This window comes from Polypterus senegalus, chromosome 13, assembly GCF_016835505.1.
Source record: "Polypterus senegalus isolate Bchr_013 chromosome 13, ASM1683550v1, whole genome shotgun sequence".
Taxonomy (NCBI): Eukaryota; Metazoa; Chordata; class Cladistia; order Polypteriformes; family Polypteridae; genus Polypterus; species Polypterus senegalus.
This window is the reverse complement of record NC_053166.1, coordinates 74,464,677-74,608,855: the sequence shown is the minus strand read 5'-3', so window position 1 is coordinate 74,608,855 and position 144,179 is coordinate 74,464,677. Positions and strand designations below refer to the sequence as shown.

Here is a 144,179-nt window from a genome sequence, read left to right as displayed (position 1 = left end):
TGAAAAATCCAGTGTTATGGACTGAAGTCCCTAACGCAACATATTTTTGTTTTTTAGTTTATATTGGTGTAAAGAAAGGTATAAATAGTTTCTTTTTAAAATTTGAAGTGCTATACTCACTACTTTTACGCCGTTCGCAGCGCTTTTATTACTCAAGTAGCTTAACAGCCATTTATTTTTGGGTATGCAATTAAGGCATATTCTTTAGTTTGTTGTGGATTTTAGTGCTATTACTACAGTTGTGTTATGAAAATGGATACATTCCTACCACCTATAAAACCGGTTTGAGAGTATTGCTGTTCAAGAAATGTATAAGAATGTCATTTAATATAATGTGCTAAATGTTTATATAGAAAAATCTTCTAGTTGAAAGCAGATGGCCACTTCAGATGCAAAAAATATTTTTAATCTGAAAACTCTAGCCCCACTGCTAGAGGCTTTCCAGGTTATTTATTTATTGTTTGTTTTTTGTCGTCTTACCAGTACAATTGTAATATTGTTTGTATTTTTTTTTTTTTTTGTGTGTGTCAGAATCAGTTAGTACCTCTGGGAGCTCTGTACCAGCAGAGCGAGAGGAGAAAGTTCCAGAGTTACCTCTGCTTAGTGAGCAGCTGTTATTGGATGAGCTGTGGGACATGTTGGGCGAGTGTTTGAAAGAACTTGAGGAATCACATGACCAACATGCAGTTCTTGGTAAGAGTAACACATTTCAGTTCATTATAATTTTCAAGGAGTCAAGACAAGAGCTCAGTGAGTACCAAATACAATGTTAAAAATGTAGAAATTATTTCCGCTACAAAGACAGCATATGATATTCCTCAGGGGTGGGAATTATATGGCCAGCATTGACTTTAATTGTCTGGATACTTGAGTATTGATTTATGTGGTAGCATAGCAAGAGCAGTTTCCTGTGTGCATTATGTGTTTGGACAGCCCTGCATTTAGTGCACAGGTACAGCACCACCCGCAACCCTGATTGGTGCGCGGAGCTGCTTATCACCACAGCAGTACCACGTCCCTGTTTTAAAGGGGGAAGCGTCGGTGCAAAGGGGAGAAAACACAGATTGGAGGAAAGGAGAAAATGGACTGGCCAGTGACCAAGAGAGGTAGTCCCTTAAAACAAAGGAGGAAAAATGGAAAAAAAAGCATAGGACAAAGATAGAGAGTGAGAGCGCCTGATCTTATGGATTAAGGCAGGTGGTTGGGAGTGAGTCTCATAGCCATGGGAGCTGTAGGCTTTGAAAGGGGCACTCCTGGGCATTCCTATTGAGCAGTTTCTTATGAGCAGGAGTGGACTGATTGACGGCATTTCCCCGCAAGAGCCAAAGGTGAGTGGTGGGAGAGGCCTGTGGGGCTCAACATGTTGCCCTGTAGATGCCAAAGGAAGGGCATCAGGGAATGGAGCCCAGATAAGAAGGTTGACTGCCCATGTTGGCTGGCATCTCATCCTTCTGCAAGGTCCGGAAAGGATAGGAGGAGATGCCAAGTTTAAAGAGAAGCATTGGGGCTCACTGTTTTTATGGACTGTCTGTGGGCTTTTAACCTCATCATTTTGAAAGGAATATTTTGTTGAACCGTTTTTAACTTCCACTGATTCACTTTTTATTTTGATCAATTATTTAAAGATGATGTTGCACTGCATTTTGGGACACTATTTTATTTAGTTAATTTTTAATAAAAGCACTGAGCACCTGTTTTACCATCCCCTTGCTTTGTGTGTTTTGTCCTCATCTGCCAAACTCATCCAGTTACTTTATCGATGGTTTTGGGTTCAAGAGGATCCCAGACGCCTTCTAATTAGCAGTTTGTAATTTCCAATGCCTTAACTGTACATCACAGGCAGGGGAAGCAACACTGAGTGTTCTCTGATTTAAAGATTAGTCATCAGTGTGTGGTAGATTTTCATGCCTTTATGTCTGTAAGGTACTATATCATTAAAAACTCTTGGATGTTTAAACATAACAAAGAGATCACACAGTCTAAATCAGTTCAAATATTTGTGTTGTAATTTGAAGTACAGCTAAATTCTTTCATTACCGTTTTATCAAGCTAGAAAATTTTTTTTTAAAGTAAAAATAAATAAAAAAAAACAGCCATTTTTGAGAAGTTTTGCACTGATAATTTTTAGTACATGTTCCATCTTGCATACAAAACAGGATTACAAATATCTGCTGGAACAGAACTTGTTTGTAATCTGAGGGCTGTCCATAATTATAAAGTCGGTTAAGGTACTGTTAAGAGTCAATGTAGAGGAAACCTTGGCCATAATACCTATATATTGACTCTGGAGTCACAATAACGTTAATATTCTGATTTGACTCCACACTTTTTATTTTCTTTAACGTTGGATAATAAGTGGTTAAGAAGACTGTCTTGCTCTTCAGTGCCACTGAGTGTATAAATGGCATTCATTTGGAATTCTGATTATTGTTGTAATACACTATAGAAATAAAGTTACATGGATTGATGCATATTAGCAATCTGAAATCCTGATTTGTCATTCACCAAGTTTATAAAATTTCAGTCTTTATGATTTCCTCCTTAAACATATACATTTTCCATACTTTAGACTGTTTTTTGGTTATGTCTGTACATTTTCCTTTGGTAAAAGCCAAAAAAAGAGCTGAAGTATATTCTGAATAGGAGGAATTAATCATTAATTGAGAAATGTTGCTGTACACTTGAATATTAAGATTTTTTTTTGTTCTTGTTTGCCAGCTGTGTTCTCGGCTGTTAAGTTTTTCACTAATTGTAATTCTTTAGTTCTGTAAAAATGCTTCCACGACTTGTACAACATATATATGTAAGGTACAACATTAACATTTTACTCAGGAAATTATTTTTTAAGCAATTAGTAATAATAAGTTAATTTATGCAGATTACCTATAGGAGGATCAACATTGTTTATTACTGCTTTGCATATTAGCCATTAATTTTTTCAAGATCAAGTACTTAACAAATCAGAAGTTTAAAATACTATGTTACGAAACTCATTTTTTTACATCTTAAATTTTGGAATTACATCAGATGCTAGAATTTACAATAAATGTAAGCATTCACTTGTGCCTATTTAAAAGTAAGTTCTGTACAATTCATTTCTGTATTGTGCTTCACTGAATGCAGACTTGGAGTGCTGTAGAAATTGTGTGGGTAAAATACAATTACAAACCACATTATATGCAAACATAGCAATACAGGATAGTTTAAACACTTAGAAGAGAAAAGCAATTTCAATTTCATACTGATGGCCATTAATATTACTTTTAACCTACAACAAGTTGATCGTGCTGGAGAGAACACCAAAAGCTCCGGTCAACACTGTCCCTTAAGGAAATAAACCTTGGGGTGCGTCCATGCTCTATGATAAAGGTTCAAAAAAGTTAACAAATTTAAAGCATCTGAAGTTTTTAAGTGTAATGGTATGTGTTCAAACAGTGACCTAAACTTGTGACTGTTTTTTGCTTACAGTTCTCCAGCCAGCTGTGGAGGCTTTCTTCCTTGTTCATGCTACTGAGCGTGAAAGCAAACCACCAGTTCGTGATACACGAGAAAGTCAGTTGGCTCATATTAAAGATGAGCCCCCCCCTTTGTCTCCAGCACCTCTTACCCCAGCAACTCCATCTTCTTTGGACCCCTTTTTTTCAAGAGAACCTTCATCTATGCACATCTCTTCTAGTTTACCACCAGACACACAGAAATTTCTTCGATTTGCAGGTAATCATAACAAATGTATATTTGTACAGTAACTCGAAACAGTGCAAAATAGTATCTCCCAGCAATTTCTAACCTAGAATAAAAGAAACCTTTGGTTGAATAGTTATCCATCTTTTTAAATTAAGTGCATTTTGTTTAGTCAAGCTGCAGAAAAAAATGAAATCTTCCAATATTAACTCATTAGGAAACAGGGATGTAAAACTTCACACATTTAACTTTATGTACATGGATTGTGTTTTAATGTGTCAAGATTAGAGTACACATGACACTTGTTTTCTTTATTCTCTTAGAAACGCATCGTACAGTCCTTAATCAGATTCTGCGTCAGTCCACCACTCATCTTGCAGATGGTCCCTTTGCTGTTTTGGTCGACTATATCAGAATACTAGATTTTGATGTAAAACGCAAGTATGTCATACTAGAAAAATAATTTCTTCACATGTTTAATTTTTTTTTTGTTATGTGATACAACCTGAAGGACTGAAGTTTTGTCATCGTCAGAATTCCCTTTAAAACCCCTTGTTTGTTCAGGTATTTTCGTCAGGAATTGGAACGCTTGGATGAAGGACTTAGAAAAGAAGACATGGCTGTCCATGTAAGGAGGGACCATGTTTTCGAGGATTCTTACAGAGAGCTGCATCGCAAAAGTCCTGAAGAAATGAAGAACAGATTGTAAGATTTGTTTTGATTATTTTATTACCCTGGGAAAATAAAGAACTTTTGAGATTTAACTTCTTTATTTTATTTTTTTCTCCAAGGTATATAGTATTTGAAGGAGAGGAGGGCCAAGATGCTGGGGGTCTGCTCCGTGAGTGGTATATGATCATCTCCAGGGAAATGTTTAACCCTATGTATGCACTGTTTCGCACCTCTCCTGGAGACAGAGTTACGTATACAATTAATCCATCATCTCATTGCAATCCCAACCACCTTAGCTATTTTAAATTTGTTGGACGGGTGGTAGCTAAGGCTGTATATGACAACCGGCTGCTTGAATGCTATTTTACCAGGAGCTTCTACAAGCATATTCTAGGCAAAAGTGTTAGGTAAGTTATTTTTTTTACCTTTCTGTTTTAGGTTTAAGTGAGTTTGCATGTACTATAATAAGAGAAGATCACTTCTTTGAGGGTATTTTCTTAACACTAGAATCTGAAACCAGTCGAAAAAAGTTATGTTGGGCCACCTTAATTCTTTGATGGCTGAATATTTTTTCCCAAAACTCAGTTTTCTGAAAAGCAGCCAATGCACTGGTTTCACACATACAGTAAATCAACATCAAACGTCTGTTGCTGTGTGCTGTGGTTGCTGTTGTCTGGCAGGAGTGGCAGTGCAGGGGTTGCTCGATGGCCAGCAGAAAGGTACGGCGGGCCGGCTACCTCTTTGTTTTCATACAGCAGGTGGGCGATGGTGGTAGTTGCACTAAGACGCAATATAGTTTATACCTCTTGTCATCATAAGTGGTGGTCCTTCTAGGCGTATCAGCTACACGAACGCGTTCAGCACTACGACCAGCTGTGGATAGGCCAATGCTGGTCCCTCACTTTCATTTTCGATATCCATCTCCAGAACACTTGCATCAAACTCAGAGTCTGATTCAGCGATATGTACAACATACATGGAGTATTTTGCTTTGCACATTTGTTTTAGTCTCTTGCCAGATGTTGATGCTATTTTACAGGCTGTTTACTTTTCACTACTCATGAATGCACCGGAAATCGAGGTCAAATCAACAAAGCTACATAACTTTCCTTCAACCAAAGGGCGAGTTTTATCACAGTTTACAGCCCATTACTGTCCTCTACTCCTGAATTTTGACAAAAGTCAACATCAGCCCTGAAAGAGTTAAATTCCCTTGTACCTCTTCATCAGTGTCTTTGTTTTGTAAATGTGTCAATCAGTACAAGTAGCCTACTGTTCAATCCCTCACCGACTCAGGGTAAATATATTATTTGGAACACAGTGTTCAGTGTCTACAATGATCTGGATAAATATAGGATGACAGGAAATGCGAGACAAGAAATATTGCATACAAAATCTTTTTTTCATGTTCTACTAATTGGCAAAATGCTGGCGTGAAGTATATGTGTGAAGGCTGAAGTCCAAATATCAAAAACATTTTCAAAAAAGGTATAACAACACAAGTACACTTTTATTCAAGGATATAACCAAAGAAAAAGAAATTATTCAATTTACATGTTGCTGTAAATGAGTAAAAACCAAAGCTTAAATATCATTTGACAGAAAGTTGACTGTCTGCTTGGCTGGTATAGAAGTAAGAACCGCTACCATGTAAGCAAAAGGTTGCGGGTTCGAGCCTGCAAGTATTATTATTATTACTATAATAAATGCATACATTGATTTGGGTCTGTAACACCCGGTGTAAATTTTTTGCTTCTTGTAAAAGATGTCACTGAAGGGATATAAGCAGACACACAAATGCTGGTGAATCATGTCGTCTTTGGTATCTTGTCACTAGAATTTTTTTTTGTTCAGTTTTACTCTTGTAAAAGCACACTTGTTTTGTTATACCTTTGTGAAAGTGTTTATTTAAATTCCTCTAACCACTTGAATGACATGAAATTTGTCTCCACCTCTCTCGTGCATGCGTACACACTTTCATACATGAAACCATCACTATTTGAAAATGCCATGTCATTTAAACTTTTTTTCCCCCTAATCTTGCCCAATCTCAAATGCCGAATGATAGTCTGATAGTGGTCATTGAGCATCATATCTTTGATTGCTGGTACAACAAATAGTTCCGAACAGGCATCAACCACAGCACCAACTTTGGTCATTGCTGCTTTTGTGTAAAGAATGGAGATGAATGCCATGAAAACGAAGAGAATAAGACTGAATTTAAAAAAAACACATTTGCAAAGTAAAGGTGCTGATGAGAAGGTGGGAGGGAATCTAAGGTTGTTCGGCATTACAACTTTTTTCTTAGGCTTCAGGAATTCTACTGTTAATACTGAAATATTGTGAACTTTACCTTTTACTGCTTTATGTAATTTTCAATTTCTGAAATAAGGTGTTAACCATTATAGCATACTATTACTCATGTGTCCAGAGAAGTCTTTTTTTTGTCTAATGATCTGAAAGAAAACTTTCAGTGAATATGAAAATACCTTTGTTGCTTTGCGATAAAATGTAGACAAATCTGTTCATTTTTTTGGTTGTTACTCTGTAACTGGTGATCTAAAATAAGTGATTTGCCAATTTATAACTTTTATAGTTCATAGTGTGTGATAGTTTCAAAAACCAAATCAGCATGGATTACATCTTGAGAAATTTCCCAACTAGGCAACTAGTCTAGTTATGGGCATCAGAATTCAGTCAGTCAAGAGGTTCTACAGAATTTAAGATTTCTCAACATCTGGTTAATTCTTAGCACCCAAGACAGAGTAAAATACTGACCCTGTGGCATTGTAATTGATAAGGAAATCCTGTGTCTGAGGTAGCAGTCACTAATAGTTATTTTTTTATGGATCAGGTAAGTGCATTCTTCATCAACAGCTAAACATGAGCAAGGTCTGTGCACCTGAAGCTAATAATTTTGAACACTGAGAACTTGAAAAGGCATTTCGTAACTGGGGAGAGTCATGGAATAATCATTATGATTAACAGTCCAAATATTTTAAAACATTGACAACACGTTCAAGATCCAAGTCTGCGCTGGCAACCTGTATGTGCAGATTAATTTATTTTATTCTATTTTTTTACTAATGAATATTAATGTTGATTTGCTTTGGTGTTTGGCTGGCTGTTGAGTAAAATGGCAGAGACAGATGGTGACCATCCATCTTATGCTTTATGACAGTGCCACTGTTCATACTCCATCCATTGGAAATGTTTCTCTGTAAAACTGGATACGAAGAGATTGCATAATCACTATTTTCCCCATACCTCTCCCTATGTAACTAGCATTTGGTCCCCAGTCTGAAGTGTTAATCTCTGTGGAATGTGCAATGCTAATAATGAAGACACCAAGTTAGCTCTATAGGAGCAGTTGCACAAGCAAATCAAAATGTTTTGAGTGACGTGTGTTATTGTAGATTTGGGTTATTTTGAAAAATGTAACTCATTTCGTTTCCAGTGATTTGTCTAAAGGTCAGGCTCCAAAGTTTTCTGATCATGCATTGTAGTCAGTAAATGTCAGATTCATCTCTGCGACACTAGGTCATTAGTCATTAACTTTGTGGGGTTTTTTGATAGTTGAACAGGGCCGTATTCTATAATTCACAAAGGTTAAATGCTTGTTTGATTTGTGCGTTTACATTTTTTTATTACAGTGAAAAGCACCCAATGGAACCACCCTCTTATTTTAAAGCTTGGACACCAATATATAAACAATAAATGTTAATTTGGTGAAGTCAGATTTTTTTTTTAAACAATGGTCACTTTGCGTTCACTTTTGTTTTGCATGCTGCTTTGAAAATTCCAACAATTTCTTTGCTAAGTGAGGAGCATTGCAAAAGTTTTCCATAGTAGCATTACAGTGAGCCACAGACTTAAAGAGAAGCAACGTTTATTGGACTTGCCAGTACACCAACTTGTGATTGATATGGCCACATAATGGAGCAGTGCATGGACAATGCTAGAAAGGGTATTGGATCAACAGTTATTCATCTCAGCAGCCCGGCATATAGGTAGCAAGGTTGCACCTGGTGTGACTTCCATGCAGTGCACAGGTGCCCAGTCTTTTTTAATGTGCAATTGTCGCATAGGAGTTTACTGCCCACAATGTTCAGTTGTCCACATATCTGATTTAAGAGTCAGACACTCATTTCAGTTAAAGAGGACACTCCATTTTATGCAAAATAGTAAAGTGCTTTTTCCAGGCGTTTACGCCATCTTCTGGATTGGACACCAAAAACTAATGTAAGCAAAAATCTACATATAGAAATTGAGCAGGATAGAGATTGACAAGATCGATGTTGAGACTTTAAGAATGGATATTGAATTGTTTAAATGAAAAATAACGATTGCTCAGAAAATCAGTATTTATTTATTTTATTTTTTTTACCCAGGCCTACATAGTTGATTGAAATTTTCATTTATTGAAATTATATTGCATTTTATTTAATGTTATGTGGTCAGGTTGCAAAATAAGTACTGTAATAGCAATAAACATAACCCTGGTTTACAGTTTTAAGTTTTATTCTGGTTTTCAAGTCCACAATTATCATTTTAATTGAGAGCTTTATTAGAAGTCATTATACCTATAGAAATGGTGTCTAGATAGAGAGTTTTGTATGGTTTGAATACCATAACTTTTTTAATCTGTATTGTAAATCTATTACAGTCATTGTTATTACTACTATTACTGTTAGGGCACGTGGCAAAGGGCCTTTGAAAAAGCAGATACTTTGCAGTATTTGCACCGTAAAGGAGTTGCAATAGTAACTGCACACCCAGATTATGGTTATTTAATCTGGAGAGTTTTCATTTGTTTAAGACTAGAGTGTGTACTTGTAGGATTTGAAATATGTAGACAATTATTCTGATAATTTAGTGGAACTTGTTATGAAAAAAAAATGTCGTCTTTGTCCGTAGGTATACAGACATGGAAAGTGAAGATTACCACTTTTACCAAGGCTTGGTTTATTTGCTGGAGAATGATGTTTCCACTTTAGGATATGAGCTCACATTTAGCACTGAGGTTTGTTTATACTTGTATATTTTTGTTGTTTAAACATCATTAACATACTGGTCATGAATACTTTTTTTGTTAACAGTTTTTGGACAAAGATATTTCAAATCTACTTTAGTTTTCTGATAAATCAGTTTTGTTCTATATAACTACAAGAAGTAAAAACAAAATTTAACTGTGCAGGTTTTTTGCTACAAGCTTTTTACTTTTCATTTGCCAAAATTAGCTTGTTTTATTGCACATATCAAGTCACCCTAATGTCTCGCTACATTCATTTTTGCTGCACAGGTTCAAGAATTTGGTGTTTGTGAAGTCCGTGACCTTAAGCCTAATGGAGCAAATATTCTTGTGACTGAAGAAAACAAGAAAGAGTATGTGCACTTAGTTTGTCAAATGAAGATGACAGGTATGCATCATTTAATGCCATAATGTTGGGTCCTTTACATAAACAAAATATGTATGAAATGAAACACTTCACCTTAGCACTCTGGAGAAGGTTTTTGTCCAGGATATCCCTGTACTTGGCCGCATTCATCTTTCCCTCGATTGCAACCAGTCGTCCTGTCCCTGCAGCTGAAAAACACCCCCTGTATTGGACAAGTGATGAGCAGTGCCTGGTTGTCTCCACAAATACCGCTTAGAATTAAGGCCAAAAAGTTGTATCTTGGTCTTAGCTGACCAGAGAATCTTATTTCTCACCATTTCAGAGTCCTTCGGGTCTCTTTTCGCAGACTCCATGCGGGCTGTCATGTGTCTTGCACTGAGGAGAGACTTCCGACAGGCCACTCTGCCATAAAGCCCTGACTGGTGGGGGGCTGCAGTGATGGTTGACTTTCTACAACTTTCTCCCATCCCAAACGTCTTCCATTTAAGGATTATGGAGGCCACTGTGCCCTTGGGAACCTTAAGTGCAGCAAAATTTTTTTTGTAACCTTGGCCAGATCTGTGCCTTGCCACAATTCTGTGTCTGAGCTCTTCAGGCAGTTCCTTTGACCTCATGATTCTCATTTGCTCTGACATGCATTGTGAGCTGTAAAGTCTTATATAGACAGGTGTGTGGCTTTCCTAATCAAGTCCAATCAGTATAATCAAACACAGCTGGACTCAAATGAAGGTGATCTCAAGGATGATCAGAAGAAATGGAAAGCACCTGAGTTAAATATGAGTGTCACAGCAAAGGGTCTGAATACTTAGGAACATGTGATATTTCAGTTTTTCTTTTTTAATAAATCTGCAACAATTTCAAAAATTCTTTTTTGTCTGTCAATATGGGGTGCTGTGTGTACATTAATGAGGAAAAAAATTAATTTTAAATGATTTTAGCAAATAGCTGCAATATAACAAAGAGTGAAAAATTGAAGGGGGTCTGAATACTTTCCGTACCCACTATCTACCTAAATGTGTAGCATTCTGTCTGTCTTGAATACAACGAATAGTTGCTTGGTTTTTTTTTTTCCTTGATTATCTCAGTGGGTGAGATGGATGGCTTGTTATATACTTGGAAGAAGATTAGTGTTTTTCAGCAAGTATAGTCTGACATTTATTTGTCAAAAAAGATATCAAAAACAATTCAATACTATTGCCCGTCCATCTTGTTTTGTATGGAGTAACTTAAGTAATGTCCATTGCCATCAGGAGTCCATGATTGACCCGTCTAGTAAAGTGAGAGCGAGGAAGCTGTTCAGCTGCTTGATATTTATACGCTTCCACATACAGTGCATCCGGAAAGTATTCACTGGTCATCACTTTTTCCGCATTTTATGTTACAGCCTTATTTCAAAATGGATTAAATTAATTTTTTTCCTCAGAATTTAACACACAACACCCCATAATGACAACATGAAAAAAGTTTACTTGAGGTTTTTGCAAATTTATTAAAAATAAAAAAACTGAGAAATCACATGTACATAAGTATTCACAGCCTTTGCTCAATACTTTGTCGATACACCTTTGCCAGCAATTACAGCCTCAAGTCTTTTTGAATATGATGCCACAAGCTTGGCACACCTATCCTTGGCCAGTTTCGCCCATTCCTCTTTGCAGCACCTCTCAAGCTCCATCAGGTTGGATGAGAAGCGTCGGTACACAGCCATTTTAAGATCTCTCCAGAGATGTTCAATCGGATTCAAGTCTGGGCTCTGGCTGGGCCACTCAAGGACAGTCACAGAGTTGTCCTGAAGCCACTCCTTTGATATCTTGGCTGTGTGCTTAGGGTTGTTGTCCTGCTGAAAGATGAACCGTCGCCCCAGTCTGAGGTCAAGAGCGCTCTGGAACAGGTTTTCATCCAGGATGTCTCTGTACATTGCTGCAATCATCTTTCCTTTTATCCTAACTAGTCTCCCAGTTCCTGCCGCTGAAAAACATCCCCATAGCATGATGCTGCCACCACCATTCTTCACTGTAGGGATGATATTGGCCTGGTGATGTGCGGTGCCTGGTTTCCTCCAAACATGACGCCTGGCATTCACACCAAAGAGTTCAATCTTTGTCTCATTAGACCAGAAAATTTTGTTTCTCATGGTCTGAGAGTCCTTCAGGTGCCTTTTGGCAAACTCCAGGCAGGCTGCCATGTGCCTTTTACTAAGGAGTGGCTTCTGTCTGGCCACTCTACCATACAGGCCTTATTGGTGGATTGCTGCAGAGATGGTTGTCCTTCTGGAAGGTTCTCCTCTCTCCACAGAGGATCTCTGGAGCTCATCGGGTTCTTGGTCACCTCCCTGACAAAGGCCCTTCTCACCTGATTGCTCAGTTTAGATGGCCGGCCAGCTCTAGGAAGAGTCCTGGTGGTTTCGAACTTCTTCCACTTACATATGATGGAGGCCACTGTGCTCATTGGGACCTTCAAAGCAGCAGACATTTTTCTGTAACCTTCCCCAGATTTGTGCCTCGAGACAATCCTGTCTCGGAGGTCTACAGACAATTCCTTTGACTTCATGCTTGGTTTGTGCTCTGACATGAACTGTCAACTGTGGGACCTTCTATAGACAGGTGTGTGCCTTTCCAAATTATGTCCAATCAACTGAATTTACCACAGGTGGACTCCAATTAAGCTGCAGAAACATCTCAAGGATGATCAAGGGAAACAGGATGCACACTGAGCTTAATTTTCAGCTTCATGGCGAAGGCTGTGAATACTTATGTACATGTGCTTTCTCAAATTTTTAATAAATTTGCAAAAATCTCAAACTTTTTTCACGTTGTCATTATGGGGTGTTGTGTGTAGAATTCTGAGGAAAAAAATGAATTTAATCCATTTTGAAATAAGGCTGTAACATAACAAAATGTGGAAAAAGTGATGCGCTGTGAATACTTTCCGGATGCATACATATCTCCTCAAAAGTTATCTTGAAAGCTGGCCTTCTCCAGTACAAAAATAAATTTAGTTTTATACCTATACTACTACATTGAAATGCAATGAATGACCTAAAATGGCAAAAAGGTAAGCAGTAAATTGCCAGAGGTTTAAATTTAAAGTTTAGCATAGCAAAAACTAAAAAAAGGAAAATCTCACAATATTACAAATGGGTCTTTAGGGAACAACTGAAAAGTTACAACCTACCGATGTTCTGCAGCAGTTGAAGTAAAGTAAGCCTTGTAAATAGAAGCAAACAATTTGCACAGATGTCGCAACTTCTGTTGATCTGTCTGTCTTAATGCAGAGTTGGAGAAGACTGTGTTAGTGCACCCTCTGAAGTACTACTTGGACAATAAATATTACAGTGATAATTGCAAGAATATGGCATTATTACCCTTAAAAGCGTGTAGGCCTATCATTTAGAGAAATTGCAAAAAAAAAAAAAAAAATCTAAGTATCAAGGAGTATGGTGTCCTACACAATCCAAAGGCAATTGGAAACTAGAGGTTCTGATAGGAGAAGGTCTGGCAGAACCAAAGTCACAACCCAAGCAGAAGACGCGGTACTGAGGGTCTCCAGCTTGTATGATGGATGCCTCACAGCACAACACCTTCATGCTCAGTGTGAGACTTTGCTGCAGGTTTGACAAGGTGAGTGGCAGTAAAAAAGCCATTCCTCCAAGGACAGATAGGGCCTTGAAATATCAACTGGGGACTACTGCAGACTGGAATTAGCCTCCCCTCCACAGTCGAAACTGAGTCTTGCTTTATAAATGGATAAATATGTGTACAAATCTTTTCTCATGCAGAAAATTCTGATGACTTTCAAGGGGATTGGATACTTTCACACGCTACTGTGTGTGTGTGTGTATATGTGTGTGTGTGTGTGTGTATATATATATATATATATATATATATATATGTATACATACATACATAAAATCTTTATACTTGCTGTGTATCTGTTTGCGTGGATGTTTATTGTAATGTTTTTACTTTGCACTTGTCGTATCTGTTTGTTACCACATCCTGTGAGTCCGTGTCCTGGTTCCTTTTTTAGATTATTTTTGTTTGACTTTTAACAGGTGCAATACGAAAACAGCTTGCAGCATTTTTGGAAGGGTTTTATGAAATCATTCCCAAAAGACTCATTTCCATTTTCACTGAGCAGGAACTTGAACTTTTAATATCTGGCCTCCCTACAATTGACATTGATGACCTCAAGGCTAACACAGAGTACCATAAATATCAGTCCAGTTCTATACAGGTTAGTAAATAAAAATCTGAAATACCTATGATGCTTTAAATCACCTTTATATAATAATGTAACCCTTTGGCATTTCTGTCAGAGAAGTATATACAGGACAGATGACCAAACTCCCCATCATGTGATGCTTATGCATTTTCTTTACAAACATCTTTTAGATACAGTGGTTCTGGAGGGCTTTGCGCTCCTTTGACCAGGCGGACCGTGCCAAGTTCCTTCAGTTTGTAACTGGGACCTCCAAAGTACCACTGCAAGGTTTTGCAGCTCTGGAGGGAATGAATGGTATTCAGAAATTTCAGATTCACAGAGATGATCGATCAACAGACAGACTGCCTTCTGCCCACACCTGGTGAGTCCTTTTTGAACATGTCCTTGGTTCATTATGATGAAGTAGTCCTGCTGTTTGTGTCTCAGCTTTGTTTTTAGATGTTTCCCAGTGTAGCCTCTGAAGGATTCTTGACACTCTACTGCCTTACGTGATACCGGCATTAGTGTTGTAAACACCTTTGTGCTGATTGGCTGATAACTGGCTAACATGTTTTCCTTTCCTTTGCCTGCAGTTTCAACCAGCTAGACCTGCCGGCATATGAAAGCTACGAGAAGCTAAGGCACATGCTGCTACTAGCCATTCAGGAGTGCTCAGAGGGCTTTGGCCTGGCATAGTCCTTAGCTGTGCTCCTCACTACTTGCATTTGTTTGTCATTGAGCCTTCTGACTCGACTTGAACCTTGGAAGCCTTGGAAATTGGCGTGCCGAGACGCTTGTTACCTACCACAGATGAACACAGCTTGAAATTTACTGTTGCCAGGAATGCAGAGTAAGCCAGTGAGGCTGTGGACATGCGATGTGGCATAAGGGGGCATGGAAAAAGAGGCTTTTTGTCCTCCGAGAAAGACTTCTAAAGTAAACATTTTGGAAAAAAATAAAAAATTATAGATGACATCCTGTTTGCATCTCTATTTTTGAGCTTGGAATATGTGATGACATTATAAGTGCACAGATCTGTACCAAGACATTTTAAAGTGAATGTGCTGGGAAGCAAGTGATTGTTCTAGGGTTTGGGTGCACCAAATAATAAAACGATAAAAGTAAAATTTAATATCTGAGGAAACCGTTCTGCTGCAGCCTGAGCTCTACATGGCCTCCCAATCCTTTTCTGGTTGTCCATCTCTTTTTCTGCTGTTGCTGAACATCTAGCTGCTTGTAAGAAAAAGTGTATATATATCTATATATAAATATATATATATACATACAGCTTAATTTAATTGAATGCAATTTTTTCACTTTGTAAATAACAGGAAGCAGACTGTTCCTTCATGGATCAGAAATATAAATGAAAGTGATTAAGAATTATCTTAATCTGAAAGATCTGCGCTAAGGTGGGCTTTGCAAATGACCTTTTTGGGCTTGTTTATAGCACACCATCTCTGGACAATATGATGATCTTGGAGTGTGGTGTGTGTGAGAGTGACTTGTTCACACCTTGGATGTTGCTTACTTGCAGCATGGATGCTAGTGATGGAGATGTCATACCCCAGTGTCAGAGTTCTGCTGGGAGAGTCCTCTCGTGGAACCCAACAGTACCACCAAATTAAGCCATAGGCCTTTTAACAAATACAAGTAAATACCAGAAAGCCTTCTGTTTTGGTTAGCAGTGCAGAGAGTATGAGCTGTTTGTAAATTTAAGCTTAAGTTGGGGTGTTTTTGCCCTCCCATAAATTGTTTCTATAAAACATGTTAATTCTTCAAATCTTTTAACTTGAGCACATTTCCTGCATCTAATCATAGAGGTGATTTGTTCTAGTGTGGGGATAAGACGGCTATAATCAGCCGCTCACCTCACAGCCCAAACAGATCTGTAGCCCGGGGTCTTCTCACACGGGCTGCTTGTCCTGAAGTTGATTTCTTTTTTGCTCTTCCTCACTGTTTTGTTGATGTTCAAGCTCCAGTCCAAATCTGTAAATGTTTGGCGTTTAGTCAGCAACAGTATGTATGGAGACGGGCAACAGCTTCATTTGTATCAGAAGGGATGGAAAGGGAGCTGCAGGCTTTACCACTGCTTAGAAATTTAAAATGTTTCAAAAATTGGGAGAATTTTCAATAAAGGTTTAGTTTGAAGCAAATGTGAGTCCAGAATATATTGTCTTGTGTTTGAAATGTGATCTGCTTCATAGATGAATGGTGGACCTGTGCCATTTGATTGTGGAAGAACTGCGATTTGTCTGCTAAATCTTTGAAAATATGAATACTGGGGGTCCGCCGTTTGTTAGCACTTCCATCTGGATCTGATGCTATTAAAAGCTCCTTGGGCAGAGAGGGGATGGCGATGTCAGGAGGGTTTCCATTCATTGCACGGTTCACATGTGACTCTCGGAATGAATGGAGAGGGGAGTGTTAACTGAGGATGCTCTCAATTGCTGATTACAAACCAAGTTTTTCTCATTTTTAACTTTCACAATATAAAGTAGATTCCTGGTAGCTTATCCAGACCTACAGTAACAAACAAGCCAGTAGTGCAACACTGGTGTTCCATCCTGTAGACTGTGAGGAGATAAAAGGTGGTCAAACATGGAGGGCTCAGCCAGAACACTTGGTGAAGAAGGGCAAGGACTAGAGAGTACATTGTACAAATTATTTAGCTTGCCATAAATGAGGGTCTGATGTTGGTTTGGGTTCAGGCTCCTGGCTGGCTATTTTGTCGGCTAACAGATTTCACAAGTATTAATCTGCATGCTGGCAGTGTTTTAAAAGCCATTATCTGACCCCCAGCGATCAAAGTCTAAAGGATAAAAGTGAAGGAAGTAAATGTTTAATCCACCTTAATAAGCAGACATGTCTGTGTTTGCCTGTCTGGTTGCTGTGTCTCTGTCATTCCATCAGACGGTACATCATAAACATTTGTGTAAGTTGAATGCATTGTGTGCCATTCCAACAGATGGTGCATCAGAAATGTATGCAGTTGTACATCTTGAATATTTGCGACTTGCCATCTGTTGGATTGGCAGATGTGATATATTTTATTACGACTTGCTTTATAAGATACATTCCAGTAGATTGTGCACTGCAAACATTTAACACTGAAGTGTATGTTGACTACAGATTTTAGCCTGTCTTAGCCAGGTAGCACAGCTCATTCCTGAATAAAGAATTGACACTTGAGTATAGGCCTGGCATCCTTAAGTCAGTCTGCATCCAATGACATCTCGCCACTAATTCACGTCATGGTTCATTCCAAGAAATATGTGCACAGGAAAAGTAATTGGAAAATAGTCAAATTTAAACCCAGTATTTGCCTGGTTCCTAAGGGGACAGGTTGGGTTTGATCATCAGTGCTCATCCTGAATGTCTGCAGATTGTCTTAAGAGTTGAGAGACAAGTGTTGGATGTACAGCTGAATTAAACTTTCATAGCTGCATGTTAATCAACACAATTCTGAGACAGATCATCTGAGAACTGAATTGTGGGGTCTTGATCCTGTGATCATTTTCAACTAATACAATAACAAACAGAGTGAAGGTACCTCTGGCCACGTCTTCAACCCTCTTGTGATGGTGGAGATGAGACCCCTAATATGGACTGCGCCATCAGCAGTCCACCACCTCCCAAAGGTCTTGATGCCTTCTCTGTTCCATGTATTGAATGCTGGGTATCTTATGAATTTAACTAACGACTTTGGCAGCCCCTTCACCCCAAATTACTTTTAAAGCTCGTTCTATGTGGAGCAAGTGTTTATTTGTACAAATTAACTAATGCAAAAAAAAACAATGTTTTTAAAACAACTCTGTTTTGTACGGCCCCTCTTAGAGGCTTTGCTATCCTGATGTATTTTTGTTTTTTTTCAAGTAGCTGATTGTTGAAGCTTCTTGCAGGATCTCATTTTGACTTGGGTTTTTGTTCCGTCCCTTGTCCAGGTTCAGTTATACTGATGTTGGACCCTGAGGTGGTCCGTGTAATGCTTTTCATGGACCATCTGCAGGCTTAAGGTGGTTAGGCTGAAAGATGGACTTTTTGACAAAATTTTTCCAAACATACAAAAAGGTTAATCAAAGTGCTTGTGTTTCATTCCATTAACTTTGATCAGATCCCTTACACCCCCAATGTGCTGCAGACTGGCATTGACTGGCATACTCCTCACTTACCATGATGGCATCTTTTGCAAATGAAGAACTTGTGGTCTCTTGTGTTGTAGACACTTCAGCTTGTTGCACTTCTTCAAGAATGGTGGTGTAGCTACAGTATCGCTCCTGGTTGAATGAAGTACCTGCCAGAGGCTAAGCTGGCACTTATGTTCCTGAAGGGGCTGCTCGCCCGATACAGGCAGCTCAGCACGGCCCCTGGGAACTTCCATTGCATTTTCTGTTAACATTTCTTTGTATTCTTTGACGGTTTGGAAGTTGTCACATGTGAACTTGAGTTTTGCATCTGCCAACATGCGTGCCCTTTTATTTGTTAAGCTGCTCACCACCTTGGTTATTTGAATTCCCTCCGCTGTTGGTGGAGTTTATCAAATATGTGGAATGGCCAGTTGTCCCGAGGAGAACTCCTCGATGTGTTTTTGACACATATAAATGGTTTACTTCGTTGTACCAACTGTTGTGAGCTGTTTTCACAAGCAAACTCATTTGCTTGCCTAGACGAGGACTTCTGCTGCCTGGTTGGTTCATGATGGTGAAGATGACTGCCGTATTTCTGATTTTAGACCATCAGCGCTGATTCTCACAAAGTGCAGAAAGTGAAGTATCTGAATCATCCTAGAGTTTGGGAATTCAGCACCTAAAAAGTAAACATTTGGTAGAGCGAGAACACCAATCCTTTGGAGGTTTCTAAAGCTGTTTTTTTCAGTTGGGACTTTTTTTAATTCAAAATGAAGTATTTCACAAACGGTACATAAAATAGTTGCAGCTTGCTAAACATCTGAGGTGGAAGGATTGAGCCTCCACATGGAAAGGGCAAGTGGCCTGGCCAGCTAGTGGCTTCCATCTACTAAAATATGAAAACTGCGAGTTTGTGTTATTTGGAGTTCATATTTGTTTCTCAACTAAGTCAGTGCTGAGTCTGCAAAATTCAGAGAGATTTCCTTCACACCAAGGTGACACGCACAACCGCCTGAGAGAGAAGTTGGACAACAACTTGTGGACATCGGTGATGGAAGAAAATGTTAACGACCTTAAAGTGAACTAAACTGTGGAGCTGAAAAGAGAGAGTGCAGGGTAACAAGGAAAAATGGAAGAAATGCAGTGACGTGACCCACAGTTCAATGGAAGCATCTACCAGTGACTGCTGTTTTATGGGTGTAAGTGTCGCAGTTGGGGTCCTCAATCAGTTTGTGAATCTAAAGGAAAAAAAGAAGACGTCCTGAAGTGGAAGATCTTCAGTTTGAGAAACTGCAGACTGCTTTAATTATTTTGCTCGGATGAACTGAATTTGCAGGCTTTTAGTTACAAGCATCCTTTCTTGTCCCTTCTTCCTATGTTGGCGTAATGGTGGTGAGAAAAGAAGGAAGGTAATTACACACCACAGAGTCGGAGCTCCTGTCTCTAAGTTTGTGATCTGGGAACAGGTAGACAATGCAGAAGTAGAAGTTACAGACTTCATTTACAGCTGAAGAAGGAAGGATTTACACAGAAGACCAGAGCCTCATTAGTCATTCATCATGAGGACAAGATGGCCAGTAAATGTGTATAGTGTCCCGTGTCTTGGAATCTCACGTGTGCATTTTAACTTCAATAAGGCTCATCTGATGCACCAACGCTGAACAGCAAGCTGAACATTTCATGTGGATGTCTGAGAAAGTAATCTAAGAATCAAAAGCCGCCCAGGTTCATCTTAACATTTCTGATTTTCAGTAAGCTTTTCCCAGACTTTATATTCAGACTTTGCTACTGATTTTACATTCTTTCATATGTTAATAAATACCATGTTTCTTTTATTTTTCTATACTTTCTTTTATCTTTTCCCCTGAGAGCTACTTTCACAAAATGAAAATGGCCGAGAGCTACTCATGTTTTCTGACGTTTATTCTCGTAGCTTATTTCAACCCAAACAAACTGAATACGCTTGTTTTGCCTGAACAGTTACAAACTGTTGGTGTCCACAACTCACATTTTGTATTAAAACGTCACAAAAAATATTTAGTTCACCTGCAAGTGTATTTTGTATGTGTCTATGCATTTTCTAGTGTATCTCACACTTGAATTAAGACATGAATGCTGTCGAAACAAAACAATGCAATTCCAAATCCACAGATGTGACTGACTGGCTGACTGACTCATTTGTCATTTTGTTCCATGTCACTGTTTCACTTTATTCACGTGTCCAGTGTTTTGTGTTTTTTTTTTTAGTTAGTCAGATGACTGGCACTGAGGTTCACTCTTATGGAGTCATTTAAATGTTCATCTCAGTCTTGAAGGCCGACTCGCAGTGGTATGGAGACCCAAACAAAGCAGACATTTTCAGAGCTGCTTGGTGAAGATTCTTATCGTTATCTGGCTCTACTAAGCTCCAGAAATGCTGAGAATGCTGTTGAGACTTTAATATTATTTTGAAGGTTTACTAATATATCTCTCTATTATAAAAAAAAATCCTGGGAGAGAGAGACGGAAGACGAGACGTGATCTTCACGTTAAGATCACGGAACACAATTGAAAGACCCGCAAGACTGACGAAATTGGCCACGGAGCGTCTCGCGGGGACCTTAAACATGAGACTTTGTCCCAAGAGATTAACCCAGGACCGTGTCACGATGACGCAGATCATGAGAGTCTTCCAAGACACGCCATACATACAACCAAATGAGAGGACGGGCAGCAACACACTCAGTCGTATGAGTGTGAGGATTTGAGCACAAAGATCCAGGGCTCTCCGCGCATATAAAGCGTATAAGGACAGTACATTATAAATGAAACGTCGACGACTAAGTGAAGAGGAATGCAGCACGGAGAAAAGAGACGCAAAAGAGCAAAAAAAAGAAGGTTAATTTTGTTTGATGGCAGGTTGTGGGCTAGTTGGAGTGAGCAATTGAACTGACAGGAGTGCACTGCTGACTGCCTTGGAATTTAAGTTTATGTACAGGAAAGCTACAGCTGAAAATTGCTGGAAAAGTCATCTAATGTGACTTGGCCTTTACTCAGTTTTCGTTTATTCCTGTAGAATGAAGTTGAAGCCCTTCGAAGAGTCTTAAGGTTACTTCCACTTCAGTTCTGCAAGTCCTGTTCTTTCCGTACACCTTCTATACAAACAGTAACTTTCCCGGAAGTCGGCTTTCATTCGGGAACCCGCTTCTTAAAAGGACAAAGCTCCACTATGCAGAAGATATTCTTCAAACTCATACGAGCATCAGAGCTGGTAAGAGACTCCAGACTTGGACATTAAATAAGGTAATCTCTGGAACCCTAACTCTTTATCTATAACTTTGTTTCTCTTTTATCGTATGTATTGAATATAAACTATGTTCTGTACTGTATGTATATGTGTGTTTTCTGCAGATTGTAATTATTTTTCTATTGCATAAATGTGCTCTGTAATAAATGGGATATAATTCAAGGCTGCTTCTACTGCAGTAGATTCTGACTTTGTGCCACCCTGAACTGGATAAAGCAGGATTTTGTGTATTGATAGTATTTTCTTTTTATGTATGAATGGGTGGAATGGATGTGGGAAAGTAATTTGCAACAAATTCTAAAAATGATATCACCAATTCATTGATTCCCTGTAATATTTACTCATTTGAACATTTAATACCCTCCATTGAATGCAATGTTAACTGCGATTAACTACATGGAAGAGGTCTGGATGAGCCACTAAACATCACTCAGCAAGAAGAAACTCACTATAATGATATATCTTCACAATCTTTATGACCACTTCTTGTATCCATCAGGACTGCAAGTCAACCCCTAGTCATTTCTGCCGCCTTGCAAACATAGATCATCGATGTAATGAAAATACCAATGTCATAGTTGTTTTCTCATTTTCTGCAGTCACTTTTTGGGAGCAGCACAGTGGCACAGTAGGTAGCGCTGCTGGGACCTGGGTTCGCTTCCCGGGTCCTCCCTGTGTGGAGTTTGCATGTTCTCCCTGTGTCTGCGTGGGTTTCCTCCCAGAGTCCAAAGACATGCCAGTTAGGTGCATTGGCGATCCTAAATTGCCCCTAGTGTGTGCTTGGTGTGTGTGTGTGGGCCCTGCGGTGGCTCCAGCAAACCCCCGTGGCCCTGTGTTTAGGATATAACGGGTTGGATAATGGATGGATGGATGTTGTTCTTCAATAATTGTTGTCTGGGAAGACGGGCAGCTACACTGTGTTCCGTCGGGTGATGAAGCACAAAAATTAACACACGGTCATCCAGACACCCAATGTAGCCCTTTCCGGATCAAGGGCGTCGCCACCTCAACCAAAGGACCCCTTTCCTGTTGACCTGCATTATTGTCTGCAGCAATTCTTGCCTGGTGGCAAAGAGGTTTGATGTCACTATCTGTAAGCACCATCTTTCAACCACACTTCTAGTGACAATTAGTGGATGACTGCAATGGACACCACTGGTAGAAGACCTGCTGGACAGTACACTGATACACCTGCATAGTTGGCAACTTCCTGTACAATATGCCCTTTGGTATGGCCAAGAATAATAACCTGTATGTGCCAATCATTCATGTTTGTCATACAATCCACTTTTCAGAGAGAGAACCAAACACACATGGAGCTTCACTACTTTTTGTCACTCTGCGGACTCCATAGCACACAATGTGGCTATTTGTAGGACAGTATTCTCACTGGAATGTCTGATTTATGTATCGCTGCTTACATGGCTACTTTTTTGGCTGGTGAAGTTTATTTCAGTCTGTTAAAAAAGGAAAACTCACTGAAACTTAGGAGAAAGTTGATCCTCCAGCAGGGCAAGGGCATCATAAGCCAAAGTAACCTTGGAGTGGCTCAAGGACCACAAAGTTCTCTATGGACCATCAAAGCCGTGTCCTTGGCGTGTTGTCAGACTAACCTGAAGCAAATCTCCAGGACCAACGGGTCAAAAGAGTTTGAAATGCTACTGCTGATAATAATCAAAACTACAAACATGTAGACCTGGGGCCTCATGTATAAACGGTGCGTATGCACAGAAATGTTGCGTAAGAACTTTTCCACGTTCAAATCACGATGTATAAAACCTACACTTGGTGTAAAGCCACGCACTTTTCCACGGTACCTCATACCTTGTCGTACGCAAGTTCTCCGCTCGGTTTTGCAGACTGGCGGCACCCAGCGTCAAACCAGTGCTACTATTCCTGTGTGGTTACTCATTATTTTCCTGACGCGGCTTTATAAATACACAGAAACTAACCGCATATTGTTTATTAGTGTAATGCATCTGATTGTAATTAACTTGTAACAATATAATGGTCCAGGGAACAGCCATAGTATTCCAAATACCATAACTGCTTTAGCGTTGTTACTCTCACTGCACCTTCTTCTTCTTTCAGCTGCTCCCGTTAGGAGTTGCCACAGCGGATCATCTTTTTCCATATTACTCTCACTGCACCACTCGGAGTATTTATATCACTGTATCTGAGTGTGAATCACAGCAGCAGCTGATCAGAAAGAGAATTATCGGTATACAGCTTCAAGGACACGCTGTCTCAGCCACTGCAAAACGTTTTAAAGCCTTTCCTGTACAGACCTCGCGGTTCAGAAACAGTTTCATCCCAAGAACTTTAAATGCACTCAATCAATTGCTCCTTGTAGAACTGTTAGTACTTATAAGTACAATCACCTCACTGTAAGAAGATACTTCAATGTTCCTTAAACGTTTTGAAGAATCGGCGCTAAGCTTACAGATGGCTTAACGTCTATTGCAGAGCTGATTGTGTGGCGATCGGTTACTTGGGGAAAGAAAATCAAGGACTGCAGTGGCGGCTACGCCAATATATATTGAATATAACTCAGAAAGAGAAAATAACAACACAGCTAAAAACACAGCGGCAAATTTCGGCAAAAGTTAAATGCTTGTGTCATGAGCACGAGGCGCTATGCAGTGTCTGCAACGGATGTGGCCATCCACTGTGATAAGCTACCTTACTGACATTGGCGGGCGAAGGAGCCACCGATGTTTCCTCTGCCCAGTGCCACCACAAGCCTAGAGCCCCTGAGTACTGCTGCAATAAATTATTTCATCGAAGTGAAACCCATGTTTAATAACGTGCTTTAACTCCTATCATCATGAAAATGATATCACGTATACATCTCAGTATTTTAGTTATTCAGAGCTGTAATATTACGAATGTAATGGATTCTGTGTCCTGTTGGAGGAAGAGAGCCAGTTTAAGAAACAAGTAGTGATTCACACACACAGAGCACATAGAAAATCAAATACAATACAAAGCATTTAACGTGCTACTTTAATTACGATGTGATTTGAGAAACTGGTTAATTAAACGATTTTAAGATTAATTTTATAATGTTCTACTAAATGACAAAATAAACTACGTGATTAAAGTGGAAATGTCGAGATTGAAGTTGACATTTCGTGCTTTTTCCCCACCGTGTGGCTTTTTTCTCTGTACCCTAATAAGCTTTCATATGACACTCAGACAGTGGGCTACAACTCGCCTTTTCACGGCGACTTTGATACGTGACTTCTTTTTTATTTCTGGCACTGTGCGATTTTGTGAACGTGAGCTTTCAAGTTTCTCCAACACGCTATGTCACTCGATCAACTTCATTTTGTTGGTTATACCACGACTTATTTGAACAAATAGTATGTTTTTCCTTTGCCTCCACTTGGTATTCACTGAAATTCTTATATTTTCCCCCGTGCTTTTCCCATTGTCTTTTCACAGAAGACTGAGCTTAAGGGCGATTTATATTGATTTGCATATTCAAAGAGGCATAATTCTGGGAGGAGTTGGGGCGTTACCTAAAGCGCGTGCACGAGCGTTACTTTTCACGCTGATCGGGATTTATGTAGCAGAAGAACGTGGAAGTTGGAGTACGCACAGATTCCTGCATCTGGATTTTTCTGTGCGTAAGCACATTTCGGCTTTTGTGCTTATGCCATGTTATAGTGTGAGTTCTACGCACGGCGTTATACATGAGGCCCCAGGTGTTACATGCTTGCACAATCAGTGGATTTCAATTTATTCTTTAAGGTTGTTCTAATACATTTTAAAATCTAATTTAGAATTTCAGTACTTGAAGAAAAAAAAATGTCAGCATAGGATTTCATGTTCAGTGAAATTCAAGAATTGTGTATGAATATTTTTGCAAGGTCACATTTCAGTGCCAGTGGTCTGTTTGCCAACAAGCAGAAGTGACAAAAGTGGCTGTGCAGGACGACTGATGACATTTAATGCTTCTGTCTGTCTGTCTGTAGGTCTGAGAAACACAAAAAAAAAAATCCACAAACTACTAATTGGCAGCCTGGCAGTGGAAACGTGAGCCCCAAAGACCAAGGAATCCAGGAAGAAAATGTCTTTGGTGCTCTTCAAGACTTCATAAGTGTTATTGATCTGAAATAATTTGTTGCAGTAAAAAGAGTGCTAATAGCACAGTGTTATGTAATTAGCGTGGTGTTGTGCAGGTTTCAGATTTGCCATTTCAGCTCAGCCAGGCTGGGTCTACTGACAGCGCTCACAGTAGTTCATGCTGGATATAACTAAAGAATAGTGATCAAGGAACATACTGTTTATTCAGAATTTATTCAAAGAGTTTATTCAAAGATTCTGCTGCTAATTTAAGTTCCCAACCCTGTTTAAATCACCAAAAATCGATGCCACATTGACTGTATCAACAGCTACTGCTGAACAAAGTTTCTCCATTTCATTTATGCTAAATACAAACTCAAAAACCTATCTGGATGAGAATGGCTCTCAGGTCTTCTGGTTCTGATGACAGAGAAAGGTATCACTATTAACAAAGACAAAGCTATGGCAATCTATCAAAGTGTAGAATTCAAAAGGAAGTGTTTGCTATAAATCCCAAAAGCTAACAACAAAATAACAAATATACATTGTAGATGTAAACTCAGTTAACATTGCTCTGTTGCACCCTCCAGCAAAGCCCTTAACTTGCAATTGCTCCATCCTGGGTATGACGTTAATCTGCATCCAGGTGGCACTCCAGCCACCATAACAAACCTCACACTGGTTCCGCTCCATCTGAACTAGTGTGGTGCTGAGGTGTCACCATTGCATGGTGGGTGCAGCAATGCGCTGTATGTGCTGCTAACCTTTTGGTGAAAGTCTAATGCACAAAAAAACAATGGTGATCTATAGTGCCAGATATTCATTTCTAGTGTCTTCCTGAATATTTAACCCTTAGGCACACTGGGATGTTTTGTATATTTATTATATATATTTGATATTTAATTCTGACTGTTAACATGTAAAGAAACTGCATTTGGCATTTCGTCTAACAAGATAGAGATTATTTTATTTGCTCTTTCGTCTTCTTAAGATGGGTTATATTAGGAAAATAAAGTATGAACAGTTGGGGGTGACGTTCTCGTGTAATAAGCCACACGGAAGCCCCTTTTCTGGGTGAGCACACAAGCGCTAACTGCACCCCTCGATGTAAGGGTAGCCTTCCGCTGCAAGTCACGGAGACACCTCCACGTTAACCAAACAAGGCCGCCCTCGACCTGTCCTTTTAACTTTTTGCCTTGCTTGCTCGCTCGATTACTTTGCTCGCCGTTTCCATTCTGTCACTGTATTCCTCCCGATCTAAACCGTTCATCCATTGGCCACACAAGAAGGGCTTTCTCCCGGACTCCATATACTCCGACCCTGCTTCTATCCTCACAATTATCCATGCAGCAGCACATGGTGCCAAGGTTGTAAAAAACATCATAATGGCCCTACCGTTACGTCATATTACCCGTGGAAAAAACACATATTCGCATACACAGAGAAATAAATGTGCGTATTAATTTGTGTCCGGAATTAAAATGCAACAAATCCGTCCTGTAGAGTACCACCTCTCCCAGTTTCAGCCACTGCTCACCAAAACGTCTGGGCACGTCACTAAACAGTACTGACCTTTTTGAAATGTTCTCAGAAAATGTGCATGTAAATGACCGTAATGTCGTGAGTGGTGACAAATCCTAGAAATTCGACGAAGAGGTCTGCACGTGACAGGCTTGTCACAATCTCGCAGGGGGCGCAGATCGGGCACTGGCTGCCACTACACTGACACACGTGACAGGCTAACGCGGCCGCCGAAATAGCGGCGGCGCTCTAAATGAGACGCGTGGCGTGAAGTCATCGATGATTGGCCCGCGAGGGTTTGTCTTCCCGCCTCTTCCGCGGCGTCCTGGAGACGGCAAGATGGCGGCCATCCGTAGTGTGAAGGTGAGTCGGGTGTCGTTAGGGCTGAATGGTAGAGAATTAGTTCACGATCTCAACGCTTATAAATGGCGCGTTTTTCTTTAAGACCTGCCCCGCAGAAAAATAAAACATGTCACAATCTGGAATGTGTTTAGTGTAATGTATGGATGTAATTAATAAGGTAAAACGTTACCTGTCACGAAATCCTGTACAAATGACGCGTGTGGTGCAGTAGTCGTAATGAACAATGCTTGCTGATTTAATGTGATTGCAGACTAGTGCACCATCTGAGTCTGCTTTCGCAGTTAAGAGTCACAGTTGACACCTCCGCAGGCATTTGTGACAGTGCTGCCTACAGTCGTATAAATATGTAGGTGTTCACTCTATTGTGTCCAATAATGACTTTTCAATATGATCAGTATAAGACACTAGGCTATTAATAACGGAAATTGTTTGAAAGCATTTTACAACGATTTTTTTCACTTACAACATTCTAGTTACTGAAAATATAGAGTTAATTCTCCTAGAGGAATTTCATGGAATGAGGAAAATCAAAACTTTCCCCAAGTATATAAGAAATCTAATCAGAATGCAGGTTGATTTTTGTCGTCGTCCATTTGCAAAACGTTGCCGTTTTAATTTACCTGCACGATTTTACCAACATAATGGCGCTGGGCTGACCCACGTTTTACACATTACGAAAATCTCTGCTGAGTGCTTAAGCTGGAAAAGCAGATTAGCAGAAAGTAAATGAATTTAAAACACCCGTGCATGCGCAGTATGACTTTTATGAACAGTTACCCAGAAGTACCCCCTGATTCTCTTACACCAGTCCATCCAACGGCAGCACGGTGGCTCAGTGGTTTGTGTCCAGGGGTCCTCCCTGCTTGGAGTTGGTATGTGCTCCCTGTGTCTGCGTGGGTTTCTTCTCACAGTCCAAAAACATGCAGGTTATGTGAATTGACGACTCTAAACTGGCCCCAGTGTGTGTGTGCCCAGTGATGGACTGGTGCCTGCCCAGGGTGTGTTCTCCCTATTGCTTGCACCTTATGCTAGCTGGGATAGGCTCCAGCGGACCCTGTTCAGGACTAAGCAGGTTAGAAAATGACAGACTGACAGTCCGTCCAATCTCCATTCTATTTAATGTTGTTCACACAAAGTCACATTTAAAATAATGGCAAATTGATTAAAAAGTTGATGTTCATTAAGGAAAATACTTTGTTTCTTTATGGTGACCATAATATTTGTATTGCTATCCCTTCTTCCAGAGTGCTTTGAAAATGTCGTAAAGACAAATAAACTGACATGAGACATGCAACTGCTGAACCCAATGACCAGAAACAATTGAGGTTGGCCCCTGAATCTGAACTTCTTCCACAATTGTTTCAGAAAGTGTAACTTCAAGATGATTGTCACTGGTGTCATTTTGTGCCCCTCTCCTCATCCTCTTTGATGTTCTGTTTTAAAGCCATAAGGAGTTACTTAGTCAAAATGGCAGTGAGAGAGGCCACAAGGACATCGAGAAGAGAAAGGGGGTGATGGATTAGTTCATATGAAAGTGTAAACAGAAATCAGTCCCTAACACATATCCACCCAGAACAGCCACACCAGTGCACTCTAATAAATGTAAGTAAGCTGTTCATAAGAAGAATATTTTTTCACATAGTGCAATATAATGCAATAAATGTAGCTCAGAATTCTTTATAAGAAGTAAAAGAAAGGATTACAATTATAAACATAATAGATAGATCGATATATAAGTAAACAAAGACAATACAAATACATCCATCCATCCATTATCCAACCTGTTATATCCTAACTACAGGGTCTGCTGGAGCCAATCCCAGCCAACACAGTGCGCAAGGCAGGAAACAAACCCCGGGCAGGGTGCCAGCCCACCGCAGGGCACACACACCAAGCACACACTAGGGCCAATGTAGGATTGCCAATGCACCTAACCTGCATGTCTTTGGACTGTGGGAGGAAACCCACGCAGACACGGGGAGAACATGCCAACTCCACGCAGAGAGGAACTGGGAAGTGAAACCAGGTCTCCTAACTGCGAGGCAGCAGTGCTACCCACTGCGCCACCGTGCTGCCCTATACAAATACATAGAAGAAATAATTACAAAACAGACTCCCTAATAGAATTTAATTTAATTTAAATTATTATTAACTAAACACAGTTTTTAAGTCTCTAATGCTTTTGATTGTAAAAGACAGAGTCAGGTTCTCTGGCTAAATGGTGAGGAAGAAGAAGAAAACAAACCGCAGCCGGTGGAATACTGGAGAAAATAAGCCTGGTGGTCTCAAAGCCAAAACAGCTCCTAGCAGTGGGCATTTTATAATGTCATTGTTGTGGTGCACCATCCTAGAATATTTAATGCAGCAGGTCTCATCAATAGTTGGTGCAATCTCATCATTCCCCCAAAAAATCTTAATTTACCCGCTGAGACCATTGGCGCCATTCCTCATGATAAGTGTGCATGGATTTTGATATGAGGTCCAACCACCAAAAGGCCAAAAGATTTTTTTTCTTGCAGGGCTGCTTCTCCATATTTGTTCTGTTTTTGGAGTTTATTTTTTATATATAGTGTGTATGATTGCGCTCAGAAATGGCCTGGTACCTCATCCGGGGTTAGTTCCTACCCTGAACCGGATGTTGCCAGGAATAAATTGAGAGATGAAGTCTATTTTACCTTACCTGTGTTGTATGTTTTTATTTTATTTGCAGGGTTTAGTTGGTGTAATCAGTGGTGGAGCCTCTGGCCTTGGTCGGGCCACAGTAGAGCGACTGATCAGTCAAGGAGCCAGTGCTGTCATTTTGGACCTGCCCAGCTCAGAGGGAGCCAGTGTAGCAAAGACTCTCGGCGACAGATGTGCTTTTGCTCCTGCTGATGTGAGTACTAAAAGATGCGTTGGTGTATTTTCAATATTAACAAGCTAATAACTTTTGGTTGTCTTTTTGTCATGCAAGTAGAACATAGACAAGCAGAGAACATTCAGTCCATCAAACATAGTTATTTATTTTCCCCAGTATCTCATGTACGTATTCTTTAAAAGTAGTCAAGGTTTCTACATGAACTAAATGTAGAAAATGTAGACAGAGCCGACTATACTTCCTTAGAAGGCTGGCGTCCTTCAACATCTGCAATAAGATGCTGCAGATGTTCTACCAGATGGTTGTGGAGAATGCCTTCTTCTACACAGTATGTGCTGGGGAGGCAGCATAAAGAAGAAGGACACTTCACGACTGGACAAACTGGTGAGGAGGGCAGGCTCTATTATAGGCATGGAGCTGGACAGTTTGACATCCGTGGCAGAGCGACGGGCGCTGAGCAGGTGCCTGTCAATCATGGAGAATCCACTGCATCCACTGAGCAGGATCATCTGCAGACAAAGGAGCAGCTTCAGTGACAGACTGCTGTCATTGTCCTGCTCCACTGACAGACTGAGGAGATTGCTCCTTCACCACAATATGCGACTCTTCAGTTCCACCCGGGGGGATAAACGTTAACATTACACAAAGTTATTGTCTGTGTTTACCTTCATTTTTATCACTCTTTAATTGAATATTGTTCTTTATCAGTATGCTGCTGTTGGAGTATTTGAATTTCCCCTTGGGATTAATAAAGTGTGTGTCCGTCTGTCTGTCTACCTATCTGGTTTGGACGTTTGTTCCAGATTCCCACAATATTTTATGTAAAATGCTTTCTGGCCTTCACTTTAACTCTTTCAGGGCTGATGTCGACTTTTGTCAAAATTCAGGAGTACAGGAAGGTAATCAACTGTAAACTGCAACAAAACATACCCTTACATTTTAGTTTGACTCTCTTTGCTAGAAGGAAAGTTACATGGCTCTGCTTATTTATCCTCGATTCCCCACGCGTGCCTCTAAAATGGCACCGACATCTGGCGAGAGACTAAAGTGAATGCGCAAAACACTCCATGGACGTTTTACATAATTTTGTTGAATAGGATTCTGACTCATCAGACTCTGAGTTTGAAGCAAGTGATCTGGAGATGGATATCAAAATCGAAAGTGAGGTACCAGCATCATCTGATCGGTCCACAGCTGATCGTGGTGCCGAACACTTTCGTGTAGCTGATGCGCCTACAGCAGTGTATGCCCGGGAGGACCATAACATATGATGACAAGAGGTACAAACCATATTGCATCACACTGCAACCGCCACCCACCTGCTGTGCGAAAACAGCCAGGCAGCTGGCCCAGCATGCATTCCTGCTGACCATCTAGGTGCCCCCACGCAGTCACTGCCGCTAGAGATGCTGAACATGCACCAACATGTAGCAACAGATGTTTTATATTGACTTATGTGTTAAACCATTGCTTTGTGTGCTTTTCAGAAAACTGAGTTTTTTGGAAAAAATATTCAGTCCTCAAAGTGTTAAATATACCCCTCATTTATTTTCTATGGATATCCTGTGAGTATGCGATCCACTATTTAACTGAAAGAATTTTCCAGGATCAGCTTTATTGATGCCTTTGGAAATTTTGTGTATGTGGATTACATCCTCCTGCTGCTCTGTCTGTACAAAACTAAAGACGTTTAGTTCTCTGAACCAGGAAGAGCAGCACAAATACTTTAGTCATGGGATGCAATGGGTAAAGACAAGTCAGATACCTACTGAGTCCACAAAACAGATTTTCCATTTTTGTTTAATGTTCTTTTATGTCATTCAGGTGACCTCAGAAACAGATGTCCGTAATGCCGTCAGCATGGCAAAAGAACGATTTGGCCGGCTGGACATAGCAGTGAACTGTGCAGGGATTGCTGTAGCTGTAAAGACCTATAACTTCAAGAAGGACTTGCCACACAGCTTGGAGGATTTTCAGAGGGTGATCAATGTGAGTGTTGTGGTTGTCTGCACATAATACCTCATACAAAGATGGACTCTTCTTGTTCTGCACATTTTCAGAGAGGCTGTACTGTATTAGAGTGGCGTCTATTTTTTCCCTGAGCCTCACAAAAAATGTCAGACCTAATAATGTATGTAATACTGTACTCTAGCATATGTCTAAATACGTTACGCCTAGCTGCCAGGTTGTAGTTATTATGTATTTCAGTCTGTTCATAACAAAAGAAACCTCGTAAACACTGTTAAGTAAAACAGTCCATATTGAGAAATTTCATTAAGGTATGAATTCTACATGGTAATTCATCCTGATAATACAATAGTGTGAACTCCTTTGTAAGTGTAATGTCACAATATATATATTTGTTTGATCATTAGGTGAATATCGCAGGAACTTTCAATGTAATTCGTCTTGCTGTGGGAGAAATGGGAAAAAATGAGCCAGACTCTGATGGGCACAGAGGAGTCATAATCAACACAGCAAGTGTGGCAGCTTTTGATGGCCAGGTATATAAACACGTGTGCGTTTGTCTGGGTGTGTATATCTGCCAGCTACATTTTGTACGGCCCACTAGAGACAGATAAAGAATAAAAGGTTCAGTCATTTTCCAACATTTACAATTCTAATATGGGTCTGGGCTGGGTGGGAATGGAGTAATTGAGAATTGTACTGTAAAAAGATCCTTTCTCATTTGCAAAAACATGTGCAAAGGCTTTCTAGTGGGAAGGTAAAAAAATCTGGTATTTTACATTTCTAATCAGTTTTTTTTTTATCTTTTATTTAAGAATGTGTAATTATTAATTTTAAGCTTAAATTTCTCCTTTATGGTGTCAGGGGTTTAAATTAGAACTGGCTGGTTTACAATGAATGATACTTGTGGAACAACAGAAACCCTTATGAGATATCAGATCCACCTACTTTCTTGTGTCTTGTCCAACAAGAGTCCATTGCTTCTTCCTCCTGCTTTATAGTGTGTGACTACTAATTCCCATGGAAGCTTGCTGAGGAGAGGCACTGTTTCAGATTTCTGGATAATTAAAACCAATTTTATGTTGTAACAATTCTCCTTACCTTGTGGCAAGATATGGTACACTCACAGTGGAATCTTAACTGAAGATCTTTTCATAGTTGTGGACCTAGAGACGTTCTTATTAGGTCGTTCGGATTTCTACCCACTTTAAAAGCACTCAGTCATGTAAAGGCAGAAAAAGGAACAGTTACATTGCAATAATGACAGAGAAAAAATGTATCAACTGACTGTATATTTTAACACCACTGCCTCAATATACAGAGTTTACCCGGAGACATTTTGTAATATGCTAAATCCAGTCTCCACCCCCAAAATTTTACCCCGCATGCATATATGCATAAATATACACAAAAACACTCAATATAAACATCTTCTATGTAAAGCATACATCATTAGTTTACTCCACATGTATATAAATAAATATACACAAAGAAACTCAATACAATCTTTATATACATAAGACACAACAGGCCAAGATTAAACGGTGCATTGTTTGGGTGAGTTTGAGGAGATCACAGAAAACTGGTGATACAAATGAAATGGCTGTTGACGAAAGCAAGAGTAGGAAGATGATAGCACTATCCTAAAGATACGAAAAGTTCACGTCTCGCCCTCCTCTGACGATCAGCTAGCCAGGCGCTGGAATAGTCTCTTAAAGGCATGGAGGTGGTCACCTCACTAACCTTGTCCACGACCACAGCAGATCGTCGATACCTTTTCCAGTCAGCGCTGATAAGAGTGCATCTATTTTCTACTTTACTATCTGAATCCCTCTAAACAAAATGATACCTGGGTGTAAATTGGCCATCATCCTCGCAGATTCCTTCCCTCACGTTTTTGAGTTTGGCAGCCTGACCTCTCCTTGAGCACTAACTGGAACACAGACGATCAGAAGTTACACCCTCGAAGGGCGATGCTGTCAATCATGGCCTTTCTTCAGCTTACAGTCCTGGATAGTGAAAAACTCTCCCACCTGTTTTAAACACACAGAAGACCAGGCAGTGATGGACAGCACACATAAGACTGACGTTGTACAATGTTTATGTCAAGCTTATGTATTATTTTTTATGAAGCGTTGTGTCCAGCAAGCAGGTCCCATGCTAGGAATTACACCCTGGAAAGGGGGTTCTGCTTAGAGTGTTGCCTCAAAGCCACAATGGCAACAACAAAAAACAATCAAATAAACACTTTACTACACCCTAAAGATAAATGTTATGTTCAGCACAGTTCACAATTGAGCTCTTTCAGGAGATCTTTGAAAGAAGTTGACAGAAATGAATGCATCGATATGCTGAGGTGGGAAAGCTTATTAAATACACATACCACCATGACACACTGAATATTATTAATCTCTACTGCTGCCTAAGACCTTAGATATACTTTGATATAGCCCAGAGCCTGAAGTATTGTTTCCTTAAGAGGCATTAGCTCTCCGGAAATGTGTTCTTTTGAAATTGCGGCACATTACGTAGCTAAACAATATAGGAATATGACAGAAACGGCGATATCCCTCCCATCGTGATTACAGCGGTTTAAGAATCACATGAGAAAAATATACTTTAGCTTCCATTTACTGACGGTTGACGCGGTTACAGACGGGAAGCATATGACAGACTTTTATCCAGGTGTGGGAATCTGGATATACACAGTCTGCCATTTTTTCGTCTCCACGCTGAGAGGGTTCTCGGACGGAGGTCCGACACAGCTTCGAAGGGTTTGGCTGTTGTCCAAGCCTTTTAATACTGTCTGCTTCACTTGCTGGTCTTCTCTGTCTCCAAACAAGGGCAGGTAGGGACTGAACTCCTCCTCCACAAAATACAGAAATAACATAATGCCTACATGCCGGTTCTCCTTCTCCCAACAAGGAAAGAAGATTTTGTACTGACAGAGGACAGAAATACTGTACTGTGTTTAAGCTGACTATACAATCCTCCAGTTGTCTTTGGCTATCTAGTCTATGCTTGGCTAGCAATTCTAAATGCTGAGCCCCTGTGTGCCAAACTTAGCATGCAAATGTGAATGAAACTCATAACAGTATTGTCCAGATATAGTGACATAAATATTAAGAAAAATGTATTATAACAAGCATGTGATCAGAATGAGTGGTACCCGCACCTCTAATGGAAACTTTGCAAAAATCCTTTGTTCACAGGTTGGACAGGCTGCATATTCTGCATCAAAAGGAGGCATTGTGGGAATGACACTGCCTATAGCTCGTGACCTGGCACCAATGGGAATCAGAGTTGTGACTATTGCACCAGGTGAGTGAAAAATCGAAATAACGTACTTAAACATTTCACACATAACACTGATTGTTTCTGATCAGGTGCCTCAAATGTGGGGTTGCAAAATACTATGGAACCGAAAGCAATATGCACGTTCTGTTATAAAATCGGTAATCCATTACTCCTAAGCGTGGCTATGTCAACTCCAGCCATGTTGCCTGGTGGTGATGGGTGTGAGAAAAAAAGTTGGGCTAGGACAGCGTTTCTCAACCTTTTAAGTATTTGCGACCGAGTTTTCATAACAGTTTTAATCGTGCCCCCCCTAACAATTTTTTGAAATGTAGATGCATATTTAATTATACCTACTTAACTTTCATCGACATTTATCCAACTCTGTATCTATTGTTCTAGTATCAGAATGTAGTTTTAAGTTAATTTGTTTTGGTTTCAACAGATGTTTTTTTCATATTTGTGATTCTTCTTTTCTTTTTTTCACATCTTCGCGCCCCCCTAGGGGGACCTGCCCCACAGGTTGAGAACCACTGGGCTAGGATCATAAAGAAGAAATGTTTAGAACAAGTAGGGTTAGCCTCGTTGTTCGCAAATTAATTGGTACTTCATGCAGTACAACATTCAAAAATATAACAACATATGAACAGACCATCTAGGCATCTGCTGAGCCTGCAATAAACACATTGGGTCCCTGCTAAGCAAAGTTCCATAGAATGTTACTCTTAACAAACAGACAAGCAGCTGGTGGGAGACGATAACAGCTACAGTGACTTGCTGTACTGCAGAACATACGTTTTGCCTACTGAACTTGCCCCCTAAAAATACTCGTACTTTGTCAGTGGTCAGATAACTGCACAAACCACTAAGTCATACCAAAAGTGGGACATCTGTGCATCGTAAGCCCTCATCTGTTCATTTCAAACGGTCTCCACTACGTCCTGAAATGTTACAAGCCAAAATAAAAACAGCAGTCTTTGTAGATTTGTGTGAATTATTCAACGTTTGTGTATAAGAGAGAGAGAGAGACGAGGTTAGGAGCACACACTCCAATACAGCGCATTGTCGCACCAACTCAGGATCCCAGATTAGGACCCGAGTGCAGCCCTGCAACAGGTGACACCTCAGCACCACACAAGTTCAGATGGCATGAAACATTGTGAGGTTTATTTATGGTGGCTGGAGTGCCATTTCTGCCACCAACCACCAGGGTTGGAGGGCCTACTTGCAGGGCTGGATGCAGATTAACGTCATACCCAGGACAGATTTGTGTACAAGTTATGGGAAAAACAGCATTGCTGGCCATATTACTTTAATTTTGTGATTGTTTTTGTTTAACAGATGAATTGAGCTTCCCAAAAGCAGTAATGCAAATTCAATGTATTGCACATTAATTTTTCATGAACATTTATAAATACACTGTCCTGGCGATTTTTGAATGTGTTTAGATTATTGAAGCAAATAAAAATATACAACCATATTGCTTTGTGAGCACGGCTTAGTAAAAGGATAATAAAATGTCAATGAAATAGAAATCTTTATGATTTTATAATGCCACAATGTATTAGAAAGATGTTATGCCATTGTTTATTAGAACTGGCCGCAAAAATAAAGTGTTGCCAGTTGCCCCATTTCTACTGAAATGTCCCTGTCCTTATCAGAATGTTAAGCACCCCCTGTACCTAACGCATAGTAGAAGATGAAGGATTCAAGAAGATGTTAAGAACAAAGGATGCAAAATAGAAGTTGCCTGCCACAAACACAGTGAAATAATCCCTACATGCATCATACTGAGCTGTCATAGACAAGAAAAAGCATGCATGATGTAAATTATAAAACAATATATTTATAATGTAAAGTATACAGTATATGTACTTGTGCATCTGTGATTAGCTTGGCACAGAGAGAGAGAGAGCATTGTTTACTGCCGGCCAGGCCTTTCTATACTCTGTATATAGTACTAGGGTGTTGTACCGTGTTAGCCATTATGAATGTAGAGAAAAGCCAAGCAAAATGACACCTTTTATTGGTTAACTAAAAGACTACAATATGCAAGCTTTCGAGGCAACTCAGGCCCCTTCTTCAGGCAAGATGTAATACAGAAACTGAAGTTTCCTGTGTTTATATCCACACACTGGGACAAGAAACAACAATGGTAAATCTTTAAATGAAAAATCTTAAATGTAAAAAATTAATAGGCTCATTCAGGCTAAGATTAATTAAACAGGAGAGAGAGGAACAATGTATGGTCAAGATCTTTAGAAAGTGTGTGTGTGTGTAGATCTGTGTTTATATAGTGCCGATTTGTATTCTTTAAGAACATGTTCTTTTGGGAACATATCAGTATATGGAATATTGCATTTGGGGTTAGAATAAGTGCATTTTCAATTTAAGTGCATATCGCCCAGCCCTAGTTTGACCAGGTGTTGACAGACGTCATTTTTAATTTGAATTGCTCACTCTCAGACTTTCATTTCTGAAATTGTAAAGTGGCAAACGTAACTGAGTCTTGCTAGGGCCTGCATGCTGTTTTAAATTTGATGTTTACCAGGCCAATGATAAGCTAAGCCAACCAACCAGCCTGATCGACTTCACCACACTGTAGGCAAGCCAAGTCAGTCTCTTGTTGATATCAGGTACCAAGTTTCCCTTTCTACTGATGGAGTAAATGACCAGCCTTGTTGGCCAAAGATCCGCAGTTTGTATTTCTATAGGGCATGTTCTGTGGATCACATTATCTGTACTTAAAAGAAACAAGCTAGTAACTCATCTGCACTTGTTTTTTTAATTTGTAGCTTACTTTGCTTGCAACTTATAAACAGGATGCAAACCACAACCAGAAACAATTTTATTTCTCTTGTCTGCTACAAAAAAAAACCAATAGTTGCCACTACTGTGTCATATGTTGCCTAAATTTTAATAATGTTTTGTGTTATTTCAAATTTATTGTTGAGGGAATTGGGCCACTTCCATTCTTTACCAGGTACATATTTTGTTAAATACTTGGAAATGCATATTAGTTTTCACAAAAAAAGACCATCCTGTGAAGCTGGCTGGACAGCAGGGTGGCACAGTGGGTAGTTCTACTACCCCATGGATCCAGCTTCCTAGGTTCGAATCCCATACTTTTATAATTGTATATTTCAAGTTTGTACCTTCTGCTTGTGCATACCTGCATCTTTTTCCAGGTACTTTGGTTTCCATCCCACAAGCCCAAAGATTTCTTGCTCAGGTTGGCAAGAATGTGTGCGTGAATGATCTGTGAGATGAACCACTTGCCTGTCCAGAGCAGCCTCCTGCCTTGCACCCCCTGCTGCCACAGTAGGCTCCAACCTTCAGCGATTCTCGGTTGTATTAGGCCCATTTCTAAAGTTATATTATGAAGTTGAATTTACATTAGGAAAAGTTACCAAAGCAGAGCTCACAAAATATGTGAAAAACTACAAAAAGTCAAAAAGGAGAGACACATGCTGGTAAAAATGGCAGAAATCAACTTGGATCTGAGTACCTGTGGAAATACACCAAATCATTTAGTGATGTCCAGCAAATGACTTACATATACAGTGGTGTGAAAAACTATTTGCCCCCTTCCTGATTTCTTATTCTTTTGCATGTTTGTCACACAAAATGTTTCTGATCATCAAACACATTTAACCATTAGTCAAATATAACACAAGTAAACACAAAATGCAGTTTTTAAATGATGGTTTTTATTATTTAGGGAGAAAAAAAATCCAAACCTACATGGGCCTGTGTGAAAAAGTAATTGCCCCCTTGTTAAAAAAGAACCTAACTGTGGTGTATCACACCTGAGTTCAATTTCCGTAGCCACCCACAGGCCTGATTACTGCCACACCTGTTTCAATCAAGAAATCACTTAAATAGGAGCTGCCTGACACAGAGAAGTAGACCAAAAGCACCTCAAAAGCTAGACATCATGCCAAGATCCAAAGAAATTCAGGAACAAATGAGAACAGATGTAATTGAGATCTATCAGTCTGGTAAAGGTTATAAAGCCATTTCTAAAGCTTTGGGACTCCAGCGAACCACAGTGAGAGCCATTATCCACAAATGGCAAAAACATGGAACAGTGGTGAACCTTCCCAGGAGTGGCTGGCTGACCAAAATTACCCCAAGAGCACAGAGACGACTCATCCGAGAGGTCACAAAAGACCCCAGGACAACGCCTAAAGAACTGCAGGCCTCACTTGCCTCAATTAAGGTCAGTGTTCACGACTCCCCATAAGAAAGAGACTGGGCAAAACGGCTTGCATGGCAGATTTCCAAGACGCAAACCACTGTTAAGCAAAAGAACATTAGGGCTCGTCTCAATTTTGCTAAGAAACATCTCAATGATTGCCAAGACTTTTGGGAAAATACCTTGTGGACTGATGAGACAAAAGTTGAACTTTTGGAAGGCAAATGTCCCGTTACATCTGGCGTAAAAGGAACACAGCATTTCAGAAAAAGAACATCATACCAACAGTAAAATATGGTGATGGTAGTGTGATGGTCTGGGGTTGTTTTGCTGCTTCGGGACCTGGAAGGCTTGCTGTGATAGATGGAACCATGAATTCTACTGTCTACCAAAAAATCCTGAAGGAGAATGTCCGGCCATCTGTTCGTCAACTCAAGCTGAAGCGATCTTCTGTGCTGCAACAGGACAATGACCCAAAACACACCAGCAAATCCACCTCTGAATGGCTGAAGAAAAACAAAATGAAGACTTTGGAGTGGCCTAGTCAAAGACCTGACCTGAATCCAATTGAGATGCTATGGCATGACCTTAAAAAGGCGGTTCATGCTAGAAAACCCTCAAATAAAGCTGAATTACAACAATTCTGCAAAGATGAGTGGGCCAAAATTCCTCCAGAGCGCTGTAAAAGACTCATTGCAAGTTATCGCAAACGCTTGATTGCAGTTATTGCTGCTAAGGGTGGCCCAACCAGTTATTAGGTTCAGGGGGCAATTACTTTTTCACACAGGGCCATGTAGGTTTGGATTTTTTTTTCTCCCTAAATAATAAAAACCATCATTTAAAAACTGCATTTTGTCTTTACTTGTGTTATATTTGACTAATGGTTAAATGTGTTTGATGATCAGAAACATTTTGTGTGACAAAAATGCAAAAGAATAAGAAATCAGGAAGGGGGCAAATAGTTTTTCACACCACTGTATAATGGTTTTAGTAGTAAAATGTGGCAGTTCAGTGTGCACAATGGGTGCATTGATATTCTTCTTCGATTAGTCGATTGATTGTCCTGTTTTATCTTGACATGTTGTAGTGCCAGTGTGTCATCTATTCTGATGCTATGCCTCTGTCTTTTTTAAAGGCTTGTTTGCAACACCTCTGCTAGCTGGATTACCTGAAAAGGTGCGAACATTCCTGGCACGTCAAGTTCCTTTCCCGAGCCGACTTGGAGACCCAGCAGAATATGCTCATTTGGTACAGGCAATTGTAGAAAATCCAATGCTCAATGGTGAGATTATTCGACTGGATGGGGCAATACGTATGCAGCCATAAAACAGGCCATTTGGAGAAGAGGAGGGCGGAATTAAAGCTGTACTTTCTGATAACTGCTGTCCCTCTTCAGTTATTGGTCAGCACAATTGCCTGTCCATCGAGGGCAGCTTAAAACATAAAGCCAGATTATAGACTACTTAATAAATCAACTGTTGATTTTTACTGCCTGGCAGCAGACATGAATTTCTTAAAACTGCCTCTGACACGCCGGAGTATGGACCCTCCAGAGCTTTGACTCTTGACTATGAGATGATCAAAAGTGGAATAAAACTTGAGATTAATTAATTTGTTACCTGGTAGTCCAAGAAGGTTGTCTTTGTTTCTAAATTAATACATTTTGTTAGATATCTTATTCAAAATTATGATAAGTCTTTCAAATCTTGTCGCATTGTGGGTAATCCCAGTGCCAAGTCCCAACATTAAACAAGTGATTAGTTTTTTAGTTTCTAGTGAAAGTGTTGGAAGACTCAGCGGAAGATCTCTGTTGATGAACACCAACATACAGCACAGCATCATAACATTTTGGTAATTTCTTATGGTAATAAAATAAATGATGAAAGAGTAAACTACCCATTTAGCATGGAAAGATTTTTATAGCCATAGAGTGAGTGGCCATTTGGTATAAAAATAAATATGAATGAGTGAAGAAGTGTTGTTCAATCACTTATTCGTACAGTTGAGTGTGGGTTTATATGCACAAATAATTAAAAGTTTACCTTTATTGTATTAAGAAGACATAGAGAATCTGATATTCAAGGAGTATTAAAATACAGTCAGTCTAAGTAGTATAACAATGAGACTCAGTAGAGCAGGGCTCTCAAACTCCAGTCCTGGGGCCTCATGTATAAACAGTGCGTACGCACAGAAATGTTGTGTAAGAACTTTTCCACGTTCAAATCGCGATGTATAAAAACTACACTTGGCGTAAATCCACGCACTTTTCCAAGGTACCTCATGGCTTGTCGTACGCAAGTTCTCCACTCGGTTTTGCAGACTGGCGGCACCCAGCGTCAAAGCAGTGCTACTGTTCCTGTGTGGTTACTCCTTATTTTCCTGACGCGGCTTTATAAATACACAGAAACTAACCGCATATTGTTTATTAGTGTAACGCATCTGATTGTAATTAACTCGTAACAATATAATGGTCCAGGGAACAGCCATAGTATTCCAAATACCATAACTGCTTTAGCGTTGTTACTCTCACTTCTCCTTCTTCTTCTTCTTTCAGCTCCTCCCGTTAGGAGTTGCCACAGCGGATCATCTTTTTCCATATTACGCTCACTGCACGACTCGGAGTATTTATATCACTGTATCTGAGTGTGAATCACAGCAGCAGCTGATCGGAAAGAGAATTATCGGTATACAGCTTTAAGGACACGCTGTCTCAGCCACTGCAAAACGTTTTAAAGCCTTTCCTGTACAGACCTCGCGGTTCAGAAACAGTTTAATCCCAAGAACTTTAAATGCACTCAATCAATTGCTCCTTGTAGAACTGTTAGGACTTATAAGTACAATCACCTCACTGTAAACTTGCACTATAGCTATAATATCGCACAATCTGAGCCACTTTATAAAGCGCGTATTTACATATGATGACAATATCATTTTTAAGGTGAAATGCAGCAAAATATGTTTGTTAAATTATACACATAAAACTTTAACTTCATTTAAATAATCTATATTCTTCACTGGGAGTGTCGTGAAGGATAGAATAATTAAACATGTACTACGAAGATATTTCAATGTTCTTTAAACGTTTTGAAGAATCGGCGCTAAGCTTACAGATGGCTTAACTTCTATTACAGAGCTGATTGTGTGGCGATCGGTTACTTGGGGAAAGAAAAGCAAGGACTCTTGGGCGCACGCAATATATATTGAATATAAAACAGAAAGAGAAAATAACAACACAGCTAAAAACGCAGCGACAAATTTCGACAAAAGATAAATGCTTGTCATGAGCACGAGGCTGCTGTGCAGTGTCCACAACGGACGTGGCCATCCACTGTGATAAGCTACCTTACTGACATTGGTCGACGAAGGAGCCACCGATTCTTCCTCTGCCCAGTGCCACCACAAGCCTAGAGCCCCTGAGTACTGCTGCAATAAATTATTTCATCGAAGTGAAACACATGTTTAATAACGTGCTTTACACACGTGGACAAAATTGTTGGTACCCTTCAGTCAATGAAAGAAAAACTCAAAATGGTCACAGAAATAACTTTAATCTGACAAAAGTAATATTAAATAAAAATTCTATGAAATTTAACTAATAAAACTCAGACATTGCTTTTCAACCATGCTTCAACAGAATTAATAAAAAAAAACTCATGAAACAGGCCTGGACAAAAATGATGGTACCCCTAGAAAAGACTGAAAATAATGTGACCAAAGGGACATGTTAATCCAAGGTGTGTCCACTAATTAGCATCACAGGTGTCTACAATCTTGTAATCAGTCAATGGACCTATATATAGGGCTCCAGGTAGTCACTGTGTTGTTTGGTGACATGGTGTGTACCACACTCAACATGGACCAGAGGAAGCGAAGGAAAGAGTTGTCTCAGGAGATTAGAAAGAAAATTATAGACAAGCATGTCAAAGGTAAAGGCTATAAGACCATCTCGAAGCAGCTTGATGTTCCTGTGACTACAGTTGCACATATTATTCAGAAATTTAAGATCCATGGGACTGTAGCCAACCTCCCTGGACGTGGCGCAGGAGGAAAATTGATGACAAATCAAAGAGACGGATAATACGATGGTAACAAAAGAGCCCAGAAAAACTTCTAAAGAGATCCAAGGTGAACTTCAAGCTCAAGGAACATCAGTGTCAGATCGCACCATCCGTCGTTGTTTGAGCCAAAGTGGACTTCATGAGAGACGACCAAGGAGGACACCATTGTTGAAAACAAATCATAAAAAAGCCAGACTGGAATTTGCCAAACTACATGTGGACAAGCCACAAAGATTCTGGGAGAATGTCCTATGGACAGATGAGACAAAAATTGAACTTTTTGCCAAGGCACATCAGCTCTATGTTCACAGACAGAAAAATGAAGCATATCAAGAAAAGAACACTGTCCCTTCTGTGAAACATGGAGGAGGCTCTGTTATGTTCTGGGGCTGCTTTGCTGCATCTGGCACAGGGTGTCTTGAATCTGTGCAGGGTACAATGAAATCTCAAGACTATCAAGGGATTCTAGAGAGAAATGTGCTGGCCAGTGTCAGAAAGCTTGGTCTCAGTCGCAGGTCATGGGTCTTGCAACAGGACAATGACCCAAAACACACAGCTAAAAACACCCAAGAATGGCTAAGAGGAAAACATTGGACTATTCTAAAGTGGCCTTCTATGAGCCCTGACCTCAATCCTATTGAGCATCTTTGGAAAGAGCTGAAACATGCCGTCTGGAAAAGGCACCCTTCAAACCTGAGACAACTGGAGCAGTTTGCTCATGAGGAGTGGGCCAAAATACCTGCTGAGAAGTGCAGAAGTCTCATTGACAGTTACAGGAATCGTTTGATTGCAGTGATTGCCTCAAAAGGTTGTGCAACAAAATATTAAGTTAGGGGTACCATCATTTTTGTCCAGGCCGGTTTCATGAGTTTATTTTTTTAAATAATTCTGTTGAAAATCAATGTCTGACTTTCATTGGTTAAATTTCATAGAATTTTTATTTATTATTACTTTTGTCAGATTAAAGTTATTTCTGTGACCATTTTGAGTTTTTCTTTCATAGACTGAAGGGTACCAACAATTTTGTCCACGTGTGTAACTCCTATCATCATGATAATGACATCACGTATACATCTCAGTATTTTAGTTATTCAGAGAGCTGTAATATCACGAATGTCATGGATTCTGTGTCCAGTTGGAGGAAGAGAGCCGGTTTAAGAAGCACATATAGAGCACATAGAAAATCAAATACAAAACAAAGCATTTAACGTGCTACTTTAATTACGATGTGATTTGAGAAACTGGTTAATTAAACGATTTTAAGATGAAGTTTATAATGTTCTACTAAATGACAAAATAAACTACGTGATTAAAGTGGAAATGTCGAGATTAAAGTTGACATTTCGTGCTTTTACCCCACTGTGTGCCTTTTGTTCTCTGTACCCTAATAAACTTTCATATGACACTCAGACAGTGGGCTACAACTCTTCTTCTCACTGCGACTTTGATATGTGACTTCATTTTTATTTCCAGCACTGTGCGATTTTGTGAACGTGAGCTTTCAAGTTTCTCCAACACGCTATGTCACTCGATCAACTTCCTTTTGTTGATTATACCACGGTTTATTTGAACAAATAGTATGTTTTTCCTTTGCCTCCCCTTGGTATTCGCTGAAATTCTTATATTTTCCCGTGCTTTTCCCATTGTCTTTTCACAGAAGGCTGAGCTTAAGGGCGATTTATATTGATTTGCTTATTCAAAGAGGCGTAATTCTGGGAGGAGTTGGGGCGTTACATAAAGCGCGTGCACAATTGTTACTTTTCACGCTGATCGGGATTTATGTAGCGGAAGAACGTGGAAGTTGGAGTACGCACAGATTCCTGCATCTGGATTTTTCTGTGCGTAAGCACATTTCGGCTTTTGTGCTTACGCCATGTTATAGTGCGAGTTCTACGCACGGCGTTATACATGAGGCCCCAGGAGAGTTACTGGGGCTGCAGGTTTTCATTTTAATTCTTTTCTTAATTAGTGACCAGATTTTGCTGCTAATTAACTCTTTGCCTTCATTTTAATTGTTGCACAACTTAAGACTCAGGCACCTTAATTATTTCTTTTTTCCTTAATTAGAAACCAAACAATATTAAGACACAAAATGAACCAACCCATAAACAACAACCTGCGTCCATCACACAATCACTGAAAATAAAGAAAAGTGAAGACCTCAGTAATGTTGATCTGCTCAGGTCCACAAAACATTTTGACAGCGCTCTTAAAAAAGAAAATCAACAGTTTTGGAAATGTTTGCCATGGCAGAATGAGCACCATGGAGTTTAATAACGGGTTTAATTAGCAACGAGAATTGGCTTCAAGTTAAGAAACTGAATGAAGGTTGAAGTTTGAGGCTCCAATTTAGTTGGTCATCTGTTGGCTCACTTCACACCAAATTTATGTTTAGGTGCCGTTTAAGGAAAAAAGAATTAATTCAGAGGTCAGAGTCTCAAGAAAAGTCAATTAAAATAAAGGGAAATAGTTAATCAGCAAAAACTGGTCACTAATTAAGAAAAGAGTTCGAATGAAAACTTGCAGCCACAGTAGCATTTATATAGCGCTTTGCTCACTACTCAAAGTGCTCAGCAATTGCAGGTTAAGGGGCCAACAGAGCAGAGTCCCTTTTGGCATTTACGGGATTCGAACCTTCCGATTGCCAGTGCAGATCCCTAGCCTCAGAGCCAGCACTCCGCCTAATTTCATTGCTGCTTGCTGACACGGCCCTCCACTAACTTCAGAGCGGCTCCGCCTTTACAGACCCTTAAAACGTCTTATTGGTGCATGCAGATAAAGTGGAGCCACAACATGTAAGATGTGCCAGTCCATTCAGATTGCCAAGCGCAGCTTACAGCATGCTAATGCTCACTTGAGCGTCAGTCTATCCGTTCTTAGAGGTCAGAGTAATGAAGCTATCACAGTAGCTTTGGATTCTGAAAGTGGCAAATGTCACACACAGAGCACTCTTATTTACAATGGGGTCAATTTACACTATCCGGAGAAAAACTTTTAAGACAAAAAAAAAAATGTGCAAGCTGGCTCACTTCAAGTATGGATTTTCCATCCTGCTGCTTTCACTAGTGTTTATAAAATGCAGTCTTACTAATTTCTTCTTTTAACTGGACTCTTTTTCATTGAGCATGTTATTTTCCCATTTTCTACCTTTATTTTGTCAATCCAGAAATTCTTAATTCTTATTTACATTTAAAGTGTTTCTCTTTAGCACACGCTGAAAGTTATTCACCGAGTCTCCTCCATCCAAGGGACATTCGAGTCGATCCCAGCAATTACAGGGCACACGGCAGGGAGGATAACTCAGATACAGTGAACATAATTATTAGAACTGGGTGGAAAAAAGTGAAATCTTTGCAAAACAAACTCCTTTTGCTTGCTTTTACAGAAACATGTTTGTTGAACACATTTGTCTGTAAGGAACTCTTAATTCTGACAGTTGCCATATATATATATATAGGGTGATCCAGATCTAAGTATGCAATTTTCATTACGCCATAACTTATCAAGTTTATTACATAGAAAATCACCGGAAAAATCCCAGACCATCGAGAAGTGTGCGAACTGACGACATGAAGAATCGCCTTCGCGCCAAACTAGAATTGTCCCCGCATAAATCAAAGTCATCCAGACGATCTGGATCTGCACCACCCTGGATAAGACGGGACTTGATTTTACTGTATAATTTCTAGTATTTTATAAAGTTGAATGCGGAAAACTCACGCTATTGGTCCAAAAGATAATGATATGCTAACGCCCACCTGAGAGAGTAACTAACCATGGAGCACACTGCCTTTTTTTTCCTACGTGGCTGCGGCAATGCGCTGTATCAGTGTGTGCTCCTAACCTCGCTCTCTCTATTGTGCCTACGTGACCACACGATAATACCCGCACTATTCCAAAGCAACGTTTGCACGGATTTGTTCTTCGTATCCAACACCCTCATACACCTTTATCGGAAGAGCATCCCTTATCTACGATGGAGTGTTCGATCAGTAGAAAATATGAAGCTGGTTTTGAATTAAACATTGTTGAAGTAGCAAAAGAAATTGGTAACTGCGCTGCTGCAACAAAATTTGATGCGTCTGAGAAACTGATACGAGTCAAGATGATGTTTATAAAAAAAAAAAAAAATTAAGTCGCATTTTTGAACAGGCATGTAAGTTGGTGTCTGATTTCATGATCGATTTCCCGGGTTTCAAGACCCGACTTGTACGTGAGTATATATGGTACTGTATTCTGAAACTGAAGCTTATCCAGGAGACAAAAGGTGAATGTCAGCATAAGTTTAATGTCACTGTGCTCCATGCAAATGTCTTGTATATAAACGTCTACTTGTGTGTGTGTGTGTGTGCGTGTGTCCGGCCTGGAAGTGAGAGATGGAGTCGGGATAAGGGCTCCACCTCTTAGGAAACAGAAAACTGGCTTAGCCGCTAATAACACAAGTGGGGCCAGCATGTCAGCAAAACAAAACCTCAGAAGAAAGAGAAAGTCGCTTAGCTGCTAACATCGGCAAAACGGTATCCTTTTTACTTTTCCTCCCGCCGCTAATACACAAGCGATGCAACCATGTTGGCAAAACGAATCCTCCTAAGAGAGAGATGCCCAGAGGAGTTCAATCTCTACATTTCAAATTTTTTTTCTGACAATTTCAATAGTTTCTAGGACCTCTGGCTTTTTACACTATCTTATAAAGCCTGATTTTCCCTCAAATGCTGACACATGGCCAGGTTAAGCACAGAAGCTGACGCAGAGAACTGCCATGCACACAAAATAAAGATGGATTCGGGCAAATGGAAACCGTGCACAGTCAGACTGTAACCGCGTGCTGTTTCTATCTGTTAAGTCAGCACAGAAATTGTCTCCTTGTTTGGAATTGCATGCTTGTCTGAGGGGAGGCCTGGACGTGGAGAAAACAGTCTAAAGCCTTGGAACAATGCCAGGCGCGCCTTCAAAACCAATGAACGGATGGAAGACATCACCATCTGTTCCTGAAAATGCCTTCCACATCGGCATTGATGATGCCGACAGGCTCCACTCCTCGGGCCCCAACTCCAGAACCGGATCTTCTCACTGGCTTTGTTTGTCTTTGTACTATCTGCAGTGTAAGCCGACATTAAACAAAGTTATTTCTCCCATGTGATTTCTTATCACCGTATCACTAGGGAGGAATATCATCTTTTATGTTATATCTACTTATATAGATTTGGGTTAAGTAACACGCCACAATCACAAAAGAACTCATTCCCAGGGAGCGAGCACCCCCTAGTGGACACAGTGAAGAAAGATAAATACAGAGGCTTTGGAAAGTATTCAGACTCCTTCACTTTCTGCACACTTTATTGTGTTGTAGATTTAAATGGATACAATTGCAGTTTTTGCCCATCAATCAATACTCAACAACCCGTAATGACAAAGTGAGAACACGTTTTCAGGAAAGTTTGGAAATTTAAGTAGAAACATTCACAGTGAAAATGAATATTTTTGTGTCACCCAGCTAAAGATCGGAGGCAACACTTGAAGACAGAAGCTCATGGCCGGTCTGAAAGATCGTGATTTGCCGTTGCGAGTATCAGACTGAGGGCTTCTGGGACTTCAGAACAGCCCTTTCAGCCAATGGAGCTTCTGTCTGTGTAGACTCCTCCTCCTCCCAGCTTTGGTCTGCTCATCCCTCCCATTACACTATTAATGCAAATAACTCACGTATCAGAAAAGAAATAGGCTTAATGCAATCAAGACTTTGTTTTTATTCTTAAATTTTCGAATATCTCAATACATGTTTTTTTCAGTGGAGAAGATCAGCGAAGCAAACTTGTATCCAGTAGACTATCAAAGGTGCATACAGGCAAGTTCACTTTCCCAAGATGTTATATTTTGCATTCTAACATCAGTCTTTTCAAAAAAGCATTGGGAGGGCGTGTATTGACCCACATCCACATAACAAATGTTGTGCCTACTGTCTAGAAAAGCTGCATGGATGGCCCTTAAAACAGTGTGGACAGACTAAGACAGTGCCCAACAGCTTTGTTTCAGTTGATTGCTTGGGGTCATTGACATGTGCTTAGGTACTAGGTGGCGTGATGAAGACATAGAGGACAGCATGGAACTTGGTGGCAGTTCTGTGGCGCAGCAGAGTCATCTCCACATGAAGATGGAAGTCCTGTGGTGGGGAGGGAGGAGGGGCCAGCAGCGAAATAAGCCCAGTGTAGAGATCTGAGCGACGAGCAGAAAACAGCCCCTCTTCATTGCCGCTCAAAATGTTCACCAAGACATGATCGCCAGCAAAGATGGGAGGACTGTGTGCAATGCGGAAGATGTCAGCAGGAGTGCGGATGCTGGATGGAAAAGTGAGCCGATGGTAGGAAATGTGCTGTGGTGTTGACTGGCACTCGGAAAAACCCAGGCAGGATTCCCGTTCACAGCGGCTGAAGAAAACAGTAGGAGAAAAAGATAATGAAGTAAGAAAGAAGATCTTTGCTAAGAAGAAGTAGAAACCATGGAAATAGCGACTCACAACTCCTCTGTCCTCCGGTATCCTTGTGGGCATTGGATAGACAAACACCGGAAGTCTCCCTGAATATTAAAGCAGCTCTCAGTCAAAGAGCAGTTGTGGGTACCCAAAGTGCACTCGTCCACATCTGAAAGAGAAGCAGACGTCAGGGCAACACTCGTGCTCAGTATCTTCACTGCGCCTTGGCCATTTGAGCAGAGACTCCAAAATAATGAAAGGTGCGATGGACTGAGACTTCCCATGAGCAGCACCCCCGGCCTGCCCTTGCACTCATTCTGCTTACTGCTGTAAGAAGGAAAATCCTCAGCTAAATGGCGATGATGTTGTTATGTCACCCAAGAACCATGGAGAACTTTTGTTTGTTGCAATATTAGTCAAATTGTGCTAATAAGAAATGAATAACCTTAGCATGTATTTTAACATACCCTGTAGAGCACCGATTCCAGCCTTGTGTCGCGTGTTGCCAGGCCAGGGTTCAACCCTAGATTAGATCAAGCAGGTTCAGCAGTGTGGCGACTCATTCATTCTTTTCCGAGTGATTTGTTACAAATAATTGCATTTTGTGGTTACCCACCAAAAGTAGGAAACTCTAGGCTAAGGGGATACTGTTGGAGATTCTTTAACCGTTGCATCTAGCACTCCAGTGAACAATATGGTTATTTTTTATGATAATTGCTTGGTTATTAAAAACTAGCCGAAGTATCCAGTGTTGTCCAAATATATTTATATAATGGTTTATGGTAAGAAATCAAATATTTATTTGTTTTTTTAATGTTGACCCTTTTGTCATTGCTGGCTGAAATGCAACTGTCCGGTTTGTCATCCACACTGCCTCTCTTACCAATTTATTTAACCTCACAAGTTCGGAATTTGTTCTTTTTTGTGTGCGAGTGGATTCTAGAATTGCTGTAACGCCTTGCTGGGTTGGAGCCATGAGCTCATCGTCTAGGCATTTTCTGGTTTAGTGTGGTTTCACAGATAATACCACACTGATAAACTACATGGCGGGCTGGATATTTGAATCCATGGAATGTGGAAAGCATCGACAGTTGGGTGAGCCATTCGCAGACATCACTGCAGGCCTCCATCTTATCACAGGAGAGAGCTGTAAGGAAGGAGTCAAAGTTGATTTGCAATTGGTGCCAATCATAATACAGTAATTATAATAATTCTTTGCATTTATATAGTGCTTTTCTCACTATTCAAACCGCAATTGCAGGTTAAGGGCCTAACAGAGCAGAGTCCATTTTGGCATTTATGGGATTCGACCCCGACAACCTTTTGATTGCCAGTGCAAATCCCTAACCTCAGGGCCACCACTCCGCCTATATGACACCGAGTTGATATCAAATACGAATTATAACTCCATCATAAAATGGACTTGAATAAATGTCTACCATCAAAAAGTAGTAAAGGTTATTAATGCTGTCCTCAGTTGTTCTCTTTATATACTGAACAGCTAAAAAATCGTTTTTCAATCTGTTTCATCATAGTTTCTTTATTATAACAATATGCATATTTACATGTGCGTCAATAACCCAATAATTCCCAGAAACGTGATTTCTAAAATGGCATGTAAACCTTTATTTTCATTAGAGAAATCGTGTTACTGGCCTCTGAAAAGCCTATTAACAGAGGTAGATTTTTCTGCAAATAACCCGGTTATGTGGCCATGTAAACCCTTAACCAGGTTACTTTTAAGGATTTTGTAGTCCACGCACCTCCGTTGCCCTCTCTCAGCCTGCACAAGCTTTTGCTTCGCAAACACTTTCAGCAGCTAGAGGTAGAAGCATCCACAAATTACATTTCCTGAGAAAATGTCTGGCTGATTCATTATTTCTTCTCCTGGCTGAAATAATCTGTCTCAATATTTCACAAATTGATAAATTTATGTTGACGTGCTGAACGTACAGTAAGTACTAAGATCAGCAGCACAGCCTCGGAAGCAGTAATGGGGGCAACACATTAAGAGAAATGTGCTTTACGTAGTCTGATCACGTTTTAAAGTAACAAGAAATGTGTAACATAACACTTTACTTTCCCCCACATATCTCATTTATGTATATGTAAACATTCGGAAATCTGAAAATATCCCAAATCTGAAATGCTCCACCTGCATTTTCTTATATAATGTGCTATCGTGGCTGTCCATTTGTCGGTCTAGGATTTTAAATCACCTGTAGCTCGCCAACCGTTTGACCTAATGACCTGAAATTTAGTTCACATATACTACGTGACGTCTACTGTCCGCTTTCGGGGTGATGATTGACCTCCAAGGTCAAAGGTCAACCCAAGAAGATCAGGGCCAAAAATCAAATAACCTGTAACCTGAAATTTGGTACACACATACTACACTGAAACTCTGCACTACAGCTTTATATTGAAGGCGAAGAGTTTTGGAATTATTCCTCTTTTTATTTTTATTTTATTTTATTGTAGAATCAACTCTCGGCAGCGAGCAGCAGGGCGGCCATGCGGCGCATACGTATGGGCGTCATTCTCGTGCCTACCACCTTCGCCATCACTTCCCCTACCTCTTCATATCTTAAGTCTTAAATCTGCCTAAAGAATGATTTAAGTGTCAGTTCAAGTGAAAAATTAAGGAAAAACGTACTAAGTAATTGCAATTGCAACGTGAAAAGATGCCGACGAAAAAAAGAAGAAGCGGGCTTCTAGGATGGAGAAAAGAAGAGCAGCTCAGGAAGCAGCAAGCACATCAACCTCTGAGCAGACAAATTGTGAACGTACAGAGAAAGAAAGAGTACGAAAACTAGGAATGCTCAAGTCAAGTGTATTCGTGCAGTTACTGGTTAGGAAATATTTAGAAGCCAGCAGGTCAGTCAGCCCTGCACATCAGTCACAGTGTTGCTTCATCCATTTCTATGCCTACCTTTACAGTTTCTCCCGTTGCTGGAAAGGGTGTAGCCGGACTTGGGGCACGCACAATGAAAGCTGCCAGGGGTGTTGACACAATGAAAGGAGCAAAGTGTGCTGTCCATTGCACACTCATCAATGTCTGTGATGAGGAAAAAAAAGGACGCATCACATCAATACCTCAGGCCCAAACTCACTTCGCAAATGTTCTTCCCTTACAGAAAACCAGAAAGTTTGGTTCATGCTAGCAAGACGCTAAGTTTGAATAGTTCACAGTTCCTAAAGTTCTTTGTAAAATAATCAACATAGCATCCCATTAAACTGGGTTCAGATGTGGGTGTAGGGGGCCATCCTGAAAGCACAGTGTATGATTGCTACGACAGTCCAAAGCAAGGCCTACTCACACACCTTTAGGATTTCAAAAAGGCCCTACATAAACATGGGGAGAAGATGGAGGTTCACACAGATACAGACCAAGCATAGGATCAGAACCAGAAGGCTGCAGCACTAACCAGTGTGTTACCATTAAAATAAGATACAGTATATTTATAAAAACATCACATTTAAACCTTTGACCAAAGTCATTTCTTACCCTCGCAGGTGGACCGGTCAGTCTGATTCAATACAAATCCCTTTTGACAGTAGCAGTAGAAGGAGCCATAGACATTTGCACACTCCTGACTGCAGGGCGCGCTCTCACACTCGTTCACATCTGTCAACAGTCCAAATAGACTTCAGGTCAGGGGGAAATGGCCACTAGACCTTTGGTTGGGCTTTCCTTTAACACTCAGTTTGCTCACCTTGACAGTTCCTCTGGTTCTTGGTAAGTGTGTATCCAGGCTCACAGTCGCAGTTGTATGACCCGGGCTCATTCCGGCATTTCTGAGCACAAACACGGCCTGAGTACTGGGTGCATTCATCAATGTCTGAGACAAAAGAGCCAACAAAAATGACAACGTTAAAAGCTGCTTGGCTCAAAGGCCAGAGGTGCCAGCATCAAGAACAGTGGATTAGTGCTGGAGGTAGAGAGCTGAGCACGGTGCAAAGGCTTGGCCATACCCACGCATCGTCTGGTTACTGGATCGGCCTTGTACCCTCTGCTGCAGTCACATCGATAAGTACCAGGGGCATTGATGCATATCTGCCCATTTGAACAGCGGTGAACTCCCGAACGACATTCATCCACATCTGACTTGAGCGTGTTGAAAGGTGGAAGGAAGTAAATGTGTAAATTAACAAGAGAAATGTTCAACAAATTCAACCAAATTATAAAATATTCTAAAACCTAAGAAAACTGGCAGAGCAGTAGAGACTTAGGAATGTAAATCAAAGGACCAACCAACACACCGCATCCCATCTTCACTGGCATGGTAACCTCGTCCACAGCTCACGATGTGCCGGTGGCAGGCGTACGACCCAATCGTGTTGATGCAGTTGTAGCCCTCGGTACAAGGAGAGACCAACGCACTGCACTCATTGACGTCTGTGGGAGAGAAGAATCCGAGGGAAAAGAAGTCCGAGCACTCGTCTAAATGACACAATTAGCTAGTGGTCTAGGAGACTGGAGGACCATCATGCTTTATGTTCATGCAGTCAGATTGCTACGATTAAAGGAAAGAACATCAAGCCAGAAGTGGAGCGCACCAAAGACCACCAGGATGGGCAGATGTGATAATTCCTCTGGCCTCATGGGTCCTCCTAAAATTCATTAGCTCCCTTGAGATTTTAACTGAAGAGAGAAGCACCCTACATAAGTACCCATAGTTAAAACACCGTTCAAATGTACGTTCACAGTTGCCTTCTGGCTGAGAAGTGATGTATTTTTTACAGATGATGATGATGCACTACTTGACAGAGTATTGTGGTCCTTGTCCATGTTATGCTGTGATAAAATGACACCCCACGCCCCAATTTGCTAAGCAATGTGCCTTCTTCTAGTGTTATCCTCCTTGCTGATACCTGCATCAATGTCCTTCTTCACTTTTAATCTTTTTTGAATATCTTCATCACATACTTTTGTGCACCATAAATCAACACAGGCATATTTTTTGAATACAGACTGGAGTACAACAAATGCATCCATTAATGACAAATTCAGGCTGACTTATTAAACTGTTAACATTACCATAAAGACTTTTGTCATTAACTTTACTATGAACTGCCACAATGGCTACCCTCATCTATGCAGTAATGTGCAGACTGGACTGACTGGCCATGTCTGGGTGTGTGTGTGTGCCTGTGCCCTGCAATGGGCTGGCATCCTCTTTGGGTTGTGTGTATGTGCCCTGCAATGGGCTGGCATCCTCTTTGGGTTGTGTGTATGTGCCCTGCTATGGGCTGGCATCCTCTTTGGGTTGTGTGCATGTGCCCTGCAATGGGCTGGCATCCTCTTTGGGTTGTGTGTATGTGCCATGCTATGGGCTGGCATCCTCTTTGGGTTGTGTGCATGTGCCCTGCTATGGGCTGGCATCCTCTTTGGGTTGTGTGCATGTGCCCTGCAATGGGCTGGCATCCTCTTTGGGTTGTGTGTATGTGCCCTGCAATGGGCTGGCATCCTCTTCAGGGCTGCTTCTACTGACTCCAAATGGATTGAGCATGCTTAGCAGAGGGCGGCACGGTGGCGCAGTGGGTAGCGCTGCTGCCTCGCAGTTAGGGTTCGCTTCCCGGGTCCTCCCTGCGTGGAGTTTGCATGTTCTCCCCGTGTCTGCGTGGGTTTCCTCTCACAGTCTATAGACATGCAGGTTAGGTGATCCTAAATTGTGCTTGGTGTGTGGGCGTGTGTGTGTGCCCTGTGGTGGGCTGGCACCCTGTGTTGGCTGGGATTGGCTCCAGCAGACCCCCGTGACACTCTAGTTAGGATATAGCGGGTTGGATAATGGATGTTTAGCAGCAGCACTGCATTTGTTGAAAAATATTTTGCAATCACAGAACCTAAAATTAAAAAGACTGGTGGGAAAAAAAAAAAAACTGATTTAAAAAAGGCTGATTTAGACATTAGAACGTCATTTCAAGTTTGGACATGTCAAACTGTGGACAACACGGAGAAACCAGTGTGTAGGTGGCAGTCATTGACATCAAGACTTATTGTGGGTATTCTGAAGGTCAGAGAGAGATCCTGGGAAGAATATATGGAGCAAACAATTCCAGCATTTTCAGGTTAATTTTGGTGACATATCATTATTGAAAAGAAAAACAGCTTAAGTATGGAAAATAAAATCACAAGCCAACAGATCATCTTAAACAGTGTCAAGTACTGGCTGAAGAATAAGTGCCAGTACCAGAAGCAATGAAGGCGGGCAGGACTATGTCATCTATAATACCCACTGTAGGAGAAAGGGCATCCCGGATGAGATGGGGAGGAATACGTTACCTGGACGGAGGTCAGTGTGATGACGCTGATTAATCGGCCAGCAGAACAAAAAAATAACTTTGTAACTGGCTGGTGTAAAATAATTGGTGGACCAACTGAAGCTGGAAGTCAGGAGCAGTTCAATCACCCATACACCAGGTGGCAGTGGTCCTCACATGGGAACCCAGTCAGGATGCCAACATTCAAACAGAAAGTGCTGTCGGGGCAGGACCTCCCTACTTTTACTGTTTGTACAGAAGATGTGATGAGGCATACAAGGAAAAAAAACTCAACTGGAGGATGGAAGGAGAAAGATTTAGTGGATCAGTACGATGATAATTGTATTTGTGGCTGACTGTTAGAAGAGGTCTGTGAGAAGGTGCCTTAATTTATTCATATAGTATGTGCTGTATTACTGTGTCTGGGGCTTGATGGCGCCCCCTTGTGGTTATACCACAAAAAAAAAATAAAAAAAAATTGGAAGCCGCTAAGCTAAGTAGCAGGTTCTGCCGATTGGTCTTTCAAGGTCACTGAGGAAGCCTCTGGACTTTGGCACTGCTAATAAACCAAAATACTGGGTGCTCCACAAATCTCAGACCCCACTCTGGTCAAGGAGTCTGAGATTTATCTTGAGTTGTCCTAAAAAGCTCTTTTTGCTCTTGGCCCCGAGATTAAATTAAGCTGGTAGCTCTGGGTGTCTTTTTCTACGGGATACAACTGTTGTTCTAGGAATTGTGGAGGACGGCTGGCAGAACAAAAGTGGGGATTACAGTAGTGGGGAATAATTTTGTGAAATATGATGCTTACTCCCCAGCCCATCCTGAACAAACCATTCACTATACGTATTGAAGGAATTCACATCATGAAACTAAAGGAAAAAACTTATCAGCTGTAAGCCCGTGACAGTCAAGCAGCAGAATCCTTCAACATCAGGCCATATTGGAGAAAAGTTTATAGACAGGAAGAAGCTCAACAACATCAAAAAAAAAATCAACATTATATCCCATTTGCATTTTCACAACCAAAATCTACTGTTCTGTGTACAAAAATATGGGATACAAATAGGCAGTGATAAAAACAACTCGGGGGGGTTAAGACATCAGCCACCAAGGGTCCTATGCCTGACTTCTACAAGCAGGCCGCATACAGTAGAACTGGGCTTATCATGCCTGACTCACGCTTGAAGTGTGTGGATTTTGTCCCTAAGGACATTGGGTTGAGGATCATGTCATCAAGCTCTCTCAGATGTCATCATGTCTTTCAATGGTAACCTTATCTCCCAGCCTCTAATGTCAATGCTGTGTTAGACGACACATAGGATGACCTGTCATAGGCCACTATACAACAATAGACGACATGGCAGGCCACTTTTATGTTCTCCCCATACTACACATATGCTGAACAAGCTATTGATCAACTGTAGCCTGGATAACATCTACAGTCTGCTTCACCATAACAAGCACATGGACAAGTGACATGAACAGAGCTACAACTAGAAGGTCCCTGCCATAAGAGCCTTTGTACTTGTTGAGATGTCCAATGGATCCAAGACTGACAGTGCTTGGGGCAGAAGAGGTACAATTTATAAATTTAAGTGGCTTGACTTTAAAACATTTGTCACTGGAGATTTTCAGCTTTTCATCAGAGGCTGACTCAGTACATATTGCAAATAACAGAAAAAGAAATAATAATCAATAATAAGCTTAAGGTGCTTTAAAAAAAGCATCACCAAAACATAAAACCTTCACTTTATATAATGCCTTTCTATAGCGAACGCCATCTCAAGGCAGTTCACGAGTAGACACACGTTGTTAGATTTGAAAAGACTATGGGAGGTCTGAATATCGAGAGTACACCTTTTGAGAAGGATTTAGGAGTTGTAGTGGACTCAACGTTATTAAAAGTCCACAGAGTGATCAGAAGCCATTAAGAAGGCTAACAGAATGGTAGATCAGCATTTCTCAACCTTTGTGATATCACAACCCAGTTTTTCACATGCTACTGTGTTCAAGACCCTCCATGAATGAAGTGCAATTGTCTGAGCAGGATCCAGTGATGCTGCTGCTGTGAATTGAACCCAATCATTGGAGTGGCGGTTGGGGTTGGCCGTAGCCCACCTGTAATGTCACCATAGCACACAGATTGGGAAAGACCATGTTAGGTTAAGTAGCACAATGTGTGGAGTCCAAGTCCAAGGAGGTTGTGCTCAAGCTTTATAACACACTGATGAGGCCTCATCTGGACTACTGGGTGCAGTTTTGGTCTCCAGGCGACAAAAAGGACATAGCAGCACTAGAAAAGATCCAGAGAAGAGCAACTAGGCTGATTCCAGGACTACAGGGGATGAATTTTGAAGAAAGTTCAAAAGAGCTGAGTCTTTTCAGTTTAAGCAAAAGAAGATTAACAGGTGACATGACTGAAGTGTTTAAAATAATGAAGGGAATTGTCCAGGGGGGGCCTATTATGCTGGTAAGACGTCCCCACATTCAGCTAACATTTGTCACTTGTCTTTGTGTATTACTTATAAGTTATTCGTATTGAAATGATAATACTACTTAGTGCATCCGGAAAGTATTCACAGCGCATCACTTTTTCCACGTTTTGTTATGTTACAGCCTTATTCCAAAATTGATTAAATTAATTTTTTTCCTCAGAATTCTGCACACAACACCCCATAATGACAACAAATCGAGCTCAGGTGAATCCTGTTTCCCCTGATCATCATTGAGATGTTTAATTGGAGTCCACCTGTGGTAAATTCAGTTGATCAGACATGATTTGGAAAGGCACACACCTGTCTATATAAGGTCCCACAGTTGACAGTTCATGTCAGAGCACAAACCAAGCATGAAGTCAAAGGAATTGTCTGTAGACCTCTGAGACAGGATTGTCTTGAGGCACAAATCTGGGGAAGATTACAGAAAAATTTCTGCTGCTTTGAAGGTCCCAATGAGCACAGTGGCCTCCATCATCCGTAAGTGGAAGAAGTTCAAAACCACCAGGACTCTTCCTAGAGCTGTCCGGCCATCTAAACTGAGGGATCGGAGGAGAAGGGCCTTAGTCAGGGAGGTGACCAAGAACCCGATGGTCACTCTGTTAGAGCTCCAGAGGTCTTCTGTGGAGAGAGGAGAACCTTCCAGAAGGACAACCATCTCTGCAGCAAAACAATCAATCAGGCCTGTATGGTAGAGTGGCCAGACGGAAGCCACTCCTTAGTAAAAGGCACATGGCAGCTCACCTGGAGTTTGCCAAAAGGCACCTGAAGGACTCTCAGACCATGAGAAACAAAATTCTCTGGTCTGATGAGACAAAGATTGAACTCTTTGGTGTGAATGCCAGGTGTCACGTTTGGAGAAAACTAGGCACCGCTCATCACCAGGCCAATACCATCCCTACAGTGAAGAATGGTGGTGGCAGCATCATGCTGTGGGGATGTTTTTCAGCGGCAGGAACTGGGAGACTAGTCAGGATAAAGGGAAAGATGACTGCAGCAATGTACAGAAACATCCTGGATGAAAACCTACTCCAGAGCGCTCTTGACCTCAGACTGGGATGACGGTTCATCTTTCAGCAGGACAACAACCCTAAGCACACAGCCAAGATATCAAAGGAGTGGCTTCAGGACAACTCTGTGAATGTCCTTGAGTGGCCCAGCCAGAGCCCAGACTTGAATCCGATTGAACATCTCTGGAGAGATCTTAAAATGGCTGTACACCGACGCTTCTCATCCAACCTGATGGAGCTTGAGAGGTGCTGCAAAGAGGAATGGGCGAAACTGGCCAAGGATAGGTGTGCCAAGCTTGTGGCATCATATTCAAAAAGACGAGGCTGTAATTGCTGCCAAGGGTGCATCGACAAAGTATTGAGCAAAGGCTGTTAATACTTATGTACATGTGATTTCTCAGTGTTTTATTTTTAATAAATTTGCAAAAACCTCAAGTAACCTTTTTTCAAGTTGTCATTATGGGGTGTTGTTTGTAGAATTCTGAGGAAAAAAATGAATTTAATCCATTTTGGAATAAAGCTGTAACATAACAAAATGTGCATTCTAGGTATTGGTTGCGTTATACATTTTTGGGGTTTTTTTGGCTTTGAAATTAACATGCAAATGCTTTTTAAACTTTTACTGTAACACTTAAGTAAAAACAATATTTGGAATTACTTTTTCATCAATATTGCATTAAATTTTGATTCCGTGTTTGGACTGACATTGTGATGTAAAAATTTATAGGCGCTGAGAGCACAAGAACGGAGTATGACAATAGCATTTACACGAATGAGAAATGATTGGACCGTGTGCATGGCTGTAAATGTTTGAGAGGACGGCGGGACTTTTCAAAATCTCTTTGCATAAAGTCTTGTCTCGTGGGATTTTGAAATTATCTCTGAGAATGTCTCATCGCAGGATTTCCTTTTATAATAGAAAGACACCATTAGGTATTGGACCTTATTAAGTTGCTAGATGGAATATTCTGAATAATAAGCAAGTGCTATACATTAAAGCTCGTAACTATTTATTTCAAGCCAAATGGGTAAAACTTTCAGAAGGTTAATATTATCAGCAATAAGGCAACACTCGGGGCACAGAAATGACTGATGACACCAAACGTTTGTGTGTGTGTGTGTGTGTGTGTGGGTGGGTGGCAGCACACCTTTATTTAGCTGGCAACATTCCAATAATAGTCTATTCAGGTAGTCAACTTCTAGCGGTGAGAACAAAGGCCCCTGTCGGTGTGGTTCCCTATTTACCTGACGAGGTAAGAAGGCGGTATCGTGTTAGCAGAGCTGGCGCTAAGCTAAAGGCTAAGTGGCTAGCGAAGAAGTGGCGATACAAGCCTTTGGGTCCTTCTGTGATTCTGGGAAATGTGAACTCACTACCAAATAAGATCGACGAACTAGCTGTGCTGATGAAAAATGTCAGGACCTACAGAGAATGCAGTTTGATGTGTTTTTTGTGAAACGTGGCTAACAACTAGCATCCCAGATGCTAACATGGAGCTACCCGGGTTTAGCACAGTTAGAGCGGACAGAGACGCAAATACCTGTGGGAAATGGAAAGGAGGAGGACTTGCTGTCTATGTCAACACAAGGTGGTGCAACCCTGGACATGTAAACGTCAAAATCTCTACTTGCTGCAGGGACATCGAACTGTTGGCCATAAGTCTGCGTCCCTATTACTTGCCCAGAGAGTTTGGACAGGTCATTGTTGCTATTGTTTACATACCTCCTCGGGCGGACGTGGAGATAGTGGGTGACATCATCCATTCCACTGTTGCTAAACTACAAATGCAGCACCCCAAGGCGCTTGTGCTAATCACTGGAGACTTTAACCATGTGACGCTGGACAAAACATTACCTGCCTTCTCCTAGTATATGGATTGCAACACCCGGTGAAATAAGACTATTGACCTACTTTATGCAAACATTAAAGACACATACTGTGCCACCCCGCTGCCTGCGCTTGGGAAAGCAGATCATAACCTGGTTCTGCTTCAGCCTCACTACAAACCAAGAGTGAGGGAGCTACCTACAACCACACACTCATTCAGGAAGTGGTCCCCTGAGGCAGAGCAGGCTCTGAGAGACTGCTTTGGAACTACGGACTGGGAGATTCTACAGGGATCATATAGTGAGAACATTGAGGAGGTTGTTGACTGCACTACTGACTACATCAACTTCTGTATGGACATTGTAGTTCCAGTAAGAACAGTACGTTGCTATGCTAACAAGCAGCCATGGATTACAAGTGACATCAAGGGCCTTTTGAACCAGAAGAAAAGGGCTTTTAAAGCCAGTTATCAGCATGAGCTCAAGCACGTGCAGAAGGAACTCCGAGTCCAGCTCAGGGAGGTGAAGGAGCAGTACAGGAGAAAGCTGGAGCAGAAGTTGCAGAAAAACAGTATGAAGGAAGTGTGGGATGGGATGAAGATCATCACTGGCTGCAGCTCGAAGTGGGGTGACACCATCGAGAGAGACATGGAGAGAGCAAACCTGATGAACAACTTCTTTAACAGGTTTGACCACCCCAGCCCACTCTCACCTCAGAGTACTGCATCCTCCACCCATCCTTCTGCTGATACCAGCATAGGAAAGAGTTCAACAATTACAGCAGCCCGGGTAAGCAGAAAGCTGAGGAGACTTCGTGCCAGGAAAGCAGTGGGTCCAGATGGAGTATCGCCACGACTGCTGAAGGCCTGTGCGTTGGAGCTGGGGAGTCCTCTACAGCGCATTTTCAACCTGAGCCTGGAACAGGGGAAGAGTCCTGAGGCTTTGGAAAACATCTTGCATCACCCCAGTCCCAAACGTATCATGTCCTGGTGAGCTGAATGACTTCTGGCCTGTCGCTCTGATGTCACATGTGATGAACACCATGGAGCGGTTGCTGTGTCACCACCTGAGGCCACAGGGTCCACTATGCCCTCAACCCTCTGTAGTTCACATACCAGGAGAAGGTGGGAGCGGAGGATGTCATCATATGCTACACCGATCCCTCTCCCACTTGGACAGAGGCAGTAGCGCTGTAAGAATTATGTTTCTGGACTTCTCTAGCGCCTTCAACACCATCCAACCTCTGCTCCTTAGGGACAAGCTGACAGAGATGGGAGTAGATTCATACCTGGTGGCATGGATCGTGGACTATCTTACAGACAGACCTCAGTATGTGCGTCTTGGGAACTGCAGGTCTGACATTGTGGTCAGCAGCACAGGAGCGCCACAGGGGACTGTGCTTTCTCCGGTCCTGTTCAATCTATATACATCAGACTTCGATACAACTCGGAGTCCTGCCACGTGGAAAAGTTCGCTGACAACACTGCTATCGTGGGCTGCATCAGGAGTGGGCAGGAGGAGTATAGGAACCTAATCAAGGACTTTGTTAAATGGTGCGACTCAAAACACCTACAACTGAACACCAGCAAAACCAAGGAGCTGGTGGTGGATTTTAGGTGGACCAGGCCCCCCGTGGACCCCGTGATCATCAGAGGTGACTGTGTGCTGAGAGTGCAGACCTATAAATATCTGGGAGTGCAGCTGGATGATGAACTGGACTGGACTGTCAATACTGATGCTCTGTGCAAGAGAGGACAGAGCCAACTATACTTCCTTAGAAGGCTGGCATCTTTCAACATCTGCAATAAGATGCTGCAGATGTTCTATCAGACGGTTGTGGAGAGCGCCCTTGTCTACGCGGTGGTGCACTGGGGAGGCAGCATAAAGAAGAAGGACGGCTCATGCATGGACAAACTGGTGAGGAAGGCAGGCTCTATTGTAGGCACGGAGCTGGGCAGTTTGACATCTATGGCAGAGCAACGGGCGCTGAGCAGGCTCCATTCAATCATGGAGAATCCACTGCATCCACTGAACAGGGTCATCTCCAGACAGAGGAGCAGCTTCAGCGACAGACTGAGGAGATCATTCCTCCCCCACACTATGCGACTCTTCAATTCCACCCGGGGGGGGGTAAAGGTTAACATTACACAAGATTATAGACTATTATACCTGCCTCACACTCTCTCCTTGCATTTTTTAACTTGCACTGCGCTTTTATTGCTCTTTAATTAAATATTGGTTTTATCAGTATTCTGCTGCTGGAGTATGTGAATTTCCCCTTGGGGATTAATAAAGTATCTATCTATCTATCTATCTTGTCTAAAAGTCTAAAATGAGCGTTGTTACAAAAAGAAAAAAAAGGTGTAACAGAATGGCTTAAGATACTTTTAAGCTATATGCCCACAGCAGTAATGCACTCTGGAATGTTTGTTTAAAAAAAAAAAAAAAAGTCAGATCCCACTGCTGTTATATTTGCTATGTATGGATCAACACAAATACACTGCTTTTAATCAAGACAGCCCTTATAATAAGTATGTAGGATATGCTTGTTTTATTTGCAGAATTTAAAACAAGAATAACTAATATAATACCTCCAAATCCTGAGATCTGAGGAGAGCCACCAATATGGACTTTATCCTCAGATGTGTTGAGATACCCTAGACTGACTGTAAGCGCTGCTCACAAGCTATAATAAAACCCAAATAACACCCAATGGAGGACAAAAATATAAAATTAAAATCATTTATGAAAGGAAGGTCAAACACAAGAGGGAGAACACAAAGTACAACTAACACAATATAACAAAAACACAGGAGCTCCTAAACCAGGCCTATACCTTCAAGGATTTGGTGTTTGGTCCAGTAACCCCAGTGTTAAAGAAGCATTCCCACCTCACCTCCCATCATACCCCTCTCCACACTCTGGTCTCTTACTGCCTCCTGACAGCTGAGCTCTCGTCAAATGTTTGCCTCTGAGTAGAAGTTAAGTTTGACGCGCAAATAATTCCATGGAAATCACAGCCAGGGTACTGGATAATGTGTAGAAGCCCCGAGACCATCCATACAGAGCTTGCTGTAGCAGGGTGCTCATTCACTTCCTTAGAAAAGACAAATGGTGGATAATCCTGGTAGATGCAGGAGCTCTTGTATTGCACAAGGTAACTATAGCGTTCTCTGTCAACTCCCAACACGTAAATGGGAGCTCTTCATTGCCTTTGCATATCCCCCAATGGGTAATGTTCATAAAAAGTACTCAAGTGTAAAGCTGTACTAAGAGACTGATTTCCTTCTCATCAAACTTTTAGCTTTTTAAACCACGTAGTTACTTATAATTATCCAATAGTGTCAACCCTTCATTTGGGATATCTTGTTCATAAACAAACTACAACATTTACACACGTCACATGTTTCAAATTCAATAAAACCCAAACAGGACTTATTAAAAAGACAAAAAAACAGTGATGGTTTTGCAATAATTTGCTTGACTAAACAATAAAATGTGCGACTCATTTAACTTGTCATACAAATTCTATGTGACAGAGGTTCATAACTGAGCTATATAAAAAAAAGTGTGGGCAGTATATGAGTGTGTGTGTGTATGTGTACTGTATAAAGAGTATTTTTATTATATAATGTATTTTTGTATTATTGTCTGTGCTTTCACATATCCATTATGAAAACTACAAGAAAATCTCTGACCTCCAAAGGTCATGCAAAAAGACAATTTCCCTTTGGGAATTAATGAAGTATATCAACAAAAAAAAAAGAGCAAAATGAGCCCTCTGTTATGGAGGAGACCTGTTAATTTGGTCAGGAGAGGCCATTGTAGAGGACCAAGATATGTAAATACCTGCTCAGAAAAAGAAGATGCAAAAAAGGAAGGAGAAGAGAGATGGAGAGGCAGACCTGATAACCTGATAAGAGCAAGAAAATGTAGAAGCCTGGGAAAATCCCAAGTGGGAATAGAAGGAGAAAGTTGAGATTGAAAGGCACGTTAGCAGGGCACTGGCATCTGACCAGCAGAGGGAGAGTCATGAGGGTCCTGTGTATTGTGGAGGAGAACCTTGACTGATCATGGCAGAGCGCAATCTCTTCTGTTTAAATGTAAGAAATGTTAGGGCAAAAGAATTGGATCGTGAAATTTTTTACCAGTCAGCTCTCAGAGGAATAAAGCTTTATTAGAGCAACACAGATAATGTATGAACTAAAACAGACTATTTTAATAACAATAATAATTCTTTGCATTTATATATCGCGTTCTTCACTACTCAAAGCTCTAAGCAATTGCAGATTAAGGGTCTTGCTCAAGGACCCAACAGAGCAGAGTCCCTGTTGGCATTTACGGGATTTGAACCGACAACCTTCAGATTGCCAGTGTAGATCCCTAGCCTCAGATCCTGATAATCAATGAGATGGACTTTTTTATTTTAAGTGTTGTGTTTGTTGTGATTCAATACTAGGGGGCTCCGGCCCCTGCTCGCTTCGCTCTCCCACCCCCGTATTTGGTTTACCGGATATACAATTTAAAGAGATTGTTATTTTCATGGAAATTGTTACATATGCATTATTTTCACTTTTACTTTAAAAACTTTTGTAAAAACAATACTTCTCCTTTATTTCTGGCCCCGGGCGTGGTTACATCTCTTTCTCGCAGGACGTATAACGCTGCTCGCGTTATGATGGTTCAGCTGAACGCATGCTAAGGAAAAGCATTCTGATCATCTGCTGTCTTTCTGCTGCTAGTGAGCTGCCTGTTCTGCTTATCACGTCACTGATTTAACAGCTGGGAGCACATGATGCGTGTCTGCCAAAAGCAACCCAACAACTGCTAGGTTAGATGTCTGTGGACTTGTTTTAAATTATGGCTCACTGCCTTGTCTCGCATGACGTTGTAAAAACAATACTTGTCCTTTATTTCCGGCCCCAGGCGTGGTTAAATCTCTTTCATGTAGGATGTATAACGCTGCTCGCGTTGTGAAGGCGGGGCAGCTGCAGTTGCACTGCCCGTCGATCATTTTAAAGCCTGTACAGCCACTGTCCTTTTTGCCACTTCGTGTCTCTGCTGCTCATGTTGTGAAGAGGGGGTTAGGGTGGCTGAACGCATGCAAGGAGAAGTGGTCGGATCATCTGCTGTGAGGTGCGTGTCGTTGTTTTAAGAGCTTGGAGCAAGTTAAAGTGTCTCTCGCGGGACTTCAAATTGTCTTCTGAGGGAGGAGATCACGTCTCGTCTCCCTAGTCTGTCTCCCCATGATTTTTTTATTATAGAGAGATAAATAATCTGGCATATTTCGTTGTGTGATGTATTTTAATGGAGGTAAATCTGTAGCTGACAGGGCTTTTGATAATACAATCATTACTTTCACCACTTATATATTTAGGTCTTTTATGTGTGTTTGGGAGTGTTGCTGTTTGTTTTAATTATATATATATATATATATATATATATATATATATATATATATATATATATGGACGGGAGGCCCAAAAGGGACAATGGATGGATTGGCCAGCAGGTCGGAAAGATAACTTTGTGCCCAGCCGGTATAAAATAATGGATGGATCACTGGAAGCTGGAACTTGGGAGCGGTTCTATTCACCATGCACTAGGTGGCAGTGGTCCTTGTATGAAAACCCAGTTGGGACACCTGCAGGGTTGCTAGGGAAATGAAGTCCAGCCCTGTCGGGGTCCTTTGGGATCGGTAGAGGGCGGTGCCGGTGGAAAACAACCCTACTTTGTCTATGGCCCAGAAGTGCTACCTAGAATTGACAGGATGGTACCAGAAGCATTCCTGGGTCCAGCATAAAATTGAGACAAGGATGAGTCAGAGTTGGAAGGCAGTAGGCAAAACTCAGCGGAGGTAGAAAAGGACAGAGAATTCTTATTTAATTGATCATTTCTTATATATAAACGTCTACACGTGAAAGTGTGTGTGTCTGTCTGGCCCGGAAGTGAGAGGTGGAGTCGGGCTAAGGGCTCCACCTCAGAGGATACACAAGCAAGGCCAGCAAGTCAGCAAAACGAAACCTCCGAAGAAAGAGTCACTCGCTTAGCCGCTAATACAGAAGCGAGGTGAGCACATCGCCAACACGAATCCTCAGAGTATTTCCTTTCAATTACCTGACATCTCTACATTTCATTTTTTTTTCCTGACAATTTCAATAGTTTCTAGGACACCGGGCTTTTTACAGCACGGGCTTACACAGCTAGTATTGTATAATTGTGGCTAACATAGAGATAGGATTGTAGATGATGGCTGGGAGAAGAAGAATAAAAGTATTATTACTGTGTCTGTGGTTTGGGGCTCACTGGCACCACCCATGTGGTCACCCTGTCTATTAAAGTGAGCCATGTTGAATAAAGATATTTAGGAATGACTGTGCTTTGAATAATATTGTACAATTTGTATGTATTAATTAATTTTCAATGGTTAAATGGTGTGCAGTATGTGGTATTAAACATTTTTTTTGTGCCAAACAAAAGAAAAAATAGAAGCATGGAAAAAAGTAGCCTGGTCTGGTGAATCTCGATTTCAATAATCAATCATCCTTTGAATGCCATGGCCTATTTGAGTATTGTTGCTGACCATGTGCATCTCTTTATGGCTACAATTTATCCAGCTTCTAACGACTACTACTTCCAGTATGATTATGTTCCATGTTACAAAGCAAAAGTCATTTCAAAATGTTTTCATAAATAGTGTTCTTCAAAGTCTTCCAAGTCACTGGGTCTGAATTCAGTAGAACACGTCTGGGATGTGGTAGAACGGGAGATCTGCAGGATGAATGAGCAACTGACAAATCTGCTGAAACTACGTCATGTAATCACGTCAAACATATAACAAAAGGTCAATGGACTGTTTACAGCATCTTGTGGAATCCATGGCACAAACAATTAAGGGCTGTTTCAAGAGCAAAACAAGGCCCTACCCAGTACTAGTACGTATGGTTTTCCTAATAATCTGTTCAGTAACTGGATATTACATATACAAACACATATACAGGTGCTGGTCATAAAATTAGAATATCATGACAAAGTTGATTTATTTCAGTAATTCCATTCAAAAAGTGAAACTTGTATATTAGATACATTCATTACACACAGACTGATGTATTTCAAATGTTTATTTCTCTTAATTTTGATGATTATAACTGACAACTAATGAAAGTCCCAAATTCAGTATCTCGAAAATTAGAATATTGTGAAAAGGTTCAATATTGAAGACACCTGGTGCCACACTCTAAACAGCTAATTAACTCAAAACACCTGCAAAAGCCTTTAAATGGATCTCAGTCTAGTTCTGTAGGCTACACAATCATGGGGAAGACTGCTGACTTGACAGTTGTCCAAAAGACGACCATTGACACCTTGCACAAGGAGGGCAAGACACCAAAGGTCATTGCTAAAGAGGCTGGCTGTTCACAGAGCTCTGTGTCCAAGCACATTAATAGAGAGGCGAAGGGAAGGACAAGATGTGGTAGAAAAAAAGTGTATAAGCAATAGGGATAATCGCACCCTGGAGAGGATTGTGAAACAAAACCCATTCAAAACTGTGGGGGAGATTCACAAAGAGTGGACTGCAGCTGGAGTCAGTGCTTCAAGAACCACCACGCACAGACGTATGCAAGACATGGGTTTCAGCTGTCGCATTCCTTGTGTCAAGCCACTCTTGAACAAGAGACACTGTCAGAAGCGTCTCGCCTGGGCTAAAGACAAAACTGCTGCTGAGTGGTCCAAAGTTATGTTCTCTGATGAAAGTAAATTTTGCATTTCCTTTGGAAATCAAGGTCCCAGAGTCTGGAGGAAGAGAGGAGAGGCACAGAATCCATGTTGCTTGAGGTCCAGTGTAAAGTTTCCACAGTCAGTGATGGTTTGGGGTGCCATGTCATCTGCTGGTGTTGGTCCATTGTGTTTTCTGAGGTCCAAGGTCAACGCAGAAGTCTACCAGGAAGTTTTAGAGCACTTCATGCTTCCTGCTGCTGACGAACTTTATGGAGATGCAGATTTCATTTTCCAACAGGACCTGGCACCTGCACACAGTGCCAAAGCTACCAGTACCTGGTTTAAGGACCATGGTATCCCTGTTCTTGATTGGCCAGCAAACTCGCCTGATCTTAACCCCATAGAAAATCTATGGGGTATTGTGAAGAGGAAGATGCAATACGTCAGACCCAACAATTCAGAAGAGCTGAAGGCCACTATCAGAGCAACATGGGCTCTCATAACACCTGAGCAGTGCCACAGACTGATCGACTCCATGCCACGCCGCATTGCTGCAGTAATCCAGGCCAAAGGAGCCCCAACTAAATATTGAGTGCTGTACATGCTCATACTTTTCATGTTCATACCTTTCAGTTGACCAACATTTCTAAAAATCCTTTTTTTGCATTGGTCTTAATTGATATTCTAATTTTCCGAGATACTGAAATTGGGACTTTCATTAGTTGTCAGTTATAATCATCAAAATTAAAAGAAATAAACATTTGAAATACATCAGTCTGTGTGTAATGAATGAATCTAATATACAAGTTTCACTTTTTGAATGGAATTACTGAAATAAATCAACTTTGTCATTATATTCTAATTTTATGACCAGCACCTGTATAAACAGAATATAAATATATATAAAAACAAACAAACATTCTAGGGGGCTGTGCACACTGCTCGCATCACTCACCAATCCCCAGGGTGCTCCTCAATTAGAGAAAGAGATTGTATTTAAAGAGATGGCATATAGATAAGTACGCGGGGCGCGGGAGGAAGACAGTTTGGTCCTTAGTTATTATAGATATAAAATCAGTTAAGTATTTCACTACAACTTTCTATTTTGAATACAGTAATCCCTCCTCGATCGCAGGGGTTGCGTTCCAGAACCCCCCGCGATAGGTGAAAGTCCGCAAAGTAGAAACCATATGTTTGTATGGTTATTTTTATATATTTTAAGCCCTTATAAACTCTGTTAACATTATTACAGCCCTCTAGACATGAAATAACACCCTTTAGTCAAACGTTTAAACTGTGCTCCATGACAAGACAGAGATGACAGTTCTTTCTCACAATTAAAAGAATGCAAACATATCTTCTCTTCAAAGAATGCGTGTCAGGAGCAGAGAATGTCAGGCAGAGAGAGAGAGAGAGACAGAGAAAAGCAAACAATCAAGCACCTTGAGAAGCATATCGTATATCATTGAGGAGTTTTATTTAATATGTAATACATGCTCTGATTGGGTAGCTTCTAAGCCATCCGCCAATAGCGTCCCTTGTATGAAATCAACTGGGCAAACAAACTGAGGAAGCATGTACTTTAAATTAAAACACCCATTGTCCGCAGAAATCCGCAAACCAGCGAAAAATCCGTGATATATATTTAGATATGCTTACATTTAAAATCCACGATGGAGTGAAGCCACGAAAGTCGAAGTGCTATATAGTGAGGGCTCACTGTACCAATGAATAATAAAACGTAGTAAAAAAATAAAAGTAAAAAAGTAAAATGTAATAAAATGTGAATAAAAATTTTTATTACTTTACCACCTCCTCAAAAACAATATTATGAATTACTTTATCTTCTAACTTACATTCTACAAATGTTGCTTTATTGCATTCCTATTCGCATATAGTTTGGGATATCTTTCTCTTTCTCGGTTATTGGACGATTCACTTTGTTCTTGATTTTTATCATATGCGGCTCTTTTTTGTTCATTTTCTTTTGTTTTTCACCATTCATTATCAGCTCTTGGCGCTCTTTTTCTATCACAATCTAAAATTTGACATTCTTGAATAGATAATTTGGTTTTCTGCTTTGCCATTATAACCAACTGTGTTGATGGGCAAGTTAGCAGCATTGAAAGTGTCCTGGGGCGGTCCAGAAAGAGGATGTGCGCAGAATGAGTAATGATTAGGTGAGCAGTGAGGAGGGGAGTGGTCAAGTCTGAATAAATCGGACGTAATGGAAAACTTTTTACATATATAGAGAGCAGCATATAAAAAAAAACATACTTATGGTATATAGATGTTGCTAGAGTGAACAGGCCTCTACAAATTTTACATTTTTAATTACTTACCATGTTTCAATCAAACTGAATGATATTGTTTAAGCTGTCATGTCCTCAGGCTTACATCATGACATATATTACAGGCATCACTCTGAAAGTGGTGAAACTAAGTACAGGTGTGCTGAAAATCTGTTGAAACCTCAGAGGCAGAAAGTTTAATTCCATCACAAAACCTTCCACCCAATACACAGTAGATACACTTGCAGGGAAAGCAAAAATATAAAATTAATGATTCACTGTGGGCGGCACAGTGGCGCAGTGGGTAGAACTGCTGCCTCACAGTTAGGAAGACACGAGTTCACTTCCCAGGTCCTCCCTGTGTGGAGTTCGCGTGGGTTTCCTCCGGGTACTCTGGGTTCCTCCCGCAGTCCAAAGACATGCAGGTTAGGTGTGTGCGCGCCCTGCAGTGAGCTGGCGCCCTGCCCAGGGGTTGTTTCCTGCCTTGTGCCCTGTGTTGGCTGGGATTAGCTCCAGCAGACCCCCGTGACACTGTAGTTAGGATAGAGCGGGATGGATGGATGGATGGCTCACTGCCTCTGTGTCCCCCCTGTGTGCTTCCGAGTTGGCTCACAGTGCTGCTAACTAAAACTACAAAGAGGCTTCAAAGAAAATTTAAACTATTATTTAAAAGTAACAATCAGGGGAAAAAAAAGACATAAAGGGTCCTCATAGCACAGTAATGTCAAATATGTACATCAATCCATAGGTGACACAGATGACCGCTCAGGGCACTGTCACTTGAGTGGCCCCATTTCTGAAAGACAGCGAGGGGCACTATATACACTCACCTAAAGGATTATTAGGAACACCATACTAATACGGTGTTTGACCCCCTTTCGCCTTCAGAACTGCCTTAATTCTATGTGGCATTGATTCAACAAGGTGCTGAAAGCATTCTTTACAAATGTTGGCCCATATTGATAGGATAGCATCTTGCAATTGATGGAGATTTGTGGGATGCACATCCAGGGCACGAAGCTCCCGTTCCACCACATCCCAAAGATGCTCTATTGGGTTGAGATCTGGTGAGTGTGGGGGCCATTTTAGTACAGTGAACTCATTGTCATGTTCAAGAAACCAATTTGAAATGATTCGAGCTTTGTGACATGGTGCATTATCCTGCTGGAAGTAGCCATCAGAGGATGGGTACATGGTGGTCATGAAGGGATGGACATGGTCAGAAACAATGCTCAGGTAGCCCGTGGCATTTAAATGATGCCCAATTGGCACTAAGGGGCCTAAAGTGTGCCAAGAAAACATCCCCCACACCATTACATCACCACCACCAGCCTGCACAGTGGTAACAAGGCATGATGGATCCATGTTCTCATTCTGTTTATGGCAAATTCTGACTCTACCATTTGAATGTCTCAACAGAAATCGAGACTCATCAGACCAGGCAACATTTTTCCAGTCTTCAACTGTCCAATTTTGGTGAGCTCGTGCAAATTGTAGTCTCTTTTCAATTTGAATTGGAGATAAGTGGTACCCGGTGGGGTCTTCTGCTGTTGTAGCCCATCCGCCTCAAGGTTGTGCGTGTTGTGGCTTCACAAATGCTTTGCTGCATACCTCGGTTGTAACGAGTGGTTATTTCAGTCAAAGTTGCTCTTCTATCAGCTTGAATCAGTCGGCCCATTCTCCTCTGACCTCTAGCATCAACAAGTCATTTTCGCCCACAGGACTGCCGCATACTGGATGTTTTTCCCTTTTCACACCATTCTTTGTAAACCCTAGAAATGGTTGTGCGTGAAAATCCCAGTAACTGAGCAGATTGTGAAATACTCAGACTGCCCGTCTGGCACCAACAACCATGCCACGCTCAAAATTGCTTAAATCACCTTTCTTTCCCATTCTGACATTCAGTTTGGAGTTCAGGAGATTGTCTTGACCAGGACCATACCCCTAAATGCATTGAAGCAACTGCCATGTGATTGGTTGATTAGATAATTGCATTAATGAGAAATTGAACAGGTGTTCCTAATAATCCTTTAGGTGAGTATATGTAACTCAAGCAGAATGTGCTGTGGAATCCTAACAGCTCGGCCTCACTATGGACACTAAGAAGTGCTGGTTTAGTAACTGAAGGGGTACATGCTTTGGAAACTGTTGGGACCCCCAACACCCCCTGCCTCCTAGGGCTCTACATGGGCTTCAAGTAACACTAATGTCTAACTGTAAACTTGTGCAGAACACAGTATTTTCCTAAACCAAGTATTTGGACGAAACGTGCAATAGCAAGATACAGTGGGCCACATTAAAGCAGTGCTTCTCAAATAGTGGGGCGCGCCCCCCCGTGGCTCCGTCAAGGGGGGCGCGTTTGACCTCGGGGAACATGCTTTTTATTTTTCTTTAAAATTTTTTTTGAATTTAGAATGCACTTTAAATCTTTTCTGTTACATTTAATAAAGCTATTCTTTGTTGTAAATTGGTCCATATTTCTTTCTTTTTTTATTCTCTTATACATTAATAAGGATACAGTGTTATGCAGAGGTGTACTTATAACAATTTTATAGACAAATGATACTATTTATAGTCGCGCAGGGGGCGCAAGATGTTTTCTTCTTCCTAGGGGGGGCATGACAGAAAATAATTGAGAAGCACTGCATTAAAGGAACTAACCATCCAAAGCTGTGCATACAGTAATACTTTACAGAAAGCATCTGGGCAGAATAGAAAGGAAAGTTAATGAACAAAGCTTAAATCGTATATTGACTGCAGCATGTAAAATACACTGAGAAAAAGTGGAAGAGCACAATGTGGTGTGATGAAACCACACTTCATCATTATGGCTTTAAGTTGTATTTAGCACCTAACACTGAGAACAGCACCACAATAACAAAGAATAAAGGTGACATAATACTAGGGAAAATCTGAATGGATGAAGCAATTTATGAAAAAAATCCTGAAGTAAACCAGCTAAAAACATGAAACTTGGACAGTAATCGAAAATTTTATAGACAAAACCACACTAGAGAAGCCTAAACAGCAAAACGTCGATGTTCTGGAGTGGCCTGTGAAAAACCGGACCCTTAGCTCAATTAGATGTATGAGATTGGAGCTAACCAGCTCTCACAATCCAGCACTTTGTCTGGGAAGAATAGTCCAAAACGGCAGGGACAAAAATGTACAAAACTGCATGGATTTATCCCTAAATACATCATATATATATATATATATATATATATATATATATATATTTTGCCAAAGATGTGTTTACAAAATATTGACTTTTCAGTGCATTAGCAGTTTATCCTTTTCGTACTGAAATTATTTAAATCAATCACCACAGAATTATGGCTTTTGGTTTAGTATCCCTTTTTTCAAAGATTCCTAGTTAAGATTCCATTATCATAAGACAGTAACATGTGAAAGTCTAAGTATGGTGAGGTTAATATTTGTACAGACACATCTTCAGGGTCTGCCTTTCACATATAGTCTTGAATTATTTGCAAATGCCACCTCACCAGAGGTCCCTTCTTATGAAGTGCATCAATAGACTAATTCTGCTTCCCTCAAAATTGATGCACGTTACCAGATGCTACTCTGACATCATCAAAGGTACTGTACCTCATATGAATAGCAGAGTCCCAAAGTATAGAGAAGCAGACATCAATTAAATAACAAAAAGTTCATTATTTTACAAAGCACCCAGTTTTCTCTTTTTAAGCTGCTATATAAAATTAAGCTTATTCAAATAACTTGGACAGCAGATGACTATATGGCCGGAGTTATACTTCCCGCGACGCGACGCATACTGCAGCGGATGCTCCTGCTATGCAAGCGTTGTAGTGTTCATACTTGCGTGTGTACTTTATGTAAATCTGGAGGAATCCACCAGGTGGCAGTGCGAGATATTATCACGGTGAGAACATGTTCGGCTTCGCTGTGTTGTGAATTGCCTAAAACACCTATTAAATTCTAATGACACCTTACTGCAATATCTCTGAAAAGGATGTTTATTGATTAAATCCATCAATCCAGGGATGTGTCCATTCCAGCAAGCATTGGGCACGAGTGAGAAACAATCCCTGGGCGAGGCCTCAGCTCATCGCAAGGTGAATACAAGCACACACATACACTAGCGTCATTTTAGTGGCACCAAATCCCCAAATCTGCATATCTTTGGAAGGAAACGGGAGGACAGTGTGGAATACAAGCAGGAAATACCAGCAATATAACTCCCTATGAGACAGCAGTGCTATTGCTCCACCACCGTGACACCCCCATGTGTGTAATTAACAGTATTCATTATTTAAAGGAAATTATATGTAAAATGTAACATGCACACTTTAATGCATTTCATCATGAAAGTGATATCAAGTATAAATCTAAAGATTCTAAATGTGCAGAGAGTTGGAATATCAAGTAGTATAAAGGCCGATTTATACTTCACGCTCAGAATGCGTATGCGCCCGCATCATGGCTGCCACGCGTTCCCAGCGTTCATTTCAGAAATTAACGCGACGCGTGCGCGAGTTGCAGTACCAGCAAAAGTCGGGGCGCGGTGTGCTAAAAGTCGGAACGTGGCGTCCAGAGTCTCTGTTTACTATCTACATGTGACAGCAAGCCTCTACGGAGATCCTTCGGGGATCGATGTGCGCGCTTTGCTGTTTGATGAATAGTTCAAAGTGGTGAAGCAAAATGCCGACATGCATATGCATTCGTGGTGCTTTTATATTCAAGCGTCGCATATTCCCGATCGTAATGACACGATACATTTTAAAAGTCTCACATACCATCTTTTGTGCCGTCTATTTTTTTTTTTTACTTTACCTGCTGTCAGGTCCAAGAAGCTTGTAGCGATTAAAAATTGGGATGACATTTACGATGGTCTGCTTTAATAATAAAGTAAACTACGAGGTAAAAGTGGACATTTCGAGATTAAAGCTGAAATTTCCACTTTAATCACAAAGTACACGTTTTCACCATGTCTTTTATTTTTTTCTCACTGGCTCAAATACAGCGCTATACATTATGTTGCCAATGTGAAGTTGCAAAAAAATAGAGGCGGCAAAAAGATGGTATGTGAGACTTTAAAATGTATCGTGTCATTACGATCGGGAATATGCGACGCTTGAATATAAAAGCACCACGAATGCATCTGTATGTCGGCATTTTGCTTCACATTCATCCCGTAGGATCGGCATAGAGGCATTCTGTCACATGTAGATAGTTCCCGAACGTAATGATACGATACATTTTAAAAGTCTCACATACCATCTTTTGTGTCGACTTTTTTATTTTTGCAACTTAACAACAGCAACATAACGTATAGCGTTATATTTGAGCCACTGAGAAAAAAATAAAGGACACGGTGAAAACGTGTATTTTGTGATTAAAGTGGAAATTTCGGCTTTAATCTTGAAACGTCCACTTTAACCTCGTAGTTTACTTTATCATTAAAGCAGACGGTCGTAAACCAGTTTTTAATCACTACGAGCTTCTTGGACCTGACAGCAGCGGAAAGCAGCAATAGATCGCCACACAGAATAAATTAAATGTATGATATTCCAACTCTCTGCACATTTAGAATCTTTAGATTTATACTTGATATCACTTTCATGATGAAATGCTTTAAAGTGTGGATGTTACATTTTTGTTATAATTTCGTTTAAATAATGAATACTGTTAATTACAAACATGGGGGTGTCACGGTGGTGGAGCGATAGCACTGCTGTCTCATAGGGAGTTATGTTGCTGGTATTTCCTGCTTGTATTCCACACTGTGCTCCGGTTTCCTTCCAAAGATATGCAGATTTGGGGATTTGGTGCCGCTAAAATGACGCTAGAGTATGCGAGTGCTTTTATTCACCTTGCGATGAGCTGAGGCCTCGTCATGGGACGGTTTCTCACTCGTGCCCAATGCTTGCTGGAATGGACACATCCCTGGATTGATGGATTTAATCAATAAACATCCTTTTCAGAGATATTGCGGTAAGGTGTCATCAGAATTTAATAGGTGTTTTAGGCAATTCACAACACAGAGAAGCCGAACATGTTCTCACCGTGATAATATCTTGCACTGCCACCTGGTGGATTCCTCCAGATTTACGTAAAGTACGTGCGCAAGTATGAACACTACAACGCTTGCAAAGCAGGAGCGTCCGCTGCAGCATGCGTCGCGTCACGTGAAGTATAACTCCGGCCTTAATTGGCCCTTAGACAGCCACAGGTCAATCAGGTTAACTATCAAAAAGCCACATTTGATGGGAGAGATACGATCAATGGCTCCCTAAAGATGCACAGACATGTTTGTCTCACTTCAAGTTCATCCTGGACCAAGACATTAGGCTGTGAGCCCCAGAGCTGCCGTTACACTGGGCTACTTCTGTACATAGTGAAATGTGGCTCACCTGAGCAGCCCCCCAAAGGAATGGCCTGATACCCAGCAGCACAGTTGGCTAGCTGGCGACACGAGAAACTTCCAGCAGTGTTCTCACACAGCTGATCCACATTGCATGAATGAGTTCCCAGAATGCACTCATCTAAATCTGAATAAAAAAAAAAATTAAAAAAACACCACAACAATTAAATTGCACCATATGTGCTAAAAAATGCCTGAAACCAGCCCCCCATCATCATACCTGCACATTGTCCATTGTTGAAGCTGTAGCCCTCCTGACAGGCCTCTGGGTTTGGTGTACAAAGGAAAGCCCCTGGTGTGTTCTCGCACGTTTGGAAGCGTGTGCAGTTGTGCAGTCCAATTATACACTCGTTGATATCTGTGAAAAGGGAGAATGTGCCCATACAGGGAGCCACCATAAGCTGTGTATTCTTTGCAAAGAGAAAGTGCCACATGTGCCTAACCCAGGCTGGGGCAGCTCTACTAAAGGCATAGAAAAACAGGGCAATGTGCCAGCGGACAAGAACCACACACTAAGAAAAAGATGAAAATCTGACAGCAGAAGAGCCCTTTTAAGAGTGACGCCAGGAAGGAACTTTGCCGTTTGTCCTCAAGCTATTTAAAAGATTTGGAGATCGGGGGTACCTTCACAGCTCCGGAGGTCTGACTTTAGCCGATATCCTTGGTGGCAGGAACAAAGTACGGACTGGTCCTTCTCTGTGCACAACTGTGAACATGGATTCAGTGGGCCTGCAAAACAAGCACACATTTGCCAACAAAATGACCAGTGGCTGAGAGCAGCAGTGGGCACAGAGGACATTCTCACCTTGGCACAGACTGTAGGTCCTGGCCTCCAATCCATCATGTAGTTCACCTAGAGATATGGAAAGTAAATATCATAAGAGGAGGGGAGAAGGGGCGTTGCTGCTATAAACCCTGTCATTCATTTAATGGCTTTAGAAAAAAAAAATTCCCCAAGGGAAAGGAAACTCTGTAAATCACAGCGGAGTGTATAATCTAGCATCCGCGTGGCGCTTCTCACTTTGACAAGATGGGGCACGAGGAGCCGGCTCAGCTACCTGGCATGCACTCAAAACATCTGCTAGAGAAACCGATATCTAGTGGACTCCAACCAGAGAGAAAACACCAACATGTTGAGGCTTACCTCTGCCCTGAGATTCCTCCTGTGGTCTACGCGGCTCTCTCCTACCTCCTGCATCAGGGAGACAGCAGGCTTCAAATGCACTTGCACAGGACATTGCAGGTGACATAGAAGATATCAGAGTGCAAGACAAAGCCAAAGCCTGTGCCTGTAAGCCTAGAGAGCAGCATTCATAGCACATCTGTAAAGGAAAAGCCAGCAGACACAGCATGAGGAGTGCACACCATGAATGGTAGGATCAGGAGAAACAACAGCACAAAAAAAGATACATGAGAGGAGAATAGAAAGACCTGCTTCTCTAATGAAACTCTCAGAGGAGGAGGAGGAGAAAGAACAGTCAGTGGAGGAGATATGAGGTCACTCAAGACAACTGCTCCGAGGACAGCTTCCTCAACTACCATGAACAGGTGTCCAATTTAATTTAAACATTTAATTTCAGAAAGATTAAAACACAAGCCACTCACCCTGGCCATGTCAGCAGAGTCGTCCACCATCAGATCCCACAGACATGTGCTGCTCCCTTGTTGTGCATTTTTGATGCCCATTTGACAAGCCAGATCTTCTTTTGTCGAGACACAGCATGCCACACGGATTATTCTGATGATGAACAAAACATATCCTTAGTCAGCAGGTAAATCAGGCCAGTGCCTTATTCACTGTAGTCAAGTGGTCAGGTCATCATCTTGAACACCATGTTTGGAAATTCCAGTCCCATCACACCTGGTCAGCACAATTTCTTCCATGTTCAGACCTAAAGTCTTACTGCCATGACATGCCTTTTGACTATCTAAATACTTTTTCAGGGACAAAGGGCCATAATTCAATGAATGGTAACCTTGATGGATAAAAACTGCTCCAATAGTCAACCAAAAGGATGTACTTATGTGCACCCAAGAAACCAATGGCAAGATGTCTGTTCCTTCCTTTAAAAACCCTTGCACACCGCAACTCTGATGTCTTTTCATCAAGGTCACTGCTCTTGACCTGGCTGAACTTTCTGCTGTCCACTGCCTGACTCGACAGCCTATAAGGTGTGGCCAGAATGGTGAGGATTGGTCTGTATTGGAGTTGGACAAGGCAGCAATGAGTCCAAACCTTGCTAAGTAAAGCAAGTGCACAAGAAGAGAGAGTGGATGTAAAAATCAAGTGTTTGTCTTGCTAATGAAAAGTTCTGACTAATCAGAAATGATCACCAGCAGGAATAATTTTACTAGCAAGCAAGGGAATTGTATAGAAAATACATTGAAGAGAAAATTGCACTACCACCTATAACCAGAAGTTTCAACCGAGTCAGAGAAGGCTTTGACATTAATACGCAAATACTTTTTAAACTTACACTTTTACTGTAAAACTTCAGTAAAAACACAATATTTGGAATTAACTTTTCATCAATATCGCATTGAATTTTGATTCTGTTTGGACTTACATTGTGACAAATGCCCTTGAGTGAATATCGTTTGTTTCTCTCTAATAAATAAACAGACTTTTTCGAATGTTTGTCCCTGCGATTTGTTGTCATAGCAAGAGCTATTCTAATACGAAACTGTAAACATTTAATACGAATGGCATATCAAGATCTCCTTTGGTGTTTAATGTTATCTGCGGAAGATGTACATTACCTTTCTTGTCCCGTTACAATTTTACATATCAGAATTATTTAACCAATTTTGAATACAACTAATCTTGTCCTATTGCATAGCCCATCACTCATACATAAATGATGCAATAACATTATGATACATCCTTCTTTCAACAGTAATTCGGCCAGTGGAAGACCGGATGTTGTTAATGGTTGTAGATATTCTATGTGATCTTGTAAGATGATGTTTTTATCTTCCGCACCATCACCACCAACTGTTTCAGCATAGTCAAATGATACGTACTTAACCAATTTGCCATGTAACCGAGAGACAATTTTCACGTTAATTCATTTGACTTTGTTTCTCAGTGGTAAGATTGCCCTTTGTACTCATTTCTTATCGATAACCCTTCGGCATGAAATTCAATAGGATCTGGGCATAAGAAGTCTTCTTTTATTGGGAACTTAAGTAAGGAAAACATAAAAATTTATAAGAGCTGAGAGCGCAGGAACAGTGTCTGACAAAAGCAATCAAACAAATGAGAGGTGAGAGGACCATGGGCATGGGCCGTTACCCGAAAATGGTTGAGAGGAGGGCAGGACTTGAAAAAATCTCTTGGCAATAGTCTCAAGATTTTCTTTTATAATAGAGAGATATACAGTATATGTATATCACTATATACTTCATATATATCAATCTTTCATTACCCTTATGCAATAAATAAAATTGAATTACTTAGTTTATTGCTCCAAGCACACCTGGATTATTTGTTGAAAAACAGTATTCTGCCAAGTCTGGATCACAAGCGAAAGTGAAAGTTACTGTGTGGTCTTTCATCGTTTTATGAATCTCATTCATACAGTTTATCATATAAACCCATTTATACTTCTCGCATCTTAGCTGCAGGGTACAAAAGAGATCTCTCATATCTCATGCAATGATGCCCTTTGGTCAGTAAATCACACAAGCCGCTAACGCATGATTATTAAGCAATTCCAATCAGGTTGGGTTCTTTCACTGTGTGCTTTGGAGGCTGTTGATTTTAGGACCCCTCTCCAAAATCTTACATTATGGTCATCAGGTCAGGTCATTCTCTTCCCTCATAGTTAGTAGGTGAGGTCATATATTCAAACTTACCTACAATGATCAGTTTCTTGACTAGGACCCCGAGTCACGTTGCACTTCTTGCTTTCCATTGCAATCCGACGGCCTTTGGCACAGCATGAGTCTACTGAAGAGTCAAGTTTTTCTGTAAGATAGACTGGTGAGTTGTACATCTGACTGGTGTGAATGGTGAAAATGCATTAAAGTGTCTTACCTGACAAGTAGGAGATTGGCTGTGAAGCAGTTGGACGCCAAATTGGGTTCTTCTCCTGCTTGAATTTAGATGGACTTTGTGTCTGCTGTAACCCGAGAGTGCTACTGCTAGGCCGCACAGTGGTGTCACCAGTTCTGTGACCATTAAATACTACACCAGAAATTGTGGCAAAAGAGCCCTTGACCAGGTGGTCTGAAGTAGAGGAGAGTGGGTTTTTGAAGGGAGGCCCTTTGTCAATGACTGTCAGATGGTCTATAAAAGCATGTGTAACCCCTGGGAAAGCTCTGTTTCGGGAGCTCTGCCATTTTGGACCCACTGCTTGGGGCCTTCTACCTATAGTTTTGCGTGTCGAGCTGGATCCAGATTCTTGTGGAGGAACCTGCTGGTTCAAGTTGCTTGTCTTAACTCTGGTCATTTGAGTCTGAAAACTGCTGGAGATAGGGGTCTTGCCTTGGGGTGGAACTACAGTGCTCCTGCTGCTTACTTGCTCATCATCTGGCCTGGTTAGCTGTCTTCGCCCCAAATCCACAAGCTGTTTGGTGTGAGATGTTCCCGCTTCTTCCTTGCAGTCAGGTTTTGGGGCACACACTAGAGTACCACCTGCTTGGCAGTGGCAAAGAGTACAGGAGTCCACAAAATCAGTGTGACCTTCATCCACCTGTCTCCCATTATTGAGGCACCCTGTCCTCAGGCACTGAGGACACTCTGACTCTGACCCACCTTGGCCACTACTTCTCTGGGGCTTCCACACCTCCAAGCAATTAGGTGGTAATTCTGGACAAGGTAAGAAATGGCATATGATGTGGCCTCCAGTACGTGATGGGCAACGACATTCAGTGCTTCCTGAATCCACAAGATAGGACGCTCCAGCTGGCACCTTGCCACTGGGGTATCCCCCAGCAATGCAATCCCAAAGCTGGTATCCCTGACATTTGCAGCCACGCGTTAAGCAAACAGGACAGCAGGTGGCATCAGCACTACTGGATCCTGTCAGAGATCTGATACCAGCTTCAATGCAGTTACTGGGCATTGGTGGGCAGTGAACCTGGGCACATGAAGCAGGTGCTGGGCTGCCATTCACTTGGGTAATTATCATAAGGCAGGAAATGACTAAGAAAGGGATTGTCATGGCTTCACAGTGCTTCTTCCTTTCAAGAGGACCTATGGAGAAGCAAGAGGCTGGTATCATCTGAGAAAGACCAGGACTGGGAAATTGGGTGATATGCTTCAAGTTGTGGAGTCTTCAAAGCGGGTGCTACTACTGATAAAATGCAGCACACAGGTAAAGCTTGAAAGAGTCTGCTCCAGGGTAGAACCCAGGCTTTCAAGTTTGGACAGGCCCACATCCAGCTGTTCAGCAAGACCCTTGCAAAGCTTGCACAGCTGTATGAAAAACAGGAAAATTCAGCTGAATAACGTACCATATATCAAGCACTACTGAAAAAGTGGAAGAGACGGCAGAAAAGAGCACAGCACAGCAGAGCACACATCCTGAAACAGCTGCTCAGAGACACGGTAGCCCTCAGTCGCCGGTAGCTAAACCCACCTCTGTGGTACTAATACACATCCAGATCACAGCAGCTTTACTTTGTGAAACAAATTTCAGCATGGAATAAACTCTAAAACACAAATGTTTGCTTGCAAAAGTCCAGGAGCATACAAGCCACCAACCAGATATAGCTGAAATCCATAGAAAACTGAAAATCCCAAGCAAATTGAGCTTGTCCAGACCCAACACTCCAACAGCCTGGAGCAAGTCACTCTCACCAAGTTCACATGTGCCAAGCGCAACAGATGCCCCCTCTTTGATCAGCTCTGCATTGAAATAGGCAAAACCAAGTCCACAAAATCAGTGCTATGTTGCCTGCAAGAGCTTAAGATAAAAAAAGGTGAGCTGCAGCATACAAAAATCTAAAAGAATGCAAATTTGTACACCAAGGCGATTTGGGATCTGAAGCAGATTTCTAGAAAAATCAGACATACCTTTTTGGATCAGGACATGTATAGTCTATGGCCATCCAGTATCTAAAGAATGTTTTCTGAACACAACTTTCCACATGTACTTGTTACCGCCTCTCATATTATGATTTAATTTTTGACAGCTGGGGGCTAAAAGTAAAAAAAAAACGCTTTGTGCAGTACTGCATTTCAGACACTAGGTGTCATGCTCAGCAACACTGCAGATGGCTGTAAATGAAGTCTGGCCAGGTAGGGAAGCCATTCACTTGCACTATTTTTTATTTTTTTTTCCAGCTAAAATGTAGACAAGATATAAAATGTAGACATGTAAACAAGTAAAATGTCTGAAAGCTTGGTCACTAAAAAAAATTCCTGTGTGACAGACAAAAGACTCCAGAATTAATTCCTCACCACGCAGGATAATAAAATAACTGAAATAACTGTTTAAAAAAAAAAAAGCCACAAGACTCCAGGTTCAGTGTTTCCGAGTGACCCTGCAGTAATCCCATTGAAGAAGAAAAAAAAAAAAGTCTCAGGCGATTTGTAAAATGCTTTGGATTAATCTGGCTGCTAAAACATAAATTCAAATGAACATCCGAGTGGATTCAAACATGACAAATGGAATAAAATAATAGCTCAAAAGCCCAACTCCTGTTCACAGCAAACCTTGTCAGCAAAACCAATACACAGCAGCATCTACAGGACAAAATATTTTATTCAGAAATTGTTTATTTAACAAATTCATGTTATTTAGCACTACACATAAGCATAAAAGATATGCAGCAACAATGTCACATTAAATGGCCTACCCCAACCACAGGGTCTAGTCCCACAATAATAAAATACAACAATAAAATGTCAAAAGAATTTTTTGAAAAAAAAAAAAAAAAAAAGAAGCTATTTTTGATGCGAATGCATGTTTAAACAATTTTTTTTTAATAAACATCGTTTGTGGAGACCAACTTAAATTAATTAGGAAAATACTTTGATTCCCCAAAATATCCTATCCAAAAAACAAAAAAAAAAAAAAACCATTACATTTCTTTAGAATAAAATATGAAGGACCATCATCTTTTTGTCTGCTGTTCTAGAAGTAAAACAATAAAGGCAACAACTGGCGAGAAACTGAGAGCTAAAGTCCACCTGCGAAGGCCCCTCCTCAAAAGCATTTAGCTATTAAAAAGGTACACAAACCCGTGGAAGCGTGAGGAACACGCATATAACACATGGTACTTAAAAGAATGAATGATGCAAACTATCACTACAATGCACCAAGGAAGTAATACAGGTCAAGGGTCACAGAAATGAGCCTTGGGGCATGCAAAATTCCCCCGAAGTATATCCAGCTAAGGTTTGAATGCAAGAATTCCCAGATGCATCTCCAATAACTGAGCCCGGTAAAGACAATGGCTGGGCAGCCCAATGGTTCAAAGGCTTCTTGTCTCTCTTTATCATTTACGCTGTACATATACTTGCAATTGCTTCACTAATCAGTGTGATTTAGTGCTTTCGGGGTACCAAAAACAAATTATTCAGTTCATTGGAATGTATCCAAGTCTCTAAGTGTTGAGGCATTTAACATTGCAAGAACAGTAATGGAAAAAGTGAAAGAAAAGTCAGATACAAAGTTTGGGTCAATATAATACAGTCCATGAAGTGAAGCAGAGATGGCCATAATACAAGAAATGCAGAGCAGCATCTCCAAGACAAGATTACAGAACAATGTTCTCTTCAGAATGGATGAGTTTATGATTTTTTACACACAGAATCCAGGGATCAGTCCACAACCATAACATTGAACTTTGGAAGTCTTTCCCGCACCAAAATGAGTGATCATTGGTCAGAAGGATTTGGGTGTGCATCAGGGTACAGGGATAAATCAAAGGTCAGGACCTTACTGATGACGCAGTCCCCTTGCTGTAAAAAGATACAAACACATGACACTACAATATAACGAATGTTATTCACACTCCAAAAAAACAAGACTCACTATCTTGATTTTTGTACATCTTTAGCATCAGTTCCAAAGATGATGAGTCATAACAAAAAAAAAAAAAATAACTTGTTACTTTTTTAATTTACTATTAAATGTCAAATATCAAATATAATTGGCTGCCTAGTACAGGGTGATATGAATTTACATTGATCAGTGCTTAAATACCCAGCGTTTCCCAAGAGGAAAATAAAGTGTTTTTTTTTTTATTGTTTGAGAAAAAAATAATTTAAAAAAAACCACAACTTTAAAAATAAAAATAAATTAACAAACAATGAAGGCTCACTAATGTGTTTGTCTTGCATGTATGTTATCATCGAGCTGACGCTTGGAACCAGCCAACTCTGTTTCATTTTAAAAGCAACAGGGCGCGGTGGTGCTCAAACATAAAGAATGCTGGCAGTCGCCTCCAGTTCGCCCTCTGGTGGTCGTTCCAAGTGTCAGCTGAATGTAAACATGCATACAAGACCGCAAGATCACCGCCCACCCTACCCAGAAGGGGTTGGTTAGGGTTATAGAGATGAAGTGTCCCACAAGGATAGGGTTCATTTCACCCTACAGTAAGTATTTTTAGTCGACCAATGAGGAACACGTGTACCAAGTTTCATGAAAATCGCTCCAGCCGTTTGGAAGTGATGCTGGAACATACATACACACATACATTGACTTTTGTACATATAGGTAACAGACAAAGCTCTTATGTTAATAGTAAATTCATACTAGTTTTTACTTTATTTGTGTAGAATGTAGCTTTCACATAGACAATGGAAGATTCTGCTTTACCCCTTATAAGTTAATAGAATGCTCTTAATGTTCATCTCTAGTGTGACAACAGAATAATTTCAGATTACTGTTAGACAGCTAAATACAAACATGAAGATGACAGAAAGCTTGAAGGACATACAGTTTTCTGCACCAACATCACATGCACATAGCGCTAGCATATGTGATGACAAAGAGAAACTTTAAGAAATGTAAAGAGACTTATTTCAGTAGATGTTGCTTACCATGTAAGCATGGCCACAATTGACTGATCTTCTAATTGCTACTTTCAGCATGACAGTACATCATATTACAAAACAAAAAGGGGTCTCAAACCATTTTCATGAACATTACAATGAATTTCCAATGGCCTTCCCCGTCACTAAATGTGAATCCAACAGAACACCTTTGGGATATGGTGGAAGGGAAACTAGCAGGATAATTATAAAGCTGACAAATCTGAAGAAACTGCATGACGCAATCATGCCAACTTAGACCAGATTGCCAAAGAAATGTTTGCAAAATCTTGTGGAATCTCTGTCATACAGTACTGAGGATATTTTGAGAGCAAAATGAGCTCCTTACAGTATAAGTACAGTGTTTCTAATAATTTAAAATGTGTTGAACAAACCAGGTATATTTTCTCACAATAATATTATGAAATATTAGAGCAGGAAATACTCTAATATTAGAGGAATATTGGAGCAGTGCCAGGGAAAACTGAGGAGGGTGGTGGTACTTTGGTGGAAATGGAGCCATTGCAACTACCAGAAAAACTTTTAATCCTAATAAACACTGAAGTAACATCTTACACTGTTGGCTTTTAATCATAAATACTGACCTCTGGGTAGACTCCAATGAGCGAGTCTGCCTTGGTATAAAACTCCTCCTTCAAAGAAATGACAATGGCTTGGAAATTCATCACCGACTGATCTTTGATGTAGTTAGCAACCTAGGTAGAGTGTACACAAATATAAGCTAATTAATAAACAAATTAACTTAAACTGTTAAGTTTGGTTGCTTAAGAATACTTAGCATATAAAAGTGAGCTTCATTTGAAATGAAGCCTAACGCCTGGAGTCCAAGTAGGTGATTTGCTACCTGTCTGTTATTACAAGATGTGCTATATTGTGTAAATCACTCTATAACATATGTAAGCCTTTATAAAACAACGCTTAATTGTATATTTGGAAAGGGAGCAAGGCAAAGGATTTTGGCAAAAAAATAAGAGCTGCAGGGCCTATGCATAATACAAGCAAATCAAGGCTTGAATGTCAAGATGCACAGTGAAAATCTGGCTTAGGCTTTAATTAACAATTTGAAAGGGAAACCCTTAGTGAATAAGATCTCAGCGTGATATGGGTGAGCAGTCTTTACCTTTCCAATGTTCGTGTTGTCTAGGGCAGCATCAATCTCATCCAAAACAAAGAAGGGAGCTGGTTTGTAGCTGAAAAGACAAGAACATGTTTCTGTAAAGCACAGACCAGAGCCTCTTAAACAAGTTTAAAACAAGCAACATCACTGTTGTTTCAATTTTGAAACAAATTAAGACACAGTGCCTAGAGAAAATAGTCATACCCATTCACAATCCTAATCTTTCGTCAAATCAAACCCTGGAATTGAAAATAAATTAAATGTAACTATTTTCAGCTCTATTTGCATATTATAATCCACAAAATCAAAGTGAAAATAATGTTTTAAAAATCCTGAACAATTACTAAAAAATAATTAGTGAAATACCTGTTTTGGATAAGTGATCCACCCCTTAGGGTAACATTATCAACTTGCTCAGATACAACCATCAGAATAATGGTTATATCAGAATAAATCAAGAGGTTTTTGAGAGTTCCACTGCTAGTGGTACATAGCAACATGAGCAATTAACCATGGTTGGAACGGCTTTTGGAATAAAGTTGTGAAACTCACAGGTTAGGGGAATGACAAGAAGATTTCTAAAGCTTTAAGTATCCCTCCGAGTACCACTAGGAGCATTATTAAGATGTGGAAAGCATATGGAACCACCAACACCTTGCCTAGAATGGGCTGTCACTCTAAACTGGATGACCAGGCCAAAAGGGCATTGATCAGGGACGCTATTAAGAGGCCAACTGCAATTTTGAAGAACTTTTAAGAGTTAATGGCTGAGATTAGTCTGGCTGTGCATATAACAACAATCTCACAATCTTTACACAAAGCTAGCCTGTATGTTAGGGTGGCAGTAAAAAAAACTCTTCTGCAGAAGTACTACACTGGTAAGTTATGATGCTAGGTGGCAAAAGGGCTTATGGTCAAATGAAACCAAGATTGACACCTATTGTGAATAGCATGGTGGTAGAAATACTAATTTTGTGGGGGTGTTTCTCTTCAGTAGGAACAGATGATTGGTCAGGATTGACAAGAATATGGAAGCAGCCAATCATACACACACATATATATTCATGAGAAAAGAAGCCCTCTGTAAAAGAGTGGAAGATTCACCTTGCAGCATGGCAACCACCCTGAAGACACCACCAAAAAAACAAACCTTTTCATTAAGGATAGCAAAGTGAATGTCCTTGAGTGGCCAAGTCATGGACTTATTTTTTTTTATTTATTTTTTTTAATCTTTAGATGGAGTTGGAAAGAGCAGTCCATTACCACTCACCACAAAATCCGACTTAACCCTTAAGGGTTAGGGCTAGAACAATGGGTGAATATTCGCTAATCTAGGCATGCAACGCTGCTGGAGACATATCCAAACAGACTGATGACTGTCAGTAAATAAAAAGGTGGCTCTACAGAGTATTAATCATAGGCTGGTCACTTTTCTAAATCTGTTATTCTAGTTTTCCATTGTTTATTAATTTTCAGAACTACTTTCTTTTGTTTTCATTACTTGAATGTTCTAAGGTTAAAATGTGTAAATGCTGGAAAATATATATTTAATATTATTTTGAAGTCCGACTGGAACACAAAAGTAGTGACTGTTACAAAGGGTTATGACTTTTTTTTTTAGGCACTGTTGATGTTTGACACTGAAAGCATACTGTAAGGAAATTAGACTCAATGGAATAAAGCTGCAGATGTACATTTCCAATTATTTTCAGAGAATAGTGTTTACCTGAAACCTACCTATGGATAGCAAACAATAATGCTAGAGCTGCCACAGTTTTCTCTCCTCCAGACAAATTGTCCATGGGCCGGAAACGCTTCCCTGGAGCCACACAGTTATAATTAATGCCGTCCAGATATGGTTCTTCAGGGTTCTCTGGACCCAGAAAAGCCTGACGTGAAACAAGAAGAATGGCTGAACATACAGAACAGTAGAGCATTTTTCACTTTTTTTTTTTATTTGATATGTATTATATACCTGTGCACTGCTGTTCCTTGAAAGTGCCTTGTAGATTTCATCTATGTTGGTAGCCACTGACTCAAAACATGCATTAAAGCGGTCAAAGCGTTCCTTCTTGATTTGTTCAAATGCCTGCTTGGCCTTTTTTGCTCTTTTTCGAGCAGCTTCAAACTCTGTAGAGTAAAAGGGATTGTGTTAAAAAAAAATAAGGGAAATTATACAATAGAAGGAATGGATATATAATCATGAAAGAGAAGAAGGTTGAACAGCAGATTGTTTATTACGTGCCACTTCACTCAGATTTTCAGACTTTAGTTAGTGTTAAAATTTCTATTTCTGCATATAGTACCATCACTCGTCTCCTGGAACTTGTCCCGGACACTTTCTAGTTTCTCCATAGCCTTCATATTAGGGGCAGCGATCCTCTGTAGAACACTCTGCTGTTCATTTAGTTTTTGTTGCAGAGTATTCATTTCTGCCTTAATCTCATCTTCTGTTTGAAGATCCTACAAAAATAAACATTAAGTGTCAACACATCAGACGTATGTATAGAAAAATAACAGCATAGAGAAGAAAAGATAATCAGTTACTTTTAGATCTTCAGATAAGTCACTATAGTCAATCTCAATCAGAGCTTCTTTGGCCAGTACAGTGCTAGATGTCTTCTGAGAGCTGCTTGCGGATTCCTCCCCTTGAGAGACACTCTAAGGAATGACACAGAGACAAAACTATAGTAAGGCTTAAAATACTGTCAGTTTATTCTTCAGTGCCCGCCTAAAAGCTTTGTAAATATTAGGCTTAAATCAAACCTATAGGCTACTGCATCAAAGTAAATGACATGTTTTATTTTTTTAAAAACAATTTAAGCATCTCCTCCCTTCAAACAAAATTACTGTCATACTGATACTATACCTCCTCTTGGCTAATATCATCCATGGTACCAGATTTCAGTGGAAGCTTAATGTCTTGCATTTTACAAGCTTGCAATAGATTATGTCTGTCACTACGCTTCTGCTCCAACTTTGTTTCAATAGCTGTAACCTCTTTCTGCAGCTGGGTCATCTCTCTGTGAGTAAGAGAGGGTAAAAAATGGGATTCAACCATTGCCAAAGTACAAGCAAAGATAATGCAAATTTATTATCAACCTTAAAAAGAACTCTTAAAGAAAAGAGAAAAGCAAAAGATTAACCAACTTGTTTGCACCCCCCAATTTTTTCCTAATTTCTTCCATTTCGTGGTTCTTGTCAGAGACTTCTGATTTTTTCGTCAAGTGTTGGTTTTTAAGATCCTGAAGCTGCGCCATTGTTTCATCAATGATTTTCATATGTCGTTGTTCTTCCTAATGGCAAGTGTGAAAAGTACCATGTTAGAAGCCATCTCAATTTGTTTAAGAATGGGACAAGGAACTGGGCACATTTACTTGTGCTGTGGTCATGTTTTCTATACAAACTCCCAATTTCAAGTCTAACCTTGTCATCACATACTAAGAACAAGAGGAGACTATTTAAAATGAGATGCACTTATGCAGATTAACCAATTCAAGCATTACAAAGTAGTTGTCCTCGTTTCTTAACTGCAGACTACATTAACTACATTAGAAAAATCAAAAAATATCAGCAAATTGTAAGATGTAATACTTTGTAGTGAAGATGTAATCTAACAATACCACAATTTACCACAATCTTACCAACAGCACCACAACCTTATATGGGGTTAGCACTTCTAATCACTGGATAATCCAGGAGTATAACTGCATTAATTCAGAACTATCTACTATGTTATGGAGTCAGTTTTACAATATGCTGCTTATATAGCACTTGAAGTATCAGTGGAAATATTAATTCCTTAAGATTTGGCTGTACTATACACTTTATAAATGTAGTACACAAGTTCATCATGAGTGCTAAAATAATTTAGAGACAGCTGTGGACCAAAGTTTCTGCAAAGAATTAAGTTGAAATATATGAGGATGTAAAAAAGCATAAGAAAAACTCACTTTTTTCATTTTTTCTATCTCATTTTCATCTTTCTTTACAGTCTGCTCCCACATGTGCACCTTTTCTTGGTCTTCCTTCAGCTGGTTCTTCTCAAAGTCCAGCTGGATCCCAAGTCTAGTTTTTTGAGTTTCAAATTCAAGGCTAAAGAGAATGAAGAATAAGGAAATTATTCATTATGACTAGTCTTATTTTTATTTTTTTTTCCCCAAACAAAACAAATTGCAACACACCAGAAATTAAAGTGAAATGGCTTACCGTTTCTTAGCGATTTCATTTTGTCTCTTAACCTTCTCTTCCTCAAACTCACGAATATTACGAACACCAATTTCTTTGCAGAAATCCAAGAACACCTCATCCTCCACCTAAAATAAAACCAATAAGGCTGACCTGAAGGGCTTTTTAACATCTATTTTTAATTAGTGTTTAAAAGTCTTGCGAGCCTTGTCTACATGTACTCAGTTTTACTTGAAATGTATGTCAGCTATAGTAGTTTAGTACAGCAATAAAGAAAAGAAATTTTCAAAGAAGTTACCAGGTTCATCCTATCACGCAGTTCCTTTATCTCTCTCTCACGTGACTGGATGATTCTTTTAATGTCATTGATTCTTGGCCCAAAGTTGGCTAGTTCACTCTCCAGCTTGGATTTTTCCTGAAAATATGAAACAAAATATATGTGGATATGTTTATGTTGTCTACAATACTGTGATTAAATCCATAAGACTTAATCCTACCAATTTTATGTAATGGGCAAAGTGGCCTAGGATTTGGAATTCCTACGAACAGTTAATTCAAATAGTAAACATTCCTCTGCTTTAGCTGAATAAATAAATCTGTAAAACTCTAAATGTTTACACGTCTTGAAAATTAATATTTCTATGCAGAGGAGAGCATAACAGAGATTATTCAACTCTAACTTTTAAGATATGGGGCAGTTGCATTAGGCCATAGAATTACAACATAAAATTTAAATTAACCAGTTTAAATCTATGGGTCATCTGAAACATATACCTGCATGTTAAGGGCAAGGTGTCTGGTCTTTGTCTGCTCCAGATCGCTCTGAGAGTACTTCAATCTCATCTGCAATCCATGAGCCTGTGATTGAACCTGGCGGAGTTCTGCCTCCTTGCGTTTGGCCTTCATTTGCTCCTGTTGGCAGTCAAAAACACAAACAACCTCCAGATAAGCAATCAAACACAATTTGTATGGCAAGCAAGTAAATTAAACCAAAACTTCACAAAAGACTAGTTAGAGGCTCCTAACCTCTAAACATTTCTGTATATAGCCCTGGTATATTGTCATAATTATGAATTAGTTAAATATTAGGTGCAATATAACATTGGTGGTCTTTATGTCTCCAGATGGACTGGAAAAGAGGACACTAAATAATAAAATGATTTTTTACAAAAACTGCTATAACTCAGAACATCCCCAATAGCTACAAACACTAATGGGAATGAATATTTATGACCTTCACATCACGATATACATAAAAACCAGACCTTCTCAATTAGTTATGATTAAATAACCAGTTAATAATTCGGCAGTGGGGCTTGCACTAGCTGTTAATTATGTTACTGGCTTCTTCTAATCCTACCAGGTACTCAAATGTTCCATCCTGGGAATTTAAGTTAACGCCACACCAACACTTCAGTTCTTTGAATTGAAAAAAACGACACCCAATGTCTTCCCAAACTTCCCAATTTTGTAATGCACTTCTTGATTTCGCAGGGACAATTTTTTCTAAGTTGCATAAAAAGACATACTGAAGTATCATGAATTGGACACTATATTTCATTACCTTAAGAAATAAACTCAGCATAAGGTAGAATAAAAAGCGAGGTAAAGATTATGAAAAATCTGAGTGTTAATCATAATACCTTTAATTCCTCTGTGAGTTTCTCTTTTTTATCCTTTAACTTATCAACTGCTTTTTCATCCCACCTCCTAGCTTTTGCTTTGAGGTCACTGGCACCACCCGAAATAACACCAGACTTCTGAAACAGGGTTCCATCAAGGGCAACAGTCTAAAGAAACAAAGAAAGTGAGCTTTAACCCTTAAACAAAACGCAAAAAAATGCAAAACAGGTTAATGACCACAAATATCAGACTTAAAACACAAACAAATTAATAATCTAATCTTGCCTTATGTCTGTGAGGCCCACCAAATGCAATCCTACGAGCATCCTCCACATTCTCACAAACAAGAGCATTGCCACAGGCATACTGAAGTGCTTTTTTGATGTGGGGTGGCTCATATCGGATGACATCAATCACCAGCTTTGCACCTCGCAATTCTCTCAACTTTTCATCAGTTGGTTTGACCTGCAATCATGAAATAAGATGAAGTTGAAGATACTACAATTACTTTTTATATATATATATATATATATATATATATATATATATATATATATATATATATATATATATATATATATATATATATATATATATATATATATATATATATATATATCTGCTGTTGTAAAAAAAAAAAAGATTAACCCTTAAACTGCTTGGGGGTTAATGCACCCCTGGACGCCAAATACTCTTTTGCTGCACTTTTTAAGTAAACGTCACAATTCACAAAGAAAATGTGAAATTTTAATGGAACTCATTTTTTTTTCATGCAAAAAGCATCACAATAACTGCAACACTGATCATTTTACACACTGGCAATGAACTGTAAAATCTATTATAATAATAGATTGTTGCAGTAGTTTTTTTATGAAGAAGGTGCAACTGATGCCATTGACGAAATTCAGTAAATCACGAGCCAACAGCGCTTGAACTGGCTGCACGCAAGCACACAGAGGTAAATGCCGATGCTTGCAGACTAATCTAGTGCAGCGGCTGAATCCCAGGGACAGTGATGCTGCAGTTCTGCCGGGGCCGGCAGTGGTCATGAGCTGGCTTCTTAACAAAATGTACAGCGCAGACTGATCAGCTCCAACGTGCTGGAAATTGCACTGGAAAGCAACTATAGCCGGTTGCTGTGTTCAATGAATGTATGTCGCCAAATATACTCGGCCCCTGCGTGCTGGCAAATTGCACTGGGAACCGACTATAGCTGGTTCAGGCGGTTTAAGGGTTAACATAAAATAATATTCCTAAGTGAGGTGCTTCACCTCCAAGTAGTCCAGTGGCAAAAATGTCTCTGGCTCTCCCCGTTGCTCTTTGATGTACTGAATACAGTCCCTTCCAGTTTTCTCTGAATCCACAATGATAGCATCCATGTTTTTACCCAGGACTTTAGTAACAGCAATCTGATACTTCTTCTGTGTAGGCTGACACAAATCGATTAGCCGGCCATACTGTATAGAGACAGGGAGTATAAAAAAATCATTGAATAAAAGACATATTTTAAATTAGAAACACAGAACTTTAAATATTGTATTACGTAACAAGACCTATAGTACCCAAAAAACATAACAGCTTACAGTATTTCATCATCATAGACAAAACAAACACCAATCTTAAGCAAGTCCGTTCTCACCACAGAGCCAGGGTAGAGCCTCTTAATGCTTTCCATGATCTCTGCTTTGCGCTGTTGCCTGCTGCTCTCCTGCCGGTCAATCCTCGCATCACCCAGCTGCTCCATGACCTGGTTCAGTTCCATATTGATTTCATCAATTCGCCTTTTAGCCAGTTCCACTTCTTCTGTCAGTTCTTCCTCCAGTTTTTTCTGCTCATCAAGAGACTGTCTAAATCATGACAAGGAGCACACATGAAAAGGAAGCACTGAAAGGCAAAAGGAATGCAAAATGAATGCAAGGGAGACACTCACCTGCTGGTAGAAATGTAATCTTCAAGTTTCTCTATTCTCTTTTGATTTTCTTCAATCTCTCTGATCTTTTGTTTTATTTTTGCCTGGAATAAAGAAAATAAGCAAAAGAAGATAGGATAAAAACATTGACACCATATAAAACTGCACATTAAATATGAAAAAAAGAAATTCAGCAAGATATATCTGGCAGATAACACAAATGCTACTGAAGATTCAAAGGTCTAATTCAGATATTATTACTCGATTGGATCCAAGTACAGCTTCATGCCTCATATGGGGCACTATACACATGGCTATAAATCACGCAGCAGAGATCCTCTAAGGCATCTTAAGACTGCCCTGAAAAAACCACAAGCACAATTAATGCACTAAAACCAAAGGAGGCTGACAAAACCAAGCAACAAAAAAATAAATTTACCTCTGTTTCTATTTTCTTCCTCTCTTCTAGGTCAAGTCGGTCCTGGTCTGCCTTTTGATCACGATTGAACTTCTCTAACTCCTGGGCAAGTGTGGCAGCACGTTTACTGGCCTCTTCTTTAAGTCGATGATATTGTTTAACCTATAGATGAAAAAGTAACTAGAGATTTATCATGGTTGGTATAAGAAGTTTACATAGTGGATGTAACTGTCTACATTCACTACATTTAGACTTTACATTTTGTGAAAACATGGAATCTCTTGTCTCAACACAAGCAAACTTGTAATGCAAATCCATGAAAAGATTAAAGAAAATGTTTGAAAAAAACACCACTGAAAATGAAATACCAGTAAAGAGGTACATTTTCAAGGCACCAAGTTTAAAAATTACCCAAAACATCATAAAACCCTTACCAAAAAGTATGCGCAGTTTAATGCATTTGAATTGTTTTTGTACACTATGTTTTAATATGAATTCTACTAACAGCATTAGACACGAGGCCCCAGAACCAAATCCAACATAGCACCTTTGGGATGTAGTAAAACGGGAGATTGGCATCATGGATGTGCACACAGAAAAATCTGCAGCAACTGCGTGCTGTTATTTTGTCAATATAGACCAAAATCCCCAAGTTCTGAAGTCAAAAGGGGGTTCAACCCAGTACTAGAGAGGTGTTACCTAATAAAGCTGGCAGCGAGTGAACGTGTGTATATATGTGTGTGTGTATATCTATATTATCTCTATATCTATATATATATCTATATATCTATCCACATATATATCTATATATATATATATATATATATATATATATATATCTATATATCTATATATATATCTATATATCTATATATATATATCTATATATCTATATATATATATCTATATATATATATATATATCTATATATATATATATATATCTATATATATATATATATATATATATATATCTATATATATATATCTATATCTATATCTATATATATCTCTATATCTATATCTATATATATATCTATATATGTACACAGTGGAACCTCGGTTCACGAACATCCCGGTTCACGACCAAAAAGCTCGCCAAACTTTTGCCTCGGTTCACAACCACACACTCGGTATACTGAACCAGCCAGTTTCCCTTGCCAGCCTGAGCTGAGCTGAGAGAGAGAGAGAGCAAGAGCGAGCGAGCACATGCCTGCTGGGGAGGGGGAGGAGGAGATTGCTGCATGTGTTTGTCTGCCTATCTGCAGGCTGTACGTGCTAGTGCACCATCCCCCCCCACCACAGGTAGCCTGAGAGAGAAAGATAGAGAGAGAGAGAGAGAGAGAGAGAGAGAGAGAGAAAGTGAGCGAGCAGCTGCTGCAAGAGCTCTCTGTTCATTGTTCTCCTTCTATTGGCTTCTAAGCAAGTGAAGAGTGGTGAGAAGAAAGTTTTGAAGAAAACTGAAATCGAAGTAAAGAAAGAAATTACAAGAGGTGGAAAAACTGTTTACCAGTTTACTCATTTACCAATCTGAGATCCCTCCTGCTTTCAAGCAGCACAATGTAAACAAAGCCAGACTGCCAGCAAACATGAAGGGTTGGGTCACAAGAACTTTGTTTTTGGAATGGCTGCATGAGGCTTTCACTCCCACCAGCTAAACAGCTAAAAGCACCAGAAACCCAAGAAATCAGAGAGAGAACACCTGAAGGAAAACACTTCATGCCAGAACTCGACTCATGCAAGGTTAGTTTACTTGGTGGTTTTTGTACTACGGATTTTTCAAAAATTAATTTTTCAGTTCATAACGCGATTTGTTGCAAATGTTCGCTTTTTTCCTTGTGCTTAAAACTCATGAAAGTGTTTGCAGATGGAGTTTCTCATAGCGCAATTAGGTGCAATGTTACCTTTCTCTTTTTTCAAATGTTCCTTTTTTTCCTCTGTGCGCAACAGAAAAGCAAACAATCAAAAAATCAATAGGGCTGTTGGGCTTTTAAGTATGCTCACCGCGATAAAGCAGCCGCAAAGAAGGGAGCAATGTGAAGGTAGTCTTTCAGCATTTTTTAGAGTAGCCTCCGTATCTTCTAGGCAAACAGCCTCTGTGCAAACAGCCCCTCTGCTTACACCCCCTCCATCAGGCGCAGAGCATGTCAGAAAGAGTGAGAGAGACCGAGAAAAGCAAACAATCAAGCACCGCTATGGGGAAGCACATCGTATATCATTGAGGAGTTTTAGGTAATACATGCTCTGATTGGGTAGCTTCTAAGCCATCCGCCAATAGCGTCCCTTGTATGAAATCAACTGGGCAAACAAACTGAGGAAGCATGTACTTTAAATTAAAAGACCCATTGTCCACATAAATCCGTGATTTATATTTAGATATGCTTACATTTAAAATCTGTGATGGAGTAAAGCCGTGAAAGTTGAAGTGCGATATAGCGAGGGATCACTGTACGTCCTGATTAGACGCGAAAAATTTTGCTTGGTATACGACCTTTGTCTGGAATACGACTCGCGTGATACCCTTGTTTACCTCTCTCGAGACAAAGTCACGACTGCCCACGAGCATCAGTGCGCCAGTTGCTAGCATTCAGTGAACAACCCGCGCTATAACTCTCTGTGAATTTTCACGTGTGTGGCATAGCGGGTCCACAGCTCCTCACAAAGGCCAGTTTTAAAATAAATAATCACTGCGCTCGCGGCTTGTGTGGCTGAGGCGGTTCTCAGGGCGATTTGCGATGTTGTCGTTTCTCACTTAAGTGCACAGGTGAGAGACCACCTGCATTCGTGGTTGTTCCTGGGGCGGCTTATCTTGATAAACAGAAGCGTGAGTCGGCTAGAAGGCGAGGAAAAAGAAAGAACTGACAGGAGAGAGAGAGAGAGAGAGAGAGAGAGAGTGTGTGTGTGTGTGTGTGCAGGAGAGCGTTGCAGCTGAACAGGGAGCCCGGGTGTTGGGCCGGCACCCAGGAAAGAGTAGCAGTGGTCACTCCCGCTGAATGATCATGGAGCGGGATTCACCCTAAGGAGGGTGACTATCTACGCAAGGACTTGGGATCCACAGCGATCAGGATACCTACGCTGGGAAATACACTCACCCAAGTTGCTGTCAGGAGGAGCCTACCGGAACCAGGGATCGGACAGGTGAACTGAACAGCTGAAGTAGGCAGTGAAGGTCAGCTGCAAGTAGGGTGACTCTCCTGTTGGGAAGCAGGGGGTCGCCAGGTAAAAAGGCACCAGGCTTCTTTTTTTTAAAGAATGCATCCTGCTGTATTTTAACCTCGTTTTTAAGAAGAGTTTTTTTCTGTTGTTTTTAACCTCCACGTTTCACTTCTGATTTTATGGATTATTTATTGGAACTTTGGACACTGCACTTTAATTTGAACACCTTGTTTTCATTTTCATTTATTTCATCTAATTGCTTTTGTATTTATGTATTTTAGTATTAAGCAGTTTTTAAATTATTTTATACAACTCCATCAATGTATGATATCCCAATAACAAGATTTTTTTTCATGGGAATAGACTAATCATATTCCCATTATTTCTTATGGAAAAATAAGTTTGGTATACGTCCTGTTTGATATAAGTCCAAGTATCTGCAACGGTTTAAGGACGTATACCGAGGTAGCACTGTATTTACCATTACTTATAAATGTCAGGTGCTCTTTTATAATCCTAGAGAAACGCATCAGAGATCTCAAATGGGCACAGCAGCATATCTTACCCATATGTTGTGGCATTTTTGCCACCAAAGCAACAATCATTAAGCGGTGCAGAATACTGCATAAGGAGTATTGCAAAAAACAGCTCCCAATTAATTGTAGACACGATTTTGCACCTATTTTTTTTGTAAGTAAGACCTCAATGTAATGCATCTTTAAAGGAAGCATATTCAAAACATTGCTGAATTTGGCTTTTACTTTGCATAGAGCTACACATTTTCCCCATCACCAATGGGAATAAAAGGCAGGAACTAATGTTTGATAGCATACTAGTTCACTGCATGGCACATACACACTAAAACACACTTAATTCTGCTGTTTTAACATGCATGTATTTTGTATGCAAACATATTATTAATGATGCATCAACTTCACAATACCAATGAATCTAATTCAGATTAAATGACACTAAATATATTTATGTATGCAGTAGGATCTTGATTTATCTAGTCCCCTTAACCACCTATTTAATACATGAAAAATACAACAAAGTGCTGAGGTGGTGTCGTTATTGAGGCATATCTTACAATTATACTGTCATATATTTATATGTATTTTAATACCACGACTAGTAAATTTACGTGTAACTAGTATGACAATCTTTGATGATGTTTATTATATCCCATGTCAGAAAAGTTGAGTAGATTATCTGCCATACTTACTTGGTTCTCCTCCAAGGTAAGATCCTGTCCTTGACTCTGGGCCTCTTCCTCCATGCGTTCCTCAAACTCTTGCCTGGCCTTCTCCACAGCTCCCATCTCCTTTTCCAACTCATCCATGTCCGCTTTGCGCTTCTTATATTGCTTTTGAGCATTCTGCAAGGATTTGCGAGCTGCTTCCAGCTTCTTGATTTTGTGTGATGTGTTCTCCTTGGCCTTTATGTACTGAGGGCGCTTCTGGTTCAATTCAGAATCTTTCTCTCTGTGTAAGTCAAATATACCAGTATTTAATGTGTTGAAAGTTTGTGTATTCATTTAATTGTACTGCATTATTCATCTCTGAAACTAAAAAATAATTTAAGTAAAGTAGTTATCCAACACAAGAAGATCCAAAAAATAAGGAGGCAGTGGGAAGAAAAGTTAGGATTTCAAAGACTAACTTTTTCTAATAACTTTCTAAAGCTTTCATGTCATACTGCAAGTATGCATCAAAGTTCCTCTCTCTTTTTTAAAAAAGTATTTCACTGTTGTTCGAATTGTGACACATTTGAGGTACAGCTCTGTGAAGGGTAGGCAGGTAAGTAAGCTGGCAAGGTTTGGAAAGATAGCCTGCCTTCAGTTTTCTGTAGGGAAAATTATATTTTTAAGTGTGGTGTGGCTTTTTTGGCATTTATGAGCAACTTTGTGCTTGCCTAAAAATGGCTTGAACATAATTCCAGGAGCCCTGCCAAAGACAAGACAAAAAAAGTGTTTTCAAGATTTAATAGTACTTAGTATGTAATACTAAATACTGAAATTCGCTAGATACTTTTGTTGGGCTGCAAATTAGTCCTTACATACTAAATACATGCTATGAAGCATATAAAGTATATCATATGAAGAAGTATATGAGCACACTAAGAAAACATACAAATATTTATGTAATATAGTGCCTTACATTACACAGTAAATGTGATGAAAAATAATTTTAAAATTACACATAATGAAATAAAAGAAAGCTATGCAATACAGCAGCACACGTCAGAGCAACATTTTAAAAATCAAGTCAGCAAAGGACCTTTAGTGCTAAATTGTTGCCCCTGAATGAATGGAAGAAAATAAAACCAGTCCGCAGGTAAAAAATAATTACAGATCCCAGTCTTAGGCATTAACACATAAACACATTAACCATTCAACTGACTACAAAAAACATTTTAGCTTGTAGAAAAACAAATAGTTATCTCCCTACTTCAAATACAATAGTTTACTGGTAATACTTTTTAATGTTTATATAAATTTAGAAATACAATACCTCTTGAAATTCTTTGTATTCTGTGACAGTCCTTTAAGCAAAGCCGGTTAGCCCAATTGGTGACACATGCGGTCACCTAGGGTGCCATCATCTGAGGGGACTCCCCCTCACCCATATAATCCCACCTGGGACTCTACATGGGTGTGAAACATCACTGCCTTCAAATTTTTGACTAAACTGGTTGTGTTAACCCCTTTATTTGGTATTGTGGGGTAGCAAATCTTGCATACAGGCTTTCATGTTATCTTACAATTTTCTGTCCCCATTTTCCAAAAAGCTGAAGTAATTAAAGTAAAGTAAATAACCCCCCAGCAGTAAATGGGACTACTAAGGAGGTACTGATAGATTTGGAAATTGTAGAAGGAGAAGTACTTCTCAGAATCAAGCAAGTCTCCAGGACCAGGTAGTATTTACCCCTGAGATCTTAAGGAGGTTAGCGAGTACATATATAAACCTTTGACACATATTTTCAGGAAGTCACAGTGCACTGGGGAAATTCTGAAGGACTGCAAAATGGCAAATATTATCCCGTTATAGAAAAAGGGTGACCGGACAGATCCAAGCTACTACAGGCCATTAACCTTAACGTACATCAGAAGATGGAGCGAATTATTAAGAATAACATTAAGCAACACGTGGCACTACAGAAGTTTTTCTGAACAGTCAGAATAGATTCAGAAGAGAGAGGTCATATTTTACTAACATGCTGGAAATCTATGAGGAAGCAACAAAGAGGAGCTTATTCTATTATTTATTTGGGCTTTTAAAAACCATTTGATAAGGTGCCACAAGAGAGAATGGGCATCAAAATAAAAGAAGTGGGAGTTCTTAGGTGGGTGCAGATGAGGCTCAGACACAGGAAGCAGAGGGTAATAGTGCGAGGAACCTTATCAGAATTGGCTGATGTTAAGAGTGGTGTTCACAGAAGTTAGGGCTAGGACTGCTACTTTTAATATATAGATGATTTGGATAGGAATATGTAAGTTATAAGGTTTCTAAACTCTTTTGGGACTCCCTCCCAACAGGATGACACACCAAAGAGCATCCTGAAGCACGATCATCTTGTCTGCGGAAGACACGCAGGCTCCAAGTGCTGCAGCGGCTTGCTGCTAGAGCGCCGATGTCGATGGGTGATGCAAGGAACATTATAAATGCAGGGAACATTATTACTTGGCCACTAACCTGGCCATGGTCATGCCTGATTGCGGTGTCTGTGTATAGGAGAGTGGCAGATCCCGTTACAATAAATAACCGTGCTGTTCCTGTTTCAAACGGAATAAAGCTGGTTTTGCTGAAGTTCTGAGACTCAGCCTCACGTTTTGGGGTACAAGACAGGGACTTGCATGTCACATGGTACCAGAAGTGGGATGCTTTCACCGATGGACCCCCAAGTAGAACAGCAAAACCCAGAGCAAGATGAGGCTCCGGTGGCTCCCCCTGCCTTGGCATGGCAACGAGATGTGCTGCCAAAGACGGCTTCCTCAGACGACCCCGAGTGTTTCCTATTCTGCTTTGAACATATGGCAACATTGATGCGCTGGGACAGGGGAGCCTGGGCAGCTATTTTAGCCCCGTTTTTAACCAGAGAAGCCCTCCAAGTCGTATGGAATCTCCCTCCCAAATAGCTTGATGATTATGACTGCCTGAAGTAACAAATCCTCCTCTACACGGCTGTGAGCCCGGTAGTTAAGGGGCACCAGTTTCAACTGTGGCATATTGATCCGGATTGCCTTGTACGAGGACAGATCCAGGGCTTAGTGGACCTGATTCAAACCTGGATCTGTGGAGACCCTTTCGAGTGCATTGTGGAATAGCTTGCTATTGATGCAGCCCTGTTAGGGATAGATGAGAGCCTCTGTGATGAAATGCACGGAATGATGTCCATTTGCTGCTGGATCTGACCTGCAGACTAGAGGGTGCACAGCTGGAAACAACGGGGCTACGCAGGCTTGACCCCGATTTCGATCCAGCTAGCACAGACCTTCAGGGTCATCAGTGCCACGGGTAGAAGACACCAGAGTGCGGACTGAACAGAGATGATTTCGCTGTGATCAACTGGGACATCTGGCTCAGGAGTGTCACCTCCCACCTGCACAAACAATGGCTATCAGTCTGGCCCAGGTATGCGGCTGGCAAGTTTCCCACAAGATGTTAAAGGAGGACAATTTTAAGGTCTCTATTACATTGGCTAGACAGGAAATCTCGAAACTGTTGGACTCAGGTAGCAACCTTTTTGTAGTCCGCTGTGACTTGCTCCAGCAGATCCCTTATAAGACCACAGTCAAAGTAAACTACTGTGTAATGGGGAAGTGTTTACACAAGCATCAAAAGGACAAGGTGGGGGAGGTGCTTGCATATCCCCGTCCCGAAATACAGAAGTAGGTTTGTGCCTTCCTCTGGCTCACAGGTTATTACAGTCTGTTCATTCCCAATTTTGCGTATGGGGCCACTCCCTCACTAGCTTGACAAAGGGCAGAAAGAATTGTAGTGCTGTCTAGACCGACACCAGTGAGCGAGCTTCCAAGGACGTAAAAGCCACTTTATCATCATTCCCGGTTGTGCACATTCCAGACTTTTTGATTTAATGCAATCTGCAAACAGATGCTAGCGCTTTTGTTTTAGGAGTGGTGCTCTCACAATGTTGGAGGGGGAAGAACACCTCATCATATTTCTCAGCAGAAAGCTGCTACCCAGGGAGCATAATTATTCGACTATTGAAAAGGAGGGTTTAGCGATTAAGTGGGTAGTCAAAGCCCTCTGTTACTATCTCTGGGGACAACAGAAGGATACGAATGGCCGGTTCACTGGGTGTTATCAATTTGCAGGATTTTGCTTTTCATGTTCGCCACCATCCCAGGGCTGCACACACCAATGCTGACGTTCTCTCCCACCTGGCAAGCCCGGCTTATAAGGTTTCTAAACTCTTTTGGGAGTCCCCACCAATGGAACGATACGCCGAAAAGCATCCCGAAGCACTATCTCCGTGTCTGTGGAAGACAGCTTATTGGTTGCCAGGACAATCGCAGCCTCCCAGCGTTGCAGTGGCTTGCTGCAAAAGCAAATCCGAGCCGACAGCAGCTGCACTAAATGCACCGTCGTCAATGGTTGATGCAAGGAACATTATAAATGCAGGGAACAGTATTGCCTGGCCAAGACCCTGCCTGATTTCTGTGTCCATGTATAGGAGAGTGGTAGATCCTGCTACAATAAATAACTGTGTTGTTCCTGTTTCAAGCTGAATAAAGCGGGTTTTACTAAAGTACTGAGACTCAGCCTCATGTTTTTGGGTGTAAGACAGGGAATCCCATGTCACAAATAACAAGCTGGTTAAGTTTGCAGATGGTACCAAGATAGGTGGATTGGCAGATAATCTGGAGTTAATTAAATCATTGCAGAGGGACTTGGACAGCATACAGGACTGGGCAGATTTGTGGCAGATGAAGTTTAACATCAATAAATGTAAAGTATTACACATAGGAAGTAAAAAACATTAGGTTTAAATACACAACGTGAGGGTCTGAAAATCAAAAGTACACCTTATGAGAAAGATTTAGGAGTCGTAGTGGAAGTTAACAAATTCCAGTGTTCAGACTATATAATGTATGAAGTGTGAAGTCCAAATATCAAAGAAACATTTTCACAAAAGGTAAAAAAAAAAAAAAAAAAGGGTAAAAAAAAAAAAAAGGTAAAAGGATCATAAATTGCACCGGCTGTTACAGACTGAAATCAAATGTATGCTTTTATTCAAAAATAGTAACACTAAGAGCAGTTTACTTCTCAAAACGGAGTGGTGCAGGATCGAACTCGCAACCTTTTGATTCTCAGTCGGTAGCGGATTCTATTGCACCATGGAGGCAGTTACAATAAACGTGTGTCAATGTCGCATGTTAAGGCGCCTTTTTTGTTTCTGCAGTTATATTTTTGAATAGAAGCGCAATTGTTGTGTTATGTTTGTACCATTTGTGAAAATGTTTCTTTGATATTTGGACTTCAGACTTCATACATTATATAGTTTATGCCTACATTTTGTCATCTACTAATAGAATATAAAAAACGTTTCTGTTTTCACAATGTGTTTACAAAGATTACTGTAGAAACGGAACAGACATGAAATGCGTGTGTTCCAAATAACGATCTATTATTTCCACTCTAAAACTCCACTTCACTCCCAGATAATCAATCGAGGCATGAGCTGGGAGAAGTTCGTGCACGTTCTAAATTGGTGGGGGGATGGAATAGCAGGCTGCTCCTAGCTTCTCTTTATCAGCACATTTAGAAGACAAAGGGCGCTGGCAGAGAGGTGTGAAGGGATTTAAGAAGCGATTTAAGGTGGGACGGAATTACGAGTTTTTTCGTAGGCTCTGGTAATTCTAGTGTTAAAGGTAAAATTCACACAAATATCCATACATCCATCCATCATCCAACCCGCTATATCCTAACTACAGGTTCACGTGGATCTGCTGGAGCCAATCTCAGCCAACACAGGGCGCAAGGCAGGAAATAAACCCCAGGCAGGGCGCCAGCCCACCGCAGAATTCACACAAATATTAGGAAGTTTTTTTTACAGAGAACCACAGACACTTGGAATAAGCTACCATGTAGTGTGGCAGGCAGTAAGACTTTAGGGACTTTCAAAACTCAACCCGATCTTTTTTTTTTTTTGAACAATTAAGTGAATAGGACTGGCAAGCTTTGCTGGGATGAATGGCCTGTTGTTGTCTAGATTGTTCTAATTACAGTCACCACTCCGGCTGCCCCCTTTGTTAATTAAGTGTGCTAGTAAAGGCTCCAAAGCCATTGAAGTTGTCATATTAAAACCTGTGAGTGGGTGGAAACAGGGCTGCAACTTGAAGTGCATTCGCAATTCAGGCTGCACAATTGATAGCATGAAAAGCAAGTACTGAAGTCATTTTAAAATTAATACCTATTGATATTTTATGCTTTTGAAAACCTAGCAACCATAAACAAAGCAAGTAATTCTCACTTGATTTCCTTTTCCACTGTTTGTTGCTCTCGCATCAGACGTCCCAATTCTTTCTTCTTTTCTTTCAGCTCCTCTTCAACCCGATCCATTTTCTTTCGATCCTTATCAATTTCCTTGTTTCGCTGGACTAGTTCCTTATTTAATTTTTCAATCTCACTTTCATTATGGTACAGTTTAAAAAGCTGCAGCTGGATGTTAGCACGTACTAGCTCATCCTTCAGGCGTTGATATCGTTCAGCCTACCATAGCACAGATAGAATGAAGTTCAAGTGCAATGTAACAAAAACAATTATTAACCATAAATCTCAGTTACAGTTTTACTAAGACTTACTAGATAAACAACTATCACAATAAACAAAAACTCTAAGAACAAAACATGATTATTATTTCTGCTATAGGTCTTATTATCTATAAAAAGCAAATATATTCATTAAAAATCTACTCCCAATTGTCACTTTACCTCCTCTTTTTCCTGCTTAGCCTCCTTCCGCTCAGCAGCAATGTTCTTCTTACGATGATAATTGAACTGTGTGTCCTCTTCAGCCTTTACCATTTCTTTCTTTCTCTTATCATATTCCTGAGCAAGCTCACCGGAACGGGATATCTCCTCAAACAGTGCTGTCCTTTCCTTAGGGTTTTTCATGGCAATGGACTCTACTGCTCCCTAAAAACCATGATTAAGGATGAGGATAATGATTTACTAGCGCTCACCATTTTTTGTTAAATGCTAGGAGTGATGTTCTATGTGAACTAAGTCATAAAAGTTGAAAGTTACCATCTGCAAATAGATCAGTAAATGTAATTCCCCTAAGTTGTGCATTGCTGCACAAGAACTGTATTTAAATGCACTGTTTAAATTAAGTGTTAAAGTCATATTGCTAAAAACAGTACTCACTCTTGCTCTGGAGGTAATAATGGAAGGCAGGCAGTTTCCAAGGGCAAAACAAACTCATTACCTGAAAGACAAGGAAGTTCCTGGCCTTGATGAGAATCCCTAACTTCTCAAGTTCTTCACTGTAATCACTCAGTCCTACTACTTTGTTGTTAATCCGATACTCTGAAGAGCTGCCTGCAGGAAAAAAGAAATGCATCTTGAGTCTGTAGGCACAACTGTCTCCAAGTACAAATGAACAAGGTCTGGTGACGGAAAGCCATGAATTTGCTTACCTACGATTACACGACTGAAGGTTCTTTCTTCACCACTGTCTTCACAGTAAACCATGCTAACGTAAGCACGGTTTGCAGCAGGCTTTCCAACTGGAGCTCCATGGATCAGATCCTTTAGGGTCTTCACACGTAGGTTGCTGGTCTTCTCTGCCAGCACAAAACTTATGGCATCCATTAAGTTGGATTTTCCTAGGTTATGATGAAACATGAAACAAGAAACAAGTTAAAAGTCAAGCAAGTGGGGGATGAAAAAAATTCATTCGTAAAAGGAATAATACTTTGAAAAATGGAAATTATTGATCTTTACTCATTCAAGAAATCAAGTGAGTTACATTCACTTATTCATGGTGTCTTCAAATATTTATTTCTTTGATTCATTTGCTGAAGCCAAATAATCCAATTTTAGGATCACAAGGACCCAAAGTCTATCCCAGCGCCATGAACAAGGCAGGGACCAACCCTGATATGATGCTATTTCATAGAAGGTAACAATCTCTTATACACCAATGCTCACAGATGCTGTAGCTAATGACAAAATATAATAAATACTGGCAGATTTTGAATCCTGCAATTTGGGAGCTTACAAATTATTGAAGTCATTGTATTTCGGAAATCAGAATATGGGGCTTTTACAAATATTTTCTCCTTATACATTTTCACATTTTATTGCAAAAATAAAATACAAACTGAAATAAACTGAGTTTGCTTCTCAGATTTAACATTCATTGTGAAATGACTACTGAAAATAAAAAATAACCTACAATAAAAATGTGTTGGTGTCTCTGCTTTGTTATCACAATTCAAAACTAGGTCAATCACCACTAGTGCTGGGCGGTATGACCAAAATTCTGTATCACGGTATTTTTCAAAATTATACCAGTTTCACGGTATTTAACTGTATTTTTTTCCCATGCATGAGTGGAAGTTAACCACATTTTCCACTGCAATTACTGCAGTGGACTGGCTAAGAATAACCTATTCCACTGTATTGAGAATTGTACAAAAAAACATTTTAATGTGCACACAAGTATTACTGGTTTGCATGGCCCCATAAAGTGATAGTTGTCAAGGGGGTAGCACTAATGAAGAGAATGAATTACATTGCATGACAGTTGCAGTCAAAATATGGAGCCTTTTTATTGAACAAAGTTTGCAAACAACTTAAACTAAACTTTTCACAAGTTGTATTGCACTGAACAGAAAAGGAATAAATAGTAAATATTTTTTGTAAACCAACTACACTTTGTTAATGTTAACAATTTCTGTCCACTGACACGATAACGTGACTTTTTAAAAACAACTTTACCATCATTAAACTGCATAATATTTAAACTAATAAATAATAACAATAAAATAAATAATAGTGCAACTTCCAGTAATAATACTATTACTTCAAGACTTCAAACCCAGGTGGCATTACACAGTATTCACCAAATAAAAATAAAATAAAACAAGTGCAACTTGGTAAAGACATCTTTATCAACCGAACTATCATTAAGGCAAACTGCATGAATATGGACCTTGCTTCAAGCTAAGCTATATACGTAAATAATAAAACTGCAACTTCCATTTATAATGCTATGTGTAGTATAGCCCTACGGAATCGTATTACGGCCACAGGGAAGAGAAAAAAAAAAAAAAACTATATGTCGAGAAGATTAAAGTCGACATTTCCACTTTATTCTCATAGTTTATTTTGTAATTAAAGTAGAATGTCGTAAACTAAACTTCATTTTAAAATCCATATTTAATTTACTAGATTTTCTCAAACCCTGTCATAAGTTAATGTAGCACATTAAATTCTTTGTGTTGTGTTCCCCGACCCAGTTGTTAATACTGCAAGCCAAGTTGTGCTTGATTTATTTTTTTGGGTACTGTGTAATAGTGCGACGACGTGTTGACTTTATTCTCGACATTTCCACTTTAATCTCGACGCTTATGACGAGAATAAAGTCAACATTTTGACTTTATTCTCGACATTTCTACTTTATTCTAGCCATTTGTCGAGATTAAAGTCAACATGTTGACTTTATTTTTGTAATTTGTTATTAAAATAGAACATCATAAACTAAACTTCATCTTAAAATGAATATTTAATTTACTAGATTTTCTCAAACCCCGTCATTAGTTATGTAGCACATTAAATGCTTTGTGATAAGTGTTCCCGGAGCCATGTTAATCACCATGCGCTTCTTAAACTGACTTCCTCCGCACAAAGAGGAGGCACAGGCAGCAATCACCACACAGAATACATTCACTTCATGATATTCTTGCTCTCTGAAAATTTAGAATGCTAAGATAAATACTTGATATCATTTTCAGGATGAAATGGATTAGAGCAGGAATTAAACATGCAAGGTAGTGTGACAGTAGTGCTGCTCCCTCGCAGTAAGAGGTCCCCGGGAGTATGTTCACTGTAGAGAACTTTATGGCAAGTGTGACGAGGCTCCAAAAAACTGGATGTATGAATGGGTATCGCACAGGTTTAACTTAAATACTGTGTAAATGTTGAGTTCGTGATCTGGTGGTCAGAGACACAAACACAGAATTCAATGGATGTTCATCTGAGCGGGATTTCTTTATTGCATGCGTGGTGTCTCTGTCTGACGTACCAAACCCCCAGTTCCTATCCTTCCTTTTTCTTTCTCCACATAACCAATCACCACACGATAAACGTCTTTGTGAAATTAAAACTAGTTATAAACTTCAACCACAGAGTACTTAGAACTTTTAAAAAAAATCTTTGTTATGCATGTTTAATTACACCATCCGTTCAGAGTTGCGCCCATCCCAGCAAGCATTATGTGCGAAGCAGGAGCAAATACTGAATGGGATGCCACCACATCGCCGGGGGATTACGAGCAATACATACACTAGCAGGGCTAATATATCATAACAAAACCCCACATCCTACATGACTATGAAAGGAAACTGAAGCACATCGAGTAAACCCACCAGAAAAACATGCAAATTCAAAGCAGGGAACACCCGGGACCCCATTGCTGCAAGGCAGTAGTGCAGCCTCCACATGATTAATTTGCTTTAATAATGCTTTAATGCATTTTATCATGAAAATGATATCAAGTATTTATCTTAGGATTCTAACTGTTCAGGGAGCAGGAATATCATGAAATTAATGTATTCTGTGTGCTGCCTGCGCCTCCTCTTAGTGCAAGAGGAAGTCAGTTTAAGAAGCACATAGTGATTAATATGGCCCCGGGAACACATAACACAAAGCATTTAATGTGCTACATAACTAATGACGGGGTCTGAAAAAATCTAGTAAATTAAATATTCATTTTAAGAAGAAGTTTAGTTTATGATGTTCTACTTTAATAACAAATTACGAAAATAAAGTCAACATGTCGAGTTTAATCTCGACAAATGGCGAGAATAAAGTGGAAATGTCGAGAATAAAGTCAACATGTCGTCACAATATTACACAGTACCCAAAAAAATAAAACAAGTACAACTTGACTTGCAGTATTATCCAGGTAGTATAGAAACAGTATTCACACATTTGAACATAATGGTCCACATCCGACCTTTTAAATCCAAAGTATCTCTAGACAACAGACGTGACTCCTTTTTCCAGCAAAATTTCTTCTGTGTCATTATGTTCCAACTTTATCGTCTGCTACAGCTTCAGTTTCAGAATGTTCTCTGTCGATTTTCACCATGCAATAACTCCACTACCGCATGTAATCTGTTGTATGCATGTTTATCAGTGTAGCAGTGAAAAAGAGCCCCCGTGCAACACCTCCACTAACACATGTACTCCATTGCATGTGTGTTTAGCGGTGTAGCAGTGAAAAAGGTCCCCCTTAAATAGATAACCACTGCGTCACATTCCGAACGTTGTTTAGGCAATTTAAACCGGCGTTGCGGTATAAGAAAAATCCATATCATAACCAAAATAAAAAATGGTTTTTGGTATGAACCGGTATACCGCCCAGCACTACTTGCCTGTCTATTTGCAGTAGTTCAACACATGTCAATACACTCAGTTGAAGCTTTTACTACTCAAATATTCTTAATTGAAATTTAAAACAAAACTTAAAACAAGATGGACAAAGTGCAATCAAAAGAACTCTAAAATAAATTTATTAAAATTATGAGATATCCTTAAATATTTCTTCGAACATTCTTAATTCCAATCCTATTAAGTGGAAAAAGTTTGACACAAATAAATCCGTCAAAATTTGGACTCTGAGTAGGCAATATGATGCTTTTTGTTATTGTCAAACTTATCACTACTAATTACAAAACAATGTACCTTTCCATTGTGCCGCAGATACTAGCATTTGATCTAAAGTTAGCTGGTGTCAGGTTCAATGGCTTCTTATTGTCCTTTTCATATTTTTATTGCTATTCGCCCTTCCCCACCATAACCTATTGTCTATGGGGGAGGAGCAAAAGCTTTAGATTCATCAAGAATTTCGATCTATGGTTTTCGGCAGATCTCAATGTTTTGGGGTCTCCTGATATAAAAAAACATTGATATCTCAATAATGGGTGTGAGTGTGTGTCTGTCACAAATTTTGGGGACGGTCTTGAGCTAAAATACCAAACTTGAAACTAAATCCTGTTACGAGATGACGATGTACTGAATAGTTTTTGAGTCAAATCGTGCAAGAGAATGAGGCACTCTAGAGGAACCCTCAAATACAGTAAAACTCTGCAATTAATTATAAATTGTTCTCATCAATTTAATCATAATGACCTATTTTATGATTAGAAAGATCAGCATCAGAGAGGTAAATTATTGCAGTAATGTTATAGAATAGTTCGGGTAACTTGGTTCCTAGGGCACAAAACCTACTGACGCTCATGTCTGAATTTATTTTTACCACGCTTATTTTAGCTTCACCCGTTTGTTGTCTGGTACAAACCTTGTAATCGATATTTAACCTACTACCTATTGTCCAAATGACTTGAAATTTTGCACATTTACTCACTATCAATGACAATACATGAATCAGTAATCAGTTTCACTAATTGATCAATTAATCCATGTTAATTAAGAAGTGAAATGTTCATATGAAAAATAGTTCAAGATTTCACCAATGGATGGTGCTAGTAACTGATAGAAATATTAAAGGAAGTGTTAAAATCCATCCATCCATTATCCAACCCGCTATATCCTAACACAGGGTCACTGGAGTCTGCTGGAGCCAATCTCAGCCAACACAGGGCGCAAGGCAGGAAGCGGGTGTCCTTATGTGGGGCTACATGAGTGCTGCTAGTGTTGGGGAGCTGCATTTCATTGATGGTATCATGAACTCAACAATGTACTGCTCTATACTGAAGGAGAAGATGCTGCCATCACTCCGTGCACTTGGTCGTCGTGCACTGTTCCAACACGACAATGATCCAACACACACATCTAAAGCTACTGTTGCATTTCTGAAGAACAACAGGGTGAAGGTGATTGAATGGCCAAGTTTGTCTCCTGATCTGAACCCAATCGAACACCTGTGGGGAATTCTGAAGCGACAAGTTGAGCATCACTCTCCATCCAGCATCCAGGCTCTAAAAGAGGTTATTCTTGAAGAATGGAAAAAGATAGATGCTGCCAACTTGTTCATTCCATGCCTAGAAGACTTGGTGCTGTCCTTAAAAATCACGGTGGTCATACAAAATACTAGATGTAGTAGTTTTTGTTGCAGGATGTATTCATTTTTGCTTCAACCAACTTAAGTAAAACTGAAGATTTTGTGATCCAAGTTATATTATTAACCTTAATTTCATGTTATGGAGTTAAACAAGTGTTCAATAAAACTCAGCCTTGTGAAAATTTTGGAAATTGTTCTTTTGTTCATTGAGCTACTGATTACATTCATACTTTTTAAAGGGGGTGTACTCATTTATGCTGAGCACTGTATATGTGTGTGTGTATATATATATATATATATGTATATAAAATACTTTTAAAACCACACTTAAGTTAAAAAGTGTACTAAAAAGTAGGGCTGTTCGATATAACGATATATATCGGATGACGATATGAAAACGTCTATCGCTGCACATTACACTATCGTTTGTTTCGTGGTTTCGCAAAATAAACTGTTTACGGCAATATTTTTTTCATTGTTTTGATGGCCACCACGTGGATGCAGACACACTAGCATGGCTGATGAAGACGAGGCAACACCAGGTAGCTCCACACAGAAGGACCTTGTTCCTAAACGAGGGGCTACCTCTGTAGTATGGAGATGGTTTGGATTTGAAGAGTCTGACACGGACCAGAAAACGGTACTGTGCAAATTATGCTGCAAACCGATCGCTACCACAGACTCCAACACGACAACCCTCTTCTACCACCTCCGCAAAAAGCACGTGAGCGAGCATGCAGAGAGTTTACAACTGAGAGGCAAAAAAGAGCCGTCAGGTGCTCAAAATACACCACAGACTCAAACCTTAGAACAGGCTTTTGCCCATGGGACGGCTTATAAGAAAGACTCGCGAAGATGGAAGGACATAACAGCGGCCATTACAACTTACATGTGCAAAGATATAATCCCCTTTTACACCGTTGAGAAAGAGGGGTTTCGCGCATTAATAAAACTGCTCGACTCCAGGTACATAATTCCCGGCCGAAAACATTTCACACAAGTTGAGTTGCCTCGTTTATATTACGAGTGTAGGGCCAAAGTAGAGGATGAAGTCCACAACACTGCATACTACGCTGCAACAACGGATATGTGGACGAGCCGCACAACGCATCCTTATATGAGCTTGACAGTGCATTTCATCCGAGACTGGACACTCTACAGTCGATGTTTGCAGACAAGTTATTTTCCTGATGATCATACAGGAGAAATGATAGCCAGAGGCCTCAGGGAAGCTCTTGAGTCGTGGGGACTGCATGAGGATCGTCTAGTGTGTGTCACTACGGATAATGCTGCAAACAACATCCTTGCACTTCAGCTGAATGAGTGGACACGCTTACAGTGTTTTGGTCACCGTCTCCACCTAGCCATTGGTGAGTGTCTAAATGCAAAATCATATTTCAGTAATAATAAACAATAGCAGGCCACGTAGGATATTACAGTTGTAAAGGTACTATTTAAACAAGCATGTTAAAAGCTTGGAAGATTAATTGCTACCAAAACAATTTGCTTAAGGCATAATTTTCCCTGCAGCATTTGCTGTCAGCGTTAATCTTGTTAAAATTACGTTTACGCCACAACTGCATTAACATGGCAAATCTCCGTTAACAAGTTACCGCGGATCGCCCCGTGCTTGGGGCTGGACGGCATCAACACGTTAGCACCGTCCAGTCCCATGCACGGGGCGATCAGCTGTAACTCATTAACGGAGATTTGCCACACTACGATGTGCAAATTAACATTTTACTAGAACTGGAAACACTAACATGCCTAAGGTCTACACTTAAACCAGAAAGAGTTGACCAACTTGTATTCCTGGCTCTCAACCTTTAAAGGCAATTCCCTGAGATTCAGCAAGATGGGGCAAACGTTTTGAAGCACTGTTTTGCCAAGTTAATTTTTGTATGCTGTAATTCCTTCTTGGAATGTATTGTTTGCTTGTTATAGGTTTTATATATTTGTTTTGTCAACCTCAGTTTGCTGCTATAGTTTAAGCGTGAAAAAAAAACATGTTTACATTTTGGGTTTTATACACTAATGTATATGATAGGCCTGTATTTATTTTTGTTTGAATTGTCTTTACTGTTATTTTCATATAATGCTAAAATGCAAACCTGGAAATTTCTTTTATTTATATATTTAATATATTTTTATCGTAAGCCTTATTGCTGCTACAGTTTGAAGTACAATGTTTACATTTGGTTTTGACAGTTAATGTTAGACTTGTATTTATTTTGTTTAAAGGGTTTATTGGCCGTATATAGTCTAGTTGTTAGTGCTTTGATCCTTTTATATTTAATATATGTTGTGAGAGTTATTGCTGCTACAGTTCACATTTTGTTTATGTCAGGCATTTTATATAGCAGTATTTTATATTGGGCCTTTAGTAATTTGTTTTTGAAAAGTGTTTTATATTTGATACATTAACATTTTATGTTTACATTCTATGTCAAACATTTGCTCAAATGTTCTAAATAAAAGAACAGAAATAATTACAAGTTGAGTACTTCTCATTTTTGATTTTTTTAATTTAAATGAAAAAAAGGAGTGGTGATTATATAAACTATTCACTGAATACAAAGAAAATGTACTATATCGTGATATCGGGATATGAAATGAAATATCGGGATATAAGATTTTGGTCATATCGCACAGCCCTACTAAAAAGTAAAAAATAAGTCTCTCATAAATCACTTGTAAAATAAAAGCGTGGGTGCTTTTCATGAATCAACATTCAAAAAACACTTCTTAACAAATACTTCTTAAAATCTTAGCAAAAGTGCCCACGCTTTTATTTTACAAGTGATATAAGAGAGACTTTTTTTTACTTTTTAGTTTTAATTGCTCATTGCCCACTCTCAGACTTTAATTGGAAATTGTGAACATTTCTGAAATTATAAAGTGACAAACATAACTGAGTCTTCCTTGGGCCTGCATGCTGTTTTAAATTTGATGTTTACCAGGCCAATGATAAGCAAAGCCCAACCAACCAGCCTGATCGACTTCACCACACTGTTGGCAAGAAAAGTAACTCTCTTGTTGATATCAGGTACCAAGGTTCCCTTGAGAGACTTAGTTTTTTACTTTTTAGTACACTTTGTAACTCAATATAACCTTGGTTTTTAAAAAGTATTGTTTTTTCAAACTTGCATTTATATACCTACAGTATATTTTAATTCAATAGTTGCTGTTCCCAAGTGCCTACTGAAAAAGTATGTCCATGTACACACTCAATACTTGGTTGGGGCCCTTTTGCATTAATTACTGAATCAATGTGATGTGGCATGGAGACGATCAGCCTCTGACACTGCTGAGGTGTGATTTAAGCCCAGAATGCTTTGATAGCAGCCTTCAGCTCATCTGCATTGTTGTGTCTGGTGTCGCTCATCTTCCTCTTGACAATACATCATAGATTCTCTATGGGGTTTAGGTCAGGCGAGTTTGCTGGCCAATCAAGCACAGTGATACCATGGTCATTAAACCAGGTATTGGTACTTTTACAAGTGTGGGCAAGTGCCAAGTCCTGCTGGAAAATGAGGGAAGAGGGAAGTATCAAGTGCTCTAAAATTTCCTGGTAGACGGCTGCGCTGACTTTGGACTTGATAAAACACAGTGGACAAACACCAGCAGATGACATGGCTCCCCAAATCATCACCGACTGTAGAAACGTCACACTGGTCCTCAAACAACTTGGAATCTGTGCCTCTTCACTCTTCCTCCAGACTCTGGGACCTTGATTTCCAAATGAAATGCAACATTTACTTTCATCTGAAAAGAGGACTTTGGACCACTGAGCAACAGTCCAGTACATTTTCTCCTTAGCCCAGGTACGACACTTCTGATGTTGTCTCTGGTTCAGTAGTAGCTTGACACAAGGAATGCAACAGTTGTAGCCCATGTACCGGATACATCTGTGTGTGGTGGCTCTTGAAGCACTGACTGCAGCCACAGTTCACTCCTTTTTCTGCCACATCTTTTCCTTCCACTCAACTCTCCATTAATATACCTTGAAACAGCACTTTGTGAACAGTGAACAGCCATCTTCTTTAGCAATGACCTTTTGTGGCTTATCCTACCTGTGGAGGGTGTCAATGACAGTATTCTGGACAACTGTCAAGTCAGTAGTCTTCCCCATGATTGTGTGGCCTACTGAGCCAGACTGAAAGGCCATTTAAAGGCTCAGGACTCTTTTGCAGGTGTTTTGGGTTAATTAGCTATGTGGAGTGTGACACCACAAGTCTACAATATTGAACTTTTTCACAATATTCTACTTTTTTGAGATTCTGAAATTTGGGTTTTCATTAGCTATAAGCATCTATAGATGCGCTTAACTTATTGAATTATTCAAATAAATTAACTTTTCGATGATATTCTAATTTATTGAGATGTGCCTGTACATGCCCCAGTATCTGATATCCCACTTCCATTTAATGAAAAATAAAGTTTCACTTAGAGTATGTGGAAAGATGTCTGTAAAGAGATAATCATTTCTGAAGAAATGTCTTGTTTTTAACAGAATTTAAGAATGTTTATGACCCTTTGAGTTGACATGCCATTTCTGTTAACATGAAAAATGTACAATACCTAGTGTATCAATCCTTTCCTGCTCTATGACCATGAAAAACTGTACAATGTCTTTACTAATCCTCCCAGTACATACTCACCACAACAAGACATCATGCTAGACCATTCCTTCTGGACAAATCTGTTTTGCCATGGCAGCTAGAAAATACACACAGATCCCCTACTATGTGCATCTCTCTCTGTCTGCATAGCAGCAGCATTGCAAAAGATTACTTCAGTATTCCTTCAAGAATTGGTCATTCACAAAGATCTTTCAGCACTAGAGGCAATACTGTGATTGTTGGCTAACAATTTCTCTTTGATGCTGATGGGTTACATACCCCCATCACAGCTCTCAAAAAGAATCTGACAAGGATCATAACAATTACAAAGGATGCCACTTAATTTGAACCATTCTTGTTAATGTCCTGTACTATAAATATGCTGTTTGATAGATGCTGAAGTTTTATGTGGCTTAGCAAGAAAAATACCTATTATCTTTAAAAAGACAAGCTGGAGAGAATAAGCAAACATAATTTATTAATATTGTATTCCCACAAATAGCCTGAAACAGCTCTGTTACTTCGTGCTCGTCTTGCACTGCTCTATTTTACAGATAAGGGCCTAATGAACACCTGTTTCTACAGACACTTCAAGATGTACAAAAACTAAACTTGGTGTAAAGCCACACACATTTTCATGGCAGCCTCACCCCATGTGTACAAACTTTTCTGCTTTTTTTTGCAAGCCAGCAGCACCCAGTGTCAAAGCAGTGCTACTGTTTCTGTGTAGTCTCCCTTTTTTTAAAATCTGCATCAATAATGCAGGATTTATCAAATATACCGAAAATAACCACAGAGCATTTACAAATTTAATTTACTTGATTGTAATCATTCTGCAATAATATAATGGTGCACAAAATGGCCAAACTATTCCAACTACCATAGCTGCTTTAGTGTTGTTAAAAGACATCATAAATAAAAGAATTAGAAGAGAAAGGGTATTTATAGATGATGATGATGATGACAGGCTTCTAAGCCGATTTTGATTTCCAGAAGCTATCCTCTTAGAGCTATGTGCTAAAATGGTGCTGGCTTTACAAAGACAGACTTTGAGGAATTGTACTCTACCTGCTCCTTTGCAAGTTCTGTCCACTCGGGTTTTTAGCTCAGGTGCTTTTGGACATATACTTGCTGATGATCGGGTATTTTTACAAACATCACTGAGTAGTGCTATGCCAGCTGTAGGGGATGGTATTATCCGATTGTTATCCAGATATAAAATTTCCTTAAACTGTGGTTGAACTGGCAACCACAAAAGTGTAATTCGTAGCAACGTCCAATTTTCCAAATGTAATTTGAGCATTTAACTGCATGCACATTGCTATTGCAAAGACGCTGGACAAGTTACATAAGCCAGGGATGCGTCACCAACAGAATAAGCTGGCATTGCATCACCTATAGCAGGCGAGCCTATAAGAACGTCAGCTCTGTAGTCACAAGTGCTTTTTCCAAGTAGTGTGGCAAAAAGCAAGCAGACCTTTGAAGGATAGTGGGTCACCTCATAGAGCCATGTAAAGAGCACAGAATCTATCTGTTGTGGTGCTCGGCCCCGAAGCTACACTACAGTATAAAGGCGCCTTCAGAGAATGAATTTGCTTATGTAAACAGAAAGCATTTCCACTGTATTAATGTGCTGCTCTATAGTCCACAGAAAGATTGTTGCATCGTGCAAGCATGTAGCATACTGCACACATAATGTAGCACACAATCGTGGCTTGCCCGTACCTGAAGAGATGTAATATGATGAATCTGACCCACCAAAAGATCAGCCAAATTGGACAGCATTACAACTTAGTTTGAATGTACAGAGCAGAATGTGAAAACAGGTAAACTACCAATTCATAACTTATAAACCCTCATTCTAAATTTTCTCAATTTATTTCATGTTTCCATTTTATTTTTTTAAAGTGATACTGTTCTTTCTATATAGTAACAATCTGTTGTTCTATAATTATGGCTAATCACCATATTATATATCATAAATAAAGGTTTACTTTAATAAACTAAACTTTTTGGTTTAAAAAAAAAATGCTGGAGAGGCTTGAGTTATAGTGCTGAAACACTGGGGAGGGCAGGTTTTAAACAGTTAATTGGCTGTCAGCACGTGGCAAGTTTGTAATAGTTTGGACATTTGAAACTGTGCTAGAAAGTTGTTGGGGAGTCATGTAATTAGTCATCCCCTGAGACTGATAGTTGTGTAATCTGACATTCGTAAGGCAACATCATCAGCAACCGTAGTCATCAGGATTGACAACTAGAAGTCATGTAATGTGCCATCAGCTTTAGTTGTTAGATATATGCAGAACGTTTAGTGTTTGCATTTACCAATAGGCTTAACAAAAGCTAAATCCAGTTTAAATTAGGGATTGTATAATACCAAAAATAAACACTTAAGACGTTTACAAGGAATCATAAACTTAATGTAAAATTACTGCAGCTCAAAATTGACAGATTTGATGGGTCAGTTGGACAACAATGTTTAGATTTTTTTCTTAGCCAATGTTTTATGCTTTAAAATATTAATCATTCCAATATTAATCCACAGAAAGAAAGCAACCACAAATGCAAGACTGTCTTATCTATCTACTATAATAATAAAAACACGCACAATATAATAAAAAGTAAAGATTGGGGCACATTTAGTTAAGGGAAACCATTTGCCAAAACACAAGATACTAAGTAAAACTCTTGAAACAAAAGTTTGCTTAATACAATTTTCTTAAAACACTAATCCCTAAACAAAGCCTTTTTTTCTTCAGTAAGGTAATCTCTTACTCACTGATACTGTTCTAAAGCACCATTCTAAGAGAAGCCAACTCAAATTGTTATTTTGACTGTGTACATAATTTTAAAAAGTACAGAAAATGCACTTTGGGTAAATGCACCTGATACTGTATTCTACTTTGCTGAGGACCTCTACACTCTGAAAATTAGTGGTGATACTAAAATGAATTCAAAATTAGTGTTGCTTATAACTAAAAAATAATGTTGAGATTTTGACTGCAGTCACACTAGAATATTAAATTATAGATTCAAATTATTTGAAAAAAGAAATGAAAGTACTAAAAAAAACACTCCCGGGCTCACTTACACTAAACCGTGATCATCAACAAATTGGCTAAATACTTAATTAATTTTAATTAAAACACCCGGAAGCTTAACATACCAAAATCCTTAATACAATTCTGTGCTGAACAATGAGAAATGGCAACAAAGTTTGCTCTAACAGACTGACAAATATAAGGGAAATATGAAACAGCAAAATTTCAATTGTGGTATACTGCCTCATGCTTCATTGTTAGTGGATTTTAAATAAATCCTGGTTACTTGTAGAACAGTAATGTTGCTTCATTGTGCCATAACAGCACTGGTTGTGGAAAATGCTTCCATTTACTATCAGGAAAAGGCAGTGATTCCTTCATCTATTAAATAACCTTGAAAAATAAACCACCATGCTCATTTGTATAAATTCTTGAGCAAACTGCTGACCTGTATACATTACTATGAAAGACTATAACTGAGTACAACAATGGAAGTAGTCCTTGGGCTACATGATTTTCTATTGGAGTAGTAATTCTGGTAGTCGCATAGACTAATAATTTTTTCCATTGTAACAACTTTCATCAAAGTTTCTGAGAAATCTTGTAACTATTACTAGTATTGGCCTTTTTAAAAGGTAGATCAATCAGATAGATAAAAAGCCATTAAAAGGGTAACAACAGAGGGAGAGGTTAGGAGCACACACTGATACAGTGCATTGCTGCACCCACCACAAGACAAATCAACTCAGGATCCCAGATTAAGACCTGAGTGCAGCCATGCAACGGGTGACACCTCAGCACCACACTAGTTCAGGTGGAATGGAACAGTGTGAGGTTTTGTATGGTGGCTGGAGTGCCAATTCTGCCTTAAACTCCCAGGTTTTTTCCTGCAGGTTGGAGGACCAGCTTTCAGGGCTGGATGCAAATTAACATCATACCAAGAATGGAACAATAAGGGCAGGCATTTTACGGGATTTAAACCAGCAACCTTCCAATTACCAGTGCAGATCCCTAGCCTCAGAGCCACCACTACACCCTAAGTGAAGCTGGAGGTAAACAAGCATGTGCAGATATAGCTTGTGTTGTGCTTGTGTAGCTGCATTGAGCTACACGATGCAACACTTTTAGTTTTAATCTGACAGTTTGGCTCTGTTGCAGCAAGCAGCTCTCCCCTTTTCCCCTTGTAAACAATTAACGTTCCTCATCTACAGATGCTTCACTTTTAAATAGATAGTCATTCAGCTTCTCTTTAAAGATATCAGAACAAACAATAATGTAATCTTTTTATTTAATCGGGAGACTGAAAAATGTTTACATTTGTTGTTCGGCTCACACTGTTCTTCTTAGGTGCCAATCACAACAACAGGTTTTGTTTAGTTTTTCCTTTTAGGTTAATTTCACCCTGGAATTAAACTGAGGCTGTGGCTGCAAACAGACTTGCAAGGTGAAACTCTTAACTGTTTTCTCTTCTTTGGATGCTTGCACATCAACTATTCCCTCCTTTCTCCCTGAGCATAACGTGCATGCTGTGTTACCACAAGTTTGGTATTGTTAAAAGATATTCTTTCACAATTATGTTATACATTTAATTTTCCTAAAAGCTTCTGTGGTTGACTGAATCAAAGGAAAAGTGAAACAGAAGCCTTAAAATGTATTTAACACATCCACTTTGTAGAGGAAAAAGTTCTGATTTCAAAAAACATGCCATCTGTGACTCCGAGAAGAGCTAATGACAAAGTGTAGCTGGAAGTAATTTTTTTTTTTTTTTTGCAGCAACTGTCACTATCTTTTTTTGAGGGAAGAATAAATATGTGGTTGTTTCTCCATTCGCAGAAATAGGGATAGAGCTGAGATTTCATGTAAACAGCAGCCAGCATGAAGGAAGCCACTGCACAAACTAGTTTGTAAGTCTGACAGGGGCTAAAGAAGCAGTTCAATATGTAAGGACTGGATCTCAGAACAACTGAACGGAGTTCTGGACTTGAACTCAACTGTTAATCTTTGGCAAAATTTGAGCACTGAAGCCCACAGGCGATTCAGAGTTTATTGTAATCTGCTGCACAAACATGGGCTGCAGAGGAAATAATGTTCTAATCTCAAGTTACTTTTACCAATAAACATGCTGACACAAAACAAATCAAGACTTTTAATTTATTACTTTTTAAAATAATTATAGTATTTGATTTTTGTAACTAATGGAAATCTTGCATTGATCAGTTACTAATCTAGATTTAATGCCTTTTCAATGGTGTTGATAGGAAAATGAATGGGAAAATGTAAAAGAGAAAGGCAGTATTATTCCTGAACTAGACACTAGATAGGGCTCTTTCTATGGAACATTCAGAATGTGCAAATTTTCACTTCAGGTAACTTAAACCTGAAAATTTTACAAATGATGAAGGGCAAGAAAAAGAAAAAAAAACTCTGCAGCGAGAAGCACGTAAAAGTTCAAAACTGACAAAATCCTGGCCAAGATTTGAACCAAGGACTCTGGAGCGGTGGGGTGGCATACTAACCACTGAGCCACCATAAAACTTTTAAGACCTCAAATGATAGCCGAAAGCTCACTACCGCACTTGCATTTGGGAGTTCATGTAACGTAACATTATCAAACCTGCTTAATCTAATTGAGGTTTTGCGATCCGAGTATACTTACCGCCTAACATCCAATAAAACGATCGTAATGTAACAGCAAGGAGAGTTACATCTGTTCTAGATTCAGAAAGCAAGGCGCTATAAGAATGCAAAATCTACATTATTTAATGGCTCATTTCACTTACTAATGTATGCTTGACAGGCCTTTTCCCAAACAGTGTTAGTATTTACCAGTGCCTCTGCGTTCACGATGTTGTATACAGATCGATAAACAGGACCTTTCAAGTTGACAGACACAGTAACCGTTTGTAAAAACTCAGGCAAATCTTATGTAAAGTCATTTTACACAGTTCGAACAACACGTATTTATCACTGCTGCACGCTGTGATGCAAAAACACAATAAAGGCAAAATAATAAAATTAATTCGCGTTCAAACATTCATATCTTGAAACATGAAAGAAGCGACACCAGAGGCCTCTGGGCCTCCCCGATCCCTTCCTCTATTAGTTACTTTGGCGACATAACTGCTAATAAGCTACCAGTTATGCGAATATCCTTGCTGGCCCCCCTATCAACGGCTTCGGCGACTCTTACCTGAGCCATTAGGGCCAATGATGGCGGTAAACTTGTGGAAGGGGCCGATTATCTGCTTCCCCTTATAAGACTTAAAGTTCTCGATCTCGATGAGTCTGAGGTAACCCATCTTGGTGCCTGTGGATCCGGTGCAGGTTACAGGCCCGCGTCCACTATGATAAAGAAATGCAGAGTCTCACAAAAGCATAAATATTATTTTCTCTTTTCACTTCTTGCATACACTGTAAAAATAAAAAAAGGCCGACGCTGCTCTCAGTGAGCGCGCGCAGCCAGACATCAACAAACACCCGCCCTCTTCCTGACCTCGCGAGATCTACATTTTTTTTTAGTCATCTTTCAATTGGCCATGGAAATGACTAGTTAGTGTTAACGACTGTACGGCTCCTTAATGCCCTACACTATGTTTCTCATTTTAAAGAAAGCAGTTCTCATAGCAATTTAAACCTGACTATAACAAGAAACACTGTAATCATGAAAAATTTACAAATACATTTCAGAATTTTGAATGATGTAATAACGATCAGCCATCATTGGTTTGGGCACACGATCATTCCTGTAAAGGAGGGTTACAAAGGGTGAAACAAAAATACAAAAACACAGATCTGTTGATTTAAGGTGCCTTTTTATTTTTAAAACTGTATTAAAATTAAACTTAATAGTGAAATATACAAATTTACCAGTTAAAATATTAATCAATACTTCATTTAAAAGATAAATACCTAAATACTGTACCTAGACATACGTACTATTTTTTTACTGTTGTATTACTGACTCGAGAATATTAATGAACATTTTAAAAAGTAGGACGTGATAGCTGATATATCCTCCCCTATGGTGGTACAGTCCTGTCTCCATAGAAACACCGTAGCGTCACCAAGTCACAAAGATCCTTGCGGACTGATCAGAGTCTCCAAATCTCGAATACTACAAAGACGGTAAAACGGAGACTGTTTGCGATTGACAATAGTTCTTAAAAACTAACAGCTTAGTCAATATTAAAGGTAAGTTACTTAGTTATCTGAAATTAAATGTAAACTAACCATAAATGTATTTTACGTTCATATATATTTACACAATAAATTAAATCGCGGCATGTTTATGGATCAAAAAACATGGATCATGATTTAGTTTTACTGGTTTACATCAAATGAATCCTGCTAGGATACGTTTTGCTGAATATAAATTAGAGCTGAACTGAACCAGACAGCAAAATACATCATTTCAAATAAATAAAAAAATTAACAATACAACGTCGGGGTTGAATTTAATTTGTCCATGTTTTTAACATGTAAAATGTTAAGCATTCGATTTACGTTATGTGTAGTGTCATTTGTAACAACCTTTTTATAACAGCTTCGCATTAGTAATCATTCCCTCAATCCAACGGGAACCGGGTATTTACTGTTAAATTAACATAAGAACCCTATCTGCATTAGTCGTTTGACATTCTGAACTTAAAGAGTAGAAGTAGTTTTTCTGAATTGTATACACAATGTGTGATTAAATTTACAGAAAACAATTTAGCATGGTCAGCTAGCCTGTTAGATATTTGTGGTTATATTGAAATAATGTTGAAGGATTTGGTAACGTTAATACGAGCTTTTCATTACATGCAGCTTATATATTAAAAGATGTATATTGTAAAAGGTTTCTGTCAACAGTTGACATTTTTCCCCTTGAGTTACCCAAGCTATTGTGTAAACCTTTTGGTTACAAGTGGATATTTGCCATATCGATTCATTCTTATATATAGAAGTCTGCAATTCGGCTGCATATTTGTAATTGAAGTTTTTTTTAAATCAGATTTCATATATGAATATAGACACTTAATGTTATTAGCAACCACAAACATACAGATCAGGCATTGATTTGCACAGGTGATTTATCCAATCACTCCAGTTTGCACCCTCATTTCAAGAACGTGCATGTTACCAGACTGATTGAAAACTCCAAATCGGCATGATATGAAATAGTGTGGTCTGTGTGAGAGTGCCATCCAATTAATTTATGTTTGAGGATGCATTGTCTAATATCTGGCTCCCATAATACTGCCTAATTAAGTGAGTTGATTATTGTAATGTCTTGGCTATTTCTTCATGCACGTAGCATTCAAAGAACTAACTCTAATGCCACCTGGCAATTGGATGGACACCTGGTTTCCAAACAGGCAGACCCAATTTTTTACCATCCTTAGCTAATGATGTCCTTCAGATCTTTATTGTCATTTGTCATGTTAGATTTTTTGCATTAGCCCTTGCAACAGAGATTCCTAACATTGTCTATGATCATGAGCGGTGACCAAAAGAAAGATCATGGGAATAAGTAGCTTGTAGTGGGTTGCAGGGTTTCACAAATGATCTAGAGCAAACATTTTAATCAGCTAATCCTCCCAAATGAAAAACAATTATACCACAATGACCAAAGGTTTCACCAGAGGTTACATAAAAAGAGGCATATTTTTCTGTACACTTGATTTCCATGTATCAATTGCACATTTACCTTTATATATTTTTTTAAAACAACTCTGTTTGATTGATACTAGAATAAACCAACTTTAACAATCACTCTACCCTTAGTATTCTAACCCACTATCCCACCCATTGCTAATGTTTAAAAAAAGCCTTAGAGTGAAAACGACAAGGGAGAGTAAGTAGACTGGTGTTGGCAGACAAAAGGTCGCTCCCTTTAATAACAACAAAAAATAGCTATGGGCAGCAAAAAAAAAAATCTGTCTCTTAATAGCCTTGTCTTTACCATTATAATGGGTTATGGAGTTGGAGCGCTGTCCTCCACTCAAGCAGGTCAAATAGTGATGCCACATTCTTTGGGAAGACCCTTTTTATATTGTTGGTGCTGGAAGGGGCTTAGTCTCTCCTTGGAGCTTTGTGGGTGCTGCAAGGCACCTTTCATTGGCACCCTTTTGATATTAAGGAGAAACAGAAGAGATTGTTAACATCAGCACCCCCTCTTGTCCTGGGGTGGAACTGCTTACTTCACTAAAGCCAGGAGGATGGTCCCCTGGCAGATATGCATGACACAAGATATGGGTAGAAGTGACAAGTCCTTGGTGACATGGAGTTATGCTGTTAGATGACTGAAGAAGTAAAAAAAAAAGTTTTAAAATTTATATTTAATTACTTGAATCTACATCCCTATCATTTATTGACTTGACCTTATGTATCATGAATATGCGCCTAATGAATGGTTAGATGCATATTGATAATGCATTACTGACTTCATTGATAAGCTTACATGTTAATAGTTTGTCTCTGACATATTTGATAATTTTTTTCCTTCCAATCTACAGAACATTATTTCTGCTGGCTACAAGAAAGCTTTACTGTGTGTTTCTGCTGATATTTTTATGTTTAAGGTGATCAAAATGTACAAGGTGGACATCCCAATCAATGACAAAGAGTCTGCAGCTTTGGAAAGGCAGAAGAACCTTGAGCTGCAGAGACAGAGCAGGATTTTCAATCCAAGAGTCCGAACAATTGGAGTAGATGTTACTGCACTTGATCAGCAAGTGCAGGAACGCAAGCAACGTGAGGAGGAAGAGCGAAACCGGGATATCGCTTTTGGTGAGGTTAACTCCAAAAAATAAATTTTGGCCATTAGCTGGCTGTCTCAATTCACATAACATGCTGATGTTTTAACCAGCAGGTCTGCTGTATATCTAAAATATTAGCCTACAGCGTGGCTAAGAGAGCTGCTCAGCCCTTATAAAATATAACCTGACTGGTTTGGTTCATCTAAACTTTGAGGAAAACTATTAGTCTTTTCAGTTTCATTACTGACACTTATCACATATGTCTTTATCTATACTATTTTCCTTGATGGGTGTAATGGTGGCAGTTGTTTTCTGACCTCTGCCATATCTGTCTTTATTGATCTTACTCTGTATGTTCTCTTTACTATTTACCTTACCAGTTATATTCAACCTTGCCATCCTGTGAGTTACTTTATCAATATGACATGCTCTATGCATATGCTAATGGTCCCCCTCTATAAATTAAAGTTACTCAGAACTTTGTGCAAGACCAAAATCTTCTTCAGTAATGTTGGGTCTTAGAAGTTGGAAAATTTTTAAAGTTAAATGCCAAAAATTGTTATTCTCACTGAACTACGTTAAATGAGTGTTCACTCATATCTCTCTATTATAAAAAAAAAATCTTGGGGTGGCAGACTAGGGAGACGAGACATGATCTTCTCAGAAGATGATTTGAAGTCCTGCAAGAGACACTTTAACTTGCTCCCAGCTCTTAAAACAATGACAAGCGACAAGCAAAACATGCAGCTCGCAGCAGATGATCCGACCACTTCTCCTTGCGTGCGTTCAGCCAACCTAACCCCCTCTCTCTACAATGCAAGCAGCAGAGACACGAAGTGGCAAAAAGGACAGTGGCTGTACAGGCTTTAAAATGATCGACGGGCAGTGCAACAGCAGCTGCCCCGCCTTCACAACGCGAGCAGAGTTATACGTCCTGTGAGAAAAAGATTTAACCACACTCGGGGCCGGAAATAAAGGACAAGTACTGATTTTTACAGCGTCATGCGAGATAAAGCACTGAGCCATCATTTAAAACAAGTCCACAGACATCTAACCTAGCAGTTGTTGGATTGCTTTTGGCAGACATGCATAATGTGCTCCCAGCTCTTAAAACAACGACATGCCACAAGCAGAACAGGCAGCTCGCCAGCAGCAGAAAAACAGCAGATGATCCGATGCCATTTCCTTAGCGTGCGTTCAGCCGCCAAACACACACACACGCGAGCAGCGTTATACGTCCTGTGAGAAAGAGATGTAACCACGTCCGGGGCCAGAAATAAAGGACAAGTATTGTTTTTGCAAAAGTTTTTAAAGTAAAAGTGAAAATAATGCATATGTAACAATTCTAATGAAAATAACAATCTCTTTAAATTGTATATCTGGTAAACCAAATACGGGGGTGGGCGAGTAAAGCAAGCAGGTTTCCTTTATGATTTTCCATATTTCTTAACTCTTTCATTTAATAAACACTTTGGTGGTTACATTCAACATTCAAACCAAAAGTCCTACTTTGTTCTCTTTATGTTAATTGCCCTTTCCTTTTCTGTAATTTTTGCTCAATGTTTCTAATTTAGGATGTTATACTACCTGGTTGATATGGTGTATTCTACTTAGTTTGAGTAATCCACACCATACAAATGAACGAGTGAAATGTCCTTCTATCCTCCATTATGTCAATGTTAATCTACTGACTCTGAAAGGCCATTCCTTTTGCCTAGGATCCACCCAAAATTAGTATCACCAACTGGCAATTCTCACAAAGTTGAATTTTGCTGACAGATTAACCTCTTCCACACTCTAGGCATTTTACATCTCAATGGTGATTTCAGACAGACTTGTGCCACGTAGAGTTCTTTAGAGTTATTAGTGTTTAAATTAAATGTGCAGTGATTCATCTACTACATCTTCTTCAATTAATGTTGCAGATGAACTCCGTATTTTAGAAGCCCAGGCTTTGAAAGAGCTTGAAATAAAGGAGGAATTGAATAAAAAGGAACTGGAGAAAGACATTGTCAAGTTCAGGAATACATTTCAACGGCGAGAAGATGGACGGGACTTTGACCTCAATGACTTTCGAGGTCATCACATGGAGCCTCCAGCTAGAATTTCTGACACAGACCCTCGGTGTGGACCATCAGGGTTGCAGATATTTGAGGTACAGCAGTCATGTGCTAGAGTATCTTTCCATTTTTCAATTTCATGAATATAATTTCATATACCCTCTGAGCATACTATGTTATTGCTTTAATTTTATTTCTTAGCATTTATTACTTTTGTAAAAAGAAGTACACCCTCCTGTCTCCTCTTTCACATTTTGAATAATAATAAGGTATGGAGTTTTTATTCCTGAAATAAGAATAAACAGTGGTGGGGGAGTGGGTAAATAAGGTGAATGCAAATTAACAAAAGAAAACAAAAGTCAAAGCATATTATTTTGCTACCCTGTCTCTCTTTATATGTTTCATTCCTTATATTTAGAATTCTCTTCTTGCTGTTGTTAAGTCTTTTTTTTTATTCATCCCAAAGTACTAAACTTATTTTTTCCTGTCCAGGAATGGCCTTTTTTGTCTCTGTAAATTGTTAATTCCTTAGTCAAAATTAACAGTCACTTCTGGAGTAAAGAACAATTAGTTTTTTTTAAACAGGGAATACCAGGTAAGAATTTCACCTAGAACTACTGGCCTCTGCTTTTCTCTTGCAGCTCTTAGCCATCCAAAGTTTGTAAAGGTCTGAGTTTCTCAATCATCTTTATCTCCCTTGCCTACAGTATTCATACTGTTTCAGGAGGAACACTTTTCCTGTCATCTTCTCATCTGGGAAAATTGCATTTCTCTACTGCCATTACTCCAGGGACTACTTGTCTTTCAGTTGAAAGTTACATAGTGGTTGCCTAAGTTAAGATGCAAATTAACCATATGGATGAGGTTATCATTAGGGTTACTCAAGGATCTTGGCAGGGATAGCTACCATTTCTAATTTATATTAAGGTCATCCCGGTATGACTCGGAACTGCCCTTACTCAAGCCCGTTAGCTGCCTCCCATGTGCACGTGTGTGACAAGGTCACCTCTCAGCCCAGACCCATTGGGTCGGGCGACCCTGACCAAGAAGTCATGAACCCGAGAAAAAGCACCAGTGTTGGCATGAAGAGTGCCCCGACGATGAATGAGTGAAAACTTGTATGGCTGGAGGTCAAGAAACCACCTGGTGACCCGCGGATTTGATTCCTTGTACAGAGCCATCCACTGTAAAGGTGCATGGTCAACCAACAGGTAGTACCTCAGCTGAGTAATCACCCATTTAATCACCAAAGCCTCTCTCTCCACCACCACATACATGGTCTCCCGGTCCAACAGTTTCTGGCTCAGGAACATGATGGATGTTCCACACCATTGACACTTTGGCTCAGCATGGCCCCCAGGACTGTGTCTGAAGTGTCTGTCTGGAAGACGAAAGGCAAAGAAAAGTTAGGTGCTTTCAAAATAGGTGCGGATGTAAGGGCATGCTTCATGTCACTAAATGCAGCGCCTGCCTTTTCAGTCCATACCACATTGTTTGGGGCCCTCTTCTTTGTCAAATCAGTCAAGGGCGCTGCTCTCTCCGAGAACCGGGGCACAAACTGGTGGTAGTACCCCACTAACCAGAGAAAGGCTTGGACCTGCCGCTTGGTTTGCGGACGGGGCCATTTCAAAATGGCATCCACTTTGGAGCACTGTGGCTTCATGGTACCCCGACCCACCAGGTAGCCTAAATACTTGGCTTCGCTCAATCCAAAGAAACATTTATTGGGATTAATCCAAAGTCCGGCCTCACCAAGTGTCCGCAATACCACTTTTATCTGCTGTAGGTGTTCCATCCATGTGCTAGAATAGATGAGCACATCATCCAGGTAGGCAGCACTGTATGAGTTATGAGGCCTGAGCACTTTGTCCACCAGACACTGGAAGGTTGCTGGAGCCATGTGTAAGCCAAATGGAAGGGCACAATACTGCCAGTGTCCGCTAGGGGTGCTAAACGCGGTCTTAACCTTTGTGAAGTCCGTTAAAGGAACCTGCCAGTACCCCTTTGTCATGTCCAGTGTGGTCAAATATTGAGCCTGTCCAAGCCTCTCGAGGAGGTTGTCCACTCGTGGCATTAGATAAGCATCAAATTGGGAGACTTGATTAAGCCAATGGAAGTCATTGCAAAACCTCTAACTCCCGTCAGGCTCAGCGACCAATACAATGGGACTGGACCAAGGACTATGACTTTCCTCAATTATACCTAGCTCCATGTGTTTGATCTAAAGCTCCACTTCAGCCCTTTTTCCCTCGGGAAGACGATACGGACGTTCTCAGACTATAACCCTGAGCTCTGTCACAATGCTGTGCTTAACCAGAGAGATCATTTCAGGGTTTTCACTCACTACCTCTAGGACAGACAGGATAACTGTCTGGGTGAACTGGGTGAAGCCATGGGGAAGCGCTTTCAGGAGCAGATAGCAGACTACCTGCTCTATTACTTGGTAGGGCTTTTTTTCATGCGGCTGTAACCACTGCCCTACCATTGCCCAGAAGGACCAGGATTGTTTGAGGATCGGCTGCTCTGGGTCCAACCTCCAGTTTCTTAGCTCAACTATGTGAGCCCCTCCTGCACACTCCCTGGCCTCGCTAGGTGGCCTAGTTAAGTGTGCCAGGAGCAGAGCCCGTACCGGGTCGCGCTGAACCATGGGACACCCTCCTCGCCTGAAAACACGGCCCAGGTACGCTCCCAACTTGGTGCATTGCAGGTCCTGTCCCCTTCTCTTCCGTGACTTCTCCATCCTGCCGTCTATGCCAATGTCACAAACTCGACTCAGAGTAATAGAAAGGTTTGGGGCAGCCATCCGTATAATTGAATTCCTGGCTGCAAAGTCATTCAAGTAGGTACAGTACTGATGTACACAAAACCAAGTCCAAAACAGAACTGAGGGAATAGGGAAAAGGTGGAAGAGAGGAAGTGTGATCAAAGGGGTCGGGCTCATGAAGGTGTTCAGCAATTGGTTCGAGCCTGGATGTGACATCACTCTGCCACATCCCGGTATGGCTGGGAACTGCCCTTACTCAAGCCCTTTTGCTGCCTCCCATGTGCATGTGTGTGACACCATATATTTATTAAACCCAGTTCCTCACAAAGTTTGTTTGATATTTAATATGAAAATGGTGGTGCCATCACTCACACTGTTTTATGATCTTATTTCATAACTAATTTCAGGGTGAAGACCTTAGAGAAAAGATTAGGACAAAAGTACAGAAAGAAGAGAATGAACGGATTTTGAGCCTGCAGAAAGAGAACAATGAGTGGAAGAAAGCTGCTCAGAAATATGCAGGTAACGAAAGTCGCATAGCATCCATCCAGAAATTGTCATCTAAACATAAACTGCAGTTTGAAATAGGACCCAAAACATCATCTCCACATAAGCATCAGTAAGCAAGATAGATGTAATGAAATGGAATCTTCTAAGAGCTCTTTTTCATGCTATGCATTTTTTCCAAAGTTACTTGACATACAGCCACAATGACCTTCAAACTGACTTACATTTTTTTAATGTTTTCCTGAGACAGTTCTTTTTCTTCCAGATCACATGTCTGATAGGAAGCTGATTGACCTGGATATGCGTGCGTTACACCTGTCTCAGCTTGAAGAGGAGTTCAAAAAAGCTATTAATATGTCGCTGGCTGACTACAATAAAGCTTTGGTACTGTTGTACTGGACACCACTGGTCCCACTTCTCTTCTCAGTGTGGTTTATTTAATATATATGAGTCAAAAAAACAATAAATGTTACATCTGAATTTCCATGAATTGTTCTGCAACTCTAATCAACAAAGACAATATAGTTAAAAGAAGAAGCACCCTTTGGATTGTTACATACCATTCAGCCTTAAAGAAGGTTTTTTGATGTGTTTATTCAGATAAATACTGCCCTTGCTAGTTTTTTCCTTTTTGCTATTCATAGTGTGGTAATTAAGTTTATTATTGTCCTCATTATAAGGCACAAGAGTCTTCTGAGCGGCAAAGGATAGAAAATGAAAAGGAGCAAGAAATTAATCTGATGGATATCTGGGGCCAGCTGACCTCGGATCTACTGACAGAAAATCCAGAAGCTGCCAGACAAAGTCTTTGGGGGCATCATCGGATCCTGGTGGACCGCTGGAAGGGCATGAGTCCTGAGGAACGTGAGGAAATTGAGAGGCAGCGAAGGGAGCAGGTTGCAGAGAAAAAGGTGAGGAGATGAGACATACCCAGATTTGGTCAGTGTTTTGGTTTCTGTAGTGTTGAGATAGCAGCTTATGTTCATATTCATACTATGCAATGAGAAAGGTCATTTTCAAAATACGCTGACTGGCCACTGGAGTCATTGTACTCCTACAGTACCTATAAAAAGTATTCACCCCATGGAAGTTTTTTACATTTTATTGTTTTATAACATTGAATTGCAGTGGATTTAATTTACTTTATTGACATTAATCAATAGAAAAAGACTTTTAAATGCCAAAGTGGAAACACATTTCAGGAATGTTGTTTAAATTAATTACAAAGATAGAATAAAAAATACTTATAGAAATAATTCAGCCCCTTGACATTGTTTCAGAATGTTAATATTCAAATTTGAAATTTTCTTTTATTAATGGGAATATTAAATTACTTGGATTTTTTACTATAAGCTCCTGTCACATTTACTAGTAGCTGAGTTCAGAAAGTGAAGTCACTCATTATTTTTCATGCTTGCTTTGCTCTGTTGCAGCGCTTGAATGCTGAGGCAAACGAATCTGCTGCAGAATGGGACAGGCAGAGCGTGTTGGTAACAACTATAGGAGAGCAGCTCCAAAAGAAACAGGAAGAGAAAGTGAAAGAGCTGAGGGGAAAATTGGATCGATACAACCAGCAGCTAGCAAGAGAGCAGCAATCCCAGTAAGTTCAAACTCCTTTTCTGGTTAACCATGCCTGCTAAGGATTAGATGTCCAAATGGCCAAGTGTGTGTAGAATTTAATTTATAATTGATTTTGAGTGACTAGGAAATTGTTTTTGTTAAGGATTAATATGATGCAAAGAAAGTAATTTTCCTTTTTTCATTATTGCTAAACCTTTTGCTTTTGCATGTTAATTTTACATGCTAATATTTTATTGAATTGAAACCTTACATTAGAATGGCAAAGTCATTGGCACTACTGCCTTTTGGAAACAGCATTCAAGTTTAATTTTCCATGGCTAATCACTTTTCATGTGGAGTCTGCATGATCTTCCCGTGTATATGTTGATTTTTCTCCAGGCACTCTGGTTTTCTCTTGTTTGTTGGGTAAACTTCAAATCATTGTTAGATTGGCGTCCTGTTCAAGTGTATCTCCTGTCCTGTGCCTGTTGATGGTGGAATAGCTCTGGCCCCTGCAAAATACTTAACTGGATTTAATGGGCTCGTGAATACATTTGTGCCTCATACTTTGAATTTAATTTGTTTCAGGAGGCAGTTCGAACTCTGATTTGTATTCTGTGTGTCTTGTGTGTTGTTCCCCAAGAGGCAGGGCCACCTGCTTATCTCTGCAAGGGATCACCCCTTATCCCTATAAAGCCCTATTAAGGCTGAGAAAAACCCACAGTCCCATGTAGTTCATTGGATGGACTCGTGGTGGCGATGAGTTTATTGCTCTTTTTTGATTATTGTGAATTGCTGTGATTTTAGAACATTTTTATAATAAATCTTTTTGTTTGTAAAGATTCTGAATTTTGGCCTTTTTCTTACTTGCCAGGATTTGACAGTGAAAGTTTTATCAATGTGTTTTCAATCAACTTGTGATACTTTTTGCCAAGAGACTTCAGGAACATGGTTAACAAAGATTTTTTTTTTAATTAAGAGTTTTTTTTGAACAACCCTTGAAAAAATAACACATACAGTATATTACTTATATCATAAAATTGATCATTAATCTGTAAGAATAATAATTTTTGGGAAACATTACGATTTTGCAGTTGTTTTTGGTTCTAGTCATTTTTGTAATTTATCTCTCTCCCTTACTTGATCTTGATTACGTTTTATCTTGAATTGTCTCTTTGTCCTTCTTTCCTTATCTTTCCATGTCATAATGATTTAGGGTTCTCAGGTCTTGCCTTGATTCAAGCAGCAATTACCAATCAGCTTTATTTAAGACTTATGCGGCCACAGGTAGTTTGCTGTGGCATTAGCCTGCACAAACAGCTATCTGCTTTGGTGTTCCTTTGTGCTTCTCCAGTGTTGTAACTTTGTGGGGTTTTTTTTGGTTCTGTTGTAAGGTTTTAAATTTGCATTGTTGGTTTTAGGCTTAGAAAATGTTTGTTGCAGTTTTCTTCAATTTATTTCTCTTCCTTGTATTATTTTTTTAAAGTATGGACTTTGAATGTTTATTTTATTTCATATAATTAATGAGTAAATTTAAGTCTTAATTGAAAAGCAACTGTTAATTGCATACTTTCTAATACAGTACATATTTGAATTCTAGATATGCACATCATCCATTTATTTTTCTTGTTTTTCTGCAGTCAAAGATTTCTTGACAAGGAACTCTACAAGAATGAACCTACAGCCCAGTACTTTGCACAGTTCAACACCACTTCTCGCTGAACCAGAACCCAGTACCTCCATATCTGATCTCCTAGTTCTCTAAACTCAATACCTCAAGTGCACTTCATGTTTCTGAAAACTTGTATAATGCTGTTTATAAAACAAATTTGCTCTACCTCCCAAATGGCTGATTTATAAGAGGGCCTTTTCATCATGAATCCTGTTTTAGTAGTAGTAAATGGAAACGTTATCTCTTTTTAAAAACATATTAGAGACACTTTATTTCAAGGCACTGTATATATAAGATAAATAAACTAATCGAATGACAAAATTCTAAGAACATTTGCCCAATGCAAATTTTTCAAGTATGATGGACCATTCATTATTTATATCATGCAACCCCATTCTGTAATTAGTATTACATGCTACAAAGTGCTTAATAATATTACTGGAGAAATGAAAGAATCTATAGAAACTATAATACAAAATCAGTATACTACATGAGTACTATGATGAGCCAGGATTAGGATTAGAAGTGTGCACAACTTCCTAATAATGAAAGCAGTAATATGTAAACAATTGTATTTTCGTATCTCTTGTAATAGTATTCACTATAAAAAAAATATATAAGGACCAAAATTGTTTGTCATTTCTAAAATGTATTGGTTTTTCTATTACATGCCCATACAAATTGACCATAATATGACTTAGCATATCTTTATATATATAAAATCCATTATCTGTCTGTCTGTCTGTCTGTCTGTCTGTCTGTCTGTCTGTCCGCTGTTCACGAGAGAACTACTTAACAGATTTAGATCGGGTTTTCCAGGCACAAAGACCACAATGAAACACCGAAAAAAAGTTATTGTTTGGATTAAAAGATAAGTAAATTAAGCTTGGACAAAGAAACAGTGATTTGCTTAAGCTCAAATTATAGATATAAGGCTATTAGGCTTTCAAATATCCATTTTCTGAATCCATCTTTTTAGCAAAGAGATACTGGGTTCCAGGATGGGGCAAAAAGAAAGCATTAGCCCAGAGGCCTATCATACTGAAACTTAATTTTGAGTGTATACACTAACCAGTCAGAGAACTGTTGCCCTGCGATCAGTTTTGTGACTGTTGGAATTGTTCACTATAAATCCTGATGGAACACTTTAATTGGGGATGTCAGAGATTTTAGAGTTTTAAACTTTTAAACATAGCCAATGTCAAAATACAGTAAGATGAAAGTTTGATCATCAACTTTAAGGGATTGCACTAAATTCAAAGTTAAAAACAAACCTGAATTGATGCCACAATTTTCCAAACAAGAAGAGTTACCCAAAATAAAATTTTTATGAATGTTTTTCATTAAATTGCTGAAAACGTTTTGTACAGTGTTTTACAAGTGAGGCAAAGATGTCATGGATTGCATCATATTATAACAACCAGACACAAGAAATGGCAGCAGCTCTGAAAAAGTAGAAGGATATAACAGTATTATAGTAGTAGTAGTTATGTGAATTATGTGAATTTCCCCTTGGGATTAATAAAGTATCTATCTATCTATCTATCTATCTATCTATCTATCTATCTATCTATCTATCTATCTATCTATCTATCTATCTATCTATCATACTAACAAATACATGAAATGACAGTTTCCATGAAGAAAGAAATCTAAAAAAAAATTGAACATCACCAGAAATTGTAAAAATTCTGAACTGTTAAATGTTCTTGTTAACATTATTGTTGTGATTATATTACCAAACAAATTTCCAAACCATCAAAAACCCTGGTCAAACTATTACAATTTTTAATTATTTAATGTATTAATTAAATAAACATTTTTTTTTTAAATAGTACCTGAAATCACCCCAAATCAAATGTAGGACTGCCAGTCGTCCCGTACAGTAGTTCGGAGTATCCTGTATATAAGCCCCAATTTAGGTACCACAACCTTTTCTTCAGAAATCGGTATTTGTCCCATATTTTAAACGCTGTCATTTTCTCATCACAGTAAATTACACAGATGTTGTACTACTTGAACGATCTTGCATGCAGTGTTCTGTTAGCTGTACATCAGCGCCCAACATTTCATTGCCAGTCACATCAATTCTTTTCAAAACAGGCCAGATCTGATTATTCAGATGTGATTACAGTCGTGTCAAGCTTGTGACCCATGAAATATCACTTCAAGTAAATCATATTTACAGATAGAGATGAGGGATGCTGTATCACACATTATTTTGAAATGATGCTTATGTAAGTTATAGAGCAGCAGCCAGTGATGCTGATGATAAAAACATGGACTTTTTGGTTAGTATTTTGCATTCTTTTTCTTTTTAGTTATTTCTGGCTTGACATGCACAATGCTTTGCCTACAGTGAACAAATGAAGACCGGTGTATATGGTGAGCGGTTGTACAGGGCCCCCTTCCACTGAAGTTCTGGAGAGTTTTTGTTTATGCTAGCAGTGTTAACCTGAGTAAATAATGTGCCTTTTCCTTTTAATGCCAGCATTTTATTATAAAATTAAATAGTATGAAAACAATGTCATTACACATAAGATTTAATATAGTTGTTTCATTTACTTGGTATAGATGAAAGAGAGAGCCTCATGTGGCTCCCAGTTATGCTGCTAAGTTTCCACATAGACTTGTAGGACATTTTGGAACTTGGGGAGACTGACACCCCTTAAAGGTGGTCAGAGGCCTTCTTTGGAGTCGAAAGATAAAAACTAACTTGATCCTTAATGAGAATTTATTTTGTGTTTAATTCATGATGTGTCAGAAAAGTAATTACAAGGTTAACTGGCTTGTGGTAGCAGCATTGCTTTATGATCCTTCCACTCATTGTCAAATAGTACTAATTATATTTTGCTATTGTTTACCCTGTAACAGATAATGAGAGCTAGGTTTACATTATTGTAAGACAAGTTAGCTTTACTTTAGTAATGTCTTGCCACAGGGTCAACCCTGGCCATCACAGCCTGCCTCTTCCTCAATCTACTTCCACCCAGTATCTCCATATTCCATTTCAGAATTTCGTTTTTGTCTGACTCTGGTCATTAATCTTGATGGAGTTATGAGAAGTACCGAAAGAAAACATAAAAGGAGTAAGAAAATTCAAACCACAAAAACAAGCATTTTTTTGTTTTATAAAAACTGGAGACAGATTGAATAATTTTAATTGAAATAGTGTCACTGCTCTAATTCTGCAGGGCTTGAGGTAAGAAGATACAGATTTGCTGCATCATCAGACAACCAGCATAAGATGTCACACATGGCGTGACTGTGGTCTAGAGGTACACACTGACAGATCTCTTTTCTACTTAGTATGCCAGCACCACCGTTTGGTAACTGATACTGATAACCAGTAGAAGAAACGGGAAGATGATCATATCAAGAGGTTTTCAGTGGATGGAGATTTAAAATTAATCCCTGAGGATTACTTACGTAAAAGGGACTCCTTTTTAATGAGATGTTTAATGTATAATAAATACAAAGATTCATATTGATGAGGTTTGTTATTTTTTGTATCTTGAGTATCACACCTTTCTTTCTTAAAAGAACATCTCCTATGAAGCAGTACTGTAAATTTTTAATGAGCAGAGAGCAGGCTGAACTGTTAACTGTGAATTAGTTCCCATTAGTTCACCCTGTCATTCAAAGTACAAGTCCTTTTATGAGATGTGAACTGTGGAAAAACAACTGAGTAAATGGAACGCTGTAGCTTCACGGACAATGCACATTTACAGAAAATATATGTCACATTGTTACAGATCCAAAAACAGCAAAACAATATGTATAATTAAAGAAAAGGTATTAGTTCTGGGCTTATTGTGTTTTCTTTCTGATTGGCAGCACTAGATTTTACACACAGCAGTGACAGAAAGTGAGCTGTTGCATGCTGAAGGACCTGTTATTTTCCACAATTTAGGGGACCTGCCAGTTTACAGGTGTAATTAACAACTCACAGATGACCATGAGTGGGATTTCTGCACATTTCCACCGGAGGGATGCTCAAAATAGGTAGTACGCTTCCCTTAATAATTTGACTTATTATTAAGATGTATAAAATAACTCAACATGTTCTTCTTCAGTTTCTTTTCTAATCTTCCATCATATGATCAATATAATTTATTATGTGGAATATATATTTTTTTGCAGTATATCAAAACATCTTTGCACTGGGTCTTGCAAACCCACTTCTGACTGATGGAGTCTTATTCTATTGGCTCTGCAGTGTTTTTGGTTTACCCTTGGAAATGTGTATCTGTGTGCAACCTGAACTTTGCAGTTCAATGAGGTGGCCTGAATGCTAGAGCATCTTATTACATGTATTAAAATGAGGACCACCTTTTTTTTTAATTGTCTTTTTGGCCTTTGGATTTGAGCCTCTCCCTGTCAATGCTATGCATTGCAAGACAGAGAAGAGGTATACAAATATTCATTAATTGCAGTCTCAATTATTAAAAAAAGAAAAGAAAGCAGATCAATAATTGAAAATATAATACATGAGACATCATGCTGATCAGAATGATGATCTTCCCACCGCTAAGGAAGACCACTTAATGGCACTAAATTTGAAAAAGCCACCAAGGAAGCCTTTGATTTTATGAAAAAGAAGTCAATGTTATGATGCCCCTGTTTCAAAGAAGCACAGAATCCTGGTGCAGAAAGAATAGGTACATATGTAGAAAAGCTTTTTTTTAATTGCTTGACGGCCTTGTTTTTGTCCAGAAAACACATAGCCATTTGGTGGTTAGCACTGCTACGACACAGCTTCAGAGTCTTGTGTTTGACTCATAGAGTGTGTGTAGTCTACATATTCTTTCTTTGTTCTTATGGTTTGTCCTTTCTCATATTAATGTCATTGCATTCTGTAGAAGGGGCAAAGATTCCTGTTTTCATATATAAAAAGGTGCTTTGATAGTTCAGGAGGCATATACTTGTTTTTAATAATGGTAAACTTCATTCAGTCATTTTAAATGTACACTTACTTTCATTTTATCTGTTTTGACGCCACTATAAAAAATTAGAAGTACAGTACAGGTATATGTCTTTTGGAATATAATTCTCAGCTAACCAAATACTGTTTAATATCTTAATTTACTACTTGGACTGAACTATTATAAAGCTTTAAAGGTTTTTAACTGCTGATATCACAGCCTAATCTTTATTTTACTGCTTTTAGGGAGGTTTCTTTATGTTTTTGGTTTACCCTGTCTATTGGCATGTCAGAGGACTAGGACTCAGTAGAGAGCCAAGATGGGGAACAGTGTCTTTTTTCTTTCCCCACAATTTAAGGTCAACTTATTGGCTACCTTACCATTTGTAACACCCAGCAATAAAAATGGGAAGTAAGTGTTAAAGCTAAAATTTAAAAACATTAGGGGGCTTTGCTTCCTGCTCATTTCGCTTGGCAACCCCCCAGCCTGCGCTACGCACTAGCCTCTTTGCGGTTCTGCCACCCGCGTATCAGGATGTGGATGTACTATTTAAACAGTTTTTATTTTCACAAGAATTGTTACATATGTATCAACACAACGTATAACTGCCTGTGATTGAATTTCATTTCTTTCTCTGTATTAAATAAAATGACTTTTTCGAATGTCTGGCTCTGGGATTTGTTAATTGTCTTTGCAAAAGCTATAGTTAACCAGAAACTGTTAAAATTTTAATACAAATGGCATATCAAGATCTCCTTTGTTGTCTAATGTTAGATGTACTACATTACCTTTCTTGGATACATCCTTCTTTCTACAGTAATTTTTGTGTTGTAAGACCAGATATTGTTAACAGTTGTAGATATTCTTTGGGATATTGTTGTTGTTTTCATCTTCTGCATGCTCACCACCAATTGTTTCAGCATAGACTATTGATATGCATTTAACCAATTTTCCGTGTAACCATTCGACATTTTTGGACACATTTAACCAATTTGATGTGTAACTTCCTCGTTTCTCAGTGCAAGGATTGCACGTGTAGTCATTTTTTATGTTGATAACCCTTCATGATGAAATTCTTCAATAGGATTTGGACATGATACGTCTTCTTTAATTGGGAGCTTAAAGTGAGGAAAACATTAAAATGTATAAGAGCTGAGAGTGTAGGAAGTGTGTCTGACAAAAGCATTCACACAAATGAGAGCTGAGGTCTTGTTTGAAAATGTTTGAGAGGAGGGCATGACTTGAAAAAATATCAAGGCAAAAGTCTCATCTTGCAGGACTTGAAAAAATCTCTCTTCCAAAACGTCTCATCTCCAAAAAGTCTTGTCGCGTCAAAGGATTTTTTTTATATAATAGAGAGAAAACAAATCACTGCTTTTATTTAAGATCAAATAAGTCTCCTAATATTCAGAAGTAGTATATCTCTGATCAATCATTAAACTTTGTAAGCTGGAATGTCAAAGGCCTCAATCATGACCAAAACAAAAAAAAAGCATTCTCCCGTCTCACAGGCCAAGGCAGTATTCTTACAGAAGACTTACCTAACAAGTAAGGACCTGTTTCAACTTAAAAGAGACTGCACCAATTAAATCTGTTATTCTAACTATAATAATAAAACCAGAGATATGGAAATTTTAATATATTAAACAAGCCCACTTGTAGCATCAGATATACAGTAGTACCTGAACCTGAAAGATGTTATTTCATGGTGGTGGGGAATTTATTTAGATCTAAAATAATCCTGGTAAGCATATATGCACCTAATATGAATGACAGATAGTTTTTTTATTTCATTTATTATTGACATATACAAATAAAAAAATGTACAGTAAAGACATAAAATCAGAATTTGAACCCTAACCAGAGGAGAAACTCTAGCTGAAATATAACAGCACTCACCCACAAAATCTAACCTACCAGAAACCTACTATCCTTGGATTGAGAAAAAGCCTTTGGTAGAGTTCAATGGAAATATCTGTTTACTACACTGCACAAATTTTCAGGGGGGTTGCTAACTGGGATCCTAATCGTTTTCATCATGTGGAGGGTACCAGTGCATGCTCTTCAACCTGACCTGACATATTTGGGAATGAACATATCTGCATGGGTTAAACAACTTTATACTAGTCAGGAAGCATCAGTCTGCATTAATAATGCAAACTCAGATTACTTCAGGTTAGAATATGGTACTCGACCATCACCAATGCTTTTTACATTAGCCACTGAGCCACTGGGTATTCATCTCCGGAAGAAATCAGTGATACACCCCAAAACATCTCAGAGCATGCAGAACATATGCATTTTTTTTTTAAATATTGTTTAAGTAAATATGAAAGTAGCTCACAAATAGAATGCCTGTTGACACAGGATCATGCTATTGAATTGAAGACCCCTTACTCATTGGTCAAGAGTCCTG

General features: G+C 39.7%; 5 protein-coding genes across 12 annotated transcripts in view; 3 read left to right on the top strand and 2 right to left on the bottom strand.

The window, feature by feature from the left end:
* Positions 1–16,111, top strand: part of huwe1 (HECT, UBA and WWE domain containing E3 ubiquitin protein ligase 1) — a 362,527-nt gene extending 346,416 nt beyond the window's left edge. For all 6 annotated transcript variants that reach the window (XM_039775720.1, XM_039775721.1, XM_039775718.1 and 3 more), the window contains 10 exons: positions 532–693; positions 3,469–3,714; positions 4,005–4,122; positions 4,246–4,386; positions 4,473–4,760; positions 9,271–9,376; positions 9,656–9,773; positions 13,807–13,988; positions 14,147–14,337; positions 14,549–16,111. In XM_039775720.1, coding sequence (XP_039631654.1) covers positions 532–693; positions 3,469–3,714; positions 4,005–4,122; positions 4,246–4,386; positions 4,473–4,760; positions 9,271–9,376; positions 9,656–9,773; positions 13,807–13,988; positions 14,147–14,337; positions 14,549–14,651 — 1,655 coding nt within the window. In that variant the 3' untranslated portion in view covers positions 14,652–16,111. The remainder of the gene's footprint in view (positions 1–531; positions 694–3,468; positions 3,715–4,004; positions 4,123–4,245; positions 4,387–4,472; positions 4,761–9,270; positions 9,377–9,655; positions 9,774–13,806; positions 13,989–14,146; positions 14,338–14,548) is intronic.
* Positions 16,112–27,225: 11,114 nt separating this feature from the next.
* On the top strand, positions 27,226–41,408 carry hsd17b10 (hydroxysteroid (17-beta) dehydrogenase 10). Its single transcript, XM_039775349.1, has 6 exons — positions 27,226–27,323; positions 30,034–30,198; positions 32,005–32,169; positions 32,556–32,684; positions 35,361–35,469; positions 40,776–41,408. The coding sequence occupies exons 1-6, from the start codon at positions 27,240–27,242 to the stop codon at positions 40,964–40,966; spliced, it is 843 nt and encodes a 280-aa protein (XP_039631283.1). The 5' UTR covers positions 27,226–27,239; the 3' UTR covers positions 40,967–41,408.
* An 8,005-nt stretch (positions 41,409–49,413) lies between these two features.
* Positions 49,414–84,284, bottom strand: LOC120542855 (fibulin-1-like). Of its 3 annotated transcripts, none has more exons than XM_039775552.1 (16): positions 84,196–84,284; positions 82,213–83,595; positions 82,032–82,143; positions 79,779–79,911; positions 79,318–79,495; positions 78,979–79,026; positions 78,798–78,902; positions 78,394–78,531; positions 78,163–78,300; positions 54,420–54,563; positions 54,140–54,268; positions 53,881–54,006; positions 53,673–53,792; positions 53,097–53,222; positions 50,210–50,333; positions 49,414–50,120 (listed from the first exon to the last, which is right to left on the bottom strand). In XM_039775552.1, exons 2-16 carry the CDS (start codon positions 83,399–83,401, stop codon positions 49,757–49,759), a joined length of 3,174 nt encoding a protein of 1,057 aa, XP_039631486.1. In that variant the 5' UTR covers positions 83,402–83,595; positions 84,196–84,284; the 3' UTR covers positions 49,414–49,756. The 3 variants fall into 3 exon arrangements, with proteins under 3 accessions (XP_039631486.1, XP_039631488.1, XP_039631487.1); XM_039775554.1 differs by having other exon boundaries at positions 82,032–82,125; XM_039775553.1 differs by lacking the exon at positions 84,196–84,284 and having other exon boundaries at positions 82,213–84,162.
* Positions 84,285–84,868: 584 nt separating this feature from the next.
* smc1a (structural maintenance of chromosomes 1A) lies at positions 84,869–125,020 on the bottom strand. Its single transcript, XM_039773813.1, has 25 exons — positions 124,726–125,020; positions 108,258–108,446; positions 108,047–108,159; positions 107,551–107,754; positions 107,091–107,329; positions 100,819–101,077; positions 96,460–96,600; positions 96,042–96,124; positions 95,751–95,958; positions 95,383–95,568; positions 94,397–94,576; positions 94,132–94,278; positions 93,263–93,400; positions 92,787–92,903; positions 92,510–92,616; positions 92,254–92,395; positions 91,451–91,596; positions 91,170–91,323; positions 90,848–90,961; positions 90,607–90,763; positions 90,276–90,430; positions 90,038–90,189; positions 88,304–88,373; positions 87,768–87,878; positions 84,869–86,088 (listed from the first exon to the last, which is right to left on the bottom strand). The coding sequence occupies exons 1-25, from the start codon at positions 124,832–124,834 to the stop codon at positions 86,005–86,007; spliced, it is 3,705 nt and encodes a 1,234-aa protein (XP_039629747.1). The 5' UTR covers positions 124,835–125,020; the 3' UTR covers positions 84,869–86,004.
* Positions 125,021–125,623: 603 nt separating this feature from the next.
* On the top strand, positions 125,624–137,461 carry ribc1 (RIB43A domain with coiled-coils 1). Its single transcript, XM_039775938.1, has 8 exons — positions 125,624–125,726; positions 128,099–128,306; positions 130,201–130,430; positions 133,507–133,621; positions 133,872–133,990; positions 134,287–134,517; positions 135,040–135,206; positions 136,807–137,461. The coding sequence occupies exons 2-8, from the start codon at positions 128,108–128,110 to the stop codon at positions 136,886–136,888; spliced, it is 1,143 nt and encodes a 380-aa protein (XP_039631872.1). The 5' UTR covers positions 125,624–125,726; positions 128,099–128,107; the 3' UTR covers positions 136,889–137,461.
* The last annotated feature ends 6,718 nt before the right edge of the window (positions 137,462–144,179 follow it).

What these genes read in the sequence shown, in the direction of transcription:
- ribc1 (XM_039775938.1), top strand. Translation starts at nt 128,108, where the DNA reads ATGTACAAGGTGGACATCCCAATCAATGACAAAGAGTCTGCAGCTTTG. An exon ending in AAACCGGGATATCGCTTTTG is followed by an intron (nt 128,307 to 130,200) that starts GTGAGGTTAACT and finishes TTAATGTTGCAG; the next exon opens with ATGAACTCCGTATTTTAGAA. An exon ending in AGCTGCTCAGAAATATGCAG is followed by an intron (nt 133,622 to 133,871) that starts GTAACGAAAGTC and finishes TTTTTCTTCCAG; the next exon opens with ATCACATGTCTGATAGGAAG.
- smc1a (XM_039773813.1), bottom strand. Translation starts at nt 124,834, where the DNA reads ATGGGTTACCTCAGACTCATCGAGATCGAGAACTTTAAGTCTTATAAG. An exon ending in GGAAGAAAATAGAAACAGAG is followed by an intron (nt 96,125 to 96,459) that starts GTAAATTTATTT and finishes TCTTTATTCCAG; the next exon opens with GCAAAAATAAAACAAAAGAT. An exon ending in TGCCACTGGACTACTTGGAG is followed by an intron (nt 94,577 to 95,382) that starts GTGAAGCACCTC and finishes TCATGATTGCAG; the next exon opens with GTCAAACCAACTGATGAAAA.
- hsd17b10 (XM_039775349.1), top strand. Translation starts at nt 27,240, where the DNA reads ATGATTGGCCCGCGAGGGTTTGTCTTCCCGCCTCTTCCGCGGCGTCCT. An exon ending in GTGCTTTTGCTCCTGCTGAT is followed by an intron (nt 30,199 to 32,004) that starts GTGAGTACTAAA and finishes TATGTCATTCAG; the next exon opens with GTGACCTCAGAAACAGATGT. An exon ending in ATTTTCAGAGGGTGATCAAT is followed by an intron (nt 32,170 to 32,555) that starts GTGAGTGTTGTG and finishes TTTGATCATTAG; the next exon opens with GTGAATATCGCAGGAACTTT.
- LOC120542855 (XM_039775552.1), bottom strand. Translation starts at nt 83,401, where the DNA reads ATGATACCAGCCTCTTGCTTCTCCATAGGTCCTCTTGAAAGGAAGAAG. An exon ending in CAAGAAACTGATCATTGTAG is followed by an intron (nt 79,912 to 82,031) that starts GTAAGTTTGAAT and finishes GTTCATCATCAG; the next exon opens with AATAATCCGTGTGGCATGCT. An exon ending in AGACCTCCGGAGCTGTGAAG is followed by an intron (nt 78,532 to 78,797) that starts GTACCCCCGATC and finishes CCCTTTTCACAG; the next exon opens with ATATCAACGAGTGTATAATT.